Here is a 129,266-nt window from a genome sequence, read left to right as displayed (position 1 = left end):
CTCGTGCTGTGCATCAGGTACAGAAGCTGGCTTAAAAAAAACAGATGCATGAGAGCTGCCAGCATTGCTGTAGAGGTTGCAGAAGCAGAAAGCTTGCTTGTCAGTAGTCAGACCATACGCCGCACACTGCAACAAGTCGGTTTGCATTGCCTTCATCCCAGAAGGAAGCCTCTTCAAAAAGTGGCTCACAAGAAAGCGTGCAAACAGTTTGCTGAATACAACCTGTCTAAGACCATGAATTACTAAAACCAGTAGTCCTGTGGTCTGATGAGACTAAGATACATTTGTTTGGCTCAGATGCTGTCCAGCATGTGTGGCGATGCCCTGTTAAAAACTGTGTCTTGCCATAGTCAAGCATGGTGGTGGTATAATCATGGCCCGGGGCTATTGGGATGAAACATGGATTCCAACATGTTCTGTGACATTCTGAAGCACGGCTTGCTCATCAGGGACAAATGCACACCATTCACCTTAACTGTTGATTTGTGTAAAGCGGCTTTGAGACAATGTCTGTTGTGAAAAGCGCTATACAAATAAACTTGACTTGACTTGACATGATGCACCCCCAGCCGAATGGCAGTTTTCCAACAGAATAATGCCAAGATGACAGCTGCCTTGCTGAGGTAGGTGAAGGTGATGGAGTGACCAAGTATGTCTCCAGCAACCTATTGAGCACCTGTGGGGCATCTTCAGGCAGAAGGTGGAGAAGCGCCATGTGTCTAACATCCAGCAGCTCTGTGATGTCATTATGGAGGCGTGAAAGAGGATCCCAGCAACAACCTGTGCAGCTCTATACTCAGGAGGATTAAGGTAGTGCTAGATAACAATGATGCTTACACAAAGCATTGACACTTTGGATGCAGTTTTGACGTGTTCTCTTAAGTATTTACTTAGGTACTTTAGTTGTCAGGTATTTAGACAATAATGACTATGTTGAATTCTTTTTAGAGGACAGTAAATCTGTACTGCTATACAAGCTGCACATTGACTACTCAAAAATATATCCAAGTTTTATTTCTATAGTATTGTCCCTTGAGAAGATATAATAAAACGGTTACTGAAATGTAAGGCATGTACTCACTCTTGAGAAATTATATATATATATATATATATATATATATATATATATATATATATATATATATATATATATACACAAACACGCAGACATATATACAGTAAAAAAAAACATATATAAAACAAAAAATTATCTGTGTCAATCAAAAATTAAGACATGCTCTATAATCTAAGAATACTCAGTGCACTGCACAATGCACACTTCATCATTGTCAGTACCACTGCTGTCAGAATGATCCACCACCTAGACCCAGGAGGTCCATGGTGGTCCTTTTCCCTGATGAATTGGGTAAGGGGTGACAAATTGTTCACTGAAACAGATATATATGCAAAATAATATTACTTGGCCAAGCAGTGCAAGTATTGTACTAGGTAGGTGAATCTAATAAATGAGTGGAGCTCAAGTGCTGACTCACTTTTAGCAATCTCCTCTGGCCAACATATCACTGTGGGATTAATATATCTGAATGTGACTGCTGGCAGAACACACGGCCACAACTCAGACTTTATTAGACCATATCTCTGACATGATATAAAACACAGCATGGTATAACAAGACCTCAGCAAGACTTATATCGGCTGTTAAATATAAAGGTCGTATTGATAATAAAAGGTTATAAGCAACGGTTACATAACGTTAGGACATGAGAACTGTGTTGTTTGAGGTGCTGTATAGTTTGGTGTTGCACAGTAAAGTCCATTTGATCAGAGTATTGAGTAGCTGGATTACTGGAGGGAAGGAAGTTGTTGCAGTGTGCCCGATAAGCATGGATGCTCTGATAAATAGTCCATGGGAGCGGTGGGAGTGGTCATCTGCAATGCTGGTGGCTTTGCAGATGCAGCATATTAGGTGTCCTGGATGAAAACAAGTCACTGAGGTGGGACAATGTTGACTTTTTTTAGCACTGAGATGATGGTGAAAGTCTCAAAACAGCCTAAGGACGATGTCTGTAAGCTGATTTTCTGAGCACATGCAAGTTGTCAGTCATAATGGGGTTGCGTTTTCATGATTTTATGTTGACAGACATTGGTCTGCATTTCTTACACATTATATGTTTTTTGCTTTATTTTGCTTGTAGAGGTCATTTAGATTATTATTTTTGTATTATCTAATTTTATTATGAAGGTAAGGTGTCAAGTGTAGTGAATAGTTGTTTTTTTTTCACATGTCAGGTATAGAGAAGTGTACGGCAGCCTGCAGCCGTCCTGCTGTTCTACTCCTCCCACACACTGTGCAATACGGCATGAATCTAGCACAAAGCAGAGGAACCACAGACAGCTGCAGCCAGGTGCAACACATCCAAATATTTATTTCTCTCTAGTTTTTGAATTAATTAAATAATAAAGTACACACATTCTCATAAAAACTGTCTGATTACTACAGTCACATTAAGTAAAAGACTGATCATCCAGTTAACATTATCATTACGGATTATCCAGAATATTACTAAATACTGTATAATTCATACGAGTCACTGATTAATATTATATGATAAATATTTGAAAAAACATGAGATTTTATCAACAGACTTTATAAACATGAGAGTGCAAAATACAGGAACTGTCATTGGACTGAAAAAACATTGGACTTTTCTTGTTAACCCTCTTCTATGAATAATTATAGCAATGTATGCTGAAGAAAATGACTATTTGTCAATCTGCAGACTACCAATGCGGAATCAGTGATGTATTGTTGCACTCATACTAATGTTTTTATAGCAACAACTTGCATAGGGGTTTTTCTATCACTATTCTGTTTTCTAGCATTATTGCCAGCACTTTATAATTTCATTTGCAGCTAAAGTTTTCTAAAAAGTGTTCTGGATGAAGGGTTTGTCTTAACTTCAAGAAAGAGAAAAGAAAGACGCAATTATTATTTTCTGTGACAACATGCCACATTGTGCTTTATTTCTTACATATTCATGGAATAAATTACTATAAAGAAATGATTTGTTCATGAAGTGGCAGAAAAAGACAACGTATAAGTAGCAATCCAGAGCTGCCATTCATTCTTAAGGATTTTGTCTCTCCAGATTTGCAGTAGTTAGAGCAGAGGTGGTATGAGCTGGCACTGGTCAGAGGAAAATTGCTTTCTTCCGCGTGAGCTGTGGGAGCTCCAGACATTAAGATGCTTTGCAGTGCTGTCACAGTCTCATTATTAATGTGTCCACTCAGCAACCATGAGGTATTTATTTCTGCAGAGAAAATAAAAGGGCACACAAAGAGAGAGAGAGAGAGAGAGAGAGAGAGAGAGAGAGAGAGAGAGAGAACAAGGCAATGTTTCCTGCTGACTTTGAACTTTATCCTACAGCTACATCAGTTATGTGCAAAAGAAAATCAATGCATTTGTGCACGCTTTTGGGAAACTATTCCTGAAAAAAAAAGTTTGGCCACAATAAAGATAAATGGCTTCTGCCAACCGATGCCTGGGTTTTGATCATTTCTCACTCAGACTCAGTGCTTACAGTTACACTGTGGGCAGTAGCAGTTATATTATACTTGTTAACTAAGAATATAAAACTCAGTTCAGTTATTGTCCTGCCAAGGTACAAATGCTTGTGCTTTTGAGATTTTGTTTGCACAATTTCACACCATTTCCCATTCTCTACTTACAGAAGCATAACAGCAGGGACCAGAGGTGGGAAGTAGTGTTTTTTTTTTATCGTACAGATAAGAGCAATACATAATTTGAATCTGTAAAGGCTCTACTTTTATTTGTATACGCTCCTAATAACAAAATGCTGTGCTTTTGTAAAATAAAGAAAACAGACAGGGGGCGCTCTCTGCTGTCGCTGTCATCTCTCTTCACAGACATAAATAAAAGAACCTGAATCTCAGTCATTTTTTTCCTAACAGACATAATAAATATATTAATAGAAAGCTCGAAATGTCTACTTGTAAATAAAACAATTCACATCAAAAACAAATATTCTCTGTTTATGTAATCTGTATGAAAGTTAGACGAGGTACAGTTTTTCTGGTATCACCTCATTAACCGTTCATGTTCTGGGACATCTCTGGCAGGGACTGAATGTGATTTCCAAGGAATGCCCTGTACTCAAATGTCTTTTTTTAAAACATTGCATTTGGACACATAGATTTCCAGAGTGGCATGCACAGGATCCAGGATCCAGACTTTTCTGAAAAAAAAACAACAAAAAAAAAACATTATGTATAAAAATATGCGTCGTGGTTATTCTATAATTTTCCTCTCAGGGACAGGTTCCTCGTAAGAACTGATAAAGTAAAACTTTGTACCAGACCTAGTTTGTCCAGTAGGGGGAAGCATTTATGTGGATTATCCTAATAGTGCCTACAGAAGCTTCGGCTTCTTCTTCTTCGGCTTCTTCTTCTTCTTCTTCTTCTTTCGGCTTCTTCCATTAGGGGTCGCCACAGCGGATCATCCGTCTTTATACCCCCGTCCTCTACATCTGCCTCTTTTAAACCAACTACCTGCATGTCTTCCCTCACCACATCCATAAACCTCCTCTTTGGCCTTCCTTTTTCCTCCTTCCTGCTGGCTTCATCCTTAGCATTCTTCTACCAATATACCCCAAGTACCTTCTCTGCACATGTCCAAACCATCTCAATCTCACCTCCCTCACCTTTTCTTCAAAACATCCTACATGGGCTGTCCCTCTAATAAACTCATTTCTAATCCTGTCCATCGTCGTCACTCCCAACGTAAACCTCAACATCTTCAGCTCTGCTACCTCCAGCTCCACATCCTGTCTTTTACTCAATGCCACTGTCTCTAAACCACACAACATCGCAGGTCTCACCACAATCCTATAAACTTTCCCTTACACTCCTGCAGATACCCTTCTATCACAAATCACTCCTGTCACTCTTCTCCAACCACTCTAACCTGCCTGCACCCTTTTTTTCACTTCTCTAACACACTCTCCATTATTTTGCACTGCTGACCCCAGGTACCTGAACTCCTCCACCTTCACCACCTCTTCTCCCTGCAACCGCACCACTCCACTGCCCTCCCTTTCATTCACACACATGTAGTCTGTCTTACTCCTACTGACTTTCATTCCCCTTCTCTCCAGCACGTATCTCCAGCTCTCCAGGCTCTTCTCAACCTGCTCCCTACTCTCACCACAAATCACAATATCATCTGCAAACATCATAGTCCACAGAGACTCCTGTCTGACCTCGTCCGTCAACCTGTCCATCACCACTGCAAACAGGAAAGGGCTCAAAACTGATCCTTAATGCAGTCCAACCACCACCTTAAACCAGTCTGTCGTTCCTTCTGCAAACTTCACTGCTGTCACACTGTTCGCATACATGTCCTGCACCACCCTCACATACTTCTCTGACACACCTGACTTCCTCATACAGTACCACAACTCCTCTCTTGGCACTCTGTCGTATGCGTTCTCTAAATCCAAAACACACAATGCAACTCTTTCTGACCTTCTTTATACTTCTCCATCGATATTCTCACAGACTACTAATGCGTCTGTAGTGCTCTTCCTCAGCATGAATCCATACTGTTGCTCACAGATGGTCACCTCTTCTCTCAGCCTGGCTTCCACTACTCTTTCCCATAACTATATGGTGTGACTGATCAATTTTATTCCTCTTTAGTTACTGCAGGTCTGCACATCTCCCATATTCTTAAAAATTGGTACCAGCACACTCCTTCTCCATTCCTCAGGCATCCACTTACCTTCATAAATCTTGTTAAAAACTCCACTGCCATCTCTCCAAAACATCTCCACGCGCCGACCGGTATGTCATCTGGTCCTACCGACTTTTCACTTTTCATCCTCTTAATTGCTGCTCTCACTTCCTCCTCAGTAATACTATCCACTTCCTGCTTCACCATCTCCACACTATCCAACCTTCTTTCTCTCTCTCTCTTTCTCTCATTTTCCTTGTTAATCAGCTCCTCAAAATACTCCCTCCATCTTTTTAACACACTCTCCTCACTAGTCAACACACTTCCATCTGCATCCTTTATTGCTCATACTTGAAGCACATCCTTCCCAGGTCAGCCCCTCAGCCTGGCCAATCGCTACAAATCCTTTTCATCTTCCTTAGTGTCCAACTTCTCATACAGATCCTCATATGCCTTCTCCTTGGCTTTCACCACATCCCTCTTCACCTGCTGCCACATCTCTTTGTGCACCTGCCTACTTTTCTCATCACTCTGCTGATCCCAATTCTGTTTTGCCAACCTCTTTCTCCTTATGCTTTCCTGCACTTCCTCATTCCACCACCACGTCTCTTTGTCTTCCTTTCTATTTCCAGATGTCACATCAAGTACCTTTCTAGCTGTCTTCCTTATCACTTCTGCAGTAGTTGCCCAATCAGTTTAAACCCCCTCCAATGTTTCTGGCCTTAGTCACTTTCCACTTGGTCTCCTGAACACACATGTCTACCTTTCTTTGCTCCATCATATCAGCTACCTCTCTCCCTTTACCAGTCATAGTACCAACATTTAAAGTACCCACCCAACCATCCACTTTCCTCCACTTCTCCTTTCTCTGCTGTCTCTGTAGACATCTTCCTTCTCTCCTTTTCCTCCTTCGGCCAACAATATTTGGCCAATGTCCACCGGTAACCTGTTGGCTAACGATACCTGTGGTGGTCATTGGTAACAAGGGCCTTGATCGATCCGGTATGAAATTCTGATTTGTGATCTGCATATTTGATTTGGCACATGTTTTACGATGGATGCCCTTTCTGACGCAACCCTCCCCATTAATCTGGGCTTGGGACCGGCACTAAGAGACTTGTGCAAGCTATACAGCCCTAGAGTACAATTTAATCAACTCCAGAATTATTGTCTCCCTATTTACTAATATACCTGTTTTTATTTTTTTATTTTTTTAAACAGGTGAAAGGATAAAGCTCAAGTTCAATTGTAGTACATTCGTAACTTCAGATAGCATTGAAGCATCATACATCATCAGATCCAAAACCACACAAGTATCTGTTAGTGTACTTGAACATTTTGCTTCATGATGATTGGTGTTTTGATGGTAATGATGGTGGAGAGCATTGTCTAACACAGCAAAAATTCCCACAAGTGTTCAAATGATTTAGCATACGGTACCTGTGAAGGTCATAGTTTCCGATTTATGCCATTTTCATACTCTTCAAACGACTAGGTTCTCTTGCCTTGTACATGCCCTTGTAGTCTTTAAAGAGCACACTACATTTACATAGCAATATTTTGTCATAGGTAGGTTCATTCATAAAGGTGATCAGTAGAGGAACAATCTGTTTTTTTCTTTGTCACCTGTCTAGATGTGTCAAAATGATTGATCAAAGAATAGGCATGCTGCTGTTGCCTTCAAACAAGTATATGAGGTTGCACAAATGCTTTTTAACATTTATCATCAAGGCAGAAAGAGCTTTCAGCACACAACACAGATGGTTGACATAGGTCAGGTACTGAATATTTTAAAATACATGCAGTTAAAATACAGTGAACCCGCTGTAGGCTCGGTTTCCTGTTTTTGACTGACAGAAGTGGAACACCATCCCTTGTAAATGCTAAAGATTTTTGGTTATGAAAGTCCCAGGAGATTCTGAAATGCTCAGGACAGCCCATTTATAACTAACAACCTCGTCCTATAAAGGTCACTGAGATCCGTTTTTAACCTTTTTTATGCTAGCTCCTGACTGTATCTGCATAGTTTTATGCATTCTATAGCTGCAATGTAAATGACTGAGTTATGGCATAAAAAAAAATTTGTGGCGCAAATATTTCTGTTAGCATGATTGTCAATTGCATAAGCACACAAATGTGCATTTTTTTTATATATCAGGTTGTGTCAGCACTATTTTACATAGAGTAAGAATGTGAGAGTGAGGGAATGGTTTGTAAAGCTAAATACATGAATAATGGTGTGGAAGAATGTGAATGACATATAAACAGTGAGAGAATGTATTTCTAACTAACTAACGTGATTGTTCAATGTCTCTAAAAGAGTAGATGCATGATGATTGAAAACTGGTATATTGTGCCTATTTATCTTGCCCTGCTTTGATACCTTTCTCTGTGTTTATTGATAAGGCTTAAGGAATATAAAAGCGCTGATGTTTAATCATAATGATAATAATTTATGTGCTCATCCTATATTTAAAAAAATGTCCTTTTGAATGTGTCATTTATGATAAACTGGTTCCTAAATAGCTGATTAGGAAGCATAACAGCACCAGATCCACTTTATGCTAAACACAAACGTCTGTATACTTATGAATCAATGTATAATACTTTTTTGTTTTGTTTTATTTTTCGGAGCTCCTTATCTCATTGCAGGACATACTATATTACTTTGTGATCAATTTCTAAGAGGCTTTCAAAGAAGTGACTACATCATGCTCATTTACAAAATCATGACAAATCCTGTTCAGTTCAGCTGCTTACTCTAAAGAAAGGTACTGAAGAAAAAGCAGCTCAGAGTAAAACACATTTCTTACCCAGAACCCTCGGCTGACTTTGAAATTGTTAAGAGTCACAGATTGAGTATACAGAGACAGAGGGGGCAGGGGTTGGCCTGACAACAGTGTGCTTAACAAAACAGTTATACTCCTGGGAAATGAGGGCAGAGGACGATCTGCCATTAATAATTGTCTGTCTGCATTTCAGACTGTAGTTACTAGGAGATGGGTAAGAGGCATGCATTGTTCGTTGCACACATGTTGACTTAAGTAACCAGAGCCATCTATACATGAATTAATACAGACTCTAGTGCCAAAAGTTATGCTATAGTAATCAATTTTGCATTGCCATTTTTATGACCAACAAGAAATTTATAATCAGTCACACCAAAATCTAGATATAGGCAATTATGATAAATATATTTGGAATGCATTCGCCATTTAACCCAGTGAACGTTATTTACACAGTACATTGCCATGTGGATTGTCACAAGCCTCAAGCCAGTCAAAAATCGACTGATGTTTCTAACTACAGTCATATACACAATCAATGCCGTCATCTCTAAACTCTTGGCACAACAATGGGGAAATATGTCTATAGTTCTGTTGTGCCTTGAGCTATTAAGATGATTACATCAGTTGTGTATGTGACGTGGACTAAATGGTTGTGTGAAGTGGAGCACATCTGATACCTTTATGTTCAGTCAAGCTGGATTGAACGAGTAGATATCTGCCGGAAATGCCACGAAACCCAGCTCGTGTTGAAATAACCTGTGTGCTTAAAAGAATTTAGAAGTAAACACTGCACACGGACAGTTCCCATGATGTGTTGGAAGTAATTCAAATACATAGATCTTGGATATTAATCTAAATAGTTAAAAAACCTTTTAAGCTGATGATATTATTTATAAACATACAATACACTATCGGTTTGTTGCAAATCTTTGTTTGGTTTTCTTTTTAAATGTACTTTCCAAATGTTCTGGCGTTTTCTCTGCATTAATATTAGTTTTATTGTTGATAAAACAAGTTGTAAAATAAGCATGTATGTGACGGCCATTCTTGGCATAGCGAAAACAGCTAAAAACGCAGGACATGCATTAGTAAAATAGATCACCATCTGCTTTAGAATTATCTGCCAATTGTTGCTTTGAAAAAAAAAAAAAACATCTTTTACAGAGCAGAACAGTATGTTTCCTTTTTTTAATACTATTGCTATAATTAGCTTCCATATTCAATCTTTTTATGTTTCATGTTTCAAAAGTCATCAAATCTTTGGCCATACTGGGAATGGTGGCACAGAGGTGCAAGGGGTAGCGTTGCTGCCTCACAACTACAGGGTACCTGGCTCAATCCTGAATTTATTATTATGTCATTTTTCTGTTTTTATGCATGTGCATGGATTTATGGATCTAGGGTTTCCAGTTTCCTCCCATCCTATAAATGTGAGTTTCCATGATTACTGACAACCCTGGCCAAGATTGATTCTTTAATAAAAATCAATGATTTAATTAATTAATGAATGAGAGTATATGTATGACACAACAAGGTCCTGATATCATATGCAAAAAAAGACAGATACACTGCATACTGTAGGTAAAAGAGTAAGCAAACACTGTACACACCCAACATATTAAACTGCTACACATCAATGCACTATATAGACAGATGCAACAGATAAATTAAAGCCATCAGATTGCCAGACCATTTTACGATGTTACAGAGTATTCATATACAGATGTCTAGTGAATCCACACGTTACACATCAAGTATAATTGCACTAGCATTTCTAATGTATAGACATATTTAGTTCTTAAAGTAATTGAAAGCATAAAAATATATTTTTAATACTATGGATAAGGCTTAATGAGAAAGCCTTATCCATAGGACGCAAAGTATAGACGCAAAGTGAGCAACTTTTACATATTAATAATATCACATGTACTGTACAACTGCATTATACAGATTAATTTGATGGTGTTTCTGCAATACAAGTGCAGAAAAAGTTATGTTCGAAAGCTGTTTCAAAAGCATTTCATACACATCTAACTGATTGATTAAGATGAGGTTCTTGCCAAAGTTGAAATCTGTTAGAAATAAAAGCCAGACATGTGGGAATGCAACACTGGAGGTTACTAAAGACTCCAACTGCCACATCACCCTGCAACTGGGTCTCACTTGGTGTTGATATACAGTACTGGGACACACACACACACACACACACACACACACACAGACTCAAGTTGGTGCATTACACAGCTATTAATATAGCAGGATCCTGAAGAAAGACAATCTGTCTCAAAACTACAATTTTCTCAAGTTCTGGATGCACTGTGCAGCCAATTAAATCCACCTCAAGCTCTTTTGTCAGCAATGTTTACAACTCTACTATATTACCACTATGATTATATTACCAATCGTTCGTTCATTTCATTACTGACAGAGAAACTATTTACCACTTGGCTATTACCATGGGTCTGCTGCAATGACATGAACACTTAGGCTCACTATCCATACTTTTGCAGAGATATTTTGATTTCTTTATTTATTGCTTATGAAAATTCAAAAGGTTTAAAAAAAAAACTTGCCAAAGGCAAATTCATCACACTGAAATTAATTCTTTTGTCCTTGTGTTTTTTTTTTAATTCATTAGATGTGAGGAAATTATGACTCAGGGTTTAAAATGGATACTGTATGCTTGTGGGTATGATTACGTCCCAACCTTGTAGTTGCTAGCGTCGTTGTAGTTACTTGCGTACCCGATATAGATTTTACGTGTGATTACATTAGCTAAATTGAAAAAGGTCAGTTGGATATAATTATCTAATGTCAGATGTAAGTACAGCAGTGCATGTGATAGAAGGTCAGAATTGCTTAATGGGAGAAATGTAAGCCACATCTGTGGAATGAAGACTTTCTGAAAGTGAATAGACTTCAACTACCATCAAAATGTGCTAGAAACAACTGAGGAAGATCAACATTGTTTATAAAGTAGATTTTTGACATCATATCATAAGTCTTAGGCTTAATGGTTTGGCTATGCTAAAATTACCCCTAGATGTGAATGTGTGTGTGTGTGTGTGTGTGTGTGTGTGTGTGTGTGTGACAGACTGTGGGGAATTCTCCAAGCTTGTGCTGGAGTTTGGCTCGAGATCCACTGCAAGCTCTGACCAGGATAAACTAAGGATGAATTAACGTGGAACTGTAAAGCTAATACAATAATGAAATTCTGTGGCTTTTCATCTGGGAACGAAATCAAATGTACTGTAAATGCAGCTGCATACAATCAGGAGATGCCACCTATTAGTAAGTTCTTGTCAAATATTTTGCCTCATAAATGAACTATCTGCTTGGCTTCTACAGTGTGTCCTTATATAGAGCATATGATCACTGGCGCAAGTTTGCTCGGACACTTGTTGAGCTATGGCATTAAGTGAGAACTGACCCCCCTTCCGCTCTACCCCTCCCGGCGCGCGCACGAGGAGGGTTTGGGAATTTTACAAGCGGCCCTGGAATGCGAACGTGCACGCGCCCACGCGCCCGCCCCTGGCCGTGTTGCACGCGCGCCGCACACGTGCACGAGCGGCGGAAGCGGCGGCGGAGTTGCGACAGGTCTAAAGGGTTTTTCTTTTAAGGAGGGAGAAAGACAGGAGTGTGGAGGAAGGAATAGAGATGGCGGGGAAGAAATGGCAAGGTTGAACGCGTGTGGTACACCGGGAACGCCGGGGGAAAGGCACCGGCACTCCGAAACAAAGGTAAGAGAGTGTGTGAGGCCCGTGGAAGAATCTTTTTGGAAATTTTCTGACTTGCCGTTTCCTTCTCGACTCCCCAAAAACTTCCCACAAGCTGAGGAAGAGATTCCCACTGAAACTTTGTGTTAGAAGGCCATTGTTTGCCGGGTTTAACTTTCAGTCGTGGATGTGTGTTATATTGAGCTCTAACTCAAGTGTGTATGTGTCCAGATAAACACACTTTATTAAAGCAGATAACACAGTAACACAAGGGAATGGTGTAGTGATAGTAAAACTGGTGCAGTAAGTTGAGGTTCATCATGAACAGGGGAACTTATTTGACGTGAATGTCGCTAGCATTGCTACCCTACACGACTGTATATAACAATAGAGCAGAAAAGCTAGGAGTTAGCACACAAGTTATGTGACACTGTTCCTCCATCTACAGGGAATTTGCCTCTTTATTTTTTCCCAGAGTTCCGCCGCCTGCTCCGCCGGAGAAACTCACGACTTGCTTTCGTTCGAGTTGGATAAAACACATCAGCTACAAATACAAAAAATCTGGATACTTCTTCAGCTCACGAGGGAATAACAAAAAAAAGAAATATGATCAAAACCGAGGGCAAAGGAGAGAGGACTCTGAGGAGCGCGTCTCCTCACCGAAACGCATACAAGGCGGATTTCCACGCCATCAAGTGCTCCTTTGATGGAACCAAACCCGACATCCCGTCCAAATCCTGTGCTAATGGGTCCTCCAGTGAACCCCGTGAGGACATAGCCAGGGGACGGAACTTTGGCAACCGGGTCAATAAGATCAAAAACATTTTCCTCCAGCTGGACGGTCAGCAACAGCAGGAGAACCAGGATGCAAAAGCCACCATAAAGCCTGATGTGCCTAACTCCATACCAACGAAATTCCCACTTAGTAGCACACAGGTAACCAGCCCGACGAGCTCGGATCCTCCAAGTGACAAGACCCCGAAAGGCGAGGACCCTGAAATCGATAAAGCAGCCTTGGCGGAGAAGTTTTCTGTGACTAGGAAACTATTTGAGAGCGGTATAAAGGAACAGATTACAGTAGAGAGGCAGGCCCCAGGCAGGGCCTCTGGACGTCTCTCCCAGGGTAATAATGTGTGTGAAGAAAAGAGAGCAAGCAGGAAACCTGTGGGGTCGTCTGAAAACAGCAACAGCGTTATTAAAACGGATCGCAGCCCAGCATCACCAGAAAGCAAGGATTCTGAGGACACAAATCAGGTCAATCGATTATTAAATGCAGGACCAATTTCGAGAAGACTGGAGAATTTCATGGCAGATAGTGATCACGAGGAATCTGCAAGAACACCAGCTAAAGCATCAGAGAAGGCGTGTAGCACCGCAGAACATACAGGACCAGTGTCTCCTGGACGAGACACCGTTTACAAACCTGCTTCTCCTTTTAATGACCACTTTCAGAAACCAACTTCTCCCAATAATCATTCCAAACCAGTTCACTCTCCAACTTCACCAACTAGTGACTTAGGATCAAAGTCTAGTTCATCAGTCTTTCAAACATCATCCAAGCCCACCTTTCCAACCACAAAAGTCAGTGAGGAAACCTGCATCCCTGCTTCCAGACATTCGTCCTCATCAGCTGAAGGTTTTAATGAATCTTGTACAGGCACTGAAGAACCCAAAACTACCACTGTTTCTCCAAGAGATCAAACGACTTCAGCTTCTGTCGGCAGTTTTTACAACAGAGTCAAAGGACCAGAGGTGGCTAAAAGTGAGTCCATTAGTTCTCAAAGTTCGTTTGGAGACTCAGTACCTCCTCGCTCCCCACAGAACTTGGATCCTACTGGAGCAGCAGTGGTCCGTGCAGAGCTAGTCAGGGTCCAGAATGAATCATCCGAAAGCGAGGAGATCGAGGACGACTGCGTGTTCGAAGAGCTGAAACTCAAAAGGGACCTCAGTCCTGATGCACTGAGAGCAGGTCTAGCTTCAAGTCCATCATCCAAAAATGACCTTCAAAAGGCCAGAGAGGTCAAGCAGCAGGAAAAGGCCGTTACTCACTCGCTGGAGAGACAACAGTGGGAACAGAGAGCGGAGCTGGAGAAGAAGGAGAGTGAGGAACTGTGTGAAGAAGAGGAGGAGGAGGAAGAGGAAGAGAGTGAACAAGATGATCAGGATGAATCTGGAAATACTTCACCGGTGTTCTATAGCTTCGAAAATGCAGCATTTGTGGATGATAAGGAAACAGGAGCTGCTCAGAAGGAAGAGCAGGAGGATGAAGTAGATGATGAGGATTATGAGGAGTATGATGAAATTTCAGGTCTCTCTGAGGATGAAGACTGTTCACCCAGGAGGAAGATACGCTTCTCTTGCTCACCAATACGGGTAAGCAAGAACGTTTGTCTTTAAATCTAACAAAATGAAAACTGGAAATGCTTAAGTGACGTTTGTTCAGATTGAGCGAGATGAGATGATATTATGATAAATTGCACTTTTTGAACAATACGTTTTTCTAAAGTCTTGAATTTGATACAAATTTGAATCAAATTCATGAATTTGGAATTTTAAGAATGTTAAATGATTGACCTTTTTTTTCTTCTAAAATAGAATTTTAACAAAGTGATTTAATTAAATGTAAGGACTACTGTTTTCCTGGGAGTACATTGTGTATAAAAAATTTCTCACGTCTCCTTGCTATTTATTTTCTTGCCCTCCCCCTAAATTTAGTTCTCTTCTATCGTCTGATATGGAAATTTGTCAGTGTCTATTATGCATGATTGACAGAATGCCTGTTGGCTGGTGTATTAGGATGAAGTGGAATCATAAGATTATTGTTCGTTGATTACTGGATTTGTCAGTATGTTCATTCTCGTTCACTTTGAACTTATTGTGCACATCAACATACCGACATATTCAGAGTAAAGTACATGGCGGATTCACTCCACCACACCTCCTGTTTAATAAAGGCCCAGCATTGTACTTCTCCTCTCCTGGTGGAATTTTCCTGTATGTTTCTCTGTTACAACTGAACAGCTCTGTTCTTGCTCACATTCCATGGCTGTGCAAGAATGTTTTTTTTCACGCTTTGGCTGTTAATGATCAACTCTGGTTTTCTGTTTGTTTGTCCTTCGACGGAAGTAGAAATTTCTAAAGGCAGTAGTAGGCATGTGATGCCAAACTACAAGCAGATACCTGCACCTGGATCAGGCATTCCACACTACAAACAGGCGTGGTTGGAGTGTTTGTGTGTCTCTTTGTGCTGTGTGTGTATAGTAATATATGTCAGTGCCTCACACATTATCTCTTCGTCTCATCTTCAGTACGACAGAAGTATGAAAAACACTGTTCTCTGTGCGCCCGGCTGTAAACCGGTTGCGTGTGGGAGTAGACAGTGTTTTACTGTAGTTTGTACTTTGGTTATGATGTAGGTGATGAGTTCCTGTTCTGGACATTAGTTATTTTACTGTATTTTACTGTGAGGGATATGAAAGTATTACAAAGTGACATATCTTTGCAGTTTTGAGTTCTTAAGTCTGATTGGTCAGAAGGTTGATTTAATTTTCTTAATTAAACAGTACTATTGACACTAATGTCAGTCGTCATTGAAATCTCAAGCTGTAATGACATTGTTTATTGAGCGTTGATGGAATGAGCCTATAGTGTCCGTGTCCTATTTTGTATACAATAAATAAATACAATATTGTATTTATTTGTAACAATTATTCAATTACATTCCTACTACTGTTTGTGAAACCTGCTGCTGCTGTAATGCAATATTTTCTCTCAAGGAATCTATAAAGTATATAGTTTTTGCATTATTTGGTTTCTTAGTAACAAGACAGTATGAGTTTTTGGGTCTTTTTGAGTGAGGAAGGAAAATGTAACGATAAATAAATTTTAAATGTGGTTTAAAGTCATTACCATTTGTCCAGGAAGTTTTTTTTATTCTGATGCACTTCGAGGCGGTTGTATAATAAATTTGTTTAAAGCACTGTTTGGCGAACAGTAGGTTGATGCTTCAGTGTTTTCCTCACAGGTATCATGAAAGGGGTCAGAGGTTGCCCTGCGGTTATTTAAACCTGCCTGCGATGAAGTGTTTAGGATATGATTGTGTGTTAACAGGGTGGGGTTTCAGGTTTTCTGCTTTTCACTCCATAATGAACATCTTAGACCTCTCATTACACAGCTAATGAAACTCCGCTCAACTGCACTCAATTTGTTCTTGTTTTGATATTGTGAAACCGGGAGAGTTCTTGTCTCAACATGCGAGAGCTGTGTTTTGTGCATCATGCAGGTCTGATGGACTTTATACACTGTTATCATCGGTTATTTTTGCTCTGATCCATTTTAGTGGCATTTGAGTGCAGACTGAAAAGTCAAACGCTAGAATAAAGCAAAGTGCTATCTGAGCAGATACACATAAGTAGCCTGGGATAATGTTTAGTCATACATTAAAATATCTTTTTTGGCAAAATCAGTGTGGAGGCTGAAAGTCCAGAAGGCCCAGATAATGTTAATCTTTAATCTCTCAACGGCTCTGGTGTTGGCCAGACAGCTAAGCTAGAGAGTACTGTTCTCCTAACGTATTAATCATTCTAGGAATTTTACTAAAAAGGCCATTATAGTCATATTTGGAATACTATCATGGCACTACAGGCTGAAGCAGAATAGCAAAAATGCAGGTTTTTAGTGCTCAAGGAGCATGCCTAAGACCTCAACAGTGCCTCAAAGCAGAACAGAGACAGACCTTGAGGCGAGGCTTTTTGAATGCCTTAAAAAATTAAGATGTACTTGGCAAATGCACATTTCAGCAACAACAAGCCAGCAGTAATTATTTGATTCATTTTCAATAAATCTTTATTTGTATTGTGCTTTTAACAATGAACACTGTCTCAAAGCAGCTTTACACAGATAATGTGGTGATAAAGAATGAATAAGTGTAAGTTTGTCCCTGATGAACAAGCCAGGTTCAGATATCTCCAAATATGCATTTTCTCCACTCCACCTACAATTTGCTCAATTGTTTTGCTTACAGTGAATTACAAAACCAGCACATTGATCTTCTCTCTGTCATTTATATGCTCCAAACATTGTGTTCACCCATGTAGAGGAAACCTGGTTTACTGGAAGATCAGTTAATTTTGCTTCTATTATTACCTCTTTGAACAATCTGAGACTGTGTGGAGATGTGTGGAGTGCAGAACCGGGACGGGAATACAGATGTCACTGTTAAATAGAGTTGAATGAGTTTAATTGTTAGGTTGGATCAGGTAGAACATGGTTGTGCATGTTGAAGGCCTGTTGTTTCAAAACTAAAGCATAATATAAGATTCTAAAGTGCGACTCGATGTGATTAGCAATGTGGTTTCTACTGATGATATTTACACATTTAAATGATCACTTTCTATTCCAGGACCAACACACCAGAGAAAGAGGACTTAAATCCTAGAGAGATAGGAAAAAGGTGTTGTGTCTGAGGATTTAGAGACTGTCAGGAAGGAGCGAGTCTATTTGATGTGCTTTGTGGTGCCGGATGTGTGAGAGTGTTAGTGATGCACCACTCCCTTTAAAAATATAGTTATATCGAGTGTGTGTGTGTATGTATTTAATAAAACAAGGTGGTGCATGTTTTTATAGGAAAATACAATACAGATGATTGTTTTCAACCAAATCCCTGCTAGACCTTTCCATGATGGGGAAAAAACTTTTATTCATAATGCTGATACTGGAGAATCCTTACAAAAATGTAAAAAAAAATTAACATTCACTGTAAGGGCCTGTTTTAGGAATCAATATAGGGGATTTTTGTGGCTTTCTGGCACTACAGAGGGGGTGACTGCACAACTCACAACTCGAATTGCGAGAAAAAGAATCACTCCAAATTAGGCAAACTATGGCGGAAACAGGCTTCAAATTAATCTTCTCCTCACCTCTCAGTGTTTCCTCCCCATTCCTCCATTTTTCATTCTCCAGTGTCTTCGGTGTTCTCTGTCCAGAGGGCTTCAGAGTTTAGTGGGTGGTGCGTCAGTAATAATGGTTCGCATTGCTCCATTTGCCTGTACTTGGATACGCCCTGGTATAGTGTAACTCAAATCCAAGTAGGACATGAGTTGCTCTTTCACATTAGATAGCTGCTGATAAGACACATGAATTCCATCATTTTGTCTATTTCTGTCCTGCAGTAGGGTTGCTGTCTTTAAATCATCTCTGTTACTGACAGCTGAGTGAGTGGCGTTTGAGTTGCTTCTCTCTCTCTCTCTCTCTCTCTCTCTCTCTCTCTCTCTCTCTCTCTCTCTCTCTCTCAGCACTAGCCAAATTTGAAAACTGCTCATATTCCTTTACATGACTAATCTTCATATGTCTGATAAGGTTGGTGGTGGTAATGTTTTGGGTGTTTCCCACCTTGTGCCGTTTCTTGGTACACATGTTGAAGATTGGTAATGTATTGTCTTTTTCACACACCTTCTAGAACTGCTAGACCGGTGAAGCCGTTTTGGCAGTGTGTGAAAAATTTGTCTCAAGTTTTGCATCATCTGATCGCCCTTTTTAGAGACCACCGATCAAACTTCCCAAATCGATTATCGGCGGATTATGATTAATCAGAGCACCTTAAAACAATAGTCTGTGCATTAATATAAGTCTGTGATTTGTCATATTCATATAACAATACTGCCAGAGCTGTGTTTATACAAAAATATTCAATATTCTTTTCAGTCACAGTCAACAATTCAACATGAATGCTGTGGTACAAGATTTTACCATTCAGTACCTGATACTTATCTCATACTGACTTACTGTAAACAGACATACTGTCTGCAAACTGTCTGTTGCTGAAAAGAAAAGAGATGTCAGAGCGATGTTTTTGCTTCCAAGTAAAGATAACATTTTTTTATTTTTATGAAACAGTTTACGGGCTTCATCGATCATTGAAAATGATAATTTTTTTTAACATGGTTCTTGCGATTAAGAAACGTACAACGCAAACCATTCGGATCATAATGAAAGTGTCATGTAAGATCATTTGTGTCCTGTGTCCACAAGTGTGATCCAACGTTTCATTGCTGAGTCCTGAGTTATTGTTAATATACATCCTCTGGATATTCTAGCAGTACCGCTATACTGTATAACACTCTTGCAGTTCTGTTGGATCTCTTATTTTTGTTGTTTATTTTGCTGTGATCCATATCTGAGATCACCTGTGTACTTTTTTCAAAACCTAGACATGCAGAGAGACACAATGCCAGCCAGCTCAACAAACCTCATTCAGTTTATACAAGTAGCATGTATAATTATCAAGACAAAGGGTATGTGTAAAGTGCATTTTTTTTCTTTAGAGCAAATTGTGTGCATGAATGGATTGTGTTTTTAATTCAGCAGCATTTTAATAAAAACTTAAAAAACAAAAGTGTTTTATTCTGGCTCTGCCAGTTGAGGGAATGTATTTTCTGGTTGTCCATCTTTTAGTGTTTCTTGCAAGAGTGGTTGAACGCTTATATGGAATTATCATCATAACCAGATTATCTGATTAGACTGTGGAATTGATCCAAACAGGATCACTGTTGCAACAATGTTCAAATGACTTCACCATTTAAAAAAAAAAAAGTTTTCTTCCTGTTTGCAGTATATTTCAAGGGTATTTCAAGGACACAAATAAGTAACACGAAGAACTAGACTTGGCAGAAGTGGTGTCTCGTCAACGCCGTTGGCATCAAGTTCTGCTTGTTTACCAGAGTTAATGCTAGTTGTAATAGGCATGAATGAACTTTTATTAGTATTAATAGTTGCGTTTGAAAGCATAGTAAGGTGGATGTGCGTTTTTTTCAGTATCTCACACAGTGAGTACAACCCTCACATTTCAGCAACCATTTTATTATATCTTAAGGAAGGGACTATCTTGAAGATAGTCCCTGACTATCTTCAAACAACGACTGAAAACCTACCTCTTCCTGAAATACCTAAATTAGCACTTTCCAAGTTTGTAGAATTCGAGTTATATTTATATTAAGTTTGTAATCTTGCGTACCAGTGTAGATTTATTCATTACTAGAGACTCAAAGCACTTTTGTACGTCGCTCTGGATAAGGGCGTCTGCTAAATGCCACAAATGTAAATGTTAAGGGACAATACTATAGAAATGAAACTTTGATATATAGTAGTCAATGTGTTGCTTTATTATTAGTACAGATTTACTGTCCTCTAAAAATGACAGCTATTTATTGTCTAAAATAGCTGGCAACAAGAGTGAGTACACCCGAAGTGATAACAGTTGTTCATCATGTAACCATGCAAAGCCACAGGTCCTATGTGAAGGTGGAGAACCACCGTGTCTAACATCCAGCAGCTCCGTGATGTCATTATGAAGGTGTGAAAGAGGATCCCAGCAACAACCTGTGCAGTTTTGGTGAATTCCATACTCAGGAGGATTAAGGCAGTACGAAATAATGATGCTCACACAAACTGCCAACATTGACACTTTGGACACAGTTCTGGACCGTTCACTTTAAGCCAGCTTCTGCACCCGACGCACAGCATGAAGACTCAACTTCTTGGTTCGACCCTTGTGAGGCCAAGTGGATCTCCTCTTGGAAAACCTCTGTATGAACCTGGCCACTGTACTGTAAGTCGGTTTCAGGGTGTTACCGATCTTCTTATAGCATCGGCCATCTTTGTTTAGAGCAACAATTTTAATTCTCAAATCCTCTGAGAGTCTTTGCCATGAGGTGCCATGTTGATCATCCAGTGGTCAGTATGAGATAATTGTACTCAAAGCACCACATTTTAACTGCTCTAATAACAGATTCACACATTTGTATGGTTCTGTCGAACAGACACAAACATGAATATGATGAATAGGACATGTGGCTTTACATGGATACATGACATACAGCTGTTATGATTTAGGGTGTACTCACTTTTGTTGCCATCTGTTTTAACAATAATGACTACGTTTAGTTATTTTCAGAGGGACAGTAAATCTGTACTGCTGTACACGCTGCACATTGACTACTCTAAAATATATCCAAGTTTAATTTTTTATATTGCCCCTTGAGAAGATATAATACAATGGTTGCTGAAATGGGAGATATTGTTAGATATATATATTCTTTTTAAGGCCAAAATGGCAGAACTACACCTGAGCTGTTCTTAATTCTTCCCACTCTATTGAATTATGGAAATTTGCTAGGCCCAGCTTGGACGGACACACACACACACACACACACACACACACACTGTGTGTATATATATATATATGTGTGTGTGTGTGTGTGTGTGTGTGTGTGTGTGTGTGTGTGTGTGTGTAAAGGCGTTGTCACAGTAGGTGAACCCAGCCAAGAATACACCTCTGAATATGTCTTCCGGCCTGGAGGCAGACTAACAGAAATTTAGACCTGCTGATCAGGAATGAGGTGGCGGTGTTAGTGATTGAGTGCCAACACGCACGAGTTGCAGTAGAACAGACACACACAGTGGTTTGTCCGGTACTTAGCTCGGCTTTTGTGATTCCTTCTGCCATCTTTTTTTCATCTGTAGAATACTTGAATTTTTCACCTATGTCATTTTCCAAATTTCTATTTATCCCTGCCTCTACCCTTTCTTGAGAGAGAGAGAGAGAGAGAGAGAGAGAGAGAGAGAGAGAGAGAGAAGGGGGACAGAAGCGTGGGCACTTGTTCAGACTGTTCCACTTCCAGTGTGGTTCACTTATGTTGTCTTTTCCATTTCCTTATCTCTGTTTCATCCTGTGGAATGTTGCTTAGCTCTCATCTCTTGCCTTGTCTCTCTCTCTCTCTCTTCTCCTCTCCCCCCTAGTTTCTGGGTTTGGCCCAAACACCTGGACTAGTGGCACAGGGGGGGGTGTCAGTGTGAATACCAATTCGTTTCTATTTATTCTCCTTTTTGCTGTTTGACTTCTCGCTTCTGTTTTGAATGCACTTGACTCTGGAGCAAGATAGTGGAAGGGACACTTCATACATGTTTCCAACAAGCTTTCTTAACCATCAGAGAAACTGAATGCTCCCAGAATGAACCTAAGCGAGAGCTACGCAATGCTCAATGTGTTTGTGTTGCTTGATGCTGTGAATGACATTTAATGTATAGTTTTATTGTGACCTGCAACTGAGCACCACTCATGACTCACAAAGCACAAATTCATCTCTTAAGTCTTGCCAGAAGCAGCGTGCCACATATCTAGCATTCTCCCATGAAGATTTTGTTTCACTGCTTACATATAAAAGGAAACATTACAGGAGTGTTCCTTAATTCTAGTCATGCTGCACCATCTTTGATATAAAATATGCTTTTGGAAATTATGGGTTAGTCATTCTTCAAAATACCTGCATTTGGCCAATCAGCTATGAAAAATATGGTAAGTTCTGGCTCCACTTGATCATGGTTTTTAAAAGAAAATGCCCATTCTGCAGCAAACCTTTTTTTTTTTTTTTTATTTTTTTTTTATTAAAGCTCATGCTAAGTTCATTCTATTATCATTCTTGTCGCAAGCAAGAGTTTTGGAATCTTGTCCACATGCAAAACCTGTTAAGTCACATCTGGCTTTTGAGCTCCTGATGCATATATGTAAAATAGACTTTACAAACTCATTTTCTCCTAATCAGAATTTATAATCACACACAAGGAATTTGGTTTAAGCTGTCAGTGACTCTCAAAGTACAGACATAAATAAAAACTATACATTCAGCTTGGACTATACAAGACAATACAGACAATGTGAGACGATTATAGGCAGTATGAGTAATTTGGGCAATTGTCGGTGCTCTCCATGTAGGGATAAAATGAGATGTAAACCATTAAGGTTGAAGGCTAACACATGCTTCCTCTGAGTCAACCACCTTATCTTTTCAAACTGCCGCTCATTCTGAGTCGCAGGGCAGCTGAACACTCGGGGGGGAACTGCCTTGCATACACAGATCACAGAGGCACATGATTGATGAGTTTTGTTTTGATTGACAGAGACAGAGGAATGACACCTCTTCTACCCACAGAGTATAGCCAATGATGCTCACGGATGGCTCTGGCGTTGTAAAGATTCAAACTTGTGACCTCCTGACTAAAAACAAAGTTCTTAAATTTAGCAGAGAGAATCGGTAGTCAAGAACTGGATGATAGAAACGTACTAGGAACGGATCCCTTTGTGGCTGTGCATGTCTGCTTTATAGATGCAGGATGGCTTTTATGGAAATTGTTCTTTCTGCAAAAAGAAATTAATCTACTGACCGCAACCATGAGCTTAATTTTACGTCTCTGCCTTGAACAGGCCAAGGCGGTCATTTGTCGTTTTTGAAGAATCAGCGATAGGGATTTGGTGCCTGCAGGAAGTCTGAATAAGCGCCTGTTTTAAAAGATGCAGCGATAGGCTCCATGCACTTTTGCAAAAGAAGGGTTGCCAACAAGTCAAGTTATTAAATTAGTAAAAACTACATTTCCACGGAACAGTCAAGTATGCAACTGAAATGTGTTTAAAGTAATGACTGCTAAAACAGTGACATTCTGTCAGTGGGGTGTGTGTGTGTGAGTGTAGCAAAATAACATCAAATGGAAAAGTGTTTCAGGGCTCAGCAGTGGAATGAGCAAGATAAGGGTGGAGGACACACACAGGAAACTGACCAGACATTACAACTAACCAGAATACAGTTAATTTTAAAGTATTGTCTAATCTATTTAGTTCTTGTGCTTTAAAGCTACAATTCTATAGACCCAGGTAGAATTATCAGAAGAATAAACACAGTCCTGTAGCTGCTTCTTTAAACCATAAAACATTTTGTTGTATAGATGCTGTAATGTTTAATTCCACATACAATATACAGTTTTGTGTTTGTCTCCCAGGCTTTCTTTTTTAGGGTGATGATGTGGCTGTGTACATTGTAAACATGACATTGTAGAGTCCTGGGCTCACATTTATCAATTATACTGTATGTGCCTACATTTGCCACTCTTAATAAAGGTTTGTGTAAATATTTGGATAAGAGCTGGAAAGGCTGATTTTCCCTTGTACTCATGTGCACATGTTGATCAGTATTGATACGGTTAATCATTGTATGTTGAGACATTGCAGATCAGTCACTTATCTCTCCTTAATGTGTCAGTATTAAGACATTTCAGCACTGACAAAACTTCTACATTTATTGGAATGGCACAGGATCTTTTATCTTCTGCGTTACTGCAGGCTCTAAAGTGTTGCATAGAGTTAAAACATAATGCCATGGCAAACTGAACGCACTTAAAAGCCAATTTTGTCCTCCAAAAAATATTTTGACCCGTCTCTAAACATCCCCCATTCTATGCTTGGAATAAACTCTTCCAGTAATATCACTTTGCACTGGCTTGGCTTACATCATACAGGGTTATTTAAAAAGAATGAACCGATTTTATTGTGCAATATTTTATTAAGGAAAAGTAATACAAAACTCCAGCCAAGTCACAAGTATTATACTTATAATCAACTTCTATTTCCTGCCTGACGATGCTTGAGAACCGAAGCAATGCATCATAATATCGGTTCATTATTTTTGAATAACCCTATATTTTATACAGCAACGTTTCTTCTTGATGAGATAAAATTGATTGATCGATCAATCTTCTTACTTAAAAGTTACACACTCAGGGGCTAAACACTGCTGGAATTTCATTATTTCTGATTACTGTAAATCTTCATACCAGCCATTTCAGATCGAGCCACTCGAATTCGGGGTTTCCCACTCATCATTTCATTCCCAAATAGTAGCCTTTTCTAGAAGCAGGATTTCATGCAGGAATACCTGAAAAATGAACACAATTAAACCAATCACGTTAACTAATGTTGAGTGCTAATATACAGTATCTTCCACACCTAAAGTCACAGAGGACATGGGATCGGTTCTTAAGAATTCTCCCTGAACACTAAAACAGCTGATTTGGGATAATCACATCATTGGATCTAAAGAAAATTTGGTCCAGGGTGGATTTACACTTAAGACACTTATGTGGCATTAATTGTAAGATTATATACAGATTAGTTATAATGTAAAGGTAAAGCAAGACATAAAAATTAATAAAGTAAATATTTCGATTAATAGTAACAATATATTGTGCAACATATTCTGGCACACCACAGCAGTTTTCACAGTTAACCAAATCGGACTTTTTTTTAACTGCTCATGAATTACATTGTAATTGTCTATTAGCCTTTAAATAAATGTAAGGATTGCAAGGTTTTTGGTTTTCTCCATTGAAAGTAGCACTTGCACTGTCTGGCTGTGTTTGTGCGTGAGGAAGATTGCAGCGAGATAGAGACACAAGAATTAAATAGTGGTTGAGATTGAGACAGGCCTGCAGACATCGATCAAGACTGTAAGCGTTACCATGATTGAGACAGCGAGAGTGAGATGGAAATCAAGAGAGAGAGACCAAGAATGTGACCGAGAGGCCTAGATCAAAAACAAAGAGACTAAGGAACGAAGGAAAGGAAAAGAAGGAGCAAGCTGTCTAGTAAAGCAGAGTAGAGCTCTCTCAATTTCTCACTCGCTCACATTTCAACTTGTTGTTTTTGGGGCACTGTTCATGCTGACTCTGTCTCTTGGAGTAGCATTCCCCTGCTCTGCTTCACTGTTTAGTGTGTGTGTGTGTGTGTGTGTGTGTGTGTGTGTGTGTGTGTGTGTGTGTGCGGAAAGACCAGTCTTTGTAGCAAAAGATGAACAGTACTGAGTAATGTTGACTTATAGGGAGTGGAATTGATTGAGGGGGATTTCTGTAAAGTAGTACAGTGGATGCAGATATGAACCAGATGGAGCTGTGGGTTTTTCAGCCACATCATAAATTTGCAGTGTATGGTTAGAAAGCGCAAAGAACCAAGCAGCCAATTAACAAGCCACAGTAGCATTTCTTGCCACTGTACCCTGTATTGGCCTTGTGTAACTCTGTGTAACTGCCAAGTCACCACCAGCCCATGGTTACATCACTGAGGGTTTGTGCTGTTGTAGACTTTACAGGTTCCCAGACATGGAGTTTTGCAATGATGTCTGAGTCAACATAATTTCCCTGAGGTATAACATAAAGCATTTAATGGATGACATGTATGGCTGTTACTTTGCCTTTACTGCTTTACGTTTATTTTTATATTGAAGCTACTCAGAAAAGAGCACAAACTGCACACAGGGAAACAAGCAGAGTAGAGACTTTAAATGAAGACAACCACTGCATTTAATCATTTATAACTTGTTGTAAGAAGTAGTTGGAATCAACTGATCTAATAATTCCTGAACTGTCTGTAAAACCTCACACACGAAAGACTAAAATCAAGGACAACACTAACCAGACGAGGTCAAACCTACTCGGAAATAAAGAAGAAAACAAAAACAGAGACGACAATTGTGAAGGAAAAAAAATCGGAGTCTTAAAGTTCTTCTGGTTCTCCTGTACTCTTCAATCTGCATAACATCTGGAGTACATTTCAATTTGACAATTTGGTGTAATTAAGGAAATCAGTTGTTATTTGGTACGCATGTTTGTTAAATGCTTAATGTGTTTACTGGGCGTCTTTGTAACTCTTGCACGTTTTGGACTCCTACTGTCTGCTGCATTACACACATGGGCACAATCTGTTCGAAAGCAGGACAATGTCCCGAAGTCACCTGGTCATCTAAGATATATTTATATCGATATATATTTGTTTATTTATTTTGGTTACTCAGACATCTCAGCTAAAACTTTAGATTTGCTAACTTCGTATCCGATTAGTGTGTTTTTTTTTTTTTTTTTTTTATAAATGTTGTGGAGCTTTTATCCTATTCTAACAGTAAGTGCAAGCTGACACTCTCTCCATATGATATTCAATTATACTACAGGATGGTATCAAAAAGTTTTGAGGCAAGCTCTGTTCTAGCTCTGTCTCTTCAGCCGAATGTCCCCCCTCAGACGCCTTAAAACCTGCCTGTATAATGCGCTATTGACAGTCATGCCCCTGGGGATGAATTCTGTTGAAAAAAGATGCCTGCTCATGCAACGTCAGGGGACGGCTTAATACAGACACTCGCTCTACGCTAGTTATTTCCTAAGCCAGATCTTTGTCTCCATGTCAGGCATGCATCATTGTGCTGTTATTTAATGATACACATGACCCAATATTCATGCTTGACTTGCAAAATGATGTCATGAGTGTAAAAATGTTGCTTTTTGATCTCAGGGACAGTGCACACCTCCTATAATTTACTCGAGCAGCACATTCAATGGGAAAGGTCTTCAGCTGTGTCAGAACACACGCACAGTATACACAGGGGGCGGAGGGGAGCAGCCAGTGTGCCAGGCCTGTACAGAATGAAAGGTTAGTTTTGCTCAAAGGTAACTAGAGCTAGAGATAACCTACCCCTCTCTCTCTTTCTTTTTCTGTCTGTTTCTCAGTCTGGTATAAAGGGACACCGTTCTTTCTGTGAACACACAGTCTGACCGATTAGGTTACCAAAAAGAAAAGGACATTGTTCCAATTTACTGAAGTAGTCAATGGCAACAGGAAAGTTAGGGAGGCGGGAAAAAGAGAAAGAAATGAAAGAAAGCGTGAGTGTAGAGGGGAAGAGTGAGGCCAAGCATAACCACTGTGCTACTGAAAGTTCAGCCAAGGCCTGGGAATCATCAGGAGCTCATTTTCACAGCTCTTCTCCTTTTTACAAAAAAGCTGCTGTAACTGTACCAGGCTCTGTTTTTCAGCAGGTAAACAATTTCAACCAATCACGAAACTCCTCTTGTATGAATTCCTCCTTGCCTTTCAATTAACTTGAAAGTGTACAGGCCCAAACAAGTGTATGGTATAAATGAACAGAAAATATAGTAACATGATTCATTAAGAGAGAAATCTGGGATAATAGTTATTGATTTATCTTATTTAAACCGCTTTATGGAAATCTGAATCCGAAAGCTCGGCACATTCTTTGTTTTTTATGTCATGATGTGTTAATGAGAGAAGCAGGAGATTTTAATTTGATCAAATTAATATACAGTGTTTGATGCACGATTTTTTGTGTGTGCTACAAAATCTTTAAAACAGCTGTACATCCTTGCATTATAAGAGACTACAGAACATTCTAGAAAAATACTTTAATTAAATAAATTGTGAGCATAAACTATAATGGTTTAAATGTTAATTTGAATTGATTTTAGTTTGAAAGACTTGTTCTAGACTGGTATTAGATTAAACTGGTATTAAGTGCCTCGTACACAAAACTACTCTCGTAGTATTTGTGTCTGCCGCTCTTCTTTCAGGGCATTCATTTTCCTTTTCACATGGATTAGAACAGTTGGAGTTTACTATGCTAGATTACAGCTGATCTAGGACCAGTTCCACCCCACAAATCATAGCCTTCAGTTCAGTGGAAAGGATGTTAGGCCTTATCTTTAACAAGCAAATTATTCAGCATGGCCTGGTTTTGGACAAAAAACGCTCTTGGATCAGCAGCCAAGTGGCTTGGACAGACAGCTAGGCAGAGCAGTGTGTGTGAGCTGCTCTGTTCCTTCAGCATGGCTGCATTTGTCAGGGTGTGCTATGATTGTGCACTGTAGGAGGATTAGTGGGCAGGTGGAAGGTGCTCCTGCAGACTGGTCTTGAGTCAGTTCCACTAAACCCTATAGTCATTGAGAGCATTATAACTACATGGGTAAACGGGTTGCAGATCAGCAGGTATGAATAAAGGGTGTGTAAATGGTTGCTCAAGCCTTGACATGCCCAAGAAGCTCTCCCTCAGACTTGCAGGGAAAATACTTACTGAATTACATCATTCGTCTGAAGGCTTCCAATGCATCTAGTACTCCTAATAATTTTTTTCCCCATTAGTATTTAGGTTAATTCTCTCACTCACTCACTCACTCACTCACTCACTCTGTTTTTTTTGCCTTTGTGTTCTTGCTAATATATGATTTAGCAAAACAATTGGCAAGCACTTGATCTCAGAGAGATTGTGTGTAAATGAGAGGATTTGGTTTGGTTTTAGAGATCTGGGTTTATAACACAGAAAATGTGACTTTATATTAGATTATATTAGATTTTATTAAAAAAAAGATTTTATGCTCTTAGCTTCTGCTGCTAATTTTTTTCCTGTTATTTCTGTACGATTTTAGCGGTTGTATGCTGCTTTTACATAACAGGGGGACTCTGATGGTGTACATAGTGCACAGTTACGATGCCATTTGATCTCTGGTGTAAGTGATAGCACTGATTTTGCTGTTAGCTCCTAAAAACAAAAGGGCAAGAGCTTTTTTTTTTCACCTCACTCACCATTTTTCAGTGGCATTAATGAGTGATCCAGGGTTAAAAAATATTTGTACAAAGTTACAAAAGAAAGCTAGGTTAACTGGTTAGTGCTGGCCTTGTCTGGGATGAAAGTTGAATCTTTTAAATTTTAAGCATTTAGATAAGATGATGAGGTATGAGTGCCAGACACACTAAAATGCTGAAGTACTGCTGCATTCTTCTTTGTAGGTAAAGGTGAAGCAGTTTCATTTCGAGTGTCATAACTATCAGCAGGTAGTGCAAAAGGCCAGTGATATACAGTATATAAGGCCCTCTACTGGCAGGCTGCAGTACACTTTCTATCCCACTCACTCCCACGTTAATAACCAGGGGAGATGAAATGACCCTGTTGACCCTGAAATCTTTCCCAGTATTTTCCCTTATGAGGAATTTGTATAGGTGTTATGAAATGATGAATAAAAAGGCATGGTTAATGAGACGATTGGCAATTTTGCATATGGAAGCCACGTCTTATGAATGTGCACATACATACTGTTCAGCAGAGACTTATAGGAAATCCTCATTAGCTGTTTTCTGGTATGTTGCTCATTAAACAATGTAAGATCATCAAGTCATTGCATAAACCAAGATGGCTAACACTCGCTAGATTTAATAATAATCTAAAAGATTAGTCTATCACTCTTGAAACTTGTAAAAGACCTAGGTAAGTTTATTCCATCATTCTCTTTTATTTATTTATTTTACATACTGCACTGAGACAATGAGTGCAGAATGAAATAGCACTTCCTCATTCGTAATGGTAACTTGCTTCAGGAGTAAAATTATATATGGCAGCAATTATTTCCTTAAAAAGTAGCCTGTGTTGAGGCTTTTATTTTCCTAACAATAAAACCAATATAGCTGAAAATGATATGATATAATTATATATATCAATTAACAGCAATCATTTATGTGGGTGGATGAGAGGTGGACTGTCTGCTTTGACTGCAGTCTCTAGCTTCAGTTTAGTCACGATGGCCACTCAAATTTCTACCAAAAAGGCTTTAAATACACAGTGAAATCGTGATCCAGTGTGTCCCTGCTCCTGGCATAATGATCGAATTTGCAGTCGAAGACGCTCGTCTGTCTGCCCTCTATTTCTGTATTGCTGACATACAGAAGAAGTACATTATTGACCCACTTCAGGTTCAGCTTATAATGGAATAATTGCAGTGGAGGCTAAATAAAAGTAGCCATAAATGGTCCTTCCAGTAAAATTGATACTCCTGACTAGCCTTATTTTATTTCAAAAGTCACCTGAAAGTAATGTTCGCTATGTATTCTGATGATGTCTTTTCATTTTTGCTATATTTTTCAAGCAGATAGAAGCGATGTGGTAGAATGTCCTAGTGGGTTTATAGTAAATATATACACTTTTGGAACGACACTCGACCAATATTCAGTTCAAATGAACTGTTGTACAAATGAACCAGAACTAACTGCTGTATGAGTCGTTTTAGTTTTGGAGAGCTTTGCCCTCCTACTAAAGAAAAAGGAAGAATTAAACTGTTTACAAAATATTTTTTTTAATGTCTGTGCTCCAGCAGGTACGTTGCAGTAAAATTATAAACGATTATTGTCTTATCATGATGTGGATGACCGTAGTGGAGAGTAACGCCTTTGATTAAGTAAAACTGATGGGTCATTATATAAGAGACTCTTGTTTTATTTTTTTTTTAATTGTTATAAAAAAGGTTTAGTGTTCTAGGTTTGGCTTAAAGGTAAATCAGTTTTAGCTAATCAGTTTCCTGCCTGTCGTATATTGTAATAACCTGAATTGTGTGATAATCATTGTAATATGAAGAGATCACGTGAAGGCCATGTTTATACACTGGACTTAAATGAGTGGTATTACATGGTGGATGAATGTGTTTCTACTCCTAAGATAATGATAGACATATAATTTTATTTCCTGAGTTCTATAAATAGACACTGATGTTAGTGTTGACTCATCCAGGTCTTTACAACATTCTCAAATGAAGACTACGACCGGCGCAATGATGAGGTGGATCCTGTGGCAGCTTCTGCTGAGTATGAGCTGGAGAAGCGTGTGGAAAAGATGGATGTGTTTCCAGTGGAGATGGAGAAAGGTAGTTTTCTCCCACAGCTTGTCTCTTAGTAGGATGTTAAATGCTCTTTACTATTCAAGTTTGGCAGAAGCTCTCGGATCGTGACTCTTCCCCTCCCTTTCCTGCAGGTGATAATGGTCTAGGTATCAGTATCATCGGCATGGGCGTAGGAGCAGATCAGGGTCTGGAAAAACTCGGCATCTTTGTGAAAACCATCACAGAAGGAGGCGCGGCTGAGAGAGATGGCAGGTGAGAAACAGTGTGATGGATTTTGGGAGGATTGGGATTAGTTATCACCTTTTATGTTTAAAGGGGTTAAGGGGAATCTTGTCAGCAGTTGTTAACATAACACACTTGATCCAAGCCTCTGATATGTTTAATACCCTGTTGGGTTTAAACTGATTCCATACTCACAGCTGTATTTGCCGCAGATCATGCGTAGCAGAGAATACAGATTAAAGCTTTCCTGCTTTTGTTTTCAGTGTTTAGGGGTAAATAACACGAATGTCTGGGTCAGGGTCGGGGCTTGGAAGAGAATAGTGATTTACCACTTGGTAATAGAGTAATTATTTAAATACTGGGGAAAAAACGACATGATCTCAATGCAGGATTAGGGAATATAATGGGGCATAATGAGTGAGATATTTAATTATGGTTTGTTAGATGTTCAAGCATAACAGTAGATGGTGTGTTAGGCAAATAAAATCATTGTCTATGCCAATGTAGACTTTTTCCAATAACAGAATATCCCAAAGTGATTTGTTCTCTTTATACTATTCTACACAATGGATGATTTTAATGATAGGGTTGTGTGGTTGTATTAATTAATTATTTTTATTTTTTTTAATATTCAGGATCCAGGTGAATGATCAGATTGTAGAAGTCGACGGCATCAGTCTTGTAGGAGTAACCCAGCTCTTTGCTGCGACAGTCCTCAAGAACACAAAGGGGACAGTTTGGTGAGTGCTGATCTTGTGCCTCTGTGAGACAGCAACCGATACTTCAGTGTGCGCTCTGTGTGTGTAACACAGTAACTATCTGGGAGGCAGACAGGTGGGGCTTGCTGAGACATTTTAATACTGATTACATTATATAATTATAGTTTACCTTAAAGGAATTGCTGGGCTGCTCAGCCACCCGCACACTGCCTCAGTAATCTGTAGAGCTCAGCTTGGTATGTTAATGGTTGACCACGGGCAAACGAGGAACACACATACAGTATATCTACAGATAATGAACAAGCTTGCCTTGTTTGCACCATTACATCTTGCTAAGGCTGCAATCAGTCTAGCATCACAGACTTAGACAAGCATGTACAACCTCCCGACCTCCACAGGCAGGTGCAGAGGCGGTAACCTAACTTGAGGACCACTGCACACCTTGTAGTGGTAAGTAGGTCAAACCCACCTACTTCCTTCTTGCTAACTTATCAGTCATGACATGTGCAGCTTCCTGATTGGTCGGGAGAAACCGGGGACCCAGAGTGAAGTGGCCCGGCTTATCAGTGAGACGCTGGAGCAGGAGAGACACCAGCAGCAGAGACTGGAGGATCCATACGAACAGTCCACGGAGGAGGTGTGTCCAGTAGGCTTGCAGTTGTATTTAACCAGACAGAACTCGGGTAGTTTATTTGTTGTCAGGAAGCTCGTTTCACATGATAGCCTCACTAGGTCACACAGGCAAATCAGACACAGAGATGTTACAGTAACATTGTAACATCCTCCTGAAGCTAAAGTTAATATTGTCTTTATCTCACTGATTGGGGTAAAAAGGTTAATCTCAGCTTTACAAATTTTGAAACGTTGAACATATAAACAAGTTTATATCCAGTTAAAGGCATTAGTTGTTTGGCAGTTTTTTGAAACCAGAGAGCAAATCTTTTGCATATTGTGACATATTTGAATGGGGAGTGACTGGTTGAGGTGATGTTGGTTTCTGTTGCATGAAAGTCTGTGCAGAGATGGCTCTCTGCTCTGTAGTCATGTGCAATATGCAAAGCAGAAGGGCAGGAGTGTTGGCTGTTATTTTTCCTTGAGTTCAGATAATTACACTAAAGCTCATTGTTCTCAGATAACAAGCGACTGCTGCGTATGTTTGTTCTATGTACAGTTTTTACCTGAAGCCTGATAGATTCTAGACCTAGAGATAGAATTTTTTGACTCTCTGAAAATTTGGAAACCGTATATAACAGTAAGCTACTAATCGAATATAGGCCTTGGGAAGATTCCTTGTTTACAACTGGGAATTACGCATTTCCTGCTGTGTGCTTTTCCCTTGTCATCACGTTAGAATGGATCACTCGGTGACGTCACTGTATGCTTGTTGCAGGACGAACACTACGAGGAGGATGAAGGAGAGGAAGATGGGATCGTAAGCTCGAGTTTTGGCAGGAGGTCTGTGGAGCTATATGATTTACCAGAGAATGAAAGAATGTTTCTGCCTTCAAATATGGATACCACTCAGCTCAGCTTCAAATTTAAAGAGGTAATCAAGATAACTGTCAACAAAGTCAAACTACAAAGTGTCCCAAATGGAAAATGTACTCTCTTCTTTTTTATTTTTATTTATTTTAAATGTTTTGCAAAATGTTACTATTTACAAAACATTCTCTGCATAATCCATTTCTTTGTAAACATACACCCACTCATGTACATGAACTCATATGAACACATCTGGTGTTACGCATCGCTCTTTGACAGCGTTCCTTAGAAACTTAAGTATGAAACATTTTGTCTTTGGGGACACCCTGTACATATCACATTTATCACATTACTTAAAGTGTTAGTTACTCACTGATTACTGAAATGTGAGCTTTTCCTAATATTCAGTTTTCAGTAAGTTTTCTTTATCATCCAGCTCCAGATAAAACACAGCATAGCTGAGGCTGATATTGATCAACTCAAACAAAAGGTATTGTACCTTTTTTTTTTTTAAATTAAATTTGTAATTCTGCATTTATTTAAAACCAATCCATATTTCTGTAAAGTGCATACATATCTATCACAAAATACAGGCATTAAGTTTGTTGTTTGAATTTACATCCACGGTATAGATTTTGAGCGATAGGATAGGTCAAGTTCTTGTTAGCACTTATTTTAAAATTCATACACTGAGCTGGACATATCTTCAGGGCATGTGGGAATATTCTGAAACCTGTAATAGATGTAACTATGTTTTATAATTTTGTAACAATACACGAATGGTTGCTGTTCAGCTGAAGGAGTCCGAGAAAGCGCGAACCGTGTGGGAGGAACGGCAGGAGCAGCTGGAGAAATGTATTGAGGAGAACTCGGAACGCATGAACTACATGGAGAAGAATTGGCTGGATGCTCAGGCTCTCTGCAAATCTCTTAATGAGCAGCTTTCAGACTCTCAGAACCAGTTTGAAGCTCTGGACAAGAAATACAGCAAAGCCAAGAAATTGCTCAAGGAGTACCAGCAAAAGTAGAGTTCACCAGGGTTCAAAAGAGACATATATTTATAAAGAAAATTGCTTTCATAGCTTTTCTGACATTTAATTAATTCTGTTCTGCAGAGAATCAGAATTTGTGAAGAGGGAGGAGGAACTGGCGCATATTCTGGAGGAGAAAGAAAGCTCTTACAAGGTCCAGATTGAAAACTTACAGCAGAGGGTAAGAAATGTTGTTGCAGCCTGTTGAGGTACTAAAGTATCTCTCCCACCATTTCTTCCCGAATTTAAATCTTTAATTTTTTTAATTATGTATTTGGGTAGATCGAGGCTCTGGAGAAACCTCAGGACTCTACAGCAGAAATATGCACTAAAGGGTCTATGGATTTAGACAATAAACCTGCAGACTCGCTTCTACTGGGTAAACATGAATTTAACACCAAATATGTATGTATGGATGAGCATCTTCCATTTGTATCGAATTAGTTATTAATCAAACCATTACTAAAAAAGAACCTCAGTCATTTTAGTTTCTAGTGTGTTTTTTTTTAGTTATTTTTTTTATTTGTTACTTTTCAAATTTGTAAGATTTAGGATAATTTAGGAGTTAGGATAATAATATGGTACCAACTGACTGAAGTACTGGTGCATTAATTACTTGTTTTTATGGTCACATTTTATACTGAGCTGACTAAATAGTGAGTCAGCGGAAATAAGAGGGTTTTGGAATCGAATTTTGAAACATTAGCATTACTTTGAATATTCTATAATTAGATAGTATATATCAAATCTTGCCTAGCACACAGAACTGGAATGGATCAGTTGTTATAATAAATTAATGATATGTGATCTGTTGTGCCTCTATGTCTTACTGATACTTTGCACATACATTTGTGCCATTCGTATTTCACAACTTACTTTATAGATGCTGACTGGAGTGAAGTTGTGCCTGAGACTAAGCTTTTGGACACTAGTGCCCATCGGGCCAAAGGCCTGCTAGCCCAAAAGTCCAGGCGGCAGCCACCATCTCGGAATAAACTCAGAGAAATTAGCAACTCCTCAATATGCCTTCCTCAGGTCTGCAACAAATAATCTAATGAATGCAATTCACACACTTTGTAGCAATAATATAGCAAGGACATTAAAAATATAATTATTTATGGACATACATTCACCATGTGTTCTGATAGAGCTTTTGCCTTTCTCTCTCTTTAGGGTGAAGAGGAGGGACCTCAAAGTCCTCCACATCGCAGGAGGTCACTACAGGATAGTCTGTCCCTGCCCGTACCCATTTCTCAGTCAGCTAATGGCCAGAAGGTGGAATTAAGCACTGCCCGACCTGTTGGAACCTCAAAAAGCACCACAGAGCTCTTCGTCCCTCAGTCTCCCCCTGGAACTAGTACAGAGAGCCCGTCCATTTCCCCAATAAAAGACTCTTCCCCTTCTGGCTTTCTCCGAAATGTCAAGAAGAGAGAGTCCAAAGGAAAAAGCAAAGAGGTTAAAGGTAACATGATGCATATAAAATGGTGTGTGATTTGATGTACTGTATGGAAACACTTTTTCCATACTTTCTATTTTTCCATACTAATTCTGTTACAAAAGTAGTAAAACTGTAGCATTTAAAGGTTACTGATAACCATGTGATTTGCACATTTATCAGTAAACACATCTTAATTATTTATTTTTGTATTTTAGAAGAGCCCAGTGATGGAGCAGGAAAATCTAAAAGGCGATTCCCTGATTTTGGGTAAGTGGAATAAATTTCCAACAGTCTCTAATGTAATCAGCAATAAGTAACAGGTTTCCTGTGACTCTGGATTCTGTTCTTCTCTAGGGGTCTTAGGAAGTCTGGTGGGAAAGGCAAGAAACATGACAAAGAAGCAATGAGAGCATCACTGGACAGCAGGTAGACACCAGCCTTAAAGCGGCATAACATCTAACTACTATTTTTTTCCTTTTGTTTTTTTAACTAGTTTTCTTGATTTATTATTTTTAAAAGCTGAACATATTTGCAAATGCAAAATCGTACCTAATGGTTAATTCTCCCCAAAATTCATTAAAAAATCCGTAAATCCTTAATGAATTCCACAGAATTAAGATCAAAGGGAGAGTGGTAGCTCAGTGGTTAAGGCGCTGGGCTACTGATCAGAAGGTCAGGTGTTCAAGCCCCGAATGAAGGAAAAAAAAAAAAAAGCCAACTTCATTTTTGCTTTTGTTCTTAATTTGCTTTCTGTGCTCATGTTCAGAGGCTCAGCAGAGCTGCTGGAAGACTCAGGACCGAACATCTCCCCCTCAGAGTCCTTGGCCTCCATCCCAACTTGCATGCCGTTCTCTTGGTTTGGTGATAAGGACAAAGAGAAAGATCGTGAGCCTTCATCTTCCACCAGCAGTCTCCCTGCAGCAGAACCAAATGAACAGCAGGACCGCAAAAACAAGGTGCAGTCAAATTTCTCTGCTTTCTATCACAGATTTTACTAGAACAACCTCTGGCAGTGTAGTTTGGGGCTGCTTTAGCGTAAAGCATACGTGAACATATTGTACTATCACTATTACTGCCGTTGTAGCTTATTGGCCACCCAAACCTGATTCTTGTCACAGAGGCTTATTTTAATACTGCATAGATTTTGTCTTAATGATCAAATTAGGATCTCGGGTTCAGAGTAAGTGACTGAAAACCAAAGGTTTGGGGATTTATTTTTTAACAGTAGACCTAGACCTAGAACCATACCTGTACAGTGCCCATTTCCCCAGTATTCAAATACATAGTTGTTTATTTTGAGACACTGTTCAAGTACAAAAAGAAGTGCGCTCTTAAGTCTGCACTGTCGAAATAGTGGCTGTTCGTTTTTATGAAGAAGTAATTGGTTATTTGATCCTGTTGGATCTCAGTATGCAAAATAAATATTAATCAAGTTTAAATATCGAAAAAACACAAAATTCACCAAATCAGAAGTCAGAAAGACTTGCTATGCTGTCAGTTAACTTTGTAATTGGTTTCCTTATTTGGGCTTTAAATAGTGGTATTTAGAAATATTGGTGAAAATGAACTAGTCTCAGATTATCTCCTACTCCATCCACATTATTATTCATGTGAATAGTACAATGGCATTTATTTACTTATAGGGAAGCTTGGATCACAGTGCATTGTCACCCCCCTGGGATTTCTACATTTATATTAACATCTAAATATAGTTGAAAGTTGAATATTTATAATGGAATGTGAGAGAGCGATATCTCTGGCTTATGCCTGACCACTCCAGACTACAGTTTGCTTTATAGCCAAAATAGGAAGCAATATTTGGACATTTCTGGCAGCATGGGACTAAGGTCAGGTTAGATAAATGTATAAAAGAAAGATGGAGTGGTCGAGAATAGGGCTGATAAGTAACAGAGGGAAGTGCGTCAGACCTCACTAATGAGACGGAATTATGATGACGAGGAGGAGGAGAAAAGCATAATGGAGGAAAGGAAAGGAAGAGACAAGTGATAGAGTGATAAAGGGATAGAAAGCCTGAGAGATGATAACAGACACAAAGAGAAAATAGAGGCTGAAAGAGAAGGCGGGCATTTGGCAGGAATTAGGATGACTAGATGAAAGCGAGTGACAGAGAAGGAGCTTTCACAGGCCTTCACACACAATCGGACATGTTAAACCGATCAGCTCAGATTCAAGGCCTGAGATCAAGCCCCTGAAACCTATGACTCTGGGAACTTGTTTTTTTGCTGTCTGGCCATGATACTGACTAACATTCCTCTTTCCAAACAGACAAATCTTTCCTGGTCCTCTCTGTTCAGTCGATCTTTAGATTTGGTACAGTATATTTCACCTTGACTCCTAGATAAAAGCTAACATAATTCCCATAATTCCCTACTTATATCGTCTAAAAAGAAGTAGTAATTTGTGTTGGGTGTTTTATTTAGTGCATGTTACTAGGGCTATGTCTTTTATATTTCTGTTGTAATCCTAAGAGGGCTTCAATCATATTTAATAGTTTTCACTATTGTGTCGTTTGTTTGTTTCCTAACTATGTCCGTCATCATAAGTTTCAATTTTTGTGTACGTTTTTGTCATAGTTGTGTTTTAGTAGATATAGATTTGTTGATTGAGGTGTACTTTTAGTTGTGCTTGCTGGTTGGTCTCGTTGAACATTGCCTTCGTGGACAGAATTGGTCACCAGATTCTTGAACATGATCTTTACTGTAAAAAAACGAAAAAAACCCGAAATATTCCATTACTCTTACTTTTCAAGAGTTAAATGTAAATGTAGTTTTTAATTGCAAGACTCCAGTCTGGAAGCTGTGTCTGCTTTGTTTTGCAGTACATCAGTGAGGCCAGCTTGTTTTTCTAGACTTTGTATTTTCTCTGTCACGCAAGTCAATGTGTTGAAATCAGTCCAACACTGGGTGAAAAACGCTTGCTATTTTTGCATTTAAATCATTAGCTTATGTATGTTGTGTTTTCCCCACCCCGTTCCAGAGCACACCAGTGCTAGATGATTCAAAACCGGGCAGTCCGATTTCAGAGTTAGCTGGGCTAGTGATGGAGCCCAACCTTTCAGGCCGAACTCACACTTTAACCTTCTCTTCCAGTGAGGTGAGTGGTGCACTGTGACCCCCTCACCACTCCATCTTCCCAACTCTGCACCCTCTACTCAATGTAGAAAACATCTGCCTGTTGATTAAAAGAAATGTGTGCATGTGTGATCTGAAGGAGGAATCAACATTCCTTTGCTTATTTAATTTAAAGTGACCTGAAAAGCAGTGAGAAGCTAAATATTGCCCTTAATGTTGCATGCCAAAAAGCCTTGAAATATTTTAAGTCGGTGTGCATGAATTTCAAAAAGTTGTGTTTGCACCAAGCATATAGAAAGAAAATCTGTTTATGCTGCAGCATTGTGCATTGTTTTGTGATTATCAGGGAGTGGGATTTTTTTTCCCCCTGCATGTATGGTAGAAGTGCTCATTATTCTAACTGCAATTGTTATGCAGGAAAATGTAGTTTAATTTTTTTTTCTTTTTCACTTTTAGCGGGGAAAAAGTTTTCTCATATGGCTAATAGTTCTAGGTTTCTGAAAGGAACATCTTTTCCTAACAGTGTAGCTAAAATTGCTACAGTCATAAAGATCATAAAGACACATTAATATTTGTGTGTGCGCACGTGTGCTTATCCTTCTAGACGTTGGATAATGAGCCTTGCTCGGTGGGAAAAGACTACCAGTGGCAGAATCGTCCAATCTCCGAGTGGACAACTCAGCAGGTGTGCCATTGGCTAATGGGCATGAACATGGACCAATACACTCCTGAGTTTACTATACAGGGTGTTGATGGGCTGCAGCTGATTAATCTGGACAGTGAGCGACTAAAAGTGGGTAAACGCTTAAAATGAAATAAATGTAAAAAATAAGTAAAACAATCGTTTAAAATGCCTGAGATGTATCAAAGCCAGTTTCAAACGCAGGACATTCACACATGTATGACTTCATCACAGTGCTTGAATTCATATTAGATCAATAAAAACTTTGTACTGGCATTATTGTCTGAATAATGCCCTAATATTTTTCCTTTTAGCTGGTTAGCAAGCAAAACTCACTCTAAACAGACTGCAAAGAATTGTTTGATTATTAATAACAATATTCTTATTATATAATTTTATATTGATACTGTTTCATAAAAATAATAAGTTGCCTGACTGCGTGTGACAGCGATTTTGTCATCAGTAAGCAGGATTTAATAAGTCCTCCCTGTGAGTGGCATGGAGCTTTAGTTTAATATTCTTTCAGTCATATCTTAACATTCTGCAGAATTTCGGTTCTTCACAGATCTCTATTAATCGCTTGATTTGCAGATTTTGTTTTGTTATGAATCCGAAATTCTAAAATCCCTGTAATTGTTTCTTTATTTCTGGTTCAGGTGCTTGGGGTCTCCAGCCAAACTGACCGTGCCACGATTAAGAAGAAGCTGAAGGACATGAAAAAAGCCCAGGAGAAACTGGAAAAACAACGTGAGAAACGTGGCAAAGAAGCCAGACGAAGCGGTAGAATGCCAAGCAACAATGACTCTATCTGCTGAGGCCACCCTGATCTCTCTCTCTCTCCCTTTTTCTACTTCTCTCTGAAGCATTGATGCACACTGGTTTGTGTCAAGCAGGCAGCTGACAGCCCTTTGCTGTTTAATTCTATAGTTAGGTGCAGGTGAGACTTGTTAGTGCAGTCAATATGGCAATATGGAAATCAATATGTAAAATCAGTCAGACATTAATTAGTAGGAACTAATGTGCAGAGCAGGCATATATTTGGTCTGACCCTTATGTATAAGTACCATTCATACCAGAAAACTGCAGAATGTGAATTCACACAGTCTGATTATTCACCTGATGCTTGAAACCTAAAGGGCTCAATGTATAACTTGCCAAATGCTAGACAATTTCCTAAACATTCTTAAAACGGAGTCTCCATCTAGATGAAATCTCTGCCCCCTTTAGCAGACCAAACTAGCTTTATTTTATTTTATGTGCACAACGAGTATTTCTACAGTCTGCTGTTCACATATAAATGCCACTAATTTTGGAATGAATATTTTTTTTTTAAAGATTTTAATAGTAACTGTTGACTGTCCCCTTGTATAAACCTTCTTTGCTGGAACTTTGTACAGTCCTTAACTGAAAGCACTATATTTCTCTTTTAGGAGGCAAATGGTGACATGGTTTTTAAATGTACACATGAAATATTTTATACACTAACTTCAGAAGAAAAAAAAAATATTACTGATTAAACTTTGACACATTTTCTACTGAGTAGAATAGCTCGTAGTGTAAGACCATTTTGCGATTTGTAAACAGCAAAAAGTGTTTTTTTTTTTTTTTTTATGTTGCTACAGTTCATGTGTGTTTATGGTTCTACTCTGATCTTAGTAGACCAACTCAAGATCGTTAAGGTTGTCACTGATTTAGGATCGAAGCAGGGTACGGAGTTGAGACTATGAATTGAAGCCAATTGAGTTTTGGTGTGATATTAATATTCACTTTTTGTATCCTCTCCTGTCTTCACCTGCTTTGATTCCTCTTCAATATTAGTTATACAACTGACCAAGTACCAATAGAGTTCCTGTATAAAAGGATTTTTATTGTTTCAATGCAGGATTTTGTCAGACCATGAGGAAAGTTTAATATCCAGTTATTTCTCTGGTATGAGTGTATGAGCAGCAATAATAAATTTATTTTCCCTTTTTTTTTTCCCCCCCTGGTGCATGAGTGCATTCCTGACATCCACCCATGTTATAATATGGTATAGTAATTAGCTACTGCCATCATTACATCTGTCAGCAAGCCAGTAAAGGCTCCAATTATTCATAATGTTATCATAGTTAAATTTGTAATAACATTTATGAGATAAGCACTGACACTTATATATATATAATTGCAGATTTGTTTTTTAACACACAACATGTAACCAATAGACACCCAAACACCTCAATCAGACTAATACAAGATCTCACTGAGATCTAACACTAGATGCTTAATAGCTCATATGAGCTGATTCACAATACAGTTTACAATCAGTGTAAAGTAAAAAAAAAAAAAAAAATCATTTAGCAGTTACATTTTTTTCTAGAAACGATCCTGCTGTACATTCAATCTCATAATCTCAACACACATTGTACGTCCTGCCTTTGGTGCCAAATGTCTATATGATGCGGAAGGTGCTCATGTCTTTGGGCTCTTTGCTTGGCACACACCAGTCATCTGCCTCATGGATGGCCTTGTAATGTTTCCATGCTGATTTGTTATATACCGGAAGCCTTTCGATGGATTCTGTAGAAAGTGCCTTTAAGAAAAAGAGTTTAAATTTTAATATCCAATTACTGTCCTCAATACATATAAAAGTGTGCATTACATGCAACAAAATATTCACAGCTGCTGATAAATGTTTTTGGTCACTTTCAAATTTTTCACAAGCACACAAAATATATATGATTTTTTTTCTTACTCTGATGTATATAATGGCATCCGTGCCATGACCCTCCATGGAGTATAGCTGCAGTTCCCCCTGGAAGTACCTGGCATACAGTCTGGAGATTGGCAAGCCGTAGCCATAACCAGCCTAAGGGCAGATTTGATTTACTGTAACATGTACATGCACTTAAACAGCTAAAACATAGTCATACAGTCAAAAGGATAGTGGCTAAATAAACTGACTAGTGGTGCTGCACGGGACGTGTCCATTCGAGGCTTTGGAGCAGTGGAGTATGTGTAGGTGAACAACCTGTCAATCTTCCTGAGTGGTACCCCACCTCCAAGATCACTGACCTACAAAAGCAAGAGACTCTTACAACCCCAGTTCCAAAAAAAGCTGGGAAAATGTGCAAACTAAATAACAATGCAATTATTTGCAAATCTCAAATCCATATTCCATTCACAGTAAAACAAAAAAAAAAATCTAATGTTTAAACTAAGAATGTATATGATTGTAGCATCACATTGTCTGTCCTTTTACATCTGGGAACTGAGGAGGCCAGTTGGTGAAGTTTTGGGAGAGGAATGTTGTCCCATATGTGTCTGATACAGGATTATAGCTGCTCAACAGTTCTTTCTGGGTGTCTTTTGTTGGATCTTTTGTTTTATGATTCACCAAATGGTGAAAGGCAGGGAGACTAGCAGGCAAGCCAGTTAATTACCCAGACTCTTCTAATATGAAGTCATGCTATTGTTATTGATGCAGTAAGCACTGTCTTGCTCAAATATTAATGTTTTGTTTTTTTGATTGAAGCGTTTGTTGCTCTAAAACCTGTATAAATTGTTCAGCGTTGATGGAGCCTTCCAAAATGTGCAAGCTGCCCAAGCCACAGACATTAATGCAACCGAGTGCTGATAAGATAGATAGTCCCTCTCCTCTTTAGTCCGGAGGATGTGGTGTACATGCTTTCCAAAAAGAAATTAAAATTTCGATTCATCTGACCACAGAACAGTTTTCCACTTTGATTCAGTACATTTAAATAAGCTTTGGCCCAGAGAGAATGGTGGCGTTTGTGGATCATGTTCATGCTGCTCATGTTCAACTGATGAGATATTCAACTGTTTTGCAATTTTATATTAATTTGTCCCACAATTTGTAGACAGTCTTTCACAGATCGGTGAAGCTTTTTTTTACATAAACATTTGATATATATTTTCTATATTCTATTGTGAAAAATATAGATTCATGAGATTTGCAAATCATTGCATTCTGTATTTATTTACAATTTACTCCGAGTTCAAACTTTTGAATTGGGATTGTAGTATCAGCAATTCAAAAAGAATTAATACTGCAAAGGTAATCAAGATAAAACTTGACAAAATATGAAAAAGATTCGAGGGCTGAAAACATGCATGTAACATTATTATAAACAAAACTGTAGTAGACGGATGAATAAAAGCCTATGGGTGCAGATCAGCATGTGTTGGTGCATTTTGAGTGTGTGTACCTTCACAGTGAGATCTTCATCACCCAGGATGACCTTAACATGAACTGGAGGATACTCCGTAGTGTCACCGTACAACTCCATGGTCGCTCGCATGGCATTCTGAAGTAGTCACAGGGAATATTATTAGACCAGAAGCCTTAAAATGGCACAGAAGGCTAACATACTGAACTCAAAGACACAGTGTAGGCTTTCAGCTATTGCCCTGTGCTTACTTTTGATTGGCTTACAATAAAGTTCAAAATGAATGCCATGTTTTACTGTATATTAAGCCAGCAAGTGCATACAGTACCTTAAACAGTTCAAACACCATGTGATACAAATGAGATGGCACATAAACCACAGTTATGGGCTTGCTGGGTTCTTTACCTGCAAAGACAAATTTAGAAATTTATTTTCTTTGCTTTATCCACCAAGCTCTTCTTATTAGGCAGACAGCGAAGGTGTTAAATGTAATACCATTGAATTCTTCTAGTTTTAATTCTGGCGAGTTCATGTAGTATCGGTCGCATAAGTCTCGAGCGTTTTCATATGCATCTGGAGAAAGAAATTATTGTTTATTCCAATGAAAGTGTTGGTTTAAAATAAAAAAAACAGCAGCCAAACAGGGCATGAATGATGTCACACCCATATCCAGCTGACTTTGGTCATTGTAACGCATCAATTCCACTTGGGCTCCTACCTTTAATCACATCAGTGACACAACAGCAAGGATCAATACTGCCTATTTGTTTAGGATGAGCTGGGTTCACCTGCACCTTCCCTCCGAAAAGCAGTGCTGCAATGAACACAATTGAACAACAAAAAAAAAAGCTTAAACAAACCCTGAAGAAATTTTCTTTTTTTACACTGAAGTTCAGATGAATAATGCTATGGGAAGAATCTTACTGTGCTGGTTAAGGAGCATTCTGATGGAAATCCTGCTCATGTAAAAGCGATCCAGGAAGTATTGCATGTTAAGGCTTGTTATATGATCAGTACCATATGCTTCCTTGTACTCTACCACTCCCTGTGCCATTGTGGGAACCACATCATTATGCCTGCTGAGGATCTTGATCACTGCGCCGGTGAAACTAGAAGCATAAAGAATCGTTCAGACGTATTAAGCTGGGAAACAAGATACATACATACAAAAAAAAAAAAAAGAAAAAACATAAAATTGTAATACTTACTCAGAAATTACTTTTTCACTGTTTGCATTTTGCTCTTTGAATTCTAGTATATCTAGGAGACTTTGGATGTACCTGCCAACAGAAAGCATTCATGATGCACAAGAAATAAAACTTGGCATTATGACAAATTGAATTAAATCCAAAGAATCACAAATGGTATACAGTAATAACTCAAATAATGCAGTGAACAACTTTGTATTCTTCTTGCAGACTTCTGCTTCAAAACAAGTTGCAGTCTGTGTTCCTGTGTTAGATAGTCAAATATGTCCAACCAAAGCAGGTCCTGTTTTTGGTTTTATAAGCAGCATCTGGCCATGACACTCAATACTGTACAACCGGTGCACTCTCCAAGAGGCTAAGCAATTATTGTACAGTCCTCATTCAGTGTGTGTACAGAATCACCTTTAAGGGCAAATTAAATTAAAGGTTATAAATTAATTGGTATTTGATCCCCTACCAACCAGCAATAATTCTGACTCCCCCACACCCAAATTAGTCCTGTCCTTTTAAGTAAAAGCTCCTAATATCAACTCATTATGTGTATTAAAGACACCAGTCACAGAATCAACCTCTTCCATTCAAACCTCTCACCACCATGGAAAGGACCAAAGAGCTGTAAAAGGATGTCAGGGACAGGATTGTAGATCTGCACAAGGCTGGAATGGGTTACAAGGCCATCAGCAAAAAGCTTGGTAAGAAAGAGACCACTGTTGGCATGATAATTTGAAAATGGAAGAAATACAAGATAAGTCAATCTCCTCGCTCTGGAGCTCCATGCAAGATCTCACCTCATGGGGTAAGGATGATTCTAAGAAAGGTGAGGGATCAGTTTAGAATTACACGGGAGGAGCATGTTAATTATCTCAAGGGCACTGGAACCACAGTCACCAAAAAAACATTGGTAACACACCAATATCTGACATGAACTGGCCCATCTGAAGTTTGCCAATAAACACCTAAATAATTCAGAGAAAGCTTAGGAGAATGTCATATGTTCAGATGAGACCAGATTTTAGCTCTTTGGCTTCAACTCGGCTTGCCTTGTTTGGAGGCGGAACAATGCTAAATATGACCCCAAGAACATCATCCCCACTGTCATACATGAAGGAGAAAACATTCTGCTTTGGGGCTGTTTCTCTGCTAAGGGAACAAGAAGACTTCACCACATGAACAGGGCCATGCACTGTAGAATCTTGGGTGGGAACCTCCTGGCCTCAGCCAGAACACTGAAGATGAGAACAAGAGCAGCAACAAGGTTATTATACCAAGCACGATTATTTTTCTCTCACATTCAAGAACACACTTATTTGGAGACATTCTTTTCGGGTACATTCCCCTGTACATTGATGCTGATCACTTCCATAACTAAATGACGTACGTTGATGAGTGCGATTCTGGAAGAAGTTCCCATATAAGGAATTCTGCCCTTTATGACATCATGAAGGGTCATATACGGGGGGAAAATCAGACACTTTTAGGAACCTGGAAGGAATGTGTTTGGCACAGAAATACTTCATAAAAAAGTTTTTTTCACCTTTGGCCATGTTTAGCATAAGAATCCAACTCTTCAACAGTGTAATTAACTCACAATGCATGAAACAGCATTAGACTCCTCTCAATTGACAGCGTGGGCTTGACATTAATGTAATGTTTAAGGAAGCGGAGAAGAGATGATGGTGGGTCCTTGGTTTGGTTCCGGATATAAAGAAACACGAGGAGATCTGCACTCACCAGCTCTGCACCAGGCCCACTGAAGGCGTCCTGAGCAAGTTATCCGGCAGCAGGTTAATCTCTTTCATAATGTTGGCCAATCTAACAGGCAGCTCCTCTCTGAGGAACCTGAACGAGGTCTTCTCACATGCATTTTCAGAACCTGGAGGAGACCAAAAAAACAAACAAACACTAAAAATACACCAATATTTCACACAGAGTACTGTATTTAGTGCGAGTTGAGAGAGCAAGATCTCCCATGCTTTTTCTGAACCTGGAGGAGAAAAAATCTAAAACGTTTCCAGATAGTGTGTGTGTGTGTGTGTGAGTGAGTGAGTGAGTGAGTGAGTGAGTGAGAGAGAGAGAGAGAGAGAGAAGGAACCTTACCAAAATCGATGAACTGTTTCATTGATAGGGGTGAGGGCGAAAACCTGGAGTAGTGATCAACAAGTTTCCCGATGGATGCGCTGCTCATTAAAGCCCTTAAAATCCTCATTTTGTCAGTTGTGGGTTCTCAAATTATTGCTTCATGTGCGATTTGATCAGCAGTTGCACCTTCTACTCATGTTAGTCATTCCAGCTTGTATGTGCACAGCTCACCATTTTCTCAGAGCTCAAGTTTTTTGAATGGGGGGCTCTAACTTCTTCTACAGCTTGTCTCCAAGCTCGGAGACAAGTGTCCGGGGTGTGAGCTGGGAGCAGCTGTCACTCTGTACCCGAGCCCAACAAACCAAAAACTCACCTCTCGCGATTTGGAGAGAAAGAGGCCTATTACATGGTTCAAACCCGTGCCATTATCTCCTTATTATCTGTACATCTCCTGCAGCGTGGGGATGGTGTCCTATCCGGAAAAGCTGTCTTAATATAATTCCAAGTCCAAAGCTTTTCCAATTGCATACTAGTGTACTACAGCTTACTCTACCCTGCTGCTGAGCTCTGGCGTCCACGCACTTCTCCGTCACTCTGAACACTCAGCTCTCTGCGTCACCAGCCAGTCAGCCCACAACATGCCTGACAACAAAAACATCATGCAGATCCATTCCGTTAGTAAACATGTCTCTAGCTTCTATAAATGTGCACAAAGGTTATGCAGATCTTTCAAAACTGTTCGACGAGAAACATTTTTATCCATATCGTTTCATTGATCACTTTGACAACGTGGATTATTATTATTATTTAATTTATCTAGAACATGCACGATTATTTTATTGTATAATAGTTCAAGATGCTTGTCATTTGTTGTCTTTTAAAAACAGGACACAAAAACCGTCAAACAAAATGAACTCTAACTGATTTACTGATCTACTCTATGTTCAATGTTTAATTTAATAATAATTATTATTTCTGCAAATGAGATATTCATTAAGGCAAAACTTAAATCTCATTTTTCATTTATTTTTTCTTAACATTAAATAATAAAAAAGGACATTAAAATGAAAATTGTATTAAAAATTAAAAACAATTATTTGTGAAATTGTTTTATGAACAGCCTTTATGTTCAACAGCAGGGGGAGCTATTAGAAAACATGATGGAAAGGTGGCGAAACATGCTGTGTCCATTCGTCTTGCGGGGTTGACTTGATCTATCTATCTATCTATCTATCTATCTATCTATCTATCTATCTATCTATCTATCTATCTATCTATCTATCTATCGCTTATTGTAACGCGTTGTAATAATACGATTTTGAACCTTCTCGGTTCCCGTCATCATTGCTCTAATACCCGGAAGCTGTTCTGTGGACGGTGCCAACAATAACAACGGTTTCTGGAGATAAATCAGAAAAGGACCGGTTATCGGGTCAGTGTCTCTGCCTGTTTTAACTGCATTGCGGAAAATATATACAATTATCTTTACGCTGCTGCTGTGTTTTTTGCCTATATTTTATAGTTGTTGTGTAAGTAAGTTAGCTGTGCACGATCTCCAATGAATGACAGTTTTGTTAGCTAACGTTCGCTAATCAATCAGAAACGCGGGCAGTCAGTGTTGTCGCTGCATGTTGAAGTGATAAACCCGGTGTGATTTTACTGCTAAGGTAAATATATCTGATATATCTGCGTGTGTTCGATGTAAAATTAAAGTTATGATAAAGCAGTTGAATTGCGCTACGCCACCAGATGAGTTATTGTTCACACACGAACCTCTAGTGGTCACTTTGCTAACTAGGTGCCGCCCAAGCTAGTAAGCTAGCTCTGGACTTGAATAGACACTGAGTGAAAGGTGCAGATTTTCGATGGAAATGCGTGGAAAATCGACATGCCCCGTTGTTTTTTTTTTTTTTTTTGTAAGAAATGAGCAAACATTGGCCGCTTTAGAGGGTTAGTTGTTGGCACTTAGAGGGTTAGCTGCCTGACAGAAGAGCTGTGTGCTTACACTGGATCATATACGTTGAATTATTGTTGCTCTTTTTTTAACTTACTCAACTTTCTAATCATATCTAGGGTTATTATGTTTTATCACGAGTAAAACTGTGAGCAGTGAGACGTTTGTATAAGCCGGAAGTAAATTATATATGACTATATGATGAATGGAAACAAATGTTTCTGGAGACCAAAAAATCAAAGCCATAATCAGGCTCTGGCAGGATCTATGACAGATTGTGAGAACCTTGTTTTTTTTCTTATCTCACAGAGCCTGGAGAACAGTGCTTTCTTTATATTTTGAATCTCCCATCAAATCACGAGTTGCAGTGTGATCTGAAGAAAATGAATAAGCATGCTATTGTACAAAAAAAAAAAAAAACATCAGGAATAACCCTCCACCAGTGTGAAATGAAAATAGGAATTTGTTATACCTGGGTCATGTAGACTAAGTGGGTAGACAGTTTTTGGGGTCAAGGGATAAAATTCTCCCAATTTAACGTCATGTGGAGGAAATATTTAAGTTTTTGTCTTGTCTGGACAATGTGGATCTGTCTAGAGCTGCCCATATTTTCCTAAATATCCCTTTGTGAAATACATGGTAATATGCAAGCTGGTGTGAATGCAGCAATAACTTTGTGTAAATGACTTTAATCTATGTGCAGAAGGAGATTTGTGAGACGTGTTTCTTTTGGTTTTGTGTGAAATGTGTTTATATATATATATATATATATATATATATATATATATATATATATATAATATAATCTAATCTCAAAATGTTGAAAGCACATAATGACTCCATGTTGTTTTCTGTTCTGCAGCATCATGTCGGATAAGAGCGAGCTAAAGGCAGAGTTGGAGAGGAAGAAGCAGCGCCTTGCACAAATACGGGAGGAAAAGAAGAGAAAAGAGGAAGAACGCAAGAAAAAAGAGGTGAGAACTTGCAGAATGTCCAGCACGCAGTTTGTACAATTGTCGTTGTTGTTTTGGTGCACGCACAACTAATGCATTTCTTAATTTCCACTTTTGCGTATGTGGAAATGCAATATGTATGTAAATATACATACATCCAGTAAATATGCAAAAGGATTTTCAAAGCAGAAAGAGAATAACATATGAAGTGTGCAATAGGACTGTAACGGTGTGATTGTAGTTTTGGACATGGCATGTGAGCTGTTATACCATGTTTTTTTCCCTCAGCTTTGAGCTGTAAATAGTAAATGCTGCCAGCATGGCACAAATATATCACAAAGGACTGAGAATGTTTTACTTAAATATCATGTTTTGCTTTAATAATACAGTGCCAAGTATACATTATTATATGTAGCATGAAAAAAAAACAGTCTCAATGAATTAGTGTATGCAAATAAAAGAAGCATTATATTTGTTTACTCAAAAGAGGAGGGAAATGGCACATTTGGTGCGTAAATAGATTTTAACTTCTAATTGGCTGCTTAGGTTTCCTCTGGCTTTATTTCAGCTCCCAAACACATTCTGATTGTCTGTGCTGAATTGCCTCTATGTGTGAATTTGTGTACATGGGTTCTAGCTTTCTCTCCAGGCTGCCCTTGTGTTCCTGGGATTCACCCTGACCAAAAAAGAGGTTATTGAGTATGGATAAAGGAATTAACTTGTGGCAAAATATATTCATGTTTAAAGAAGAATATAGTTTAAAAAAAAGAAAAAGGACTCTCTGTTACAGTTCTAAAATGCTCAGTGCTACATCCTACACAAATATACAATATATAATATAAGAAAACAAAAGCATTTATGAATTTGTCTAAATTATTAATTGTAAAAAAGTTTACCGCTTTTTTCCACCCCAACACTTATCCAGTTTACACTAAGCAAACATTTTTGTCTGTTTCTGAAGCAGCAGACTTGAAGTTATTGTTACATAACTGACAGTTAAGACCACCAATTATATAGTTTATAAATAAAAAAAATACTGGCAAATGTACAGTCTGAGCCTGGTTTATTCTTTGATGTAAGGTGGTTCATACACATGCAATTCACTTTGCAAAATATGGCAATATTCCATCTCAAATTAAAACACATGCATTTTAACTGTTTTAGAATCTTATGCGTACATGTGCCTTGATCAAACTGTGTGATACATAGTGCCTTTTGTAAGTATTCACCCCGTTCAACATTTAAAGAAGTGAGGTACATTTTATATTATACACAAAAAAAATCGAATAAAATAAATCCTGTAAAACCTTTTTTGTTGAAATCTGATGGGCGTGAAAGCATTAGAACCACTGTAGGATTCAGGTAAAGCTACAAGTTTCAAATGTTCTGATTGAGGTCTTAGGTTTGAGCCACTCTGTTCTAGCTTAGGCAGTATACAGAGCAAACCTCTATGGAAGTCTCAGGTCTCTCGGGGTGTCTTTTTTTTTTTTTCTTTCTTAAAGCATAATTCTGTGTCCCTCTGTCAGGCGGAGCAGCAGAAAGAACCTACTGCGGCGCAGGATGACTCTGATCTGGAGAAGAAGAGGAGAGAGACTGAAGCACTGCTGCAGAGCATGGGAATAGCACCAGAGGTGCACGCAGGTCAGTCACACTTCACACACTCTTCACCCATAGCCATAACTGTCTGGATTCATAGGTCACCTGGGCCTTGTTTTTTTTCCATGGGTTTCTTGGCTGAGTTGGTTTACAATCCTGGATTATTTTTTGTTCTATTTCTCTAAACTGCTCTTGGATTTCTTACTCATTTTAACATGTCTATTCACACAAACCTGCTCATGAGTGGTAACAGTTTGGGAAAAGAAAAACACATGGCTGGTAAAGTCAGGTGTCCTATAATATCAGGTCAGATGGTCTAAGTCAGTTGTCCTCAACCTTTTTTGCACCACGGACCGGATTAATGTCGGACAATATTTTTACAAACGGGCCTTTAAGGTTTGGCGGATAAATACAACGAAATAAAATAATAAGATCGGCATAAAAACTGGTATTTTCTAAATATAATAATTAACGTGAATCCACTGTGTTGTTTTTTGTTTATTTTGCATGCTTGGGGGTTTGAATTTAGCGGTACTGTATTATGTGTTTCCGGCCGGAGCAGCCCCTTTAAGAAGGTAGCAAATGGAGGTAAGACATGACCGAGGGAAGCATCTCGACATGCATCAAGAGTGAGTCATAGACAGATGTGGTAGAGAGAATTCGGTCATTTTCCAAAATAAATCAGAATCGATAATAAATAAAACGGAAATAATGTAAATTATGTATTCTTTCTGTGCAGCCCGGTACCAATTGACCCACAGGGGTTGGGGACCACTGGTGTAAAGTTTTAAGAGAAAACATGTATGCAGCTTTAAAAGTGACCAAAATGCTTGTTTTTTTATCTTTTGTACAAAAAATATTCTGCATTCTGACTTTAGTGCAGAGCAACCAACTATCTACCCAGTTCATCAGGGCAAGAAACAATAATTAATAATGGATATATGCTCTCTAATGCTTGCGAATACATCTTGACTTGTAACTGCCTTTTTTCCTTCCCAATGTAATGACAATGTGTACATGACACTTGTTATGTTCTGTAAGTCTGGTTGGTTTAACCCTCCTCCTTTTTTTCAATTTATTTATTGGTATTCATTTTTTATTTTTTTTATTTTTACCTCCTAAAAGCCCAAAGCTGCTAGTTTTGTCATTCAACGATTTCTTAATGAAACCTAGTTTCTTTACTTTTTTATATAAGTATATTTTTGTTAATTTTCCACATGCACTAGAGGCTCTGGGATGGAGAATTAAATAAACATTGGTGAGATGCACTTGGCCTTTGAACTAAAGTAAGGAAGAAAATAAATGTCAACATTAAGGTGTTGTTGGTATTATTATTATTATTATCATTATTATTATTATTATTATTTACATCTATTTTGAATCAACACAGCGTTGTGCAATCGGTCTAAATTTGGTTAAACCCGTTTATTTTAATCAACTACATGTGTGCAGTCTATGTACATTAAACTGTTATGAAGCGATCGCATCAACGATTATTTTCAATTCTTACACCAAAATATCTTGTATTTGTTACGTGACTTGTGAAGAGCACAGGTCTGTACGTCTTTCACACAAACACACACTAATAGATATGTCAATGGATAAATTGGTAAACTTGGGCATACACACAGCATCATTTTTAATTGGGAGCAATAAAGTCTTGTCTTATCATAAACGACCCTCATTATCAGTTAAGTAGCATACTTTAAGCTGTCTGAATAGTCTTATTGAAGATAGGATAGTCTTATTGAGATATTATTGTCTTTAAAACATCAGTTGTTGCAAACAAAGCAAAAGCATGCTCTTTCTACAGTGAAGATATGCATTAAACAATATAACAGTAATTAACAGTGACGCTATTAAACCATTACAGGCATTGTTATTTGCTGTATTACTCACAGCAGACGCTAGGGGGCAGAAGTACTCCAGGTTACACTGAAGTACACGATGCATTTATCCGCAGTGAACGCTGTGGGGCTCCGGATGCTAACTATAGTATAAAGACACGTTTAGAAATTTCATTGTTTAAATATCACCATGTTTGTTTCCAATACGATTTAGAAACCACAAAGTATAATTTATGTATTTACTCTACTCTATTTGGCCCTGAACTTTCGGCTTTTGTTTGAAATTACGGAGAGCGATTTTAAGTGAGTAAACAAATAATCATTTTTGTGTTTCTGAATCACATTCAGCATGGTTCTGATGCTGAAAATGTACATACACACCGTAATTTAATTACGCATCAAAGCGTAAATGGAAAAGAAAAATTCACACACATCTGAAATATAATGTATCATTGCACTTGTCCCTTTTCTGCACGTGCGCATTTTGTACAAGCACAACTAACAGATGCATATAAACATAAGCTCAATTGCATTGTGTAACAATAATCTCCCACTCATATACATACTGACTTATTTATTTGTTTATTTAATTGTCCAATCTATTTTTTTTTTTAAATAAATGGTGCAATATCTTTATTATTATTATTTATTACAAATCCTATGCAACTTTTTTTTTTTTTTTGATTTTACAATAGCTTTTATTAGTCCCCAGGTTTGCCTCCATGCTTTTGTGTACATAAAACAGCTGTCTGAATTGTCCCTTAGCTCCCGGGCCCTTGTCTCCCACTGCCAAATCTGCAAGTACCCCGAGCGAAGCAGGTAGCCAGGATTCCGGAGACGGCACCACAGGCCCCAGGTATAATCACCTCCAGCATTCTCCTTTTCTCTTTTTCACTTTCTCTCTCTTTATGTAATTGATAGTGCTGAAGACGTTGATGATTGTGGGATTGCATGAGCGACAGACAGTCTGTCTGTGCACCAAAGGCACAGTCAAATGTTTATGATGTTTAAAGGCTTTGTGTGGGGTTTAGTGTACAGGTTTGAACAGGCAGAACGTTTGTCTTCGCTGCTTCGTTCTATTACCGCCTTCGCCTCTAAATGAAAAGAAAAAAAAAAGTGCCACGTGGAAGCGGAGGTGAAATTTGTTGTCTTCTGTAGTTTTAATCTGTTTTTCATCACAGTTTCATGGATTGTCCGATACTTAGTATTTATTCCAGGAGTTAATCAGATTTTAACGTCATCGCTGTTTATTTTACAAGGTTTTCATTACCACTGTTTAAAAGACCGAACACATTCCCAGTTCACATGTAGTCTAATATACTTCCAGTGAAGCAAAGTGCTTCTCTCGGTTGACACTGGTGACACAGACCAATTATGTTTATTTGGGAATGATCAGAAATAGAAGCGTGTGCCATTTTTAGTTATAGTACAAATAGCTCACGTAACAATCTGATTGGTTGTGAGCTGCCTGAGGGACTCTTTAACCCCTGATTAAAGTTTGGGACTCTAAACAGACGTTTTGAAACACTAACCCCCTATACGAACACACATACACACACACACACACACACACACGTGTGAATACAGCCCTGGAGGTACTTTCCAGCCCAAGGCCTTCTATGTCCACTCATTTCCCTCTGCTACTGCTTCCTATACACATGGAGGCCATTTTTCTAACCACAAATGCACACTCGCACATCCACAAGGACTCATGTACATCCTCCTTTGCCACATGCTGCCACATACAAACCCCCCACACACACGTAGGAAGATCTGCTACTCACTTCTGAGTCATGCGCGAGTCTGTGACAAAGCTGACCGGTAGCTTCTGGGAGGCAGAACGAACTTATTTTATGCGAGGCATGATTCACATCAGGCATGATTTCCTTTTTTTTTTCTTTCCTTTTTTCTTTTTTTTTTTTTTTTAAAGGTGTACACTCTGCATTCAGGAGTAAAATATATGGTAATGCATACACAACTCGTTTTCTTTAACGCTAATACATCATGCCGTTATAACCGTGCAGTTAATGTTATGCGTTATCGAAGGGTCTATTTAACGAAACGTAAAGACGTGTTCTCAGTTCTAACTGTTGTAGCGAGAGCATGTTAATAATTGGTGTGAACTGTTTCTCTAACCATGCTAATGAGCCTCTTTTAAATATTCTCTCTTTCAATAACACTGGCCGTTGCTGCGATACTAACAGGACTCTCCACTGGGACTCTGATCCTTCTACATTACTGCTTCACTCTGAGCTGGGGTACTGCATTTTCCTTTATTTCTCTCTTCTTTTTTTCTTCTTTTTCTTCCTCTTTCTGCTCTGATTCTTTCTTCTGATTATTCTAAGTTATATAGGTTAGATTAGCTCAAAGGGAATTATCTGGTCTCGTGTTCGATCATTTCCTGCATCATCCTGTACTGAGTAGGCTGCTTGATTGGCTTCTAATTCTGGTCTTGTTTAGGTGCGGGACCAAGTAATTCTCTGAGCCACACGTGTTTCTTGGTAATCCCATGTGTTGCTGATAAAACATAAGAGATGTTTCCCGAAAGAACAAGTGAGGCAGTAGTGCCATTATGTGATGGTTGTGCGAATGTTTGGCTTTGGCGATGTGCTCTTACTTATTTCTGACTGGCTGGCTGGCTTTCTCATTTGTTGATTTGGGTTCGTCTGCCTTTCTGTCTGTCTGTTTATTTGTTTGTTTCTCTGCCACGTTTGTTCCCACCCGCAGGCGAGGCCCGGCGAAGCTGAGCATCGCGAAGGTGACTCAGGTGGACTTCCCGCCCAAAGAGGTGGTGTCTTACTGCAAGGAGACTCAGACCCCCACTACAAATGAGCAGAAAGAGGGTGAGTTCTGACCATGAAAACACTTGCTGGCAGATGTGTCCTTGTGTCTGCTGTTAGAACATCGCGTTTATCCTTCGTATTTAGAGGAATGTTTATTTTTATTTATTTACATTTTTGGATTTTCAGCACCAACAGTGTTCAGAGGTGTTGCTTTATTCGCAGAAACACGTATACCTTTTATGTTTCCATACTGATTTTATAATCAGAGCGTCCAGTGTTCTATAATGTAATGATTAAACACACACAGGCTAATGAGCTGGTTTTCATTGAAAACTGCAAGCATCAGCACCATATGTTTTCCACACTCTTTATTTGTTTACCCAGTGTGTGTGTGTGTGCAGGTAAATTCCGCATGCTGGTAGTTGCAGAGGTAACTTGTGATGACATGCCAGTCAGTGTGGTGATGTTAGTGAGAGAGACCCAAATCTCTCTGATCAGATTAAATGTGTCTGGTGTCGCTTCCTGAGAATCTCTCTGTGTGTGTGTGTGTGTGTGTGTGTGTGTGTGTGTGTGTGTGTCTGTCTGAGAGCATGCCTGCATATGTCTGTCTGTCTGTTCCTCCATACGTGTTTATCTTCATGTCTGCATGTGAGTGTGTCTGCCTGCCTGTGTGTCTGTCTGCATGTGCGTGTGTCTGCCTGCGTGTGTGCGTGTGTCTGTCTGCTTGCCTGCATGTGTCTGTCTGCCTCGTGTGTGTCTGTCTGTCTGTCTGCCGCGTGTGTGTCTGTCTGCCTGCGTGTGTCTGTCTGTTTGTCTGCCTCGTGTGTCTGTCTGTTTGTCTGCCTCGTGTGTCTGTCTGTTTGTCTGCCTGCGTGTGTGTCTGCCTGTGTGTCTGTCTGCCTGCGTGTGTCTGTCTGTTTGTCTGCCTGCGTGTGTCTGTCTGTTTGTCTGCCGCGTGTCTGTCTGTTTGTCTGCCTGCGTGTCTGTCTGTTTGTCTGCCTGTGTGTGTCTGCCTGCCTGTGTGTCTGTCTTCGTCTGTCTGCCTGCCTGTGTGTCTGTCTGCTTATGAGTGTGTCTGCCTGCGTGTGTGTGTCTGTCTGTCTGCCTGCGTGTGTGTCTGTCTGTCTGCCGCGTGTGTGTGTGTGTGTCTGCCGCGTGTGTGTGTGTGTGTGTCTGCCGGCGTGTGTGTGTGTGTCTGCCGGCGTGTGTGTGTGTGTCTGCCGCGTGTGTGTGTGTGTGTGTGTGTGTGTCTGCCGCGCGTGTGTGTGTGTCTGCCTGCGCGTGTGTGTCTGCCGGCGTGTGTGTGTGTGTCTGCCTGCCTGCCTGTGTGTGTGTGTCTGCCTGCCTGTGTGTGTGTGTCTGCCTGCGTGTGTGTGTCTGCCTGCGTGTGTGTCTGCCTGTGTGTGTGTGTGTCTGCCTACGTGCGTGTGTGTGTGTGTGTGTGTGTGTGTGTGTTTTTCTGGGTCTGTCTGTGTGTGCATGTGTCTGCCTGTGTGTCTGTATGACTCTGAGTCTCTGAGTCTGTGTGCATGTGTTTAAATGTCTCTGTATGCCTGTGTCTGTGCATGTGTGTTGCTGCGTGTGTGTCTGTGAGAGCGTATCTGCAAGAGAGAACTTTCTTTAGAAATGATCTGAGATGAGCGAGCATGGAGATGAAAGCTGAGGGAAAATTGCAGAGTCTCGAGAAACATAAGAAGCTAAGGAAAGATTAAACTCCCTGATGCGTCTCCTCTCTCTCTCTCTCTCTCTCTCTCTCTCTCTCTCTCTCTCTCTCTCTCTCACACACACACACACACACACACACACACACACACACACACACACACACATATACAGACCTCTTATGCTTGCCTTATGTCTTTCTTACTGAACACAAGGCCAATTTGCATTTTGGATGGGGAAAAACAGGCATGACATGAAGGAGAGTGATACAGAAAGAGTGAGGGGGTGGGAGAAGGAGAACAGGAGACCGAGGGATGATATGATGAAGTGTGCCATGGCTTGCTAAAGCATCTGATGAATGTCAATATGGATGTAATTGCAGCTTGTAGCTTTCATGGGGGTTGTGCACAAGTCTTGAAAAAAAAAAAAAAAAAAGCTCCATTCCACGTCGTTTGTTCTGATCTTTAGGTTGCACCTCGTGGCATGCTGGAAGGTGGAGGTGCAGGGATAAAATACACACTCTGCGTGAATGGTTTTAACATTACTGTTTTTTTTGTTGTGGTCTGTCTAATATCTACTGTAGACATTCAGACTTGTGCGAGGCTCTTTAGATTTAGTCTAAACAGAGATGCACCGGTGTTGGATTGGGATCAGGTGGGAGTTGAATTTTCTGATTTTTGTTTATGCACTGAACAGGTCTAATACTTTGCAGGAATTAAATAAGGTTGAATGATGTTGTCTACTGAGTGTGGTAATATGGAATGAATATTTCTTGTGCGTGTGTATGGGAGCGAGAGAGAGAAATTATGTTTACTGTGAACAATGAGAGGGTCAAAAGGAGTTTTTGAAAAATGGTTCTAAATTTCCTACCAGTCTCTTTTACCTTGCTCTTTTTTTTCCGCTCTTTATATTCTCTTTCCTCTCTGTCCTTGTTAAAGTGTACAGAGTCTTTCCATGGCATCGTAAAAGTGTGTTTAACAGTGCCAATATCTGCAGACAACACCACACCAAAATCTCCCTCCACCTCTGCTTCCATCTTTTCCTCCTGCACTATGTAATCATTTCATCAACTCTTTTGCTTTCTCGTTCAGGCACGTAACTAAACACATTGGGTGACATTGAGAGGCTTTCACGCCTCTTGTCCCTGCCACTCAGAGAGATGGCTTTCTCTCTCTCTCTCTCTCTCTCTCACTCCATCTCTCCATCTCTCTCTGTCTCTCTCGGGCTGATTGAGTGATTTGTCTTGGGCTGTAGAGGTAGTGAAGGTCTGCGCTCTGAAGGTCAGCGGGTGGTACACCACAGAAGCAGAGGACCCTGAATCTGCTGCGCTGCACGCACCTACTCAGCTGCTTGCAGTTTAGGTTGACGCACACGTTCTGATCAAGGCTCTTGATTTTGTGGCATTCAGTTCATATTCATTGTCCTTTTTTCAAAGCGTCAGCCTTCACGAGACCTGACTGTACTCCTGTCGTTTTTGAGAACCCTTTGTTGATTTAAGGGAACCACGAATTCCAAGAGGCACCACGAGGCACAGATTTTCTACAATGGCTGCATTTGTTTGGCTGCAGATGCTCTTCACGGGATACAATTGTCCTAAATACGCCAAATGGAGATTTTTTATTTATTTTCATGGCTTTTTCGAAGTATCCGATGCCTGGAATTGTATAAAACTGCCAGTCGTCCAGTGAACATCTTTCCGATTGAAGTTTCTCAGCATTGTGGTGCTTCTAAAAAGTAGTCGCTGCACCTCATGTGATCATACAGTCCAACTGCTTAACAGAGCTCTGTTCTAGGAACGAGAGGCTTTGCAACCATCAGAGGTTGTGAAACGTTTTCTCTGTAAATGTGAACTTTAATTAAAGGTGATTGTTTTAATCACGCTCTCTCTACAGGAGGAGTACTACTCTATTTTAATCACCAGGGCATGTGAGAAGCCTCTTTCATCGAGGGCCTCTCTTAAAACTCAGGCACCCTTAACCCAGCACTCCACTGCCAACCACAAAACTGCCTGCTTTTCAAAATTAAACTTATTGTCTGAGCTTGAATTTATCATTTACATGAGCATTATCCTCCTTAAAGACACGTATTTAATCAATCATGAAAAAAAATGAATTATGTGTGGGATGCACCCTTCAGCACATAATATCTAGGTACATAAGCAATCATGACTAATAAGTGCCAATCTTTTTGTCAGCACGTAAAACGTGCATGGAAGTTTTATTCATAGTTTGCGAGGTATGCTAGGCCTGAAGCTGAATTTCTGCCCTCATTCATGTGTACATTGAATAGATTTCAGATTTTTCTTTTCTTAGGGGTAAGTTTTTCAAATAAAGGAGCAAAAATCAAACTTGATTGTGGGCAGAGGGCTGAAAATAAATGCTGCTTTATACCAATATTTCTATTTAAATTGAAGTTTAAATGGTTCCCCTCATTTATGGTTTATATAATGGTTTATATATGGTTTTTCCAATAAATGGAAAACATTGAACATTGAAGGTCATGAATTCAAATACTAGCACCACCAAACCTGTTGGGCCCTTGAGAAAGGCCCTTAACCCTCAACTGCTCTGTTGTTGTTGTAAGTTGTTTTGTCAAATGGCATGAATAGAATGTAATGTACAATAGAGTAAAGAACCGTATAAAGCTATTTAGTGATCGCTATTGCTAGACAAAAAGCTGTCCTTATTTTTAAAAGTTTATATAAATGTCCTGTTTTCCTCTTCTTATATATGGCATAGCAGCCAAATTAAAGGTCACCAGAGGCCAACTTTGGCCCGTGTACCCTAATTTGCACATTTAGCAGCACAAATTATAAGGTCAAGAGCTTTAGTTAATGTTTACATCAAACTTAAGAACACAGAAAATGTGTGACCCAAACTAGACAGTCAGACAGAAAAATGACAGCAGATGATAAATTTTTTCCTATTTTTTTAACAGTCCAGTTTGGTTGAATCTGTGTCCATAATGCCAGAGATTCCTGTTTCTGGATACTGTGTGTATGTATGTGTATATACTGTGTGTGTGTGTGTGTGTGTGTGTGTGTGTGTGTGTGTGTGTGTGTGTGTGTGTGTGTAATATACAGTGTGTGTGTGTGTGTGTGTGTGTGTGTGTGTGTGTGTGTGTGTGTGTGTGTATGTATATGTATGTGTATATATATATATATATATATATATATATATATATATATATATATATATATATATATATATATATATATATATATATATATATATACACACACACACATCAGTGGTAGGCCGTGCATTTGGTACCTGGGCCTTCAAGAAGGACTTACCTGACATAATCCACTGCTTAATACCACCACTATCATGTCACAATTATAGAAACCATCAATACAATACAAACTCGTGGCATTACAGAGAGAGAGGCATTTTACATATGGAGGGTAAAAACCATTTTACTAAAGCAAGAAAGCCAGTTAAGAAAACTCCAAACCTCTACACTACCACCGCAACTGTGCCACGTACATCATCTGGAGCAGTTCAGAATCAATATTCACTGGTCTGGAAGTGGAGAACTACATTTTTCCCGGGCTGAGACAAGCTAGCTAGCTTCGGGGTTGGCCGACCTCTCCTCACAATGTGTAGCTTTTCTTCAAAATGGATTTTTAAGAATGTCGGAGACCAAATAAATTTTCCTTCCTCTGTCAGCCATTGTGGGCATAAAAGAAAGTCTAACTCAGCTACAGACATGTTTTGCCAGTACAGATTCCCTCTAACCAACCAATCGGAGGACGGAAAAAATGCTGATTATTCGCCTCACTATTCTATTCTGTGCCTCACTAAATGCTGAAAATTTGCGAATTTGAAATCTGATTGGTTAAAGAAACAGACACATTGCTAATATTCTCTAAGGTAAAAAGGTCAGCAGTACAGACTTTGAAGGCCCTGGGCAGATTATATTTTTATGGCAGCACAGAGGTTGAAATCTGATTGGACAAAAAAATCTAACATACACATACACGTACTGGAAGCAGTGCAGCCAAGAGAAACTACAACAAAATGAAGAGAATAAACTGTTGGGAATAAATTAATACAATTTCATAGAACAAATATTACAATTTAGGTTGTAAATGTAGGTCAGTGCTTCAAATCCTATTTAGGCCAGCAGAGTAGGCCTTGCTGACCCTGACCGCCCACCACTGAGATATAATATTTCTTTTCTTTTTTTTTATGCACAGTGTGTATGTAACTAACTATATACATATACAAATGTTCATTTGTTTTATGTTCTGTATTTTTCCTTTTACACTGAACATTTTTGCAAACGTGTTGTAAAAGTCAAAATATACAATTCACATTCCAGGGTAAATACATTTCTGAGGGAATATTTAAGTGGACATTATTTATGAGAAACTGTGTTTTCATAACTTGCAATGGTCCAGAAGTGCTCACAGCCCACTTCTTTGTGCAGTTCAACACTGAATACCCGTTCCGCATTAGCCCTGAGCAATTTATCATCTCGCTATAATCAGAATCCTGAATGTCTGATTTAGGAAGCCAAGTGCAGAGAGCTGTGGTTTGTTTTCTCAGTCCTCTTTTTTGGTATATAGAAATGTGGAAGTCAGGTTTATAGGGTCCTCTCTGTGTCTGTGTTTCACACAGACCCCATGCACCTGCACTGCAGATCAAAGGGCATTAGTCTTGTACTCGAACAACCTCTGGACCCATGGTGTGTTTGCATTAATATATTGTCCATTCACAAAAGCTGGTGATTGCTCCCCCTGTCCCTCTGCCTCCCCCCTCCATTCCTCCTAAAGGCTTTTATTCCTTAAATGATACAAAAGCGATAATTGGGTTGCTTTGAGATGAGGTGTCGATGGGGAAGGGGATCTGCCATCAGGGTGAATTCTGTTAAACGGTTCTGTTTCCCCCACCTTCCTATCCCCAATCTCTAATTTTCTTTGTACCACTACTCTCCCTCTTAGCCGTGTGGGGTTACCAGGATCACTAGCTTTTTTCCAAATGGCCATTTTAGCTGGCAGGTGCATTATACTTTTTATTTCTAGATTGTCTTAACGTTGCTAATGCCTGGCAGGTTGATTGCTTGGGCCTGGCTGGCAGAGAAAGGGCTGCGGCATGCGCTTGGGCCCCGGACTGAAAGACACTGATTACTGTTTTCGTCTGAGCCTGATTGAGGCCCTTGAAAGGAAAGATTTTACCCTTCTGTGCTCTATCCTTGCCTGACTAAGGGCCCAATGCATTGAGATGGCCTGTGTCATCAGCGTGACTCTGTAAACTCATCAGAACAATCCCCTTCCTCCCCTCCCCTTTTTCTTCATTCCTGGTCTCCCTCCTCCTTTCCTCCCCTCACTCAGAATCCTGTTTGAAAGAGGGATGAAGACATCCCTAATGGAAGACCTGACAGATGACATTATGAATTCGATTTTCTCAGAGAAGGGCAATCTCGCCCTTTACTGCAGTCTTTATAATAACTCGCACAAAGTATAACTAATTTCTGCAGAATTCTATGTCTGCAATTAATCATCCTTTTGAGTTTTGCTGTATTTGACATATGTTAACATTTCCCCCCCATCAGTTTACAATAACAACAGACTTGTTGCAGATGATTAGAAAGTGTGTATATGTGCATTTGTGTGTTTGAGAAAAGCTTGACCTTTTGTTTGAGCAGTGTGTAGCTTGCCAGCTGGTCAGAGCCACGAGCTGTATTTTGTTGCACATCCTTGCGGTTTGAATAGGAGTTGTCGGACCCCCTGTCGTTCTGGTAATTGCACAGACTTGTGGTTCCGGAGAGAGTCTACAGAAGGGGCAGTCAGGCAGAAAAAACTCAGTGCCATCTCTATGCCACCTCTCTCTCGCACACAATCCCGACGGAGCCATCTGCCTCGCGCACTCCACCCGTCAGCTGGCGCGGCCAATGGTAGAGGTTTAGGGCACCTGCTGCCCGCCCTCCTGCTCTGCGTGTGTGGGATGTGTGTATGCATGTGTTACTGTGTCTGTCCATGTATTCGAAAGGGCAAAAAGGATAACGGTGCTAACAAGTGTACTCCCTGTACAATAGTGTATCTCGTTAACTAAGGGGCTGAGGGAAAGAAGGACCCTGACTGTGTTCTAACATGGTCTTCTTCCTGATGAAAAGAGGAGCAACTATAGAAGAGGTGACATTGTGATGAAAGGGTGGTTAACTGAGGCATTTGTCTAGGCTTTGTTCCATCTCCGAGGTAGTGTTTTCACACTAACAATTCGGAAACAGTGTCAAAAAGAAGCTTCGGTGTTAAGGAGTATTAAAACAGGATGTCGTGTTTCATCTGGACGACACACCCATACAATATTGCCTGATCGTAAAAAAGTTGTGGCTAGTGTTTGTTTCTCAGTATGTTAAAGCCAAGTTTGGTGGACGAGAAGTGTAAATTACCAACATTTTGCTGAGTTCATATTGTCCAGTTTACTAGCAACAGTGTGTTCTTATCACTTTAACTGAACCACTTGACTATTTCTAATAATATACGTTTATTAAGGAAAATTATTTTATCCTTTATCATCTATTAAAAATGTGTCAACATCACGATGGTCTTAGATGATTACAATGTTTTGAAAGTCTCTGTTTAAAAGCTATATGTAAGCATTGTAAGATTTAATCGCCTGGTTTACATCTACAGTGGAAGAGGAGGAGGAAGAGCTGGCTCCTGTAGAAGCAGTTCCTGAGGTGGAGAAGGACACATCGGTTCAGGAACAAGAATTAGAGGGTAGGTCTGAAAGAATATGCGCACACACAATTTATCTTTATTGTTCTCTATTTGTGCACAGATTGAATTTTTTTATGTTTGTATTTTACTTTTAATATACATAAAGAACTGTTAACAAAAGATCAAATTTGATTTGATTTCTAACCAGCAAGCCATAAGCAACAAGGACAAACTCCTCTAAACTGGTAACTAATATAGAACATAATAAGATTAGAATTTGCTTTGTTAATGTTTTTTTCAAGCATTTAATTTTTTTTGTGTATTCACTTATTTAGCATCAAATATCTTTACATATTCCTCAGCGTTGTTAATCTAGCGTTTGTCATGTGGTTTTCCTGCAATAACGATTCACATATAGCTAAAAGTAGGTGGGCATTTGACCTTCACCATATGTAGGTCTTCCCTAAACCGTAGGCACACAATTTAAAGCACAAAACTGTCTAGAATATCTTTGAATGCTAAAGAATTACAATTGACCTTTAGTGAAATAAAAGGGGTTGAGCCCAAACCTGCTTCAGCATGACTTTGCCCCTATGCACCAAGCAAGCTCTATAAAGAAATGCTTTGCCCTGGTTGGTTTGAAAGATCTTAATTGTCCTGCACAGGGATGGATAGCAATGGCTATTTTTAGATATAGCATTAATATTGCTCTTTTGGATTAAGGAGCACAAATGCCTAAAGTCCAAAAACTAGTGGAAAACCATCAGGTTGTTATATGTGCAAATGTAGAGCCAGTGTTAGAATGGGATTTCATCAGGCATGTATGGGTATGATGGTCTGGTTTCCCCATATTTTTGCAATCTAATGTGTACAGCTATATGTGTCATCAGCAGGGCAAAATTACATTTGCTTGAATATTAAAATTACCAATAATATTTGCAATCTGATAATATGGCTTTTGAGCCAGGAAGTAGATGTTCATTCAAACAAAAATTATCTAGTTCAAGACAAAAGCTCCACTGTAATGAAAACATACACAACCTTGATCAGAGGTTATTTACTCCTTTAACCAGTGCTGTTTAAATACTGAAAAATATAGTACATGTCGTTCCTGCACAGATATAAGCTTCAAGGTAAAACCTTTTCTAGGATCTAGGAGATAAAATAGAGGTTTGTTATTAGTCTACAATTTAACAACTGTCTAGAGCAGTGGTCCCCAAACTTTTTTCTTTGAGGGCCACATCATTTTTCCTTTTTATGATGGGGTGGTCGGGTCAGTCTACAGAAAATTTCATGGGACGGCATAACCACCAGTATTGTTGTGATTTTATGATAAAAGTATTATTATACCTCCTAATGCTAAAATAGTTTATTATTTTGTTATGCACGGTACAGACAAATGATTAAGAGGGGTATATAAGCAATTAAAAAAGCATTATTACAATCATGACATTATTATAATAATAACAACTAATACCTAAGCCTAACTCATTTTAGTTTGAAAGGCAAATTTTATTATCAAATACAGATATGATATGGGTAAAACATATTTAAGATTCAATTTTCAAAATATGTCCCTGGCATTGTTCAGCAGGCCGTTCCAAATGTGGGGGCGGGCCGTAGTTTGGGGACCCCTGGTCTAGATGCATGATCCAATTATCTGACTTCATGTAAAAATTCACAACATTTTGAGATATGTGCTCTGGTGTTTTTATTAGCATTTGCTGACATTTATTTGAATGTTTTCAACTGAAATCATGGTATGTATGAATATTTAGTGTCTTTCACCAGAAAAGAAGGAAAGTGCTTTATCTTTTCACTCTAGTGCCCCCTCATGAACTGACTGAGGAGGAAAAGCTGCAGATCCTGCACTCGGAGGATTTTATGGACTTCTTTGACCACAGCACACGCATCGTTGAGAGAGCTTTGTCTGAACATGTAGATGTCTTCTTTGACTACAGTGGCCGTGACCTTGAGGACAAGGAGGGGTAACGAACTAAAAATTTCTACACTTTACCACTGCTTTTACATCATAAGGGTTGAGGCAGCTGTTTTAATGATGAAACTTGTGTGCAAGCGTAGTACATACTGCACAGTGAGCCAAAGCTTTTCCACCTGAAATCCTACTGGGATTATATCCATCCTCATGCAAATGTGCATAAATGTGTGTTGCTTCATGTTTGTTGTAGTGAAATGCAGGCTGGAGCGAAGCTGTCGCTGACCAGACAGTTCACAGATGAACGTTGGTCCAAACACAGGGTGGTCACTTGCCTGGACTGGTCACCACAGGTAACAATATTCTCAGAACCATACAGCCTTAAAATTACTGTTGACAAGTAAAACAATGACTGTTTTGCTCGATCCACTTCATATGAAGTTCAGTTTTCATTCTATTGGCCTGTCTTAAGCTTACTGACAAATCATTTTGTTGTCATTTTTACTCCTTAATTGTATTTGTGTAATGTGATGTTTCCTGATTCTTGGAATGGTCTTTAGACTGCATTGGATCACAGTGACTCAATGGTCATGATAGTAGGCCATGATTAGAATTTGGCATCTTCTCAGTCTATAGGTTTAAACTAGGATACATGTCACATTTATTCAGTGATTATGTACCCAAATTGCTTGTGCACCGTCAAGGTGAAAAGCTCGATCGGAAGCTTGTAGGCACTGCATCTAGTTATGCGTAATCGCCTCAGTGTGTGCTCTCCTGCTTTCTCAATTTCAATTCCTCTAGTAAAAGTGTACAATCTAAACAGACATGGATTATTGTTTTAGCTGCTGCGGTTTTTCCAGAGGCACTAAATCGGTGTTTTGGCAAATCAGGTCGAGGTGGCATTAAGTTCCTCCATGTGCCGCTCTGCTGTGTAATACATAGGACGTAAATGACTTATGGCACTAGTCGTGTTGCCGAAACCATTTCTCACGGCGCAGATTTGTGTAGTCATTTTTCTGTGCTAATGTATTCTGGACATAACCGTATCTTTTCATTTGCATCAGTAGAGGCAGTAGTTAACTGTTTGGTTCGCATGTGGTTAAAGATTTGGTTCTGCAGGGCATTACAAGTCTCGCTGAGATTTGAATGTGAAGCAGGTCTCAGAAGTAGCCAGAGGCAGTGCATCTCTGGTGTGGCTCATTTACTAGTCGGCTGCTGGTGCATGTAAGCCTTTATTTACCGTCACCACTGCTGAGGAAAAGTTTCCCTGTAATAAATCTTGTTGAAGCAGTGACGTGTTCTGGCTGGCACTCACACACACACACACACACACACACACACACACACACCACAGCAGGAGGGAAGAGGAAAAGTGCCCGGGGGAGTGTGTGTGTGTGTGTGTGTGCGCACTACAAGTTATGCTTTTTTTCTGTGTTCACAGTATCCTGAGCTGCTGGTTGCCTCCTATAACAACAACGAGGAGGCGCCGCATGAGCCTGATGGAGTGGCGCTGGTCTGGAACATGAAGTATAAGAAAACTACACCCGAGTATGTCTTTCACTGCCAGGTAAAAGAGGAAGTACCACCCTTTCAAATCAGCACCCTACAAATATCCGCATACAAACACCCCGACTGAAATAAAAATCTAACACACACATACACGAACACACCCTTTAACACCCCCTTCATCTCACACACACAAACACACATACAGGTAGCTGATTCTCTGACCAACATGATCCGCTGCCAAATTTCCTGGCATCCACTCTTCCTCTTCTCTCATCCCTCTGCACAGTTCTGTGATTTCATCATGCTGATATTCTGTCTGTTTCTCTCTCTCTTTCTAAAGACACGAAAACAGTTCAACAAAACGATTCATTATTGCACTAATATTCAGAAACATTATTATTGCAATATGCCTAAAAGAAAATAAAAACGTGGCTTGCATTGTTACCCGCATAAAGAATTGCCATTTAATACAAAAAACAACAAATGGACCAACCTATTGTTAGAAAGCTCACATATTACAGAAAATGTTGTGTGTTTGTGCAAAAACGGTCAGAGTAAACGTGAACACAGATACTGCATTGAAGAAGAGTAGCTTTCCATTATACTGTAGCTGCCCAATAATGAGTCTCAAATAAATTATATTTGTAAGAAACAGCTTGGTTGATAAAAAGTCACAATGCAGATACAAAGACCAACTAAATCTGTGGGAAGCTGAGAAAAATGTTTCGTATACTTTTATATTTTCCGAAAACGCAATTAGATGAAATTGTGTAAATATACTCCAGCTTAAAATTTTGAGAGCTATAGGACTCGAGCTAAAATTTCCATTGGCTCTAGCATGCATGTTTTACTCCTAAATTTAGGGGAGTGTGTGTGTGTGTGTGTGTGTGTGTGTGTGTGTGTGTGTGTGTGTGTGTGTGTGTGTGTGTGTGTGTGTGTGTGTATAAGCCCTGAGGTAGTGTTCTGTGGACATGCTGAGTAGAACCACATGTGCTGGCCTTCAGAGCGGATGCATGGCTCACACACTACACACACTCAGGAAACTCCATACATACATAAGTGTGAACTTGTTTTTCTCCACCTGTGTGTGTGTGTGTGTGTGAGAGAGAGAGAGAGAGAGAGAGAGAGAGAGAGAGAGAGGAAGAGAAAGAACATGACTGACAGAGAAAGACTAGGAATTTTTTTTCCGCCATTCAGTGAAAGCTAAAGAGGAACATTTTTCCACTGCCAGGTCGGAAAAAATTCTCAGTGGATTTAAAGACTGTGTTTAATTCGATGCTGGCAGGTTATAATATTGGATAAGGTAGGGGGTTTGATCTGGCTGAACCAGTCAGTAACTGAAAATCTTAGTGGTGCTGGTGGACGATTTCTAGTTTAAAGAACAGCGCTATCTCGTATTCCCTCATGCATGCACTTACCCAACCACTCATCCATTCATTCAGGAAAATGTGTGCGCCTCCAATGCAAATGATGCTCTTCACATCGATGTATAGTTCATCACAAAATATTACTCATTCAGTGTTGGAAAATGTTTTGCCCGTTACAACAGGAGAAAAATGACAGCTTCCTATTTCCTTTTAGTAGAAGTGCAACATATTCCATTAAGGCTCTATAAATGGACTTCATGTAGTTCACTAGTTATCATGAGCACACTGTGTATTTCAGTATTAATACACCATTAATAACCAACATTTGTATTAATTATATTTTTTTTATATATAAACCGTATAAGATTAATAAATAAATGCTTACATAAGCCATTTATCCCATCAGCGAGTAAAATAAGAGATTCGAAAAACCCCACAATTAACGTTTTTATTTAACTGCCGAAGTTGCAAATCATTTATACACACACACCAGATTTCACTATTTTAGTCAGGAGTTGATGGATCGCTTTCTAAATCTGACCGAAGTTCTAGTTATAATTCTAACAATAATGCATTTAGATTACTAAATATTAAAGCTAATAGTCTAGAAATAAAGATGTTGAACATTTCTTTCTCCAGTTTTGCACTTTAGGTGTTTTATCAGAACAGATAGAGTTTGTGCTTCTTTTTTTATTAAGTTTGACAGAGTGAAAGGAAGAGCGAGAGACAGATTGTTGAGGAAATGACCGTTTATAGCTGCTATAGTGTAGATATTCTATAACATTAAATGAATAAAAAGCATAACGTTTAATAGTTGTATAAAATCAGTATGGTATTAAAGGAATAAAATGGGATCTACATTGGGATTATTCTTGTTCACAGTAATTTTTCTTCAAGGCAAGTTATATCATGGTTTACTTTAAGGAATATTTGTTCCAATGCCCCATCGTAATTTTTTTTTCCCTCAAACATTTCCTGGAATTTAATAATGCTGAAGTTTATGTCCATGCAGTGTATAATCTTAGTTTAAAGGTAACTTAATATAAAGCATTACCCACTTAGTGGAAGATTAAGTGTATTAGTAATCAAGTCCGAACTGAAAAATAGGATTGTGTTACAATCACATACTTCCAGTGCACTAAAACAAGTCTGTGTTCTCATTCTATCCATCTTCCAACCATTTCCTCTCTCTCTCTCTCTCTCTCTCTCTCTCTCATTCTCTCTCTCTCTTTCTCTCTAGTCTGCAGTGATGTCCGCCGCGTTTGTGAAGTTCCACCCTAACCTGGTGGTGGGTGGTACGTATTCAGGACAGATCGTGCTATGGGACAATAGGAGTAACAAGCGAACTCCGGTGCAAAGGACCCCGCTTTCAGCCGCTGCTCACACGGTAACAGTACCTACCTCATCTAAAGCCCCGTGAAGCAGGAGAATGTATTCATGTTGATTACAACAGTAGCTGAAACATGAATCGCATGTACAGAATGTAATTTAAGCCATGTGTTCCATGTAATCAGTCTTGAGGAGGGATGTGGTCCAATTCACTACACATTGTCACTGAACCATAGAAGTCATTAGAAAAGTAGTGCTAGAGTTTCTACAGCATGTGCGCGGTATGTTCAGTGGGATTATTCAACGAAATAAATGTAACCCTCACTATTGCATACTATTCCTTCTAATCATGTTAGATTTATTTAACAATGTCTGCTGATTAGTCATAAAGCAGATAATGAGGAGTAGATTTGTTCTGGTTGTTGTCTGTGTTGCATGAGTATATCCCGTCTCTGTTTGTAGCATCCTGTTTACTGTGTGAATGTCGTCGGCACCCAAAATGCTCACAACCTGATCAGCATCTCCACTGATGGTAAAATGTGCTCGTGGAGTCTGGACATGTTGTCCCAGCCTCAGGTACGAGAATTCCTTTTTTTTTCTATCTTGGCATTACTCATAGCTCCAAAGAAACAAACAAACAGACAAAAAAAACCTCTGAATATGGCCATGTAAATAATTCTTGTAGGTTTGAGTCAGAGAAGTACGGTAATTGCTTAGGAAAGAGCCTTAGTGCAAAATCGGGGCCTAAGGGATGCACTCAAGGGGAAGTGGTTTGGAAATGCGTCTGTATTTGGCACATGGTTTACTCAGCTCTTTAAAGACTCAGCACTTTTTTTTTCAGGGGAGGGGGAAGGAGGGGGCTAAATGGCTGTTCCCTTGTCTTATATATATTTAAAGTGTGAATAGCATTACCTCCATCATTCCATAAAGTTTGCCAGACCTCAAGGTCAGACATGAAGCATTTATAAAGTGCTAGCTGTATTGACTTCATCCATGCAGAAAGTGCCAGGAGAGGGTATTTACTGGAGGTTGTTTACTGTGCCTTGGGGAGGTGTGTACTGTGTGTTTTGTGCTGATGTCACACTCGGTGTCTCTCCTTCAGGACAGCATGGAGTTGGTGTTTAAGCAGTCCAAATCTGTAGCGGTCACTTCCATGTCGTTCCCGCTGGGCGACGTCAATAACTTTGTGGTTGGCAGCGAGGATGGCTCGGTCTACACGTCCTGTCGGCACGGCAGGTAAATCACACGATTGTGCGAAATCTAGTGCGGCGAGAGCGCACGTCCGATCGTGCTTCTATTTCGAATGGCCCGGGAATCAGTGGAAATGAACACACGCACGCACACCTAGTGGAAATAACGAATCCCACGTCAGATGTTTCTTGTGGCTTTTTGGTTGAAGTGTGAAATGTTTGTGGAAAACGCATTATAATCCCCCAAGGAATTAACAGGTCGTTAGTACAGAAGAGGAAAAGCAGTCGTTTTCCCGTTAACTGGGAATTCATGAATTTATCCGTATGGCGAGCAGATAAGGTTTCTTTGCGTAGATGGAACCGTATTTGGAGCCAGCGAGAGCAGTTTAGTCAGTGAGATGTTCATCTGTGTGTTTGTGCTCAGCAGTGATTGAGAGAGCTGCAGTGTTTCCACTTCATTTATGATGCTATGATTATGATATTCCCATCTCAACCCAGCTAATAAGACCGAAGCACCTCTCACACTGGCTATTTACCTCTCAGAGTAATGAGTACACATAGACAAACACGCGCACACGCGCGCAGCTATATGAAAGCTTTATTTGTGTACCAATTGTGCTTGTTTTTTGTGCAGAAAAATAACTTTGTGGAAAAGTGTTTATGATCATAAGAGAGCTAATAGTTTATTCTCATAAAGGTTTTTTTTGTTGGTGCCAGACTGTATTTGTTGGCTTATTTAAAATAATTACTCATATCTCACTTTCTTTTATTGAAAAAGTTGTATAGTAGACTTGCTTTCAAAAAAAAAATATTAGCGTTTGGTAAATAGGGAAAATAACAGCTGTGCTGTTTGGTAAGGTTGCTTTTAATAATGCTTTGAAACATGCTGAAATGAGGAACTGTACTTTTCCCTCGAGCATAACGATCTCCGGAGCTGTTGAACACACTGCTGCACACATATGGAAGACTCTCTTTCTCTTTAGAACAGAGCAGTGGATTCATGCATCAGTATCTTCTATTGGCCTCTCTGTCAAAAATGTGGCTTTATATGACCTGACACAAAGGAACCTGCCCAATAGTAAGTCTAGACAGCCAGGCTTTTTTCCATGTTTACTCCTCACATTGGAACCTTGTGTTTGGGTGTTTATTTGCCTCATCCTCACTGATGGAAACGCACCTAATTCGCATTCCTCGTCGTGCATCAGGAACATATGATTGTGGAATTTAACAGCGGTGCAACTTCCAAATAATCATACTTGGCTCGAGTAATCATGACCAGGCGATCGTGCCACAAGTACAACAGGACGGTGTGCGTTTAGATTTAGGCGTCCAGTTTAGAGACTTTTTATATCCAGTAGTCAATTCCTTCTAATAAATGTTTCATGGTAACAAACAAGAACCAGATATAGAACGAATATTGATGAGTGTTTTTTTTCCTGTGTTTTTTATGTGTGTGTGTGTGTTTGGGAGCAGTAAGGCAGGTATCAGCGAGATGTTTGAGGGCCACCATGGTCCAGTTACAGGAATCCATTGCCACACAGCAGCCGGCTCTGTTGACTTCTCCCATCTCTTCCTCACCTCTTCCTTTGACTGGACCGTCAAACTCTGGAGCACTAAGGTACCCCAACATACCATAACCAAAATGTTAATAAGTGAAAAGAAGTCTAAAGGTATTACTGTACTATGTCATTTTCTGAACTGAAAGCGTTTCGGTTTTTGTCGCCCCAAGAGTTAAACTTTTCATAAAAAATCCAAGTGAAATAATCACCTGAACAATTGGATCACAGTGTGGAGTGAAGCATGACTAAGCAACGTGTACGACCGTACATCCTGACAGCCTAGCAGTGTTGCAGTCTATCTAACTAACAATAATGATTTATGTGAGGACATGCCACTGTAGGTACATAGTAAAGTCACACTGCTTCTCTAATTTCCGAATAAAGGTCAAATAATGGCATTTTCCTCATTGCCTCATTAAGCTAATATTATTCATTAAAATACTAATATAGTGAGTAAGGTTAAAATAGTTCACCGACGCTAGCTAAGACAGATAAGATTGTTATGGGTACAGTGTGTGTCGGTGTTGGCAACTTTTTCTCATAAAAACAAAAAGCTCCCCGGCTTGTGACTGTTCTGTTAAAAAAATATACCATGTGAAAGCAGGCGAAGTTCAGTCTCTGAATGCCTGGAAACAGAGCGAGTAATAGCAGCCGTGGAAAAGTGATTTTGGTTCCATTCACACTGTGATTAGTTGTGTTTGTGCAAGCCACTGATTCTGTTTCTCTGCTGTGTTTGCGTCCTGTAGAACAATAAGCCGCTCTACTCGTTCGAGGATAACTCGGATTATGTGTATGATGTGATGTGGTCGCCTGTTCACCCTGCCCTCTTTGCTTGTGTGGATGGAGTTGGACATTTAGACCTGTGGAACCTCAACAATGACACCGAGGTCTCTGGAACGAACACACACACACAGGGTGGCCCAGGATCGGTCAACTTTGTGCGTGCTCCAGAATTAATGTTTTTTTGTTTGTTTGCTTTGCTTTTGTATAGGTTCCTACTGCCAGTATTACAGTGGAGGGGAGTCCCGCTATGAATAGGCTGAGGTGGGCACAGACAGGCCGAGAGATCGCTGTGGGAGACTCTGATGGACAGGTTCTCATTTATGATGTTGGAGAGGTAAGAACCTTAGGAGGGCTTTATTTGGGATTTCTTTCTGTAATTTGCTGGTTTTTAGATTATAAGGATTGTAAGCAGCGTTGATGCAATAGAAAGCCTTTTACAGAGTCCAGTTTTTGCACTCTTAGTTACAGAAACTCTTCCTATCAGTACAGGACATTTTTACTCTGATAAATACGTTTACGATTGACCCTATGACAGCGGTTAACACACACACAATGCAGGTGACGTACTAAACTGCATAGTACCATTCTAAATATTACTCTTCTCTATAATACATATAATATAAAAACACACTTTATTAGCATAGTATTTACTACTGTATTGTGTGAACTGGGACATGACAAAAGTTCACTAAACAGCCAAATCAATGCAGATTTAGCAGGACTGAGAAAGGGCTTAGGAATTATGTCATTCTTGCTGCCAAGTGGCCAATTAATCCCTTCTATTCTTTCCCAAACAATTCTTCATAACCATTGTTTTGTTTTTTTTTGCTTTCCCCCTTTTCTCCTTAAAAGCAACTATAACCCTCCAATAGCAATTAAACATTTTAATAGCAAACGTATGCATGCCTCCGCTAGCTAATGTTCAATTACTTTATTTGACTCTTTAACACTTAATCCACTGCTGTTGAGATAGCGTATTATAAATCGAATGCTCAAAAACCCCTTTACATTTGAATATTTTGCTCTTGTGTATGCAATATTCGGTGTAGTTTAGGCCAGCTGTATTTCGAAACTAACATTGAAGGCCTGCTTACATGCATGTTGAACATCTTATTACAATTTTTCTTTCTTTCATTCATCCACAAGAGCATCAGTGAAGTCAGATAGTGATTTCAGGCAGAAGGAGAAATTGGTGTTTTGTGCACAGAGACATCATGCTGGGACATGTTTTGGCCTCTTAGTTCTCATGAAGTGTAATATCATGCTACAGAACACTTGAATCCAGAATCCTGTACAGCTGTCGCCTTTTAAAAATCGGGGAAGATACCCATATGTGTGTGTGATTCTGTCTTTTACATATATTAGGCCAAAGATTATAGTTTTTAGCTTTGTTACAATTTTTTTTAACATTGTGGCATTTTAAAGACGGAATACTTTATTAGTGTTTTTATGGTCAAAAGAGCAGCTCATTATAATAATTTGGACCAATAGTGATTCTGAGAGTGCAAACATTGCATCGTCATCGAGTGTTCTTACATAAAACCCAGAATATAAAAAGGTAAAAGAAAGAAAAAAATCTATTGTATTAGTGAGTCCAAGACATTGTTACATGTGGGAAATGGGCATATGACGAACTAGAGTTTAGAAGAGAAAGCAGAGAGTAAGAGCTGGAGATGTGTGGGTGTGTGAAACTGTATGAGAGAGGAAGTGAGCTAGAAAGCGGCTTTAGTCCTGTGTGAACACTCTCTAGACAGATTACAGAAGGTTGTCTTTGCTTCACTGTGTCTTTCCCTCTGCAGCAGATCGCCGTGCCACGGACTGACGAGTGGACACGCTTCGTCAGGACACTCGCAGAGATTAATGAAAACCGCGAGGATGCCGAGGAGCTCGTGGCCCAGCGCATCCCGACCTAATCATCACAAATTTAGTGCCATTCCACAAACAAAGCAAAGTAATAGTAATTCAAAAGCATGTGCATCCACACAAGGCAGAAGACAATGCCAAGATTATGAAGACTTCATTTATCCGAAAAGTTTGTATGATTTTCCAACTTTTGCCTTTTCTGTAAGTATGAGAATGTAGTGAGAGTGATGGGAATGATAATGAAGTTCAGCAACCAGCAGTTTTCTATTCTCTTCCAGTACCGGGAGCCTTAAAATTGTCAGGTAGAAATCCATCAGAAACACAGTTTAAAGTTTTACTCCTGCTGGTATTTACACCCGAGCTCTTTATCCCACTTGAAGGGATCTCAAACGTCAATCAATTATAAAGTATTGCACAGAGCCTGTTCTTTTCATTTCGCTGTCTGACTGGAGTCTTGAGTGCATTCATTAATTCACAGCTGTAATTTTAAAATGAAAGCATCATTGTGATGCAGGTTTGTAAAATTAAAACCCTAATGTCTAGAAAGTTGTCTAAGTACTGCACTTTGAAACACTGGGCATAAAAACACTCCACATGAGAAACCAAAGATGTTGAGTTTTTTTGACAGTATCACGTATCGCCGGTATTCAAAATGGCTGACAATTAATTCCACACAAAAATAACCAGGTGTTTTTGTGCATTTGTCATTCTGTCATTAAAAACGAAGCCGTTCGTTGTCTTCTCACTAAAGTTAACATCAGAGGAGCGATGCCGAATTTATGAACGCACTCCTGATTAGCGTAGCATTGTGGGGCAGCTACAGCCAAGACTCCAGGTCTAACTCTAAATTCTGGTTATTGATTTGTCTTCATTCTCACAAATATACTACATTTATTTTGCAGTGAGATGCATAATAAATGTCTTCTTCCACTTTTACAGTTCCATTTGTAACCTGTATGACTGGTGCTTCTCTTCAGCCTCTTTGAATGTTTGTACAACTCGATAAATTCTTCTTTCTGAATCCACACTGTTTCACGTCTTGATTCAAAAACCCATCATTCCACAGCCTGCCTGAGAACTAAAGCATTAATCACGTCCATTTAGTCTTCGACTTGCAAAACTTCAATTACTTTAAAGCAATGTACATAAATAAAATAAACCATTACATTTTATTTGAAATAAAATACTTTCAATTATTTGCAATATTTTTCCAAACATTTTCATGTTCCATTTTGAATTAAAATACACCCTGACAGCGTTGCCAGTAAGAGTAATTACATCCCTCCATTTTGATTACAGAAGCAATTCCAAGTTCTACACTATATCATTTTTCGTGTTGCATGCCTGAACACTTACACAAGCCTCACAGGGAGTAATAAATAAATAGAGTAATAAATATTCATGTAGCGAGATTGAGAATCAAAACAACTTCAGTTGAAATGAGAGGCGTGTCACTGCATCTAAAGGTTATGGTTTGAGTTTGGATGAGGAGACCACAGAGAAACTAAACGTCATTAAGGCACCTGATGGTTGATCTCTGGGCTGAATGGAGCTCTACGAGGCCACAGCCGGATGCTCTGTAGGAGCTGCCTTTACTGTTACACTCTCGGATGATTTGAACTTCGGCAGGTGCAAACCAAACTTGCTTTCTACACCTGCAAATGTAGCAGCAGCCAATCGGTAACCTCCGATGTGTTCGGCGCTCAGGGGAGGAAGCTCAGAAATGCGTGATTTCGGTGTAGGATCTGATCCCGTAGGACGGCTGCTCGGAAACAAGTAAAACCCAATTAATTACAAAGCTTATAAAAAAAAAAATTAGGAAATAAAAATAAAAAAAAAAGCTTCACTTACTGTCCCCCAAAGTCGATGTAGAACCATCTCTGTAGGAGTTCATAAGTGAGCAGTGTAACACCAAACTGAGGGGAGGACCTACACACACGCGCTGAGAGGAAAATGGAAAAAGCTGCATGACTACACCCACACGCACAGATATCTGACTTTAAAAGTGCATTTTCAGGAGCCAGGATGTGCCTCATTCCACAGTCATGAAACCTCTCATTTTAGTGCTGCATGCATGGTCCATGTGTTATGTACCTCCTGCTCCCTTCCAAAATGCTCTGAAACCCTCTTCTTGCTGGATTTTCCTAAAGCAGTCGATCACACCGCTGTATGTGGTCTGGCCTGCGCGGGCTGCCACCTGCAGACGTGTTTTGATCACATCAGCAGGAGTCACCAGAGAGGCAGCAGGGACACCTAAACAAGATATGTTCAGTTACCCACAATACACTGAGAATGTAGCATAATGCAAAGAACCAGCACAGAACATGGAAAATATTGATTCCCTCCACTGGTGAGGAACCTTAGCTGAAGTGGAACACTGAGCATTTCCTTCAGTTTTACCAGTTCATTGGCCTACTGGTATTCATGCTGAACAGGTGAGCTGTTCTATACCTGCGATAGCTCCAGCGAGGAGAAGCTGTAATGCCCCCAGTCTGCCATCCTCGTCAGCTAGACATTCCTTGGAGTGAGCATACACAGGGAAGTAGATAGCAGAGAAGGGAATGTCTCTCAGAAAGCAGGCCTTTGCTCCCTATAACCAAGCATATAGATAGTAGTATTGTTGTTAACCAGTAACCAATGTGTTGAAGAAAGAGATTCTACCACTGTATTTAGACAGACAGGAACAACACTCGCAATGTCACGTGTGTGGCACCAACTGGAAGATCGCAGAGGATTGTGTGAAATGTAAATGTAGGACAGTTATAAATGTGTTATTGTGCATTGCAAAACATACACAATAAAACGCCCTAATGGAGAGAAACAGATCTTTTTTTCCCCTAAAGCACAACTGAAAAATGTTTGTTTATGCCCCTCTTTTTTGATGATGGAAGCAGAATATAGTCATTTTCTTTAATCGCTTTGTATTTGTATCATTAAGGGATTATTTAATAATGACTTGAAGAATTAATCAAAGACTTGAACATTATTACGTTTTATTATTTATGTTATCACATAAAATTCTGCTTTAACCCTATTATATGAGCATCCATCATACACTTCCTTGTGAATTAGCTGCAAATATAGAAATCGTGTACATGTACACTTTGGAACAGGTGCATTAATATAAATCTGTGTATCCTGCAGATGTCAGAGCCGGCGATATAAAAGAACAAATGACCGTTCAGAATTGAGAATTCAACAGCAGTGTGGTATAAACACATAGGCAAATTACAAACTGAGATGGTATCCTCAAGCTGGAATTCACAACTGGATTGCAGATATGAAAAACTGTAGATATCAAGACTACAAGAGGGGTAATGAAGGAGTACTTGAATACCGGGAAGGTGGTAGCTCAGTGTTTAAGTCTCTGGCTTACCGATTGAAAAGTCGATGGTTCAAGGTATCCCAGTATACCACCTGCTATCGCCAAGCTTTGGCCCCTGAGCAAGGCCCTTAACCCTCTGTGCTCCAGGGGCATTGTATCATGGCTAAGCCCAGCTCCTAACATCTCCGGGATATGTAAGGAATGAATTTCACTGTGCTGTAATGTACATATGACACCTTTCTTGATATTACGTAGTAATTGATTTCTCTATATAATTTAAATACACAACCTGTTACATGCTTAAGGCACATTCTCTTGTATCTCAGTGTATACTCTACCAGAACAATTCCTCAATCGAATGAAGGGTTTGTAACTAGACGCTGAGTAAAGTCAGATGTGATGAAACAGGAAAACCAACGCAATGTGTTATTCAGCAGTACAGATGTGAGAAACAATGCTATGAGATGGCCTGGGATAGTACTATACAACCATCCCGATTATTTGGGTAACATAAACAACTCCATTCATAGATAATTTAGTTGATGTTAGCTAACTGGTAGTTTGTATTGACTCTGGTGCACTCAAAAAATAATACATTCTGGTCTCTGCTTCCCAAAGGCAAGACCACAGACAAAGCAATCCCATTCAGTTTTCAAATAAACTTCATTTAAATCATGACACTGGGTTCATTGGGAATCAACCCAATTTCATGATTGTGACAAAAAAGCTTGACTCTGATTCTAAAAAAGAATGAAGGCCAGTTTCTAATAATATTTAATTGCCTAAATATTGGCGAGGAATAACAAGTGCATCATTTCAGCCTTTGGTTTTGTCTGTTTCGGTTACTACAGTCTACAAGCATTGCAAAAGAACTCATGACATGTCAAACATTCCTGAAGCTGCTATTTTCGCTTACTCTGTTCGATCGTGAAGCATTTTATTTTCTATAACTGAATGAAAAGTCACTTTGTTAAGTGAATAAGTACGACGCAGAGCGAACCTTAAAAGCAAGTTGGTGAGTAAAAACCTCCTGAAAACACACATGATACAAACAACACTCGCACAGGTAAACACATTCTCACTCTCCAACACGCTCACATAAAGCACAATGGACATCTCTCATGCGCAATCACATCCACAGGCTGGAGGCACTCTGACTCAGGCACAGTCTGAGCACAAATAGCTTGTGTTTGCGTCTTTTCATGCAGAGAAGAAGAAGGAGGCGTGTTCACATTTTAACAAGCTGCACATTGTCTGCTCCTCATTAGAATATGGCATATGAGAACGCTCTTGGAGATCAGAGGCGAAAGCCACAGGAACTTGGAGAGTACAAGCAGCACAATCTTTCCACCACCTTTATGTGTTGAATGTTGGCTACAAGAAAAACCAGTGCATGTGTTCCTTTCTACATCCCTGTGTCTGTGTGTGCCTGATTGAAAAAGACACTGTAGCGCTTGTCCATTCGAACAGGAACAATATGATTGGCAATAAGACCATGTTTTCCTCTGTTCATCATTAATCACTGATTATGCAAACACACAACATCTCCCTTCCTGCAGTGTGTGTCCTGATAAAACATACGTACAAATCCCTGCAACCACTCTGGTGTTTCTAGCAAATCAGGTCTTTGGAGCATTATTTATGAATTTTTTACATTATGAGATTTAATTTGAATATCTGTAGATATTATCTTAGACTAAAAAAATGGCACAAATTTTTATTTCACCTGAAAGGTTGTTAACAAAATTGTCCAATTCAAGGTTGAGAATGAAAAACGACTACAGGTATTGGAAATGGTATACGTTTAAAGATAGGTGATGAGAATGCTCAGTTAAAGAAGAAAATTATATAGCAAACGGAGAAAACGGGTAAACAAGCAATGAACGAATGAGTCATGATTGTACTGGCTGTGTAGAGCACCTCAGAAACTGTGTATTACACACAGAGCATTATTTCCAAAATCAATTAGATCTTTCAATCATGATGACGATAATTTGTTACCAAAATACTGAGAGCTGAGCTCCCTTTGGACCATTTTAACAGAAAATCACCCCAAATACTACAAAGGTATTTGAGGACAAATCCAATGTCGCTGTTTACAAGTGATTGAGATTAATAAGCAGATGCAAGTAGGTTTCTATAGCATGTGTAGATTTCATAAAAATGCTTTGAAAGTTTGGGAATAATAATAATATAGTTCATATCATAATCATATATGCCTAGCCTATGTGTTGACAATGTAATTAGTTTAAATAAATGTTATATGATGCTTTTCTTTAAAAAAATCGAGACAGTAAAACAATTTCAGGTTGATGCGTTTCAGCTAGGCTTAAGTTTTGGTTAAGGTGTTAAAAAAAGTTGTATTTCTTACTACTAGTTACACACAATGCCCTTCCAAAAATAAAGTCACCACCTGGATTTAACTAAGCAAATAGGTTAGAGCCTCCAATTGGATAATTACTGTTTGAATGATTATGTTTTAGCTGGCAACAAGTTATTTAACCCTAACTGATGCAGTGAGTAGCTTCTCATTTTTTAAACAACCATGTCGGAAGACACATCCTGTGATCGTGGAAAAGATGGTAATCTGTTTCAGAAGGGTCAAATTATTGGCATGCATCAAGCAAAGAAAACATCTAAGAAGATTGTTGAAACTACAATTGGAGCTGTCCAGTGCATTATTGAAAACTGGAAGGATCATGGGGAACCATCATCTTCAAAGAAGAGATGTGGTCAGAAAAAAACATGATCGTGATCGGCGATCACTTAAACGTTTAGTGCAGTGGTCACCAACCTTTTTGAAACTGAGAGCTACTTCTTGGGTACCGATTAATGTGAAGGGCTACCAGTTTGATACACAGAGTTTTCAGTTTGATTTGAAATAACATATTTGCACAATTTACCTTTTATTATATGTTAATATTAATAAATAATGATATTCATCTATGTAAAGACACTGATCATGTTAATGATTTCTCATAATAATAATCAACAATGATTTAACAAAGTAGGAAACAGCTATTTTGAGAAAAGGCCCGCGGGCTACTCATGTGGTCCTTGTGGGCTACCTGGTGCCCGTGGTCACCACGTTGGTGACCCCTGGTTTAGTGAAATCAAAAAATAAAAAAAAAAACAGTAGAACTCACGGTTATGATTAATAGTGAAAGTAAGCGTATTTCCACACTCACAATGTGAAGGGAACTCAAGGGATTGGGACTAAACAGCTGTGTAGGCTTAAGAAAACCACTTTTCAGTGAGGATAATTGAAGAAAAAAAAGCCTTTAATTTGCTAGGGAGCATAAAGATTGGACTCTGGAACAATGGAAGATGGTCACATGGTCTGATGAGTCCGGATGAACTGATGCACCCATCATGCCTAATGCCTACTGTACGAGACTGTGGGGGCAGTGCTATGATCTGGGGTTGCTGCAGTTGGTCGGGTCTAGATTCAGCAAAGTTATTTGCCCAAAGAATGAGGTCAGCTGACTACCTGAATATATTGAATGACCAGGTTATTCCATCAATGGATTTTTTCTTCCCTGATGGCACAGGCATATTCCAAGATGACAATGACAGGATTCATAACGCTTAAATTGTGAAAGAGTGGTTCAGGGAGCATGAGACATCATTTTTACACTGCTAAAGAAGATTTTGCACAGCGGTCCGACTCTCCCATCATTAATACAAGATCTTGGTGAAAAATGACTGCAACTGGGGACGGGAATAAATCTTGTGACATTGCAGAAGCTTATTGAAACGAAGCCACGGCGAATGCGTGCCATAAGCTAAAGGCGGTCCAATGAAATATAAGTGTGATTGTGTGATTTTTTTTTTGACGGGCAGTGTACATACAATATACCTTTTACACACAAACACACACACAAAATTGTATTTGTTTTGATGTGTCATAGATAGCTGGGTTTGGTGTCATATGCAATATAAATAATATATAATATGTTATGTGTAATATAAAAGCTATTTTAAATGTGATTCATCTAGCACTCCTCTCACCTTGTACAGTCCAAAGAATCCAAGGTCTCGCATCACAGTGAGAGCACTGACACGTGGTCCAGTCGTGATCTCACCTGCCACCTGCAGACGGATCTTCACGATCTCCAATGGGTTGGTGAAGATCACCTGAGAGCCTCCGGCCTGTTGAGAACACAAACACAAACACACACACACATACGTTTTTTTATGTTGTAAATGTTGTACAGAACTCCACTTATGAATGCGCTACATGAACCACGTATATGGCTAATAATTAGTTATTGCTATTGCCTACAATGTTATATAAATTATAAGTTTATAAATACATGCTGAGATTTGCAACAGTTTATATTTCTGAGGAATCTGAGGTCCTATGGGGTGAACAGATATGAGGCCACTTAAGTTTGACAGTCTGGCCTCCAATTTTTGTCAAATCAGCATTCTCCTCCCAGTAAGCATTTCTAAATTAGCTACATAAACTCTAAAACAAGGCACTCTTTAAGGGAATATAGTCTTCATGTCGGCACAACTACACTGGTGTCCATTCACAGTAGAAATTTGGGGGTCACGTCAGAGCAGAGTTGGTGTGAGACGGAGCCTAGCAGCCCTGACCCTAGCACTAGTGCTGTCTCCCTTCTCTGGCCTAGCCTCAAGGCTGCAGGTCCACCCCCTCGTCCTCCTCATCCCTGTCTTCATCACACTCCACACACACACACACACACTCCTCAGCCTACCCTTCTCCTCCCAGGGGACAATTCGCCTTGAGTGGGGACAGCCTCAGGCTTTACGCCCTCTGACTCTGGTGCATCTATCACCCCTCTGGAGCCTAATCAGGGCTGGGGGTGACACCCGGGGTCGAAGTCGATTCTGTAAACATCCGAATCGCTTCTTTTAAAAGCACAGAGATGGTTTATCATGATCAAAACAGCAGTGACATCCGCTTCTCTTTCTCTAATTATTCCTACCATTATTTGGTGTGTATATAATGTTTGCATTTATCTTAAATCCAAATTATTTTGGGAGCTGTCGTTAATTCAAATATAATTATATACAGTCCATTTTATATACAACCAGGTCTCCACAGGTCCTCAAATAACAAATAAAACAAACAATAAGACTTGCTGTGAATGGAAAACGGTCAATGCCAGGCTGGTGTAAAGCAATACAAAGCAGTTTGCCCATTTTATTTGATCTTATAAGGAACAACATGGGCCGCCTTTTACTATTTATCAATTAAATAAAAAATAATTTCTGTTATTACTTAGAGTTCCCTCATTGAATTCTTCTTTCTTCTCTCTCTCTTGAAGTTATAATACTGAGAAATTGTAAAGTATAGACTCCTTCCCTGAAAATTTTCCCATCACAGAAAACTTACTAAAGCACTTAAGACTAATAACATTATGCATTAATATCAGATAAATAAGTCCCTGCAGAAATTTCACCATTTTGATAATTATATCCTTTTTTTTGGTTAATGAACATTTTATTAGCCTTAGATTACATACAGTGCCCTGTGTATGAGCTGTCACTATAGTGATAACATATTAAAAAAAAATGCATTAATACAAAAATATTATTTTAATTACAGATGGAAATATTGTCATAGCTGCTTATATAGTCTCAAATTTATCGAAGATTTGATAACATTTTTGTTATCGAAGACAAATCACCAATTTTTCTTCACACAAATTATTTTGGAATATAATTTAATGTTCTGGCTACAAAAAATGTTTTTGTCCTTTAAAGTGTTAAATGTAGACTGTATGCTAATATGGTAATAGGACTAATAATAAGACTCTGATCATAATTCATATTATAAATTATAGTTACATACTGTAAGATTTCTATGCTTGTGCACAAGACTTGTACTGACCCACAGCAGAGGTTTCCATTGTACTTGGTGAGACGTCATAAACACGTGCTCATCTGCATGTTGGCTGTTTCTCCATGCCTGAGGCTGAGGAGGCCACAGGTATGCATGCTGCTGTCAAACTCAATAAGATCGAGCTCTACACAGTTTTAGCCACAGTCCTCCAGGGCATCTTCCCCAAATTAGGCCCTGACAGGGGTCACAACCTCCCAGACCTGACCCTCTTTGTCCAGCTCCAGTCTTCACTTCTCTCCTCGATCCGGCCGGCCTGGTCTCTGTCACCAGGACTCATTACACAGATCAGGAATCACCATATCCACATCCTCTAAAGCCCACTGGCCATGCAATGCCAGCGTGTGCTAAATTATAGCACTGGGTAAAAATAGTGTGCTCACACTCAAGCATCATTTTTCAGATTGTGGTCAATTAGTGAGTTCAGGGTGCAGAGGAAGAGTGGCTAAAACAGGCCAGAGGCTCTGCACAAGCCCTGATGACGGTTCAATAACAGCCACAAGTCACTCTCTTGCCGAGAGGCAAATTATAGTGGGAAAAAAAATCACTTAGGACATTATCATTTCTAAGCATATAATTGTAGCTTCACATCTGTCAGAAAGTTTCCTTGAAGGAGAAAGAAATCACAAGCCCTTAGAGTTTTCAATTAGCACTCGGGTGTTTTTTTCTCTCTTATTTCGTCCTTGTTTGAAGCTCACCATTTATTCATTACGAGCGTAAATATTCAGTAAAATGGAACAGGAAAATCAGGCATAACGCTTGAGTTGAAGAAACAGCGATTTTGACGTCCACCACATCAGAATCAATTATAAGCCGAGTACAGAGAGGAGAGCAGCTGCCTCACTCAGACCTGCTTAACGTGAGGGACAAGAGCTCTTTCAGCTGAGTACTGGCACCACACACACACACACACACACACACACACAAAGCCAGGCACCATCACCACACATACTAACAAAACCCCCAGTACTTACATTCTCCATACAGACACACTCATAGTAAACTACACATACACATATACAACATGAAGTGTGTGCAGAGAGTCGTGTACTCACACAGCCTCCTGCTAGCACTTCTGCAACCAGTGGAATGGAGTCATCTTTATTGGTGAATTTATCCCTCACAAAGTCATTGACCTGAAAAACAGGCATGTGACAGCCAGCGTAAAAGACAAGTTAATCTTTTTGTTCTCACTCAATCATACAAAACTATTCACCATCCCTGTAATAACAAAACACCAGGATGTGTGTTTCGTTTGCACTTTATAAAATTAAACATTGGGTGTGTGATGGTTGTGCATAGGAACAGACAGGATTTAAGAATGCTTTAAGATGCTTTAATGACTTGCAGTGAGTTTGATAGCCTTCTCAGGAGCCACTCCGATCAGCTGTGGCAACAGACCTGCAGAGGAGAGAGCACACACAGAAATTGAATATGTTATGGTGAATTTAAACACAGCTGACAGAAAGGCATTACATCATTCGCAACAAGTATAGAATACGACTGGGCATGCTGTTGAGAATAATGACTTTGTATTCCTCTTTCACCACAGTGACTTGCCAAAGCTTATAATTTTTGATCTATTAAAAAACAGAAAGTCATTATTTTTAACTATTTTTTATATATTATATATATTATATTTCTCTTCACTGCAGTTGTCATGACAATGTTGTTTCCAAAAAAAAAAAACAGCAACATATTTTATCCTAAAATGTTTCCTGTAAATTTTCATATAACAATTAACCATGTGAACAATAATTTCTTTTGTCAAGCTTTTTAGTGTTTTTTTTAATGCTGGTTTTCATATTTGTATTCATTCTTCATCTGAAATAGACCTAATTTTATTGTGATCCAAGTACAACTCTCAAGTTTCAATGGTTTTCTGAAAAGAACCACCACCATCATGAAAAAAAAGACAAATATACAAAAAGAATAAATAAATTTCGCAATGCAATGCCTTGGATACGTTTACTACAGAAACAATAATGTTATACAAAGAAAAGCATTAACAAACCAATGATTTGCCTTTTATAAGACACTATAGTCAGATCTACTGTTATAGTAAATGAATCAACACCTTCTGACTAATCAGATTTGAGAATTTAACAGCACTGGGTACAAATCCAAACACAAAGACATGCTCTTAATTAAACTTTACAACTAGCGAGACTTAAAACATATTTTCCGCATAACTACACATCTATTCATAGATCTGCTCTGAATAAAACAGCTAACAAGCGACCATTCAAACAAACAAGATAAAATTTGAGGAAACGTTTTGGAGCATTTGACAGCTGTTGGCTGATGGCAGTGTGCAGAATGGAGAACAGAAGTAATCTGTCTGTGTGGAATAAAAAAGAGGCATACAGGCTTGAGAGAGCTGTTTCAGTGGATCCCAGTCAGCTGCTCTGATAAAGCTCGGTTGACTTTGCATGTGTGTGCATATGTGTTTATCTGCTGAGGTCCTTCAGTGTGTGTGTGTAACCCTCTGTCAGCCTGTATGATACAGTCTGAGGGCAATGCTGAGTGAGTGGACTACATGGCAGCCTGCCAGCACACAGACCAGCCAGTCTAGCTATTTGTATGCCACACAACAACAGACAGTGGGAAAGAGAAGAAATGAGGAGAGGGGGGTTTTGGGGGAAAAATGAGTGTGAACAGATAGGACGTGATGCCAGTCGAGAGACAAGGAAGTAGAGAAGTGTAATTGGGCAAATAAAGACTGCAATGTTAAAAGCAGCAGCAGATGGCAGTCTTGGACTCCTTCGCTGTATATGATGCCATTTTTATTTTTTCTTTTGCTCAAGGTGTGGACAAGCAACATCTACAATGGATTAGTCGGCGGTGGGAAGCTGCAGCACTAGTTCTGGCAAATCTCTTTTGCTGTCTGACTTCTCCAGACATACAGGCCTCAGGGGTTTAATTCCATTACAAAGCAGTCACTACAGGACAGACCTTCATTCCACAAGCCTGTGGCACCCATTTTCTGTGTTAGAACTGCACATTTAACTAGCTAAATGAATCTCCTGGTTCAGGTTTTAATGCCTTTAGTCGACTGAATGATGAAATCTGACATTTTTACTGCATATTTCAGAAATTAAACACAATCCAGATGTAAATATTTGACAGGACGTTGTTCTAAAAAAAACCCTGTCTGCACTGACTGGATTGGTATGTAATCCTGGTGAATTATTTGAGTTGTTTGGCAAGTATATTCTTTATTTAGTAATCATTCAGTGTTGTATCAACCCCTAAAGCTCTAAAGCTATGTGCTTTGGTTTTAACTTGTGTAAGGCCACACATGTCAGTGACGCAGTGCACAGTGAATGATAATCCAGTAAAAAAAAAAGAGATAGTGTCACTCTTCAACTTCATCTTCTCCATTGGTGCATTGGGTTTTTGGTGAGCACTGTGGATCAGGTGATTATTAAAACAAGCATATCATAGACCTATACTCTTTTTAAAAGTTGTTGTCATGTGAAAAGCTGTACCTCTGTAGAAACCAAATAATCCCTCATATCGAAGCACTTTCTTGGCACAATCAAAGCTGTTTTTATACATGAGCTCTCCCACAAAGGAGCCAGAGGATCTCTGGTTCTGCATTCGTGTCTTCACCAGGTCGATGGGGTACACGGCTGTGGCACCCGTTGCTGTAAGAGAGTACATGACTTTGTTAAACTGAACTTTACAAAAACAATATCAATAAATTAATATTAATATATTAATCCTAGGTGAAGTCACTCATGAAATAAATACACCAGAGCAATCTGTACAGTATTTGTGCCTACCTATTATATCTATCATTCACGCTCAAACTGTATTACTCTATTACTGTTATGTGCATGCTAAATCCTCAAGACATCACACTTTTCCCATTCTCTAAACGGTTCTATCCCAGGAGCTGATAAAACACAATACAAATACACACAATGTATGAAATCCTTGGCTTTCACTCCTAAAACAACACACACAAATAAAAATCTACCTGCATTGACCTTTAACTTTCCCAACTTATCCACTCTGCTTTGTTGTTTCCTTTCTCCATGCTAAGATGTCTGAATAAATCGTACATGCAGAAAACAGTCATTAGGCTCAGAATGAGTTTTTACACTGTGCTGTGTGCTGTGGGAACTTCCAATTCCCACACAGCCTTTTTGTATCTTTGTGTTTATTCAAGCTTGTGAGCATGAGAAAGTGTGTGTGTGTGTGTGGGAGAAGGATCTGTATGTGTACGCATGTCAATAGATGCATGAATATGGGCTGATCAGGATCTGTGTCTGCAGACATATGTGCATGTGTGAGAGTTTAGAGGTTGTGAAAATGTGCGTGCATGCATTATGCCGTGTGCGCGCGTGTGTGTGGTGTCAGCTCAGCAGCAGGTTGCCATAAATGCCCCTCTCAGCCTCAAAAGCTTGTCATGTCTTGTCTCGACTTCAAAGCATGTGTAATGTCTGCGCCTCTAAAACATGCAGAGGGAGTGTGAGAGGAAAAAAAACAGCCGGAGAGAAAAGGATCTCTAACCATTCCTACCTGTAGACAGGTAGAGGGTGCAGTAAAAGTCTGCATTTTTGCAGTCAACCCCCCACAACATAACATAACATTCCAGTTTTCACCTGATCTCTATATAAGACATTTGTAACTTTTGTGTGATTCTTCGCAATCACTTATAATTGAATCCTGGACAGTTTTAATACGTTTTCCTGGGTGACACTAACATTACAGAACAGAAGAAGATTATTACAATTTTGTGTTTTACAAACACAAATTTTTCCATCTGAAAAAGCAGTGCTATGAAGTTCGACGTATTTATGTTAATATAAACGTAATATGTATTTAAATATTAATTTATTCATACTTTTAAATGAACAATTAATACAATTGTTCAGTCTTCGCATCAAATCTTTATTGATGGCTCAAAAATACACTTCTGCTTTAATTATACCGGAGTTTCAATTAAACAATCTTTTTAAAATCTCATTTTAGGGAAATAAAAAAAAAATCAAAATCTGGTAGGCAGAAAATAGGTCAAAAAAGGTTAAAGGGCATTTGGGTATTCCTTTGTGAATGGCCAAACTACGGCACAGTGCAAGAGGCTCAGACAACCCAACATATTAACTAAAATGCATTAATAATATAAAGATAAAATTGCCTGGTGAACATACAAATAACCTATTAATTAACAGGACCACTGATTAACAAACATCAGTGTTTTAGAAGCAGGTCAGAGCCATAGTCGAAAAGTTACACTGAATGTGTAAAAAAAACCCTACCAGTAGATTTTCACATAAAGCAGCTTAACAGTGTAAAATGTTTAACTTTTACTGTTTTTTTATTGTAATTTTTACAGAAAACCAACACCACTATATCATTTCTTATCATGTTATTTTCATTTGTATCTACTTGCATCAAATTCCATTCCTGAGCTATAATATGTACGCATGCAAATTGCACACTATAACCTTAGGAGACACGCTTGTTATTTTAAATGTTAAACAAATATTACTTACTACCTTGGTGACAAATATTACAGAGTTTTGTAAATGACATTTCAGTTAAGGAGTTATGATCACTTATTCTAATTGATGTCACAGTTTAACTGTTATCTCCATCATAATGTTAACTGCATAAGATGACTGTGTTTCTGCCAAAAAGCGGCCCTTTCAAAACTCACACAAGCCTGAATGTGTCTGAGTGTGCGTATGCATGTGTGCACGTGTGTGTGTGTGTGTGTGTGTGTGTTAGTGTGTGATTTTGTCAGTGGTCTCCTTGTATCAGTTCCTTCTTGGTAATTATTCTGAGATTCCACCACAGCACCGGAAGATTTGTGTCATTCCGGAACTCCGGCTTCCAAAGACAGCCTGGAGCCATGGATCAGCCTCTCTCTCTCTGTCTCTCTTTCTTTCTCTCTCTCTCTCTCTCTCTCTTGCATGCGCTCTATCTATGGGACAATAACAAGCCCTGGGGCCTCCCTATATGTCAGTCTGGCCAGCTCAGGTTTCCCCCATAGCCAATGGAGATCGGACGTCACTCACCTCCCGCGATGGAGCCTAGAGTGAAGCGGTACGCAGACTCAGTAGCCTGGAGCCAGAACGGCCTCGAGATGTCTGTATGCTACAGTAAAAAGACAGAAGGAGAGCAGGAGAGTGAGCACAAAACAGTAAGCAAGACTGAAGGGAGGGGATGAATGAACTGAGCTTTATAAAACTATCGCCAACCAGATACTGTGCGGACAGAAGAGTGCTTTAGAGCAGTTGACAGGAGAGGAAAGATGTGGAATGTGCTGTAGGCGCCTTGCATCTTACCCTCCTCTTTTTCCCAATCTTATTCATGTGAAGATGGGGTCCTGTCTGTCGGTGCTTAAGATTATTTCCAAAAAGTCTAAAGTAAAAAAAAGAATTGCTTACGGTATAGCGATTAGACAAACTTAAGTTTATCACCCAAAGCAAGACTTCTAGTTATCAGACTGTCTCACTTTCTCCACTATGATAGATAGGAGATGATTATTTCTGTGAAATGTTAATGGAACTGAGTTACAAAAGTGTTTGCACACTTAGGAGTCCTCTATGTCTCTCGATCATACGCACTCTCTCTCTCTCTCTCTCTCTCTCTCTCTCTCTCTCTGTATCTCTGCACAGCTGTTTTTTCTGTAGGCAGAATGCTAATGAGGCTGCACTCTGATCAAAGGAGCTTGTGCAATTACCCCAACTTCCACCCGAGGAGGCCTGAGAACGCCACAAATGTATGTATGTATGTGTGTGTGTGTGTGTGTGTTTGTGTGTGTGTGCATGTGCGTGTTCCCAGTGTGCTGTTCCAGACCTCCAGCAGTGAAGGCAGAGACCACAGCACTGACTAGATTAGCCTCCAGACACACCCTCAGGTAAACTCCCACCATGTCACTAATGCTCTCCATCTCACTGCTTCTTTTTCTTGCCTTTTCACTGATTCTCTGATTATGTTTTGTCTGCCTCGTTTGCTTTCTCCATCACTCTCTCTTTCCCTGACTTTTAGACAAAACAGACCTTGCTTCAGGATTCTCACACAAAGAGGCTTCAGAAAGCCGAGCCTGGAGAAAAGCACCTATTAAAGACTCTCAGATGTCAGTGTGCGTGTGTCTCTCTCTCTCTGTGTGTGTGTGTGTGTGTGTGTGTGTGTGTGGAAGGGTATGTTTGTGATGTATGTATCTGTGCAGAGGTGACAAGCTTTTACTGGGGGAAATTGTGGATAATGTTCTGTCCAATTAGTTTTACATAATGCAGGATCACAAAGAAGGAACCATCACCCTACTAATTCTATTATGGAGAGAGCATGTGTAATTTCAGTGTAATAAGAACATGGTTATGTTATTACCCGGCAAAAAAGGCTCAGAGATTAAAGCGTGCTCTCAATCTGCATCCAGAGAGAGAAAAGCGAGAATCCGTGGAGGTGCGAGAGACCTTACCTGCCTCTGCACTTCAGCTAGGTGATAAGGCAGAGCGCCTTCTTCCAGAGGAGCTATCCTATCAATATCAGCCAGGTTCAGCCATCTACATACACCACAACACAGAGAAACACCATGTGTAAGAGAGAGCAGTAGAGACAGATGTGCACAGAGACAGAGAGTGGATAGGACAAAGATAACAATAGACTGTGATGAGAAAGGAAGACACACACAACAGCAAATGTTAGAATGAGATGCCAGAAAAGCTTCACTTCACTGAAGCCAGAACACCAAACGTGCTGTATCCCTCCCAGCAGCATGAAGTCACATTTTCCATAAGCGTTTTACAGCGCCGTAAGACCAAGTTACTGCGTGCTTATACACACAGACAGGTAAACAATGCTGGACACAAGCCTGCAACACACACAGATACACACACATGCAGAGTGAGACTCCTTCAGAGTGCCAAAGAGACACACACCACGCTCTCCACTGCATGCCGCAGGCATTCTTATGGCTCCCTCATGCACTCTTTCCCAATAAATCAACTGGCTGGAGCCACTGTTGTTACAGAAAACAGGCAATAACACTAAATTTACAAGCTATAAACCATGCTGTAATGTTTTAATGGCATTTATAGATTCATTCAACATAGGCTGTTTTTGAGAAAGATGTTAAGTAGGTAAGATTATGAACTTGAATGATAAGGCCAAATTTCATGTGAAACACCATATCATCTGCACAATTTGCATTTTCAGCATTTCAAGTCTATTTTGGGTTCAAAAGCTATAAAAGAACATCTGAACTGAAACTTTTTATGTATAGCAATTAAACCAGAAAATACAACATAGTGATTTGATTAGTGTTAAAATAAAGGGTTTTTTTATCTTATCAACAAGTGTAGCTATAATAATAACATTAACTGTGTTTTGAATTTATGACAGATTAGCAAAGGTTTGTTCGAATGTGTGCAGAGAAAGGAGTTTTGCTTATATGGTGTTTACCCTGAGTGAGTATGGAGGCCAGAGAGCTGGTACAGGATGTCTACCTCCATCGGTGTGATCTGACCAAATTTGTTTACCGCATGAACAAATTCCTCTGGGGAAAGAGTGTTAAAGGTCATGTAAATCACAGTTATATTAATAATGCTGTAACTACCACTTGTTAGTTTTAATAATTGTGGTTAAAAACAACAAAGTACAGTATATGTAATAATTACTGCTTTACAATTATAGAATACAAACAGCCACTAAACCCCCTTTGAGGTACGAAGTTTAAAAAATTTGGGCACATTACAAAACCTGCTGCCCAGGTTTGCGTATAGTAGTTGAAAAGATGTGCATTTTAAAAGCAAATCCATCCAAAAATTGAAATGTCAGAAACAAGAATGTGAGTGAGCTTGGCAGATCTTGCCATGTGACAAAGAGAGAACATCATCATCATGACCAATGGGGCACATTTTAATTACAATGTCTAGAGAAATAATCGTATGCGCAGTCTAGTGTCTGACATTTCAGAGTTTTTTCTAGTTAAAGGTGAATCCTGAATGTATTTAACATTAAATTATAACAACACTATTTAGCAATGTGAATCAGTAGTTCTTCGAAGTGAGGCCTATGAAGCATGTTTTCAATTAAATTACAGCAGTGAAAATCCCAACCCTCCACATCAAAGTTATTACAGAATTCCTAATAAGTATTAGTCTTGAATAGATTAAATCCAACTCTCAAAATCTTAAAATCAAACAGGCATATATATATATATATATATATATATATATATATATATATATATATATATATATATATATATATATATATATATATATATTTATATATATTTATTTATTTATATATAAAAGTAAAAGTATATCTCGGTCTGGCTGGGGGAATAAAAACTTTTAAGGTGCCTATAACAGGTAAATTTTTTTTTTTTTTTTTTTATAAAAATCAATAAATATTTGACAAAATAATGAGTTTATGTTTACAGGGTCTCTGGAAATTATTTTACAGCTACAAGATATTTGATTGAGATAGATCTCAGTAAGTATCCAATGTTACACACTGACAACTGCTTTTGTATGCCGTGCATTATTCTGAGAAAACATTGCATTCCTGTTTTGAGGCTCGTCTTGTGACCAGCACCAACCTAGTAGAACACAGCAACATTCCACCAAACAAACAGGAAGTGGCCACTTAGAGTTCTAATCTGTAATCGCACTTATTCCAAGCTTCCTGGCAAATAAAAAAAGAGATCTGTGTGGCATATACCTTTGGTGACGAGTGTGTCCTTGCGTGTGCCGGCTAACGTGCTGTAGATTTTCCGAATGATCTCCATATTGTTGAGGAGGGAGTTAAAGGCATTAAAGAAGGAGAAGCTAACCATGTGAGTGGTGCCTCCTCCCACAACCTAAAACCAGGGAGTTATTAGAGCATTTGTTAAGTGCAGTCATGTTAATTCATTATAATTAATAATATATATATATATATACTTTTCTGAAAATGGCTTTCTGAAAACATAATCTTTCAACTGAACTGAACTACTTGGTCACATTTTAAAATTAATAATTTTGGGGACTTGTCCAGGGGGGTTTATTCTGGAAGTTGGTATCAGATGCATGACAGTTCACACTGATTACTCACTGAGACAAGGTTCTCCTCAACAAACGGGGTAAGCATGTGATGGCGGATAGTGGACATGATGTCACTGAAGTCTAAGGCTGAAATCATCCCACTCTTTCCCTTGTCCTTCATTGCAAAAGCCTGTCGGGCATGCTCTAGCTGCAGCTCCTACAGCAAGAAAAAGAGGAGCAAATATGTGAGGGCCATTCAGCAACACAATTTAACAGAGTAGCAAAATGACACTATTTTTCACTTCAGGGTTTTACCAAAAATACTAATGATAGTAAAGAGAAAACCAAATCAGACACAGTACATACTATTAGATCTTGTTTTATGATAGACAAACTGATAGCTGTTTCTTTTAACATGCCTAAAGCTACTGTCTCCTAATAAACAGTTACTGTCTTTTATACGAATAAATGCAGTAGGATTGTGAACCTGGAGTGTGGTGTCAGAATGAGTCTGGATTTTTCTCAGTCATTTTGTAATCCACAGAACCTTAAGTCTGACTGATGACTACAACAAGTATATGCCTATGTGTTCCTGTGTGACCACATCTTGTGTGTATGTGTGTGTGTTCACGTGTGTGCGTGAGCTTAATGAAAACCACATCAGGTGTACTCTGATCCTGTGCTGCATGCCCTGGAGAGGAGGCAGGTGTTTCCGGAGCAGGGGGCTGTGATTTAGCTGGACAGGCCTGCAATCAGACATATGAGCTGGGGGAGAGAGAGCGGGAGGAGGGGGGGTCGCACCAGGAGTCAGCAGTGCTGTCAAAACTGATCAGATACTACCAGCCCCTCTGATCTCCATAACTCAAAATGCCATAAACTAAAACGGCAGCCATCTCTCCCGCTCTCATCTCTCTTGGACACAGCATATCTGATGGACAGAGGGATCACCTGTGTCTTAACTTTGAATGTTCAAACAAAGTGGACTTTGACTTGACTTTTAACATTCTTATTAATAAGGTAAAACTAGAACAGAGGCTACAGGCTGCACACTTGCTACACTTATAAAGCTTATAAACCAAGCAAGGACAGAAAGAAATGCACTGTACCAGAGGCACACTCATTTGTTTCCAATGTGTGTGGGGGACATTTCCTACTGAAAAGTGATATGTTAAAGGTTTTGTGCTCTTGTCTACACATGCAGATATTTCAGCCACAAGATGGCAGAGTGAAAACAAACTCCTAGAACCAAATTAGTGAGAGCTAGAAGGTGGCTGTTTCTCACCTGTAGAAACTGGGTGAATTCTAAGTAGCTGAGGTGCTTTTTGAGGTCCTGTCCAAAGTGCAGATGGATAAATTCACAGTCCCACTTAAAGGGGATATGATGGTGAACAGTTGTCTGGCTGAAGATGTCACGTACATTTTCTACGACACATAAACACACATAGCTTCTATTAACAAATTTCAATATTGGTGAAAATAGCCAGCTCTTAATGTGAAATAAACCATTTATTTATTATTCAATTTTATTTTTAAATGGATAAAAATCACAGATCAGCAAAGACAGCTGAATAAGCGTACATTTAACAATTTAAAATCAGTTATAAAATAAGTGCGTTACAAACAAGCATATAGCAATTTCCTGCCACCTACATACCAAAAGATATATCCCCAGTTCCAGTCTTGTCAAATAACTGAAACGCAACCAGGTAAAGTGCATCAGGAACACAGAGGACTGATTCAAAGGCCAGAAACTCCTGGAAAGAGATCAGTCTGTTTGGACAAAAAAAGAGTGGTCTTTGAAATGTATCACAGTATATATATATATATATATATATATATATATATATATATATATATATAGTATTTTACTGCATGTCAGCTATTTACACACAAAAAATATGATATATCCCCCATTCACTTGTTATTGATATTAAAAATCAAGTAATTTACATCAACTGTAAAGTTCAACTTGCACAACTGTATGAGCAAAGATGTGATGGAGACTTCAGGCAGCCTTAAATCATTTTTCAATCTTTTACTGTTTTTATAAAAGCAATAGAAATTAGCTAAACTAGCTAACATTCACACACTGGACACTTTTACTGAAGATTAATTGCTGGAGAATAATTTTGTCACAGGACCTACTGCTGCAGTTCCAATAAGCTCTTAAAGTGCCATAAAGCATTAAACCCTGGCAGGAGAGATGAAACCTCAAATACAATGAAAAATAGCTTAAAATCAGAGACATGATTCATTATTAATCTTTCTTAAACACCATAGGATATTTCCAACACATAACAAAGCATTGTTTAAATTCTGTTTGCTAATGCCTCAGTGTTAAACAATATAAAAAGTCAAATATTTTATTTCTGAAACCATTAATATCAGTCTTACAATTGCAATACTTTGTTAACTCTTACCCGTCTTTAGTGGTATCAGCAACCCCAGCAATGAGTTGTACAGTTTTGGGATTGTGGTTAGGTTGAGTGTGGAGTCCCAAATAATTCTGCACAAAGTCTTTTGGAGTCATGAAATGCTCCCCATCCTTATCCACTACACTTGCATGCTGCAGGAAAAAAAACATTTAAAAGAATTAAGAAGCAGTTACAGTTACCAAATATATCTCTTAAGATTATTTGAGAATAGCTGTATTAAATTTTTCCTATTAAATAATTACTTGTAGTATATCATACTAAACCATTATTTGTTTGAATACTACATAAGCAGGTTTACAACCCATTCCACTTTGCAGTTTCTTGCTTTTTGCATTAAAAGTTACTTAGTAAAAATGCTGCCTGTTCAAAAGTAAAACCTACAGAAAAACAAGTATTTCTTTTCATCTCTTAAAATAATAATACATCCTGTGTACTTACAGTAGTAGGAAATTAAATGGTCTCCAGACCAACATTTGTTTACTCTCTCTATAAATGCTTCAGTGAAAGATGATGTAAAATCAGCAGCAATCTGTCCTTTGTATCAGTGTTCTCACTGCTATTATATGACCACTTTATTCCACATTACAACAGTAATTGCTCTAAGCTGAAACTGCTTTTCAACAGTGTTTCTCTCTGGGAGAACGTCAATGTCATTGATTTATGGTTTTCTTTGCAAACCCAGCATATACTCTGTCTAAAATACATCAATAATTTCACCTTATTCATAGATTCCATTGACAGCCGATAAGTTCAAAGTACAGAGTTAGAGAGAAAGAAAGAAAGAAAGAAAGAAAGAAAGAAAGAAAGAAAGAAAGAAAGAAAGAAAGAAAGAAAGAAAGAAAGAAAGAAAGAAAGGAAGGAAGAAAAGGGGGTCTTTGCTATAATCACTGTTAGGTGTGCAAAGGGCTGTTGACTTCTGCATTACAAGAAATCCTAGAAAAGTCAGTGGACTTTGTATAATGATCAAGTACAACAGATGAAACCCCATTAAAAACAAAGCAGTTATTCAAGAGTAAGATTATAAACAAATATGTCATTCTTCTCAAATACTTAATCAGCAAAAAAAAGCGATACAAGCACTCAACTACTTTGAGTGAAGTTTCACAGAACGTATTGGTGCAAATTAAAAAGCAATAGTAAAAGATCCCACTTTGATCTCGCTCTTTCTGTCTCTCTCTCTCCTTCACTCACACACACACAAACACACAAACACACTCTACAGCTAATGCTTGTGGGGAAAGCATTAATTCCAATCAATTTATTAACAGCTTCACCATATAATTGAGTGCAAGTTCAGCCATGGTAAGCATAGAGTACTTCATCATCAAATCAAGCACGTAGTCAGCACTGAGTGAAATAGTACTCTTGCTTTCAGTGGCTCTTTTACACATTATAGCAGACTTCATTTCTGAGAGCTACTTAATTATTTCATGTGACGAGGGTGGTATTAAAATCATAGCTCCGTCAATTATAGATTTGATCACTGTCGAGCAAGGTTAACTGTGCGGTGATGTGTGGTGAGAGAGGGAGCGGCTTTTTAAACGTTGCTAGGTTAAAACGGAGCCACTCTTTTTGAGAGTTGTCGAAAGTACTTTCAATAACTAGCAACTGACTGTGTAACGTAAGATCAGCTACCGTGACTACTCTACTGTAACGTCACCGATTCACCATCAGCCTCGTCACGAGAAACTTAGTAATCAGGGTCCGTTTGTTCGCTGTGTTGCATTTTGTATGTGTGTTGACTAATTGCCTTGCTGAGACTAAAATAAATGTCAGAGGTTGGGAGGAGTCCAGAAAGGGCAGATACCAGGGTGAAGGGAAGAGACAGAATTAGTCCAAGCATGTGTGTGACCTTTTCTGCAAGGCCTTGGACCTCAGCCAACTTTTGACACGCATCCTCAAAGACTAGTTTACACTCTGAGATGTATAGATCAGCCTGTCATGCTGTATGGCCAACCTTTTTTCAAAGATTTAGCATTTTTATTTTTTTCAAACATAAGGGCTACTATGAGTACAAATTGACTTATAAGTAGTTGTGCCTCTTTAAGTTCCTTCTTAAATGATCTCACTTATTTTAGTTCAGCTGTTGGAAGCTAATATCATTGGCAAATCTAAGGCACACTGTAAATAAGAGCATTTGCCTGAAAAGTAAATGTAAGGACTATGCCGTGTGACAGACTGGTCTCTCATACAGAGGGCCTTTCCACCTCAGTGGGTCATGCAGTTTGCTGCATGGTTTGAATGCACTTAGAAATAAAGTTTATTGAAAACCAATAAAATGTTATTCTAACAGATCACCTTTATCCAATAAAGATATATTTCTCCTGATAGAACTGGTCATGCCCAGGATGATAATACCTCCATCCACAAAGCATGAGGGCTCATGGAATAGTCTGATGAGCATGAAAATCTTGGAAATCATATGCCATGACATTTAGAATCAGCAGATCTCTGCTTAAGTGAACACTTCTGGGAAATACTGGGCATTTGTGCTCCTCTCCACAAAAATCAAAACAATGTTGTTTATCCTCCAAGTACAGTTCCAGAGATTGATCACAATAAAAAGATCTGAAATGTAGCTGAAACTTGAAACTTGTAGCTAAAACAATGAAACTTTGTGGCAACTTGTATTGGCCCAAAACATTGCAAAGACAATTTATGTTACACATTAATTCATCTTAATTACCTTAAATCAAGATTATCATGAGAAACATTTACCATGATGAAAGACTACACCATGGATATGTTGCCAATCCATCACAGAACACCACACACATATACACACTTTCACACTTAGACGTAATTTAGCATTACTAGTCTACCAACAAACAAAGTTTAGAGAGATGGAAAGAAACTGGAGAACCTGGAGAAAACCTGTCTTCATAAAGCAGTGGTTTATTCTGTCAGGAAACTTATGCAAAGCTATTTAGAACATACATTTTTAATTATACTAAGACCACTATCTTCTAAACTGTGCTTTAAGAATAGAAGACACTTGATGTGACTTCTCAATTCAGAACAAACAGAAATCATTGGAGGAAAGCTCATACCTTCAGGAATATTTCTTTAAGTTCATTTGGGTTGGCTCGTTTTGTGGACTGCACCTGCAAACACATTTCAATCACTGAGCACTGCACTACGATCTTTCACAATCACAATAACGTCAACATGATTCTATAGTCATGTTTAAGAACAGCACCAAGTAAACAGCACCAATGTCAGATAATTGTACATGACAATATATGCAGTAGGTTTAGAACACTGTAATTAACAAATCTATGTGTTGAAAGAATGACTGACAAAGTGAAGGACATCCTAAACATAGTCCAGCATGCAGTAACTTAACAAAGAAGACGACAAGAAATAGCACTTCACAAGCATCGTTATTTATTTATTTCTTTTTTAATATAAGAAAATGAACACAAATACAGAACAGTCGTGATCAGGACAGGCTGAAAGAGGCTTAACAACAGGTGTACACTTCACAGCCGGCAAAGAGACAAGTCAAAAGCGTGTGCATTGATATAAGACGTTATAAACTCAAAACAGAACATATAACAGTTAGTAGTTAGTTATTTTGACATGCATAAATATTGATAGAGTCACCTTGGCCGCCATGCTGGTTGTGACGTCACTTTGCCTGGCGCACGCTTCTCTGAGCGCAACACCTCTCCGGCTGAGTGTGTGTGTGTGTGTGTGTGTGTGTGTGCGCGCGCACACCGAGTGATCATATGGCTGGTGTGTCATCTGTATGCAACTGAAGGTGCATTTGGAAATGTATGCAAAGCAAAGATACATACGTTAAGACCGTGTTTTATTTATATGCATATTTATAAACGTTAAATCAGCCCATAATATTGATGCATGTCCTATGTAAGTATATTAAAACGTTAATAAAAAATTTTTTAAAAATCACTTCAAGCAATCAAACCCTTTCCTCATCTTTCGGTTGTTCAAGTTAGGGGTCGCCACAGAGGATCATACGTCTAGATACCTCCATGTCATTTACATCTGCCTCTTTCAAATTAACTACCTGCATGTCTTTCCTGACCACATCCATAATCCTCCTCCTTGGCCTTCCTCTTTTCCACCTTCATGGTGGCTCCATCCTCAGCATTCAACTACAGATATACCCCATGTCCCTCCTCTGAACATGTCCAAACCATCTCAATTGCGCCTTGTCTCCAAAACATCATGCATGCACGGTCCTCTCTAATAATGCAACTCCGTCTGACCTTCTCTATACCTCTCCATCACCATTCTCAAAGCAAATATTGCATCTGTGGTGCTCTTCCTTAACAAGAAACCATACTATTGCTCACAGATGGTCACCTCTTCTCTCAGCCTGGCTTCCACTACTCTTTTCCATAACTTCATGGTGTGACTGATCAACTTTATTCCTCTGTAGTTACTGCAGGTCTGCACATCTCCCTTATTCTTAAAAATTGGTATCTTCAGGCATCCTCTCACCTTCCAGAATCTCTCCTAAACATCTTCATGCTTCTACTGGTATGTCATCTGGGCCAACCGACTTTCCACTCTTCATCCTCTTAATAGCTGCTCTCACTTTCTCCTTACTAATCCTATCCACTTCCTGCTTCACCATCTCAACATCATCCAACCATCTCTCATCGTCCTCATTCATCAGCTGCTCAAAATGCCCCTTCATCTTCTCAACACAATATCCTCACTAGTCAACACACTTCCATCTGCATCCTTTATTGCTCTAACTTGCAGCACATCCTACCAGCTCGGTCCTTCTGCCTGGTCAATCCTTTTCTCCTTCCTTAGTGTCCAACTTCTCATACAGGTCCTCATATGCCTTCTCCTTGGCTTTTGACACATATATCTTTACCTGCTGCCGCATCTCCTTGTACTCCTGCCTACTTTTCTCATCTCTCTGCTAATCCCAATCCTGTTTCTCCTTATGCTTTCCTGCACTTCCTCGTTCCACCAACGTCTTTTTGTCCTACTTTCCATTTCCAGATGTCTCACCAAGTACCTTTCTATCTGTCTCCCTTATCACTTCTGCAGTAGTTGCCCAATCATCCAGCACCTCTTTACCACCACCGAGCCCCTGTCTGACCTCTTCCCTGAATCTCACACTACACTTCAGTTTCCACCATCTCCTTCTTTGTCAATTCCTCACTCTTTTCTTCTACTTCTTCACCTCCAAAGCCATCCTACAGACCACCATCCGATGCTGTCTAGCTACACTGTCAACTGTACACTAGCCAACACCTTACAGTCTCCAATCTCCTTCAGGGTGCATCTCCTACATAGAATATAATCCACCTGTGTGCACCTTCCTCTACTCTTATACACTCTATAATCTTATACTCTTATACACTCTATGCTCCTCCTTCTTCTTTAAATATGTATTTATCACTGCCATTTCCATCCTTTTAGCAAAATCTACCACCATTGGCCCTTCCACATTCATCTCCTTTAGGCCATACCTACCCATCACCTCCTCACCACCTCTGTTCCCTTCACCAACATGGCCATTAAAGTCTGCCCCAGTCTTTCTTTCCGAGGTACACCATCTACCGCTTCATCTAACTCACTACAGAATATTTCCTTCTCCTCCATCTCACAACCCATTTGTGGAGCATAGTCACTGATGACATTTATTATCACCACTTCCAGCTTCACCTTTATCACTCTATTAGAAACTCTCTTTACCTAAACTACACTCTTACTGTACTGTTTCTTCAGAATCACCCCTACACCATTTCTCTTTCCATCCACACCATGATAGAACAGTTTAAACCATCTTTCAATGTTTCTGGCCTTACTCCCTTTCCACTTGGTCTCCTGAACACACCACATATCTACCTTTCTCCTCTCCATCATATCAGCTACCTCTCTCCCTTTACCAGTCATAGTACTAACATTTGAAGTACCAACCCAAACATCCACTCTCCTACATTTCTCCTTTCCCTGCTGTCTCTGTAGATGTATTCCTTCTCTCCTTATACTCCTTTGGCCAACAGTAGCCAAATTTCCATCTGTACCCTGTTGACTAACAAAACCCTGTGGTGGTTGTTGGTAACCCGAACCTCGAACGATCCGGTATGAAATTTAGGTTTGTAATCCGCATATTTGATTTGGCACATGTTTTATGTTAGATGCTCTTCCTAATGGAACTTGCGCAACCCTAAAGGCTGGGTTACTTAAAGCAATCAATCCAGAATGCTTAAAAAACAGCATTTTGCCAGTCCAAATACACTATAGTTACAATTTACATGGGAATACACTCAAACACTTTTTTGTTTATGTGATATATGATTATTTTATACAATTAATATCACATGCCTTGCACCATATTTATATTGGTTAAAAAAAGGCACCTGGATTTCACCAGGATTGTTTTTTTTACCATTTGAATAAAAAAGTTGCACTGCCATGTTTTTATCATGAAACCAAGGTTTTGCAAAGATTACTATGCAAACCGAGAAAGCTCATAGTTATATGACTGTAACCATAATTATACATTTCATAGTTTTTGTGGTCTCAATAATAATTATGTAGTAAAAGAAAGCAAAACCCAAAAATGGTCAATTATGTAAATTGTTCAAAATAAATCTTTTCAAACTAAAATAATTCATTAAATTGTATAATTAAAACAAACAAACAAACAAAAAAACAGTACACTCAGGTTTAGTTGAGTTCAAGACATTGTATGTCTCCAACAAGCTAAAAGACAGGAGGTAAGGAAAGAGACTTATGTGTGTGTGTGTGTGTGTGTGTGTGTGTGTGTGTGTGTGTGTGTGTGTGTGTGTGAGAGAGAGAGGGAGAGAGAGAGAGAGAGAGAGAGAGAAAGACAAATAACATTCAGGAAAATAAATCTTGTATAATTACTTGGATGATTTACATTCCTAACTTTTTTAATTTTTCCTACTTTAACCCTTTTCTGACAGGAACAGTTTCCAAATAGAGGAATTTTTTCATTGTTGTTGTGTGTGAGTTTCGGTGAGCACAAAATGATAAGGTAACCATACCAGCCAATTTATTTAAACTTAGAACAATATTTCTTTCTGGTTATGGATTTATGGTACAGAGTTATCATATACTTTTTAAATATAATGTATGGCAATAGTGACAGGCTGTTATTTAGATACTAATTGGGTGGTGTCTAATTGGCACAGTGTGGCCACATGGAACACAGGTCTACCCCAATTGTCCTCCCCAACGCTGATCTTAAATATCATCTCTGAAATGTCTATTGCTCATAAAATATAATCAGACTTCTTGGATCACATACAGCTCTGGTTAATTGATATATATGTAATTTATAGTAATATAATAGTAATATTGCCAGAGTTCTGTTATTACATGAGAAAAACCTCAAATGTCTTGCAAATACTGAATTCTTTATAAATATTAAGGGTGGTGTCATTGCTTCTTTACCATTACCACATTACCACCCTCTTTACCATCTCTGAAAACTAATACATGCCACTGTTGACTCTGACATCTTCTCTTAGATTCTTTGTTCATTCAAAGAAGTCATCATAGAAGCAATTTCCTCTACATCCGGATATGAGGAGTTCACCAAATCCAAAAATGACACTGAATCTACATTTGACATCAAAAACACTGATTCAGCATCAAGCACCAACATCAGTGTCTACAGAAAGCATGTGTTGTTACACACTGATTACTTTGATGTGAATAGGCATTGATTAAACAAAAAAAGACTTTACAATCAAGAAATAATATGTTGATTTTCAGTTGATGTTCAGTTGATTTTTCTGTTGATTTAATATAGAGCTATAATCCATAGTCATAAATGAAATCTCTAAAATACACCAATAAGAACGGTCTACACAAATCCATAATGACATTTATATTTATAATGTGTATAAAATTGGCTGCAAGGTTTTTCAATTTGGAATATATGAATTAGGTCAAGTAAACAATGTTTTCTTAATGGAAAATGTATTATTATTTATTTAACTGTAATATATAGTAAAAATAAAACCTAATTTATAGATTTTTTTTCTTTTCTTCAGCCTTTTTTTTTTGCATATAAACTGGTCTATATTTGAAAATATATGATTCCCTTAAGACAGTGATTAGGGACACCATTCTAGACAGAACCAATTCCCTTTCACAGTGTTGCATTGATTATAGTGAGACAGCTTTGTGGTTATTATGGCTGTAACAGTAAAGAGCATCTACTGTTAGTTTTCTTTTAACAGCACATTGCTTTTGGTGTAGCTGTTTCCATATGTATCATGTTTTGTATCAAGTTTTGTCATAATTTATTCCACAGGGTAAATTCTTAATGGCAAATGTTCTGCAATAATCTTGAGACTGTCATGAAGCCTTTCTTTACCCGTGAGTTTTGTATAACAATATGCTTAGAGTCTAAGCAGCAAAGGTCTAATCAGGGTCATGAGAAGCTAGTTATGCATACAATTCATTCAGAAATTATTCAGAATTTTTTTTTTTTACTCACATTTTGTTATGTTGCAGGCTTTTGCCAAAATGATTATGATTGTTTTTTTGTTTGTTTGTTTGTTTTTTATCATTCTACATACCCTATTATGATTTTGATTGGCAAATTCAAATAATTGGACATAGAAATACACACTTGTCTATACAACAGAAAATCAATGCTAGATGTCAAGCAACATTTCATGATCCTGCAAAGCTCATAGACAGAATTGTGGTCTGGTACAGATCAGGGGAAGACTGCATAAAACATTTCTACTTTATTGAAGTTTTCAAGAGCACAGCTGCCTCCATTATGCTTAAATTGAAGAGTTTTGGAACAAGCAGGACTGAGACTAGCTGGCTGTCTGGTCAGATTGAGCAATGAGGAGATTGCTAAGAGAGGTGACCAGGAGCATGATGGTTACGTCTGGGAAAAAACTTGCAGGTCAACATCACACTCTAACTATCTGAACTTAATGGCAGAGTGGTCACTGTCCTGCAAAACACACGAACGCTTTATTTATTGATTTATTTATTTATTCAAATTCCACGCAGGCTTTTCATGTGTCCAATGACTTTACCGTACACATAGCGGGTAAATTAATACGTCACAAAATCATTACCCAATCACGATTGAGGACGGAAGCACGTGAGTAAACAGGAAGTACTTTTGCATTTCGCGGGTTATGTGTTAAAGCGTGCACGGAAATGGCGGGTGAGCATGCATTTTTTTTAATATTATGTGATTCCTGTAAAAAGCAATAAACCATAGAATATAATTCAAGAACACATTGTAAATACCGCTATAGCTAGCAATGCATTTTAGCGAGTCTGTTGGTTAGCATGGCAAACAGCCGGGAGGGAGCTAGCTAGCTAGTTAGCTAGCTACGCAACTGATTAACGATGCTAAATATAATTCTGTAAATACTAGTCAGCGTACAAATAGCGGGAATATTATTGATAGGAAATATGTAGAGATATAGACAACTGAACATGGACGGGATGCACGCTGTGTTTTTTTTAACACGTGCTGGTTTACTGGTTAACCAGGTGACTGTAGAGTTAGCATTAAAACAGACCTACGTGTGGAGCTAGGTGGAGAGTCTGCTGCTGGTCGACACTTTGAGATGAAGACACAGCTCAAGTAGTGTGATACAGGTAGGGTCTGGGATCCAGCTTTGATAGAGAGACATTAGCAGTCAAGGCAAATTGTTGTTACTGTATGAGCCAACACTGAAATATTCTTTAATCTTCATAAAGAGTTTTTCTCATGGTCAGGGCCTGGTCTCAGTCTGTCCCGAGAAGATGTCACCCTCCATCATAAGGCAGCTCACACACATACCCACACTTTAAGTGTAAAAAAAAAATGCTTCAGAGATTCATCAAGCCTTTGATTGATTGTTGATGTTAGATTTTTCTGTTGATTTAATGTTAAGCAGTAATCAACAGTCACAAAATACACCAACAGGGACAGTTTACACAAATCCATATTTACATTAAATGTATTATTATAATGTGTATTCATTGAATGTGTAAATGGATATTTGTTGTTATATATGCTCATTTATGTTTATTTTTTACATAAGTTGTTTGTTCATCTAGCCTGTGATAAATCACTTTTTCCTTTTTAAATGTTGTCCATTCATCATGATCCCTATCTTTTTATTTTTCTCCTGATTTGTTTTCTGTTTGTCCTTCAGATATGAATGCAATGGAGAAGAAACTGGCAGAATACAAATGTGACACCAATGAAGCGATTTGTTTAAAATTAGGTAAATAACACACCTGTTCTTCATAGGTTCACTTGTGTTTTACACGTTTCAGCAGCCAGCACACGTCACAAGTCTAATTTAAATTTTTTCTTTAATCTTGCATTATAATTATCTTGTATGAATTGAAAGCTTGATAAAGATTTTATTATATTCTGTGGGGAAAGAGGTCTTGCCCTTTTTCTGTAGTGTAAAGACACTAGGAAGTGCTGTTTTCTATTGTATTCTTTTGAAAGAAAAACGAGAGCAATGAAATTTATATATAATTGAAAGGATTTTCCCAGCTTGCATATGAGCTCTCAGCCAACTAATGCTAAAGCTCAATTTGCACTGACATGCACTGTAAAAAGAGTTCATATAATAAAGGTCAAATCAGTTTCTATTAAAGTCAGGTGGAATATGAAAACATGTAATTTGTAGTAGTACAATCATGAAGGTCTCATTAAACCACTATGATCTCTGGAGATTATACAGAAAAAGTGTATCCATTTTTATAATTGCTTCTGACGTAAGTATTACTACAAATTTAACAATACTTACCAGACATATAGCTAGGAATTATGTCCAATTGATATAATACCTTAGTTTGGTGTGTCTTAGTGGGGAACCCTCCAAACTCTGACATTTGACTTTTCATAATTGAAATTGATGTCCTGTGATTTATTTACTGAGGATCTTTCTTAAGTCATATGCTGATTTAATATGATTAGAGCATGTAATAATATTAGTAATAATACGTTTCTATTTATTAAAATTTCTTTAGTACGTTTCCCAGAGGATGTTGATGAAGAAAGTACAACGTTTCACCCTGAGTACAGCCATCAGCTGTATGGTGATGAGTAAGTACTTACGAGAAGATTAGAATAGATAGATTTAGAGATATTGATATTAGTGTAATACAAACTAATTTGAAGAGTTCTCTTTTGTAAACATTAATGTAAACCTAAATATAACAAAACATAGCTGATCAGCCTGGCAAAACAGCAATGCTGTAGGCACCGTATTATTTGGGAGCTATCTTCTGTTAGAATGTGGTCTATAATCATCATACCCTCTGTAACGGACAAAACCAGAGTACTTTCTTCTGCTTATTTGTGCTATGTTGAAGTTTGTTATTTTACCCACACAGTTTATCATTGTTAAATGAAGAGCTGTGGTTTGTCATGTATTGTGAATGCTATCTTACAATTCATTCCTTTCACACCAGTGAAGTAGCATTTGGATACAAAGGCCTTCAGATTCAGCTTTACTACACTGCTGGCAACCTGAGCACACTGTTTAAAGTGAAGTACACGTCCAAAGTCACTGAGAAGTTTGACTGTGTGGAGGTAGGCTGTTAAAATATTTTGTTATTGTCTTGTGCACACTTTCTTTTAATGTATGGTCATAAAAGGATAGTGTGATTGAACAACTCAAAGGTACCTTTTTCCTATCTTAATTATGGCAAAAAGAGGTGAGTGGTGGAGGGGGAAAAAAAAAAAAAATTTTTACTATCACTATTGTACACTACGTATCCCTAAACTTTAAATTTTTTACTTTTTCTTCTTTGTTTATCTTAATTTTCGTCAAAATCTTCACTTTCTGGCTTTGATTCGCCATCTAGCAGGGGTGTCTCGAGCTTGTACCTTAATTTTTTGTTTGCGTAACAAAGCAAAAAATCTACTTGATTTTTTTTTTAAGTTAATAAAAAAAAAAAAAAAACATTATTTTGCAGAAAACACACTGATCAAAATTAGAGAACAACATGGAAAAAGATTACAGCAAAATTTTCTGAAGGTTACAACAGTCAGCAATTAGTAGGAAGTGTACAGGCCTCTGCTCTGAATGACTTCAGCACATCTGTGGCCACAGGACAGCACTAGTCTCCCACACTGCTCTGGTGTGATTTTGGTCCACTCTTTTTCCAGTCTCCTCCACAGTTCGGTGACTGTAGTGGGTTTCTTGGACATAACTTTGTCGCCAAGGATTTTCCAGAGGTTCTCTATTGGGTTGAGATCAGGACTCTGGGAAGGCCATGTCATTATTTCAATGTTTTCAGTTTCAAGGAACTGCTTTACCCGTTTTGCTGTGTGACATGGAGCGTTGTCCTGCATGAACACTGCGAGCTGATTTGGTGATGAACGCAGGAAAGGAACCATATGTTGTTGAAGAAGGTTCTGATAAACATTTGCATTCACTCTGCCATGTAGCTGTTTAAGAGGCCCAACTCCTGCTGCAGAAAACATGCCCCAAACCATGACACCTCCTCCTCCACTTTTCACTGACTTCTTTACACACTTTGGGTTCAGTCTTTCTCCAATTTGTCGCCGAACATAATGTTTCCCATCCGGCCCAAAATAAATTAAACTTGCTTTCATCACTGAAGTGAACTTTGGACCAGTTCTCCTCTGTCCACACAACATGCTCCTAAGCCAAAGCTTATTCTAGCCTTTTGATTCTTTCTGCTAATGAGAGGTTTGGTCACTGCAGAGTGGGCTTTCAGTCCAAATGCTCTTAAACGTCGAGACACTGTATGACGAGAAAGATCCTTACCCTGTTCAGCGCTGAACTGGTGAGCAATTTCAGCTGCAGTGTGGAAACGATTGCCCGTTGAGATCCTCCGCAGTATCCTGTCCTCTCTTGTATTTGTCTTCCGTGGACGACCAGCCTTCTTGGCGGACTTGAATGAGTTTGTGATGTTGTAAAGATTCAATATTCTTGAAATCACAGATTTGGATTGACCAACTTGTCTTGCTATGGCTGATAGGGTCATCCCTTTGGCCTTCATCTGGACAACCTGCTGCCGGAGGCTTTCAGTCACTTTAGAACGGCCCACCATCTTGCAGAGTCAGTGAAACTGGAAGTTGGGCTGCCAGTTAAATAGGGGTTGACAGATAATCAAGGAAATTAGCACCAGGTACCAGATTAACACCAATAACTGGGAGGTATCTGAAAGTGTTCTCTAATTTTGATCAGTGTGTGTTCTGCAAAATAATGGGTTTTTTTTAAACGTCTTAGTTATTTTGTGGAAAAGGTGTTCTGGTAGCATGGTATAGACAGGACAAAAACTCCCTTAACTGTTGAGCAGTGAAGATGACATTATTTCAGAATTGTTCAGTTGTTTATAAATTGTTCTCTAATTTTGATTGTGTGTGTGTGTATGTATGTATGTATGTGTGTGTATATATATATATATATATATATATATATATATATATATATATATATATATATATATATATATATATATACCTCATATATCTTACACACACATATATATATTTATTATTATAATTTAGAACGTGGCACCTTTTTTTTTTTTTTTTTTTTTTTTTAATTATTTATTTATTTTTTTAATGCTCCTTTTGATATTAATAAGGATAAACCTAAATGAGACGAGAGAGCTATATAGGGGAGAAAAGCAAGCCTTTCTGAAAATGCGGGAAAAAACAGCATAAGTTAATGACAACCATTATGAGAGCTGTGAAAAGACAGTGACATCACCAACAGCCTTTCCAGGGCAGGGCTGAAGGTGTCACAATCTACCACACAAAGAACAGAAATATGAAGGCCATACAACAAGACACAAACCACTTCTCAAGTGAGATCTGGGTTGAAAGGCATGATTGAAATTCACAAAGAAAAACAGCAATAAACTTAAAATCTGGAAACAAGATTAACCTCTACCACAGTGATGGAAAAGAAAGTGTAGAGAAAGAAAGGATCTGCTCATGATCCAAAACATACAAACTCATTAATCAAGCACAATTGGAGTAGAGGCATGGATTCGGCTTGCATAGCTGTTTCTGAACTGGACTTTTATTGATGATGTAACTGATTATGGTAGCAGACTATATTCAGTATTCTGTCTGCCAACTTAGAGAAATGCATCCAGTCTAATTAACAAAAGATTCATCAAGCATGAAGACTGCCAACACAACAAAGGACTTCATCATGGTCTAAAAATATGAAAGGTCAATCACCAGGATTGGATCCAATAGACATAGCATCAACAACAATTGATGATCTCCTATATTGTCATAAATTATGTAGCAAAATATTTTAATATCATTTAAAGGGTTTCCGTGGGGTCTTAAAAAATGTTTTTTAATAAATTTTTTTGACTTAAGTCTTAATTCACTGTCATCATTTTAAATGGGTCTTAATTGTGTGATGTCCATTAAACGCTACTTCTAATGCTAATTGAAATACTCCCGCAGCACTTTTAGTGTTTTATAATGTTTTTGTTTGTTTGTTTCAGTGGTGGTGTAGTTCATTCTTTAACTAGTCTAAATATAATTTGTTGGATTACGACTATAAATGAGACCAACATGCAACAGCCAATCAGCTTTCTGTTGTTGATGCAAATCTTTCTTGGATTGTACCACAGGTGTAAAACTGGTTTTATTTTTCAGCAAGTGGAAAGTACAAGTTTATCGATACTTGGCTTAAAAAATTTTTATTTAGGGCTTGGTTAAGGCCAGTTGCTAACAATAAATTTGTGTGTTTATGTCATGATATAGGTTTTAAATTTCATTCTTAATAATCTTAAGAAGTCTTAAATTTGACTTTAAAACCTGCAGAAACCCTGTATTTAATCATATAGCTCAGCGCTAATTCCAATATAATCGGATATGTAGTACAGCAGGTAATAGGAGTGTCTGCTATAGGTACATCCTCAATTTGTGGCACACCGTCATTTTTTGTCTGCTCCTGTGCAAGGGGTCAACACTTCTTGTTTTTGTTTTTTGTTTTTTTAGATCATTGTAAAAGTTTTTTTTTCTTAGATTGCACTTCCGCCAGTGTTATAGTTTTTCCTAGAAAATAGGCATCATTGTAAGTGTATCTAAAATGGTTAGATAAGGTCACTTTGCATATAGTCCAGACTATATAGTAGTAATTCTCTCTAGTAAATATGTACACAATTCTTCAACAAGAGTAAATTGCTGCTCACATTGAGGTACTCTATTCCCCTTTTTAGGTACAGAACAAGATGCTCTTTAATTAAAATGAAACCTTTTATGTGAGAATTAGATCCAACACTGGCATTTACCTTTGTTGCGCTTTCAGCTGAAAAGATGATGTATTCCCGAATAGACTAAAAGCTTTGAAGAAGCACGGTTAGTTAATATAGTGACCCAACAATGCACTCTTTATATAGAAGATTGTGCAATTTGTAAATGTTGTATAGAAGAGAGTAGGGACAATCTGACTTGTTTGTCCTTTGCCTTTTATGTGCATTCCCTGATTCTCTTATTCGTCAGAAATGCAGTTGAGCCGTAACAATGGTGAAGTGTTTCTCAGACGCAGGTGCATTGCTTCCTGGCTGATATTAGCTGATGTCTGAAAGAGCAGGAATTAGCGCCGTGTTGCATTAGCCTTTTGTTGCGCATTTTGTCCTTGTCCTTCTTCATTTCCCTGTTTTGAATGTGGAGCAGCGAGAGGCCTGCTACAGAACTAATGCCTATCACGCGTCTAAATGGTGCCAAAGGCCCTGCTTAGCAACTTAATACAAAGTGTTCTCATGTCAATCCGCATGGAAATGGATACAATGCAAACATTGCAGCTGAAGCCACTGCGCATTCTGCTGAGTAAAAAAATCCCAAAGAGGGCAAAGGGGGGTCTTTTGTCTGCCCAGGAGCCACTGAATGGCAGGGGCAAACTTGTTTGATTGAGTTCACTCACCAGGCTTAGGGGAGAGGAGCCTATTATAGATGCCTGGTTTTTTTTTTTTTGTTAAGGTTGAGATCAATTCATTAAATTTTATTGCCCTGTGAGAAGCAGAGATGCATTATTGTGGGGGGACTTCATCAAATATTCATGGTTTAAGATAAGTAGTAAATGTATTCAATTAAGTGGTCTTTCAGAGAGGATTGGAGAGAGGGGGGGCTGAAGGCCTACTCAGCTGACAGGACTAATTGCCTAATGGTTCTCTTTTTTTGTCCGACAAAAATATGTATTCTTTTTTTTTTTAGTTTCACGTGTGCTATGTCAATCAAGACTGAAGTATAGCCTAATGACAGAACAATAGAGCTTTATTCTGTTGTGGCTCCAGCAGGGTTACACGTAAAGCCAGAGAGCATTTGGAATAGCGTGTCGTGTATCTTGGTGTATGCAATTTAAATAATATATAATAGCCCATTTAACTATGCTACTTTGTCTTCTTATTACACTTTATTCATTTTACTTCAAAATAAATCACTATTTTGTGTGTAAAATCATATTCGGTATAAAATACACGTTCGAAATATGACTAGAAAAGTACTAATCCTTCCAATATGTCATTCTTGTGTGTTTTCAGCCTGATGATGTGGAAGGGAAGATCGCAGAGATCATTCCTCCAGGCTTTACCTGTAACACAGATGACTTTATGTCTCTTTTGGAAAAGGAGGCCAACTTCAAACCATTTGGCAGCCTCTTGCACACCTATAAACTTCACAATGTGGAAGAAGGAGCAGATCTCACTTATTTGATACACAAGGTACTGACAGATACTTTTGCATAAGATGCTTTGGAGATGATGGCTTGCTCTACTGTGTGTTGTATTTAAAACAGTTTAATCCAGTTGCAGGCTTTTGCTGCCTAATATCCTCTACGAATTCACTAGTACACACTGGATCAGATTTGTCATTAATGTGGTGCTATTGTTGAACCAGATAAATTTTTTTATTTTCCTCTAAACACAGTGCTCTGTAATTGTGCAGTCTCGTAATCCAGTGCACTGCTTTATAAAAGATTAATCTTTGGGATGTACACAACACGCAGAGGACCAAAGTCTTGATGCTAAATCTCTCTATGGTTATAACAATCTCTTCTATGTATTTTGTTACTGTACAGGCTGATATCTCATGTCCAGGATTCAGAGAATACCATGAGCGCCTTCAGACTTTCCTTATGTGGTTCATCGAGACAGCCAGCTTTATTGATGTAGATGATGATCACTGGGATTTCTTCCTTCTGTAAGTTGTTAGCTATTATTAGTTGTTTATAATGATAGCTACAGAAAAGTTAGCAGGATATATTTTGAGCCTGTATTTTAAAGCATTAACTTATTTTTGATGTTTGAACCCAGAGGACAACCAGAGGACACACTTAGGATTACAAATTGTGTAAAACAAGATCATTTTGAGAAAATGCTCTTTCTCTTTTCGTCAGGTGCATATGTATACACATGCGCACACACATTTGAGCGGACACAACTACCACTCATTGTGGTGCTTGCAACCAATTACCAAGCCTGTTTAATTATATTTCCCCCCTTGTATAGAGGTGAACTGTTCATCTCATAAGAGTTTCCTTTTGTGTTGTTTGTCTCTTTTCTTTGCTGTCCTTATTTTCTGGCAGAGCAAGAGGCCGAACTGAATGCTGTTGTCTTTTGAAACAGTGAATGGAATCTCTAGCAGCCGAAAAGGAGACTCCGCTAGTGTTTTCTTTAGTTTGGCACCTATTAAACCTGACAATAGGCAAATGGACTGGAGAGATTTGAAGAGGCTAGATGCCTCCCTCTCTCTGCTCCTCTGTTCTCTAAGTTGCAGTGCACCAATTAAGTGCATAATGCATTCACTCTCTACAGCAGGTGCACAGACTGCAACTGCTCTGCTCTCTGCTCCAGCATGCTCACACTGACAGGAGGCCAGAGTGAGAAAACAAGCAGCGAGCAAAGGGGGTGGGTGGGGGGGTTGGATGGTCAAAGTAGAGAAAGAGAGAAGAGTTGAAAGAGTGCTAGAAGAACCGGTGCATGGGAGCGTGCCTATGATTGACCTGCTTGCCTTTGTGTTCTCACTCTCTGTACAGATTTGAGAAATACAATAAGGACGGGGAGACTCTCTACGCTACGGTTGGCTACATGACAGTGTATAATTACTACGTATACCCAGACAAAACCAGACCACGTGTTAGGTAATTACCAGGGAAGCACGTGCCTTCTTTCTCTTTTATTCTTTGAAAAAAGGGAAAAGAAAATTATACATCTCTGGCTCTCTTGTCCCTAAGTGCCCCAAATTACTGGCTTATATATCCTATAAGCCAATCCCCATTTGCTTATTATAAGGATGGCAAAATCAGCAGCACCCATCAGAATGCCTATTTTGGAAATCAGCGTAATATATTGATTGGCACAACATAGTAACATTTCATTATGTTGGCCAAGTGAATGAACAAAAATAATCTTTTGGTAGAGATTATATCAAGTTGTTGTGCTGCAGAAAAGAACGCTGTCTGGACATGAAGTGTGTGTATTGAACAAAACATATTGTCATATCTGTATCAGGTCATCATCATGATCATAATGTCCATTGTATCAAGGAAAGCTGAATAGGACTGGGGGATATAGGGAAGGCATCATGTACTAGCTGGCACTATGGAATAAGAGAGCAAGATTTTATATTTTGGCTTGTACATAAAGCTGCTTAAAACTCGTGTTCTTTTAATGATGCACTGGGTCTTTTGTGTGTGCTTTTGAAACTCTTTGATGGTTTTACTTTTCGCCTTTTTCTATCAGTCAAATGCTGATCCTGCCACCATTTCAAGGCGAAGGTCATGGAGCCCAGTTGTTAGAGACAGTTCACCGGTTTTACTGCAACTTACCTAAAGTTCAGGACATCACAGGTACAGTGAGAAAAATATTAATTGAATCTGAACATTGTGACTAAGACCATGGACTGAGATTCATAATGCACACTGATGGTTGGATTGTGCCATTGGCTTGGAAGACTTCAATAATGGGTACTCAAATGTGCCAGGGCATTTTTATGAAAGTGCATATAAACAGTTATGATTGCCAAATGCACATCATGTTTTTCTTGTTTTTTTTTTCTGTGATAATGGAATAAAGTACTTTTTAGATAGTTCTTGAAACTTTCTTTAAGTGTATGTGTGAAAGGAAGAGGAATGAACAGAGCCTCCTTATCAAGGGTAGCTGTTGGATGAATTTAAATACCTCTCTGCTACGGCTGTGTGTGGAGCTCTCTGGTCCAACGTGTGGCAAGGTGGGAGGGATGTATGTAAATTGCAGGCAGTTTGCAGCTGAAATGTGCTGGCCACATGCTGCTGCTCAGGCTCTCTCACACAATGGCATAATTATTGAGCTGTGTGGGGAGAGAGAGATTAGCTTTCATTCAAACTGAATGCGCAGCTCCACTCTACTACGACAGACCTGCAGCTTCCATTCGTACAGCCTTTGTTTGTTCTTTTTTCTATTTTTGTGCTCTTTTTTTTTCTTTCCTTTTCCTTTCTTTCCTGTCTACTGTTAATGTTATGCCACATGTTAGAATGTGAAAGTTGTCTCTTACCTGCATCTGTAGCTTCTGTCATTTAATCTATAAGGAACACCAACGATACAGAATAGCCATTTTTGCTGTTTTGGCTCAGTGCACCAGCCATATAAAGTGTGTGTGTGTGTGTGTGTGTGTGTGTGTGTGTGTGTGTGTGTGTGTGTGTGTGTGTGTGTGTGTGTGTGTGTATATATATATATATATATATATATATATATATATATACATACACACATACACACACAGAGACAAATATTGAATTTGAGTATGAGGTTCTAGGTTCTAGTCTATTTGGTTCTAGGGTGTATATATAGGAATCAGCATTGTTTTTTTTTGTGGGTTTTTTTTTTTTCTTTTTCATTTCATGCCTAAAAGAGAGAGATGTTTAGTGAAAAATCTAAAACTTAACAACAAAATATTTTTATATGCCTACTTGCTGCCAGACTATAGAAGTTCATTCTTTAGTTGTTCTAATTTTGTCTTTTGTGTTCATGTTAAATTTTCTTAGCGGAAGACCCATCTGACAGTTATGTGAAGTTGAGGGACTTTGTGCTGGTGAAGCTGTGCATGAATCTGCCTTCTTTCTCCACTGAAAAACTGGCCCTGGGGTTCAGTGAAGAAATGGCTACTGAAGCTCGTGAGAAACTCAAAATCAACAAGGTGTGAGCTACAGACTTAAAACAGTACATAATACTTGATGTTCAAGCGAAAAACAGCTGATCCATTGCATTGAAATTTAGTCCTCAATCTGCAGTTGATATTATTTTATATATTTTTGTTTAAAAGTGACAAATATGAATTATATTGATTGAATAATATAATTAACTCACCATCTCACTTCTGAGCCACATGAAAGTTTTTTTTTTTCTTTCTTATTTGCAATTCCCAATGGCCTTTCACTGCACCCACGTCCACACACCCCACTGGAAGCTGGCCATTAGTAAATGGGTGGGAGTTCACCTCAGTGTGCCCCTTGTGTGACTTCTTTCTTTCTGCACTTAGGCCACTATTTAACTGCACCGATTACATCCCACTATCTTTTATTTCCTTTTTGGCCATGTTGTTTGTAAGTGATTATCACAGTCTGGTGCCTATGCCATGAAGTCCTTCTAGTAAAGTCTGTCCACTCGGCGGCCATTTTGGCACAGCTCCACAGCAATTATTTTCAGTTATACAAGACCAGTTTGCCATCGACATGAATGGCTAGACACCCATATACCAGAAACAAATTTAATCATTTGACTTAAAACAAGGCATTCAAATGGCTTTTTAAATCTGACACAAATCGAGTAAATAATCAGTATCAATCTCTTGCGCATATAATAAGCAAAAATTGTTTTGTTGGTTTCAGCTACTGCTCATGCACCTTTGTCTATTACTACAGTGGTTCTGTATATGTGCTCATGTGTCAATATAAAATCTGATTGGTTCACTGTGTTTGTGCCCTGACCACCTCTGAAGTGAATGGACTGCAATCTGCTTGTAATAAGCATATGGCCTTGATTATACATTTGGGCCATTTCCTCAAGATGCAACAGGGTCTGTGTAAATCTTAAAACAGGAGGATGTTATTGTCATTTTTTGGCTTGAGAGTTATGGATCTATGTCTGTGTGATTTATTTATTTATTTTAAATCTAGTGGAATGAGAGGACTACTTTTCACCCTGGTTTTTAGAAGCATCTTGTTTTGTGTGCAGAAGCATGCCAGGCGAGTGTATGAGATTCTACGCCTCAGAAACACAGACATGAGTGATGTGGACAAGGCCAGAGAGTTTCGGCTAGAGGTGAAGAAGAGACTCTTTGGGCCTTACCGGGTATGTGCCTTTGTGAACTTGAATTGCTATAATCTTTTAGAGTATTAAAACAGTCAAATATCTGCTTTGACACATTCTGCTAAAGAAAAAAAATGCCTTTCTGCGTCAAGATTTTCTGTGATACATCCCCAAACATTTATCTTTTTTTATTAACATGAATTTAAGTTCAGGAAAGAAATATATATGGTTTAATAATATAAATAAATAAATATAAATAATGATAATCAATAAATAGTTTTCCTACCATTAAACTAAACAGTGTATATAATAAACAGATTACTTGAATGTGAGGGATTCTAAAGTCAAAAATGATTCAGACAGACTGACTGATCTTTATCCCTCTTTGATTTAAACCACACATACACGTTTGTCATTGAAATTTTTTTACTCACTTAGACTATCTTAACAACTATCCTAACAACTTTCTTTTTCTAGTTATTATTTTTTTCTTTAATAATGTAATAGAAGCATCATGATTTGTAATTTGCATATACATTTGTGTGAAGAAAACCAGCTTTTGCAAAGCTACAGTAGAAGCTAAAACGTAGCTAATGCAATTTCTACTTTCGGAGGTGCCTGATTATCATGTCTCAGTGCTGCCACCTCTCATTATTATTATGATTGTTATTTCTGTAACGGACTTAACTTTGAAGCCCTTCTAAACATTCTCCTGTTTGCGAGTACATTTAAAACTAAACGATTTTGGCCATTGCTGCAATTTCTGGCTCAAGTATACAAGTTTTATACAAGACCTCTTTACTGCCATCATTAAAGATTTGTATTTAGTTGAAGGAATGTAAGTAGTGTAGTACACATTGATGTTGAAGACATTTTTATTATATACTATGTTTGCTAACAATATTGCATTTTTATTTTATTTCTCAAACCTGTTTAAAAATAAGGTATATAATTGTTATAAAAAATACATTTTACAATACTGAGTTGTATGAAGTTGCTGAGACAAATTTAAAACTTACTAAAAAGCTATTCCAATATTTTAGAGAAGTATATTATGACAATTTATGATCTCAAAATTATATTGTGAGATTGCCATCCCAATACACATCAAAGTTCAGACCCATTTGCACGCGCGCACATACTCTCTCTCTCTCCTTTATTCATTACAGAGCTTACTCGCTCACCCGCCCTTTCACTCTTTGTAGGCTACAGTTTAAGAATTGCAGCAGTGCTTTTTAAATTCTAATGAGCCTACTCTATTACCTTTCAAACATTTAATTACTAGACATGGTCAATATTTTACAAGAACATTTATGCATTTATACCCCAGTTGCAGTTCTTATTTAACAGTCTTTTTAACAGCTGTGAATAGTCACTAAATATCAATTTTCTTTTATTCAATTACTTAAAATGTATTCTGGGTTTCTATTCTAAAAGGAATGGTGAATTTGGTTTGACATTGGGTGCCATGATTCTTGTAAGAAACATTTTTAGTTCCAGGGTTATGGTTGGAGACAAAACTAGATTAACATTTTCATAACAGAAACAAGCACGAAAGTGGACCAATGATCAATTTCTTTATTAATTCACTTGAAAAGTGTTCTGCCCATTTCCAATTTTCATTGCATGTAAATCTGGTTGGTAGCTACTGCAACATAATGATGTATGGAAACCCGATCGCCTACCTAAGCTGTTAATGAAGAATAAATAAATGGAACGTTTATGAATTTCCAGGGTGGAGACTGTAATCACAGTCTTTACTCTCCTGTTTAACATCACCATAAAATCACCAAGTGTTTGTGATAGATTGTTTGAGTTTTACTAACACAACAATACATGATTATGGCTATATGACTGTTTTTTTTTTTTAAGACTGGCTGTCATACAATGCTTTTGAATTTCAATACATAAAGAAAAATACAAATATTCATCAGCTTGTCTTGTGCACCAAAGCTAGTTATTTGTCCACCCCTGATGTGAATTCATCTTGAACTGTTGCTGAGAATTGTCTAAATCCCTAAAATCTTATGTATACTCCGATATATCTAAAAGCATTATTTGCCATTTGGAAGAAAGCTTTGTTTTGTATTGCAAAGAATATTTATTTAAATGGTCAGAGTTTGCTGTACTCGCGAATTAGATTTTTAAACAAGATTCTACGAAGACCTACAGAAACTGCATCATCTAAACACGAAACCATATTATTAGTGCAAACATGATTATCCGCGTTACCCAGTCATACCAGGGATATTTATTCTAGATCTGATCTATTCAGTTAGCGGTTGTGTAACTACTGTGAACAGCAGTGGAGAATTGTTGTCGGCTCTGTCTGCGGACACTGTGCTCTGAGTAAAACATTTACCAGAAATATAGGATCAGTGGGGACTGCTGGATCACGACTCTCTAACCTCTCACCATGATGTTAAGCAGGATAGAGACTCCTGACATAAAAAAAACAGGGACATAGAAGAGAGTGAAAAAACCATGAGATTGAAAAGGAAATTGGAATTCCTTAGTAGGAGAGAATGGAGGGATCTGGAGACCAGATGCTCTCTCTCTCATGGTCCCCTGTTCTACTTCCCTCACTCTCTCTTTTTCTCTCTCTCTCTCTCTCGCTCTCGTTCTCGCTCTCTCTCGCTCTCTTCCTTCCTCTCTCTCTCTCTCTCTCTCTCTCTCTCTCTCTCTCTCTCTCTCTCTCTCTCACACACACACACACTCACTCTTCCCTCAGGGGGAAAAAGGGAGTGTTAGAGAGTATGTTTTTTGCACACAGGTGGGAATGATGTGTATAGTTAATGATGTGCTACAATGCATGGTACTGTGTGCCTGTGCATGTAAGACCTGGGGCAAATGTGTGCATACTAAAGAGAAATTGCATGCTTTTATACTTTATTTTATTTTGTTTGCTTTGATCATTTAAACAATTATTTTTCCTGAAGTTTTGTTAATGGTGTTTATTGACTGTTAAGCTAATCATTTATTTACTTGACCATGTGCTTGAATTATTAGGACCATTGTTAAAGATAAGTTTAAAAAAAGGTTATTGGTTTTTGTTTTAGTTTAATAAACTATAAATTAGGTACAATTTCTTCTAGGACAGTCAAAACATAAAAATAAAAAAACTTGGATCAATCCATGTGTTACAATCATTGACACCCTGCATTTTTTTGCAATATCTTATTACCAGCATTACATCAGTGATTCATTTATGTAATTCTGGCAGAAAGATCTACAATGCTTCATGAGATTACACCTCAGTAGAGAATCCAATCAGATCTCCATGGTCATTCAGTTAACCTCACAAGTCTTCAGGGAACTGGGATGGTCATGTAGAAATCTTGATTTTGTTGTCATTGAATCCATTGTGTATGGATTTTAGATCATTGTTTCTGCTGGAATTCTAGCAACAACCCATTTGTTGTATAGTATTTTGGCAGACACAGCCTGAATTGTATTTATAATTTTCTGGTACTTTAAGAAGTAGAATAACATTGTTTCCAGGGCTGATAATACTATACACTCTTCCTGGTTGAGTCCCACTCTAGTTGTTTTAAACCTTTTTACCCTTAGAGTGGATAATGATTATTTTCAAGTGTGTATGTTTCTGTTTTAATGAATGAATATGGGAATTTGACTTGTATATTTTTTCATATTTATACCTCAGTGGAACACAGAAGTCATGGATGACATTATTTTGCATTCTGTTTGCTTACTTAACATGGTTAAATATACTTAATAGGCAAAAATGCTAACACAACTTACACCTCCTTGTCATTTGTTCCCTGCTCAGAAGAACCAGCGTGAGCTGACAAAGATGCGCAAATGTTTGCGTCCAGAGGAACTGGCATCCCATATCAGTCAGCTGGACACAAAGGTACAGCATGAAGAACTGGAGAAGAGCTATCAGGATGTTCTGGGAGACTATCGCAGAGTGTTGGAAAGACTGGCCCAGGCATGAATACACCCAGTGCGAGTTTGAGGGGTAGATCACTGTAGTACAGGCTAGCGGAGTCTTCAGCTTTAACATGGATACACACATTTGACAACAAGCAAACTTTTACCATTTTGTTTTATACACCGTACCTTTGTAAATGGTGTAAAGCACCGCTAAAATCGGGATCTCGTTTCAGTCACATTTGCTCGCTTGTTACGGATGTTCCAATTTTTTTTTTTTTTTTTTTAAATAGAGTTTCCTTTTTCTCCTTGCATTTCAGTGTCAGATGCAGAAATAGGTTTTGAAGCACTTCCTATAAATGAAATAAATGTTTTGTATATTGATTTAACTGTGTACTGATTTTGTTCTGAATGTTCTACAAAAATTTCACACCACATTTTCTCATGCTTATTCAGTGATCTGTGTTGAATATTCATATTCGTTTTATCCCACTCCTTCATAGTTATTACCTTTCAGATGAAGAGCAATGGAATCACTAATGTACATAGATATACTGTTACCTTATTGAAGTAGCAGCAGCGCAACAAGAAATATGTCGATGATACCAATGTATGAAGAAGGAAAAAAAAAAAAAAAAAAAAACTCCTGTGTTCCATGAAGACATTGCTTAGCCACAGTTTCACTGATGGAGCATTAAGGACTGATGTGGTTGAAAATGTCACAGTCAGGGCTCCTGTTGTTTAAAATGACTGAATGTTCAGCACTCTGCTTTATCTCGCTTTAATAAGCGTGGTTAAAAGCTGAATTGTTAACTACACAAATTTTTAAGTAAATGTTCAAATGTGTAAAAGTGATAAAACAGGGTATCATGTTTACTTGTTTCTGAACTACTTGCATTACTTGCATTTTGAACCAAGGTTGCAATAGAATTCCTGAAATCAATCGTGTAAATCATGACTTTTGGTTTTTAAATAAGATCATGATTTTCACTCTTGATTCTTTTAACTGATTTTATATAACAATATGCATATTAATTAAATAGTTAACATTACTGTAGCCAAATTGTCTAGTGGAAAATTTGTGAGCGTCACTGTAATTTCTCATTTACCGTCTCATTTTAATCATTTAGAGTGCTAAAATGCCTCATGCAGTGTTTTAACGGATATCCAGTATAAGTATAATTTGTATTGGGGATGCTCGGGATGATGAGGACTTGTCCCTACCACTTTTGATATGCTGGGTTTTTTACCCACCAATTTTTTATCGTGTAGTGAATACCATGTTAACAACATAATAATCGTCAGAAACTGAGCCAAATACTTTTGGAAAATGTCAATTTCTAAAAATATCAAAGCTGAGTCCTTGTGTAAAATGCAGCACTGGCTCATGGCGACAGATGTTGGTGAATTATAATGACTGCTACAACGAAATGTGAAGTCAAGAGGCTAGAACACTTGACTTATGCAATAGGCTTCTGCTTGCTGAATTTGAAGAGTAACCCCAGAATAGGCAATTGAGAATCGTTGCAAAGTCAACCAGCTTTTTCTGGGGGGTTTAAACATAGTTTTGTTTGCCTGTATTTGATACAGCTTGGAAAACACAAGAGAGGTAATATTGACAGAAATTCAGCAAAATCTTCCAGTCCAACTTTTCTCAAAATGAACAATTTTTCTGTTAAATCACATTTAATAACTTTTTGGAAATATTTGTTGAAGGCTGTTCGCTTTGTTAGAAAATGTGTGTGATACACATCCTGAAATATTCCCATCTGGAAGATGAAAATTTTCCCCATTCCCACCTTCCACTCTTGAACTTTATTGTTCTGCTTCCTCATTAGCTGATTATAGAACTGCATACCTCTGCATGTGTACAGCTATTCGTAATAAAGTGACATTCTGACACATCTAGTGACACATCTATTGTGTGGTTCCGCCCCACTTGTCCTTACGGATGACGACATGTTTCTAAATCGTTCATATGAGGTGTGTGACATTTTTATTGCTTTGTACTGTAATTAGATCTGGCCATATTTTGCCTTCTATTTTTGTTTCTTACAATTGTACATTGGGTATTAGATTTCATAATTAAAAAGTAATCTAATGGTCATGTGTGTAGATAACAGAAAATATATGCAGCATAGAGGTTCAGGCAACTAGAGTGAATTTGAGGTTATTCTGATGTTCTGATGTAAATTGATTTGTGATCATTATTTTAGTCATTTGTAGTGCAATACCCATTTCACTTGAAAATTTGCTTATGGCTGTTTGGAGTTGCTTCTCAAGCTTTTGGAGCATGAGGTCGTTTGGTAAAATGTGTATGGTCATTGGTCACAGTGAATAAGGAGGGAATTGTGCCACTCTGGTTTAATCAATGTTTGAGTACAAATGCTGTGGAAATGACACTGCTCTTGAAAGGAATTGCATAAAAAAAAATTGTGAATTCAGCACAATTACTTATGCAACACTTCTTTGATCGATTCAATGTATGTATTTTCTTAATGTATTTGATCAGTTCCATTCTAATATCAATGGTTGTAACTTCTGTTTTTAATGTAGAAGAGCTGTAAATTAAAGTTATGCGATGTAATAGAATAAATGTGAAAGTGCAGTTTTTACGTGACTTTAAAGTATTGTCTTCGGCCATACGTGATCAGGAACTTAAATTATTTACTCCACTTGGCACGTTAAGTCAAATCCATTTATGGCATATTCTCCACCTAATTTTATAACTGATTGCGTGTGGTATTGTTTGCCTAATGATGGTTATGCCTATCAATTTAAAACCTCTTATCCATTGTGCTGCCACTTATGCAGATCATGCTGTTGAATAACCATGTGGTGTAGTTAAAAAAAAAAAAAAAAAAAATTAAGCACTGGGTTCATTTTCATTTGTTCCACCCCTTCAGGTAATAAGTAATGCCTCTCAAGCATCTTGTGTTATTCCTTGACTCCACTCAGACTGTGCAGTTTTCTGCTAGCTGCAGACTGGGATTCACTACTCTCCTAAGTTTGCCTATATAACCTGAAGGGGGAACATTTTTATTTTAAAAAGAACGTTGTTTTGTGAATTGCATAATGACATTCCAATTCATATCGAAATTAATGCAGTTTTCCTGCAAAAATAATTTTTTGAGATTCACAGGAATAGATCCCTATTGCAATCCTTTTTTAGAAATTAGTAAATGACTTTCTATATATGAGCAGAACGAGGTGTGTGGCAGCTAGGCTGAAATGAATAAACTATCTGTGATAGAATTTTGCTTTGGGTTTTGTTCACCGAAAGAATCTTTATTCTACACACCTGCACTTTTCTACGGCTTTTTTTCCGAAATATTGTAAAGTAGGCGTGAGTGAGGGATGGAAAATAACCATGTTTTAGGAAGGACTCATTCAGAGGGCTGCGTAAACTGTAATATTGTTGGTCATCTATTGTAGGGTGCTTGCCAACTACAATCACTCTGACAGTGGAGCTTCCAAGATTGCATGAAGTGGGGGGGAGTATAGTGTGGCATAACTGGACCTGCTCAATACTTATTAGAGATCAGAGACTAGCCTCAGGGCCTATGCTTTTTTTTCCATTCTGAAAGAACGGTGGTCTCCGCGGTCTGTCCATCATGTTAAGTTTGAACTTTGTAGAAATGCCGGAGGTTAGGTTACAAAGTCTTCTGTATATTTATGTCCTTTCTGAGTGACAGGAGATTTAGCCTCTTTTATAGTGTCATAGTGAGGACAAGTATAAAAGATCCTCTTATCTGTGGTACATTTACAGTCTGTGTCCACCATACTTACAACTCCGTGTTAAGATCCATATGTAAGGACCTGTCAGTATCTAATGATTTTTTTTTACCCTCTTGCCGTGGCACATCCAGTTTGCCTTTTTTAAACCTTGGTTTTAAATGAAACTATAGTCTTATATGGTTTCTAATTCATAGCTTTGGCAGAATTCCTAAAGGTAGTAAGGCTGATTGTGTCCATGTACATTGTATGTGTTGCATATGGGTTATGTTGTGGTTTGGCACTGAGTGCATGGGTGTAGTGTTTTTCACAGAGTGCTGTGTGTGTGTATGAGTGAATACATTGATTAGGATTTTATGCTGTAGAAGAAGAATATTGTACCACTGCCAGACAGGAACAGTTTTGCCTCTCATCTCTGCCGTGATGAATGTGGCTGGAAGTTTTAAATCTCTGGTTTCACTCGTCAAACCCGGCAATCCTCCGCCTCTCGTTACCTGCTGGCGCCTCCGCAGCGCTGCCTTGAGACAGAGGCACCTTTTGGAACGCATCCCAACCACAGTTCGGAGAGCCACGAACCCGATACAGCTCCCCTGGAATCTTAGTGTCTTAGAGAATTCCCAAGAGGGTGAACGAGACAGCGAGGCCGTGCTCCCTACAAACGCCCCCCTCCTCCCTTCACTATGCACTGCTCCTGATCAGATTCCCAAAGCATTGTCCACTTTCTGCTCTATCACATAGCTGATCCTCCTCATGCTCACTTAACCAGACCTTTCCTTTTCTCTCTTAAATGAGGCCTCCTTTAGATACGTTTAACGCGCTGACAAGGCGAAGCTAAACACCGTAAAAAGAAACCACGTTTGACATCTTTTAATTGTAGAAGACTGATCCTGAGTTTGGGAGGGAGTCATGGGGTGAGATCAGGTGGAGCGATAGGGTGGCCTAGTAAACTTGAGCAGGGAGGTGTGGAGAGTGTGAATGTGTTGACAGTAGAAAAAGACCTCTCTGGGGACTGGTGGTAATACTTCAGTGTGTAAACACTTTTCTTTTTACTTAATCCAGGTGTTTTACTCTCTTCAAATTACTTCTTAGATATGAACACCCTGCAATTGGTAAAAAAAACAGCATAGTCGAGGGAGTCACAAAGATTATTTTGAGCAGGTTTTTATTTAACATTTTGCAATCTCCTGCTGCTTTTTACTTGTGGGATGTGTAATGACTTTGGCCATTGTGTGCTACTTAAAATTAGTTCAAGTAATCTGACTCATTAATCTGCTCTTTTCATTAGGGAATAAAAAGTGATTGCTAATAAACAGATGAATGCTCCATAGCCAAATACATTTTAGCTGTTCCATTCCACCTTTAGAAACCCATTAATCCATTTTTGCCTAAAGACTCAAACTGGGCACAGAATTATGTTTGATAAAGTAATTTAGTAGTAGGTTACTTTGTGCCACTCATTATCCAACCAACATATTAGTGGTAATGTTTTATACTAATGAAATTAATTAATGTTGAACGTGGGACAAAATCTTTTTTTTTTATGTATATATATATATATTTGATGTATATAATCCATAGACTGCTCTTTTAGAAATCTTTTTCAGTTTGGACTTGTTTTTGAATCAACCCCCCAAAAAGTAACGTTAAAGGAATAGACTGTAGCAAACGGTTTATTTGTTTGTTTGTTTGTTTGTTTGGCTCAGGTCATCTTGATGAATTGCTGTCATTTTTTAATTCCAGAATAAAATGGTTGAAAGAAATACATACAAATTTAAATTGTTGACTGTGGCATAGTAATTAATTAAAATCAGTATGTATTTGTCATTGATGACAAAAAAATATATCTAAAAATACTAGTGCATGTAAGTGCCCACAATATTAATCCTTCGGTAATTAACTGTGTATCATTTTTTAGTAAATTCAGCTAACAATATGAAAGTTGTGCAGTTACAAAAAAAAGAGGAGGAATGTTTTAAGTATTTAAAGAGTACATGTATTATTTAATGTAACAGTGTAACATGATTTGCAATTTGCTTGGCAACAAGGTGTTTAATATTTGTGTGGCGCATACTGTAAAAAGCACTTGTTCACATTGCATCTGGTTGAACTGATTAATGCTGATCG

The 129,266-nt window shown here is 38.6% G+C and overlaps 5 protein-coding genes across 11 annotated transcripts; 3 read left to right on the top strand and 2 right to left on the bottom strand.

Annotated features, from left to right (window-relative positions):
* The first annotated feature begins 12,048 nt into the window (after positions 1-12,048).
* Positions 12,049-42,183, top strand: ppp1r9ala (protein phosphatase 1 regulatory subunit 9A-like A). Of its 4 annotated transcripts, none has more exons than XM_046844829.1 (20): positions 12,049-12,242; positions 12,694-14,591; positions 31,430-31,562; positions 31,670-31,790; positions 32,396-32,500; positions 32,990-33,116; positions 33,870-34,025; positions 34,398-34,451; positions 34,756-34,985; positions 35,077-35,173; positions 35,275-35,371; positions 35,876-36,027; positions 36,166-36,454; positions 36,646-36,697; positions 36,785-36,856; positions 37,197-37,386; positions 38,717-38,761; positions 39,428-39,544; positions 40,127-40,315; positions 40,861-42,183. In XM_046844829.1, exons 2-20 carry the CDS (start codon positions 12,825-12,827, stop codon positions 41,017-41,019), a joined length of 4,152 nt encoding a protein of 1,383 aa, XP_046700785.1. In that variant the 5' UTR covers positions 12,049-12,242; positions 12,694-12,824; the 3' UTR covers positions 41,020-42,183. The 4 variants fall into 4 exon arrangements, with proteins under 4 accessions (XP_046700785.1, XP_046700786.1, XP_046700787.1 ...); XM_046844830.1 differs by having other exon boundaries at positions 12,667-14,591; XM_046844831.1 differs by lacking the exon at positions 38,717-38,761.
* On the bottom strand, positions 42,051-48,282 carry pdk1 (pyruvate dehydrogenase kinase, isozyme 1). Its single transcript, XM_046844838.1, has 11 exons — positions 47,676-48,282; positions 47,310-47,451; positions 45,579-45,650; positions 45,295-45,479; positions 45,089-45,184; positions 44,866-44,943; positions 44,699-44,775; positions 44,410-44,508; positions 43,145-43,255; positions 42,936-43,049; positions 42,051-42,773 (listed from the first exon to the last, which is right to left on the bottom strand). The coding sequence occupies exons 1-11, from the start codon at positions 47,782-47,784 to the stop codon at positions 42,633-42,635; spliced, it is 1,224 nt and encodes a 407-aa protein (XP_046700794.1). The 5' UTR covers positions 47,785-48,282; the 3' UTR covers positions 42,051-42,632.
* A 541-nt stretch (positions 48,283-48,823) lies between these two features.
* Positions 48,824-77,680, top strand: dync1i2a (dynein, cytoplasmic 1, intermediate chain 2a). 3 transcript variants are annotated; one of them, XM_046844835.1, is made up of 17 exons: positions 48,824-49,089; positions 50,474-50,585; positions 52,091-52,205; positions 54,773-54,863; positions 56,212-56,265; positions 56,735-56,850; positions 65,093-65,179; positions 66,945-67,107; positions 67,309-67,408; positions 68,497-68,622; positions 71,172-71,318; positions 71,723-71,836; positions 72,363-72,496; positions 73,924-74,068; positions 74,756-74,896; positions 75,001-75,126; positions 76,592-77,680. In XM_046844835.1, the coding sequence occupies exons 2-17, from the start codon at positions 50,478-50,480 to the stop codon at positions 76,703-76,705; spliced, it is 1,881 nt and encodes a 626-aa protein (XP_046700791.1). In that variant the 5' UTR covers positions 48,824-49,089; positions 50,474-50,477; the 3' UTR covers positions 76,706-77,680. The 3 variants fall into 3 exon arrangements, with proteins under 3 accessions (XP_046700791.1, XP_046700793.1, XP_046700792.1); XM_046844836.1 differs by lacking the exon at positions 48,824-49,089 and adding an exon at positions 49,175-49,324; XM_046844837.1 differs by lacking the exon at positions 56,212-56,265 and having other exon boundaries at positions 48,826-49,089.
* Positions 77,681-77,805: 125 nt separating this feature from the next.
* LOC124382687 (calcium-binding mitochondrial carrier protein Aralar1-like) lies at positions 77,806-101,977 on the bottom strand. Its single transcript, XM_046844833.1, has 18 exons — positions 101,883-101,977; positions 101,327-101,380; positions 98,262-98,407; positions 97,496-97,611; positions 97,124-97,263; positions 95,912-96,058; positions 95,540-95,678; positions 94,274-94,367; positions 93,291-93,375; positions 91,885-91,963; positions 89,344-89,502; positions 87,201-87,253; positions 86,908-86,988; positions 83,992-84,132; positions 79,107-79,245; positions 78,750-78,908; positions 78,507-78,597; positions 77,806-78,417 (listed from the first exon to the last, which is right to left on the bottom strand). The coding sequence occupies exons 1-18, from the start codon at positions 101,892-101,894 to the stop codon at positions 78,210-78,212; spliced, it is 2,043 nt and encodes a 680-aa protein (XP_046700789.1). The 5' UTR covers positions 101,895-101,977; the 3' UTR covers positions 77,806-78,209.
* A 5,384-nt stretch (positions 101,978-107,361) lies between these two features.
* hat1 (histone acetyltransferase 1) lies at positions 107,362-123,791 on the top strand. 2 transcript variants are annotated; one of them, XM_046845565.1, is made up of 11 exons: positions 107,362-107,436; positions 108,422-108,493; positions 109,254-109,329; positions 109,698-109,818; positions 114,771-114,950; positions 115,307-115,428; positions 116,264-116,368; positions 116,970-117,076; positions 118,250-118,401; positions 119,439-119,555; positions 123,304-123,791. In XM_046845565.1, the coding sequence occupies exons 1-11, from the start codon at positions 107,430-107,432 to the stop codon at positions 123,469-123,471; spliced, it is 1,227 nt and encodes a 408-aa protein (XP_046701521.1). In that variant the 5' UTR covers positions 107,362-107,429; the 3' UTR covers positions 123,472-123,791. The 2 variants fall into 2 exon arrangements, with proteins under 2 accessions (XP_046701521.1, XP_046701522.1); XM_046845566.1 differs by lacking the exon at positions 107,362-107,436 and adding an exon at positions 107,772-107,879.
* The last annotated feature ends 5,475 nt before the right edge of the window (positions 123,792-129,266 follow it).

The sequence above is a fragment of the Silurus meridionalis genome, chromosome 3, assembly GCF_014805685.1.
Source record: "Silurus meridionalis isolate SWU-2019-XX chromosome 3, ASM1480568v1, whole genome shotgun sequence".
NCBI lineage: Eukaryota > Metazoa > Chordata > Actinopteri > Siluriformes > Siluridae > Silurus > Silurus meridionalis.
Note: the sequence above shows the minus strand (reverse complement) of the source record. Positions and strands in the feature narration are given on the sequence as shown.

Coding starts and splice junctions, on each gene's coding strand:
- hat1 (XM_046845565.1), top strand. Junction 116,369..116,969: donor AAAACCAGACCACGTGTTAG/GTAATTACCAGG, acceptor TTTTTCTATCAG/TCAAATGCTGATCCTGCCAC. Junction 117,077..118,249: donor TAAAGTTCAGGACATCACAG/GTACAGTGAGAA, acceptor AAATTTTCTTAG/CGGAAGACCCATCTGACAGT.
- pdk1 (XM_046844838.1), bottom strand. CDS start 47,784: ATGAGGATTTTAAGGGCTTTAATGAGCAGCGCATCCATCGGGAAACTT. Junction 45,185..45,294: donor AATGCTCCTTAACCAGCACA/GTAAGATTCTTC, acceptor TGTTCATTGCAG/CACTGCTTTTCGGAGGGAAG. Junction 42,774..42,935: donor ATGCCATTATATACATCAGA/GTAAGAAAAAAA, acceptor TTTTTCTTAAAG/GCACTTTCTACAGAATCCAT.
- ppp1r9ala (XM_046844829.1), top strand. CDS start 12,825: ATGATCAAAACCGAGGGCAAAGGAGAGAGGACTCTGAGGAGCGCGTCT. Junction 34,452..34,755: donor TTGATCAACTCAAACAAAAG/GTATTGTACCTT, acceptor GTTGCTGTTCAG/CTGAAGGAGTCCGAGAAAGC. Junction 36,028..36,165: donor CCTCAATATGCCTTCCTCAG/GTCTGCAACAAA, acceptor CTCTCTCTTTAG/GGTGAAGAGGAGGGACCTCA.
- dync1i2a (XM_046844835.1), top strand. CDS start 50,478: ATGTCGGATAAGAGCGAGCTAAAGGCAGAGTTGGAGAGGAAGAAGCAG. Junction 52,206..54,772: donor AGCACCAGAGGTGCACGCAG/GTCAGTCACACT, acceptor ATTGTCCCTTAG/CTCCCGGGCCCTTGTCTCCC. Junction 67,409..68,496: donor GCCTGGACTGGTCACCACAG/GTAACAATATTC, acceptor CTGTGTTCACAG/TATCCTGAGCTGCTGGTTGC.
- LOC124382687 (XM_046844833.1), bottom strand. Junction 94,368..95,539: donor GGACACACTCGTCACCAAAG/GTATATGCCACA, acceptor CTCTTTCCCCAG/AGGAATTTGTTCATGCGGTA. Junction 86,989..87,200: donor AGAAGGCTATCAAACTCACT/GCAAGTCATTAA, acceptor CCTGTTTTTCAG/GTCAATGACTTTGTGAGGGA.